General features: G+C 35.7%; 6 protein-coding genes across 12 annotated transcripts; 4 read left to right on the forward strand and 2 right to left on the reverse strand.

Moving 5' to 3' along the window:
• Window positions 1–6,538: 6,538 nt before the first annotated feature.
• LOC123528684 (actin nucleation-promoting factor WASL-like) lies at window positions 6,539–26,797 on the forward strand. Of its 2 annotated transcripts, XM_045308601.2 has the most exons (10): window positions 6,541–6,804; window positions 7,035–7,175; window positions 13,366–13,452; window positions 13,957–14,056; window positions 20,104–20,172; window positions 22,368–22,549; window positions 23,590–23,773; window positions 24,501–24,886; window positions 25,600–25,699; window positions 26,067–26,797. In XM_045308601.2, exons 1-10 carry the CDS (start codon window positions 6,712–6,714, stop codon window positions 26,120–26,122), a joined length of 1,398 nt encoding a protein of 465 aa, XP_045164536.2. In that variant the 5' UTR covers window positions 6,541–6,711; the 3' UTR covers window positions 26,123–26,797. The 2 variants fall into 2 exon arrangements, with proteins under 2 accessions (XP_045164537.2, XP_045164536.2); XM_045308602.2 differs by lacking the exon at window positions 13,366–13,452 and having other exon boundaries at window positions 6,539–6,804.
• Window positions 26,798–26,940: 143 nt separating this feature from the next.
• On the forward strand, window positions 26,941–43,241 carry LOC123529292 (uncharacterized). 2 transcript variants are annotated; one of them, XM_045309562.2, is made up of 3 exons: window positions 26,941–28,839; window positions 36,264–36,929; window positions 38,199–43,241. In XM_045309562.2, the coding sequence occupies exons 2-3, from the start codon at window positions 36,278–36,280 to the stop codon at window positions 38,858–38,860; spliced, it is 1,314 nt and encodes a 437-aa protein (XP_045165497.2). In that variant the 5' UTR covers window positions 26,941–28,839; window positions 36,264–36,277; the 3' UTR covers window positions 38,861–43,241. The 2 variants fall into 2 exon arrangements, with proteins under 2 accessions (XP_045165497.2, XP_045165498.2); XM_045309563.2 differs by having other exon boundaries at window positions 26,941–28,800.
• LOC123530223 (uncharacterized) lies at window positions 43,036–49,755 on the forward strand. The gene is made up of 3 exons (XM_045310975.2): window positions 43,036–43,116; window positions 47,023–47,679; window positions 49,072–49,755. Exons 2-3 carry the CDS (start codon window positions 47,043–47,045, stop codon window positions 49,674–49,676), a joined length of 1,242 nt encoding a protein of 413 aa, XP_045166910.2. The 5' UTR covers window positions 43,036–43,116; window positions 47,023–47,042; the 3' UTR covers window positions 49,677–49,755.
• LOC123530222 (cadherin-23-like) lies at window positions 49,661–88,368 on the reverse strand. 2 transcript variants are annotated; one of them, XM_045310973.2, is made up of 20 exons: window positions 88,254–88,368; window positions 86,057–86,187; window positions 82,383–82,502; window positions 69,653–69,802; window positions 68,652–68,837; window positions 67,599–67,742; window positions 65,792–65,971; window positions 65,172–65,285; window positions 62,769–62,951; window positions 62,255–62,377; window positions 60,840–61,025; window positions 59,365–59,496; window positions 57,916–58,104; window positions 56,733–56,987; window positions 55,945–56,058; window positions 55,251–55,439; window positions 53,932–54,054; window positions 53,295–53,480; window positions 52,418–52,549; window positions 49,661–50,878 (listed from the first exon to the last, which is right to left on the reverse strand). In XM_045310973.2, exons 2-20 carry the CDS (start codon window positions 86,150–86,152, stop codon window positions 50,666–50,668), a joined length of 3,015 nt encoding a protein of 1,004 aa, XP_045166908.2. In that variant the 5' UTR covers window positions 86,153–86,187; window positions 88,254–88,368; the 3' UTR covers window positions 49,661–50,665. The 2 variants fall into 2 exon arrangements, with proteins under 2 accessions (XP_045166908.2, XP_045166909.2); XM_045310974.2 differs by lacking the exon at window positions 88,254–88,368 and adding an exon at window positions 86,376–86,508.
• An 11,282-nt stretch (window positions 88,369–99,650) lies between these two features.
• On the reverse strand, window positions 99,651–124,001 carry LOC123528608 (uncharacterized). 2 transcript variants are annotated; one of them, XM_045308442.2, is made up of 10 exons: window positions 123,971–124,001; window positions 118,681–118,882; window positions 117,252–117,338; window positions 113,978–114,065; window positions 113,127–113,246; window positions 111,269–111,418; window positions 110,717–110,860; window positions 109,238–109,426; window positions 105,318–105,401; window positions 99,651–103,121 (listed from the first exon to the last, which is right to left on the reverse strand). In XM_045308442.2, the coding sequence occupies exons 2-10, from the start codon at window positions 118,831–118,833 to the stop codon at window positions 102,982–102,984; spliced, it is 1,155 nt and encodes a 384-aa protein (XP_045164377.2). In that variant the 5' UTR covers window positions 118,834–118,882; window positions 123,971–124,001; the 3' UTR covers window positions 99,651–102,981. The 2 variants fall into 2 exon arrangements, with proteins under 2 accessions (XP_045164377.2, XP_045164376.2); XM_045308441.2 differs by lacking the exon at window positions 123,971–124,001 and adding an exon at window positions 123,107–123,947.
• Window positions 124,002–124,008: 7 nt separating this feature from the next.
• LOC128548069 (BTB/POZ domain-containing protein 2-like) lies at window positions 124,009–142,945 on the forward strand. Of its 3 annotated transcripts, none has more exons than XM_053522443.1 (4): window positions 124,009–124,032; window positions 124,973–125,086; window positions 130,417–130,676; window positions 137,160–142,945. In XM_053522443.1, the coding sequence occupies exons 3-4, from the start codon at window positions 130,429–130,431 to the stop codon at window positions 138,298–138,300; spliced, it is 1,389 nt and encodes a 462-aa protein (XP_053378418.1). In that variant the 5' UTR covers window positions 124,009–124,032; window positions 124,973–125,086; window positions 130,417–130,428; the 3' UTR covers window positions 138,301–142,945. The 3 variants fall into 3 exon arrangements, with proteins under 3 accessions (XP_053378418.1, XP_053378417.1, XP_053378419.1); XM_053522442.1 differs by having other exon boundaries at window positions 124,020–124,156; XM_053522444.1 differs by lacking the exon at window positions 124,973–125,086 and having other exon boundaries at window positions 124,020–124,156.
• Window positions 142,946–144,179: the final 1,234 nt, after the last annotated feature.

Raw genomic sequence — 144,179 nt, forward strand, 5'->3', positions numbered from 1 at the left:
TGATACAATGCTAGTAATTCACCGGATGTGGCTCCATGGGACATTTGAATGTAGTTCCAATAAATGTACAGTGACATTTTCCTACCTGGTAAAGGTCATTAATATAAGCGTATGTATAAGCTTTGTAGATGGCTGACTGTAAAGAGGAGCATCTGTCGGCGATTTTAAGCAACTTTCTGTGTTCCAAGTTTGTGTCTGAAGTGCTAGTTAAACCGAAAGTGAAAGTAGGTATTTCCTGGTGTCTACTTAGACAATATTTCAAGTCAAGGTAGTCTCACAAAAAGTGGAAGACTGGAAATACTTAAGAAATAATACGTTCCCAAACGTGGTTTATCGTAGAATAACCCGAGTTCTGAGTTCTTATGCGCAAGAATATGTAACAAATTTCGGTGGGTGCTATTATTTATCCGAGCGGTCTAGATAAAAATACACTAATAACATAAAAAGATCAGAATGCAATAACACTAAAATGAAAGTACCTAAAATTCCGCATATATAATTTTCCTTATGGCTGCTTGTCGAATTGATTTTTGTAGCGAAATGCCTCTAAATTTATCAATAACTATTATATAAATTTTCCTCAGGCTATCTGTTTAGTGATTTGAAAGAAATTATTCGAAAATGATTAGCTTATAAAAGAATCAGAAGAATAATTAAAGATACTTGAAATGGTAAGAACTACAATAATGTATACAAACTGATAGCCCTTAGCTTACAGTAAAATGCCTTACTAAAATAATCACCAGAATGCCACGACCCAGGCTTCTATGACCAATAAAGACACAGAATGCCTTATCTGTTCTTTGTTGAAATATCAGCCTAAAGTCCTGGTGCAACTGGTGTAAAAAAGCCGCAAAAGACTCTTAAAATGCCACTAGAGTACTACGACCAGGAATGTCTTCCTTTTGCTATACAATTGTCTACTTGGCACTGTCGTCCCAAAGTCCCAGCTTGACTAGTGCAACAAATAATTAATTATTAACGATAGATAGATAGATAGATAGATTTATTTCGATAATTGAGCAAACATAACATAGTTACAATACATGCATATAATAAAATTTATAATCACATATAAAGTTGTCATATGAAGTAATGTGTTATGAACTATGTCAGTCACATCAATATCAAGGATGACACAAGAAAGAGAAAAAAAAAATCTCTTATTTCCATTGTGGTCCTTGGTACCAATGGTCTGACATAGAGAGGCATGAAACATTAACATGAATATATATAAAAAAATTACCGAGTTCATTATTATAAAATAACGTATATGTTATGCATGTGTAATTATAATTGCTCAATTTATGATTCTTAATTAGATGAAAGACATATGAATAAATAGACACCAATATCACATCAATATCACAGTTTATTGTAAAAATATAATTTCTTAAAAAAATGCATTACAACCAGGGACTAGATAACAGAAAGAACACATAAGTTCAGCAATGAAGCTTATGGTTAAGAAAGTGGTCCTTTACCGCCCTTTTAAAACTAGATATGTTGGGCAATTGTCTTATGTGGGGAGGCAGCATGTTCCATAACTTGCAGCCCAAGTAGGAAAAAGACTTTAGGCCAAAACCTTTAACTTTCGGTGGCACAAATGACCCATTTTGGCTAGATCTAGTTTGGAATGTGTGAACAGAATCCTGTTTAACGATATGATGACCCATGTAATCAGGGGATTGACCATTTTTTATTTTAAAAACATGACAAAGAGTAATTTGTTCAACTCTTCTGGAAACGGGTAACCAGTCTAGGGAAATAAAATGATGTTGTTCAATATGACATCTGTGTTCCAAGTTCAATACAAATCGGATCAATTTATTTTGTGTAACCTGTAGTTTGTCCTTCCAAAATTTTGTTAAACCAGGATACCAAAATGAACAAGCATAGTAAAAATTGCATTGAATAAGGGATAAAACCAAAAGTCTTTTAGTATGTTCATTAAGATAGGCCTTCTTTCTATAAAGAAATTTTAACCTGGCATTAGCTTTCTTAATAATGGAACTAGCCATAGATTCACCAGTTAAACTCTGATCTAAGGTTGCACCCAAGTATTTGACAGCTGAGGTAGGATTAATAATTTGACCATTACACTTTATATTAAGGTCCTAAGTTTAGGCTTGGAACCAAATATAATAGATTCAGTTTTACCCAGATGCCGAGACAATTTATTATCAATTAACCATTGACTAACCATTTCAAGATCTTTAGCTAGATCATTTTTAATAGATGACTTAGTTTTACCAGAGACCATTATAGCAGAATCATCAGCATAGAGTAACAGTTTATTTTTAACCACTGCAGACATATCATTCACATAAATTAAAAACAAAAGAGGTCCTAGTATTGACCCTTGCGGAACACCACAAGTAATTTTACAAGGCTTAGAAAAGGTTCCAGAGACATCTACAAGTTGTTGTCTGTCAGATAAATATGATCTGAACCAACGTAATACATCAGGGCCAAGACCAAGGCCTTCAAGTTTCATAAAGATCCACAGTGTCAAATGCCTTCTGGAGATCAAGTAAAATCATGCCTATGAGATGACCGTTATCCATTTCAAACTTGATATAATCAGAAAGATGTATGAGACATGTATCAGTTGAAAATCCTCTTCTGAAACCAGACTGAAACTTGTACAATAAATTTTTGTCATTGAGATAGGAATCGACTTGGTCATAAACAACCCTCTCAAAAATCTTGGAAATTATACTAAGTATGGACACAGGGCGGTAATTACCAACATCTGTTTTATCATTTTTCTTAAAAAGGGGAACAACTCTTGCAGATTTCAACTCATCTGGTACTACCCCTTGAATTAAAGACAAATTTATGATATGTGTGAGAGGACAAGCTATAATAGATGCATTATCTCTAACAAACTTACAAGGAATACCATCCAGTCCAGTAGATTTACTTACACTGAGTTTACTTAAATATTTTAAAATTTTATTCTCAGATATGACTGAAAAAGAAAAATTATTTGGAAAAACACCTTTTTGTGAGTAAAAAAAAAAAAATTCCTTCGATATCTTTGGAGGGACCTAGGCAATTTATCTACCAATTTAGAAACAACTGTTGTGTAAAAAACAATGAATTTCTCAGAAACTTTTTGCTTATTAAAACATATCTCATTATCATCATCCATTTTAAGACCAATGTTAGAACGAGATGATGTATTAAACTTCTTAGATGGCAAGCCAAGGTTCTTGAGTTCATCCCAAAGAGACTTAGAATCAGACTTGTTTTCTTCTATTTTCTCTTTAAAAAAAATCTGAATTAAGTATTGAGTTTTATATCTGAGCTGCTTAAAATTTTCCAAACTAACATCTGACCTGTCCGTTTTATACACATGAAACGACTTATCTCGTTCATTTATACTTTGTAGAATTTCTTGGGTAATCCAGGGCTCAGTGCGTTGTTTTATTCTAACCTTTTTGACAGGTGCTACGTTATTTACAGCTGTTAAAAATATAGATTTGAATGATTCCCAAGCAAAAAACGATGTGTCTCCTTCGAATACTAACAGCGAACTGAGAGTCATGTAAAGAGAAGCTAAGTCCTTTGACTTGCTTCTTGATCTGCGCATGCGCTGATAAACTTATCCAATGGAAGTTCTTCTAGGAAATGCGTAGGGCTACTGAACATAACTATGTAAAATGTCTACTGACTGGATAAAAATACTTACATTCATTTCTAATGAACGCCGTCCTGACAATGACTGATTATACATGTACGTATATACGCAAACAATAAGCATTTATTGATACCTATTAAAATAAAGCTTTCAACAACTAAAGTGCATCATGAACAGAAGAATAATAAATGATTTAACGAAATATGAATGCAATCAATGCTATTATTTACTCCATTTATTTATTTATTTTGTTTAACGTCGCACCGACACAATTATAGGTCATATGGCGATTTTCCAGCTTTGATGGTGGAGGAAGACCCAAGGTGCCCCTCCGAGCATTATTTCATCACGAGCGGGCACCTGGGTAGAACCGCCGACCTTCCGTAAGCCAGCTGGATGGCTTCATCACATGAAGAATTCAACGCCCCGAGTGAGGTTCGAACCCACATCGATGAGGGGCAAGTGATTTGAAGTCAGTGACTTTAACCACTCGGCCACGGAAGCCCCATTATTTACTTCAGATACGTACGGTAAGTGATTGAACAGCATAATAAAGAGGACAACACTACGTAGCTTATCAAAAGCTGTTTTGTTAAAGGTCAACAATTTTAAGGAACGATCTTATTAGGGTATCAGGGACATTTTGTCACAAATATATCACGAAGCCCGTAGGCCTGAGTGATATATTATTTCGCATAAGAACGAAACACTCGGGTTATTCTACGATAAATCACATATGGGAACTTATTATTTCGATTCTAACACGACATACTAGTATCAACAATGTTAGAAAAAATAGTTACTACTTTTTACGACCGTGCTATGCACTTGGATCGGATGACGTCATTGCACGCGAGTGGTTTATTGCAGAATAACCCGAGATAGAATTTGCTCTACATGTATGCAGGTTATTTGCTGGTCGTGTTAGAATAAAAGATAAAAATATTTATACATTATTTTTTACACAATTATTTAGAAAAATGTAGCCGAAACACTTTTTAAAATCCCGTTTTATTCTCCTTGGGATACGATTGATTCGTTTCCACTTTTTTTGACGGCGATGATGATGATAATGAATTATTAGAAAAAAAGAAGATAAAAGAAAGGACGTACTTTTATTTTCATCATTTTTTGCATTTCATGTCTTAATGATAGATCTACTTTACATAAGGTCGTAAATGGAATGTTTCGGCGAATTTTCATTTATTAACGTCTAGATCATATAATTCCAAAGCATTTCCTTTATTGAAAACAGGATTCCTGGACCACATATATATTCGCCAGATAAAACTTTATTTCTTTTATTGCGAGCAGATATCTTGGACTCCATATATTTTCACAAGAATAAGAATAAATGCACTGCTATCTCGGACAGAGTTCTTGACTCTATACATTTCCCGGGAAAAATGAATTCATTTGCTTCATTCCATGTGTCAAAATTACAGAATACTGTTGAACTCATATCGTCTGTTGTCTGACATGTTTTAGGTCGACGTACGACGCACGCCACAACGCAAGACACGACGAGCGACACGACGCACGACAATGTGACACGACGCACGACATCAATGCCGTGCCGTATTATCACCCGTTGCATCGTGTGTCGAGCGTCGTGTCGCATTGTCAAGCATCATGTTGGTAATAGACCGTTTACCCTTCTAGGTCGATGCAAGACATGCTATACGACGCGTGACAATACGAAACGATTCGTGACACAACGCATGACAATGTGACTCAGCGCTCGACATACAAAACGACAATGAGACATGGAATCGCGACATTAATGTGTGTCACATCGCACCATGTCTAATTGTCGTGGTCGTGTCACATGTTATGTAGTAGTGCAATGTGTCGTTCCGTTTTTCCTGCGCCGACCTTAAAGAGTTTACAACACGACAATGCGACACGACGCACGAAAATGCAACACTACGCGCGATATCATGTCATTTTGTCGCCCGCAGTATTGTGTGTCAAATGTTGTGCTGCAGTGTCGTGCTTCGAGTCGCGCGTCGTTTCAAATTGTCTCGCGTAATATCGCATGTCGTGTGTCGCCCTAGAAGAGTAGACGGTCGATAAACGACACAAAGCATAATAATGTGACACGACGCTCGACACAGGATACAACGGGTGGCAATTTGACAAGATATCGCAACATTTATGTCGTGCGTCGTGACGTCATGTCGTGCGTCGTGTTGAATTTACTTGGGCCGTGTCGCGCGTGCGTCATGTCGCCATCGTGCATCAATCTTAAATAGACGGACGAAACACAGGATTCCATACAGAATGCATGTACATTAACCATGGTTTATATTTTTCGAAAATTTTACAAATAAGTCTAAAATATTTTAGGCATTTGCTAAATATAAATATATAGGATAATACATCTACAAGTCAGAAGTTTGCGGACTCGAGCCTTGGTGGGGTCACTACCACAGCATTCCTTCCAAGGGAGCGAACAAAGCAGTGATTTTAGTGTTTGAAATTTTCGTTACAATTAAACATTTATCACTCAAGATTACCAATCGGAAAAACGTACTTTGATGAATATTGTCGATATACTTGTAAGTGTCCGGATAAACCGATTTAGCAATTGTTGTAAACATTTATGATTCACGTATCTCTGACCATAAATATTATCCGTGTCAAAAAATTGTTTGTCAGACTGATTTTAAGACAACATAGCGGATATCAAAGGGGCTATCGTTTGCACATTGAAAGACTTTTGGCCCTAGTCTTCGAACACTTTTATCAATATTGTTTGATGGTTTAAAAAAATAATTATATATTGCATGTTCGTAACAAAACAAGATGATAAATCAAACACGTGTCATAATCTTAACTGAAATCTTCAAATACATGTACAAGTGTAGTTTAATGCTACCGGAAGGTAAGATATGTACACAATTTTTTCACTTGGCCTAGAATTTGGCTGAAAATCAAACCACTTTCACTGGATAGACGGAAACTGGCTACTGGACTTAAAAGTATTTGATACAGATCGCAAACCTTTTAAACAGATTTTTGTTTCTTTTTGTTTTTAACTGTGTGAAATATACAGTGGAACTATGACAAACCGCACTAGAAATAACGAGAGGTCATTATTATTGTCTAACCAGGAAAACGAGTCCATCTTTAACGTGCTTGGTAGAGGATGCGTGGTAAGCAGTTTGAAGTTGTTTGATTGGAAATTCAGAATCATTATATATCCATCATATAATTAATTCATTATGTTAATGAGCATGTGTTTTCATAATAGTAACGGTCTTAGGGACTTATTTTAGTGAAAACACATTTTTATTGACTTTTATTACAGTTTATTGTGTTTTATTGCACAGCGTAACAATTATGTATGACAACATTTTCACCCACATTTTGATACAATTTTCAGACGTTAGCTACAGCCGTTGTGCAGTTGTTCCTGGCAGACTCTGGCAACAAACAGATATGGAATATGAGAAGTTGCGGTGTTGTATGTTTTGTAAAGGACAACCCTAAAAGATCGTTCTTTATCCGTGTGTATGGTATAGAGGTAAGTCTCAATATTGTACACTTATTGAATAGCTTTCCGCAAGGGGGGTATTCGATCTACTCCTTACCACTGAAACAAAATGGCGGCCAAAACTGAAAATGTGAGTTTTTCTTACTTTTTATCTTTTTTAAGGATTTCTAGACCATTACACATGGCTATCAACCTGCTCTACTGTTTTTTCTATCTATCGGTACCTTTCACTTTGGGAACAGTACTGTAATTTGTCTGGAATGCCGGTCATGGGATTTGAATCGGTGGAAAATCCTCCGTTAAACATGGGATAAGGAATAGTGCGATTAGTAAAAATGGTCTTTTTCCTAATTATTCAAACAGCTGTGAGCTAATTTTCTGATTAGAAGTAAAATTTCAATATTTATTTCCTTCATGGTTAGTCTGAAGCGGATTAAAAGTCGCAATTTTAAATTACACAGTTTTTTGTCTGATGGTAAGGAACAGTGTACGAAAATAAGAGGATAAGGTGCAGTTCACTTCTTCAAGTGACTTTTTTCTTCACTCTTCAGAGACAATCAAGTAAAATTCTGTTAAAATAATATTTTGGTGATTATTTATAACTATCTGTTACTCAATGTAGTAAGATTTAAAAGGTATCCGCCTGTCTATCAGACACGTATCCCTTGCTCACATTTTACTATCTGTAAATTCTTTTTAGTATAGGAGGGTTTACACTATGTGCTTTTACATTTGTGTTTTGACAAGTGGTGCTTATGTTTCTAATGTTTCTGAAGTTCCTACTATGTGTTAAAGCATACATGTTAATTTTAGGGGTGAAAGCAGCAGTATCATAAAATATATGTTTATCAACAAATCTAGTTCCATAAGTTTTATAAATATACAAATCTAAATCTTAATATTATGATTTGAAAACGCTACTGCTAACATCTTTTTATAAAAAGGACTACACCTTATTTTTCAGAAGCCTTTCTCCTAATGGTATATAATAATTCAAACATTTTAAAAGCTTTTTTGGAGAAGTAATACACCCAAAATCACTAAGTAGGCGCATATAGGTCGTAAAAAATCTGAAAAAAATTGAGGTATACAAGTGAAGTGCTTTCATTTCCAAAATAAAATATACCTAGATTAAACACACAAAAAATCAACCATAAAAATTTTCTCTGAAGAAAGTTATGATACATTAAAAAACATCACCACTTTTCCTTGAGGGTTTTCAAAATACATACGTGACTACACCTGTTTTTAAAAAACAAACTGTTTTCGGGAACAGTTGCGCGGTTGACTGTGTCGGTATGTTTAGTAGAATAGCTGAAAATATACCAGCATTTTAGCTACATACTGATTATACAAACTGCATTTATTTTTCCGGCTTCCTATATCAAACTAACAAGATGAATTGAAATCATTTTTTTAAAAACATTCAGAGTTAACTAAACCAGTTTTTTCTTCTTTTTTTTTTCTATGTAATTTAAACGTAGTACAAACAGTTTTGTCTGAAGGAAAAGTACTGGAATATTTACAGTCATTCTAACAACTTTCAGAACATTCTGTCATATTTTCATCATAAATAACACAAAATTGATGAGTATGCTGAAGGTAACGTATGTACCAGTTAAATAAATTATGTATATACAATGTATTTACCGATACCACTTTTCGTTAATTTAATAAAATCTATTATATATGCCCTTCGAATATGTTTCGATAACATTAAATTTTGTATTACTGTTAATGGGCAATAGTGTATTCTCATCATCATCTCTTGATACTGCCCTGAAATTTATGTACGTCCTAAATTTCTAGTATATTGGTCCAAAACTATAATAAAGAAAATGTTTTAAGATTTTTAATCACTGTCGAGGCAGTTATGCATATCATGTGAATTGCAGAAAAGAAGAATAAACAATATCGCGACAACAAATAGCTTTTTTTTCAAAGCAAATACATACGCTACTGCACAATTACACTGGCATGTAACCTCCTGCTGTACAAAAATAAGAATCTGCGTTATGTAATCGTCAAAATTCTACGAAACAATAAAAAATCCATCCTGTACGAATGAATTGAAGCATTAGGATTGATGTAAAAGAATTACAGATCAAATGGAACTTGAATTACATTGTCAAATTAACTTTAGAGATAAATAATGGCACCCGTTCAAAATTAAACATAATGCGAAAATACTTTTCTATCTATTCATATCCTGTATATTCCGAACAGGATATTCAAATTATATTATTACTGCATTATGAATGCCACAAAAAAAGAAATGTTTCTTTATTTGAAATTATACATACATTACTATTGGTTACGTATATATCACCCGTTCACACTGTATCTTTATTTTTATATACATTAATATATAAATTATGTAATGATTTCATTTGAAAATAATAAACATAATCCATATTTAAGAATTATTAGATATAAAACTTTATTACGGTGTGATATTATTCTTTTATCATATCTATAGCATACAATTCTCAAAACTAAATTGGTTTACAATGTGTACGTGATAAAAGGTTATCAGAATTAAAAGTTGGCGGCCTAAAAAGCTTGTAAACATAAAACCCTGCGTCACTGTTGACGTTTGCTGATGTAGGAGTTAGTTTTAAATATTTCAGTAACGTATGTATCGATCACGTATGTATCATTTCCTTCTTTGATGCTCATAAAGAATATTCATAGATAGATATTTGTTGCCTAAAGGGTAATCAGCTATCAGATATGACAATGAACTTCGGCCTTCCAAAGAAATGAATTAAATTGTGATATTTCTACAGTACGGTGACGGATGTATCAATCTGTTACATACAGTTTTGGGTAAGGTTTTCCACGCTGATATGGTATAAAATGTAGCCCGACTTACCAGCATGAATCAGCAAGCATAATAGTTATATAATTTACGAAAAGACCTGTGTAACTGTTTATTCTAGCCAGAAACGGCAGAAACATTATCATATTCTTTGGCATAACGTATGTATCATTATGGTTGAGACATCATTTTAAATGATGACTGATACCAAGAGTCCGGAAAAATTTGTATCTATGTTTGATTATAAAATAACTTCCTATGTTACTTCATAAAAATATGTGATTTCGTTGACTGCTGATGCATTTTAACTACAAGAACGTTCATTACACATAAAAATGAGCTGGCGACAGTAACGTATGTATTGTTTATGGTAGTTTGAAGCTTCATAAATTACTAACAGACAAAGGTAACAGTCAAAGATTCGGTTTAAAAATCAAACAAGCTTAGTGCTATATGATAGGAGACGAATTACTTATCTGTTGATTTGTGAATAAGATATAAACAGTAACATACACATGCGCCTCACTAGTGATTTTGGGTGGATAATTCCTTATGCATTTTTAAATGAAGGTCGAATCGAGTCCCCATAATTATAGCCATGTTTATGAAAATGTTTACATTTTTCACTTTTTTCATGCAGGCTGATAACGAGACATCCTACTTGGAAGTCTTTTAAGTAAGATTGTTTAAGCATACATAATACAGCATTGTCCTGTTCCAAATGCCTGGTTTATATATTTCAAAAGCACGACAACCAAATACTTGTGCGGAAATATCATTCATTTTACCCATGGAAATGCACAGCAACTGAAAATTGCTACACGAATTACAGCAAGATGATCAGTGTTTCACTTTAAATATGCAAATGAGATTGTGAAATATGAAAAGCAATGTACGGTTCTTGGCCATCATGACTAATCATAAAAGTCTACCAAGAGACCTAACCGATTTGTAATTTCCAGAAGAATCGTTGTCGTTTATATTTCGTGAAAAGCTTTTGAAGTGGAAATCAAATTTTGTAGTATATCTTCTGAAGAGAAAATTGGTTGTTTTGTGTACTTAACCAATGGAAAAATTGGTTACATTTGCTCCCTACAATGTACCTATTTAGCGTTTGAATGGCCAAATATAAGTTCCTACAAAATGTTTGATTGACCAAATATCTAGGTCAAAAGTGATATAAGACACCACGTAGAACAGAGAATAACAGTTTTGTTTAATCGACAATCGCTGAAAAAGTCAAGTGTGCTTACCTACTGGCACATCTGGTAATATGTTCATTCGGGGATTATGTTACCGTTCTACTCCTCAATCCGACCCCTTTTATTTATTACATGGTAGAGAAATGTGAACTGGTTATCTCAGAAATGATGAAAGAAAAACTGTAAAACCCGTTTGAAAAAAAATGCACTGCACCTTATCCTCTAATTTTCGCACACTGTTCCTTACCATCGGACAAAAATTGTGTTTTTTTTTTTGAAAATACGAACTGTGATCTGCACAAAACGAACAGTATTAGATAAGTATGCGGAAATATTCCTTCCAATCAGAAAACCTGTAGTATATTAGGTACAAAAGACCATTTTTGCAAATCGCACTACTCCTTATCCATTGTTTAACGGAAGATTTTTCATCGATTCGAATCTCATGACCAGCATTCCAGACAAATACAGTACTGTTTCCAAAGTGAAAGGTACTGATTGATAGAGAAAACAGTGGAGCAGGTTGATAGACATGTGTTTTTATTCTAGATGTCCTTGAAAAAGAAAAAAAGTAAGAAAAACTCACATTTTCAGTTTTGGCCGCCATTTTGTTTCAGTGGTAAGGAGTAGATCGAATACCCCCCTTGTTTCCGGTTAATAGTGAAAACATGTTTTTTATTATTGACCGGAAAGTCAGCCAATAATTTTTTTATTACAAGGCGTCAGAAATTAATTTCCACGCATCTGTTGAATATAGACCGGTCATATAGCACAATGCATGGACCGGTGATTTTTTAAGAAGTCGTTTAATGGGGAACATTAGTCAGTTATTTCCCCTGATTGTGTCCAAGAAGTAGATTGGTCCTTCCTCTGTTTTTATCGTTGACTTCTTTGTAATTTTCAAAAGCAATATCTTTACTAAATTTCATTGGATTGGAAAATGATTTAGGACAGGTTTTCTTTTAGTGACCCTCTGCTAAATTCAGGTTTGATTAATCATTTATATTTAGAAACCTACACATAAAAAGCATATTTATTATGACCAACCGAAACATCTTGGATATAGGTTATAATGAAAAAGTCAGAGGAATCCAACTAAAGGGGACCAATGTAATATTTGGTTATCCTTGCGCTTTATCATACAACCTTTCAAGGTCACAACCATCTAAATAGTTTTCCCTATATATTCTACATAAAACTGACATTTTTTAAAGAGCTTCCAAACATAGCTAGACCCATTTCAGAGAACAAATCCTTACCTCATTTTAAAGAGTTATGATAAAACTGATATAAAATGAAGAGAAAACTAGGGGTCATGTATCTTCTAAGAGGGTTTTCTCTGGTCACATTTGCTTACTGTAAACTGACATCAAAATCACACTGCTGTGACCTGGAAGTACTACTCATACTACAACTGAGATTCACTTCACCAAATACAAGCTGCTCTCACATTTTTCCTACCAAAATGTCACAAATACATCCACAATGAAATTTGAACAGAAACTAGCTTTAATTTAGACCTCTGTTGCCATGCCAAGTGAAAAATTAGTGTTCAAATACCTGGCAGCCATTACGCGATAGACCAGATGGCTCCCACGCTGGTTCCTTTAGTATAATAGTTAGGCCTCAAGGGAAGTAACAAGCGAATGTCCCTCATTGGCATTGGGCACCGTTAAAACCATTTCATATTTATCCAGAAAGGTAAATGTAATCATAAGCCAAGGATGCTAAAACTCGCTTTTGAACGGAAGCCTGACGACATCATCCCATCATCAGGGTGCCCCATGCAGGCTTCCGTACTTTTGTTCTGAGTTACACAAGAACACTACCTAACATCAGCGTTCTCCATTCGGAAGAGAATAGAAATGAAACAGATAACTACAGCATAATGTAATGTCAGTTTATATATTTTACACCCGTCTTCTATAGGGAGAAACTGAGAATCGTGTGGCATCGTATGAAATACCACTGACCCTGCTAAATTTCTATAATGAACTTGTCCATCTTCCAATTTGGACAGTTCCATTAACTGTTGAAAGGCGTACATACAAAAACGATTCTGACTGAATAGCGAACAGTGCAGACCATGATCACACTGCACGGATGTGCAAGCTGTTCATGATCTACACTGCTCGCAAAGGCAGAATCTATCATGCCCAGCATGGTAAGGGTTAAGAACTTTTTAAAAACATTTCAGAACCAACAACAGTTATGGGAGCAGGAGATCTACATACAGTTCAAGTATAACACCCCGAGAGAGTTCTTTCATACATTCGAGGCTGATGTACGTACCTGTATATAATTCGAAATTCGTAAATGTATTAACTGACTTTAACATGCCATGATATAGAATTTCCCTGAGGAATTTGAATGTCTTATTTGAGAAGACGTAAAGAGAAGTCACCAGGTCAAGAACAGCGCGCCTTGAGTTAGATACCGGACTACGAAACTAGGAATTACACCGAATTACGGACATTTTTACATATCGTCCGATCTTTTGAAAGTCTTAACATTGGGTTTATAATCCTGACAATGAAACCAAGGGTTGTAAGATTCCCCCGAAGTAAATTTACTAACACTCTCTCGTATAAGAGTCCGGCGTAATAGTGTTTTAAACCTTGTGCACTAAAGAACCAGGGAAGCTTCAGGAATTGGAGTAGCTTCTGTATGTTGCACTTTCCTCAAACACAATTCCAAACATCGTTCGGGAGAAGTCGCACATACCAGTAATCGCTCGTAACTTTTAGTATAAACTTAGATACATGCATAAAATGTGCTGTTCTTACAGGACTGCCAGGCTGGTCTGAATTTTGCTAGTATTGATGAGGCTGATACGTTCAAGACTGTAGTACAGCAGAAACTTCTGGACAGACAAAACAAACGACTCCGTAAGTTTGGCTTAATCATTAAAGTTTTACAGTGTAATATTCGAGCACCAATCATCATTTAAAGTATTCATTCACAAAATATGGTGAAATTGAGTTTCGCTGAATGAAAGGTAATATTTCATATTGGCATTTTGTCATTTTCTGTGACATTAGAATATGTGTCTTGAAAATGTCATTTTCTGTGACATTATACAATGTGTCTTGTATATTTAGGATACTTGTTAATAATTCTACGATCGTTTAAAGCTGAAAACGGGTCGTCTTATCCAACAATTATACTTGTATGACTGTGTTTGAATAAAAGGGGTGTGGTAAATATTTTCAAAGTATTATTGTAGCATAAAACTGTTCAGGTCACTTTTTGGGAGCTTTAACAGGAGAGTATACTTATGATAACAGAGAATAGTTTCTCTTTTTCAGTCATGTCAGAAAGTAAAGTTCTTAAATATTTAACTTCACTCAATGCAAACAAAGCTACTGGCTTAGATAGTATACCTTTCCGTTTCATTAAGGATGGGTCACCTATCATTGTAAGTCCCTTAACCCATATAGTTAACTTGTCCCTTATACAAGGTCTTGTACCTGATCATTCTATACATAGAGCGTGACGTCACACATTCCGTCTGACAGTATGAAAGCGCTACCGTAGTGTACACAATGTGTACCTGATGATCTTAAGTCTGCTAGAGTTGTTCCCCTTTTTAAGAAAAATGACAAACTGTCTGTTGGTAACTACCAACCAGTCTCAATTTTAAATATAGTTTCTAAAATCCTTGAAAAAATGGTTTATGACCAAGTTGAATCTTATTTTAAGGATAAAGACCTGTTATATAAAATTCAGTCTGGCTTTAGGACTTACTTGTCTAATCTACTTAACAGACTTTATCAGGCATGAAAATGATATAGGGTAATGTTGTAGGTATGGCTCTGTTAGACTTACAGAAAGCATTTGACACGGTTGATCATTCCATCCTTTTGATGAAGCTTCAAGCTTTTGGTCTTGGTAATGACATTTTAAGGTGATTCAAGTCATATCTTTCTGAGAGACAGCAACTTGTTGATGTTTCAGGTGTCTTTTCATCTACTTCAAATATTACTTGTGGTGTCCCCCAGGGCTCAATACTAGGGTCTCTCCTCTTTTTAGTTTATGTTAATGACATGTCAGCAGTAGTGAAAAACTAAACTTTTGTTATATGCTGACGATTCTGGAATACTGGTATCTGGCAAAAATTTATCTGATGTAGAAAAGGCTGTATCTGAAGATTTATTTTTAGTGAGTCAATGGCTTATTAGTCCCCTACTGGTTGAAAGCCAGTTTCGGGGACTATAGGAATGCGCTTTTCCGTCATTCCGTCCGTCCGTCCGTCCGCAATTTCGTGTCCGGTCCATAACTCTGTCATCCATGAAGGGATTTTAATATTACTTGGCACAAATGTTTCCCATGATGAGACGAAGTGTCATGCGCAAAACCCGGACCCCTAGCTCAAAGGTCAAGGTCACAATTGGAGGTCAAAGATCAACAGGGCTTTTTTCCTGTCCGGTCCATAACTCTCCCATCCATGAAGGGATTTTAATATTACTTGGCACAAATGTTCCCCATGATGAGACGACGTGTCATGCGCAAAACCCGGACCCCTAGCTCAAAGGTCAAGGTCACAGTTGGAAGTCAAAGGTCAACAGGGCTTTTTTCCTGTCCGGTCCATAACTCTCCCATCCATGAAGGGATTTTAATATTACTTGGCATAAATGTTCCCCATGATAAGACGACTTGTCACGCACAAAACCTGGACCCCTAGCTCAAAGGTCAAGGTCACAATTTGAGGTCAAAGGTCAACAGGGCTTTTTTCCTGTCCGGTCCATAACTCTGCCGTCCATGAAGGGATTTTAATATTACTTGGCACAAATGTACCTCATAATAAGACGATGTGTCATGCACAACTTTCAGACCCCTGGCTCAAAGGTCAAGGTCAAACTTAGCAGTCAAATGTTAACATAGCATGAACAGGGTCTGTTTCGTGTCCGGTCCATAACTCTGACATTCATTAAGGGATTTTAATATTACTTGGCACAAACGTTCCCCATGATGAGACGACGTGTCGTGCGCAAATCCCGGACCCTTAGCTCAAAGGTCAAGGTCACAATTGGAGGTCAAAGGTCAATAATTTTTTTTTCCTGTCTGATCCAGAACTCTGTCATCCATCAAGGGATTACAATATCACTTGGCCTAATTGTTCCCCATGATGAGATGACATGTCATGCGCAACACCCAGTACCCTAGCTTAAAGGTCAAGGTCACACTTTGAGATCAAAGGTCAGTAGGATTTTTTTCCTGTCCAGTCTAAAATTTTGTCATGCAAAACAGGATTTAGATATCAGTTGGCACAAATATTCCCCTGGATGAGACAACATGTTATGCGCAAAACCCAAGCCCAGGGTCTAATGTCAAGGTCACACTTAGAGACCAAAGGTCAGACACAAGAATGACTTTGTCTGGAGCATTTGTTCTTCATGCATGGAGGGATTTTGATGTAACTTGGCACAAATGTTCACCAACATAAGACGAATTGTCATGCCCAAAACCCAGGTCCCTAGGTCTAAGGTCAAGGTCATATTTAGAGGTCAAAGGTCAAATTCAAGAATGACTTTGTCCGGAGCATTTCTTCTTCATGCATTGAGGGATTTTGATGTAACTTGGACCAAATGTTCACCACCATGAGGCACCCTTGGTTTTACAATTACGTCCCTTTGTTTTACTATAAATAGATTTTATTGTAACTTTTTTATTATTGGCCGTAGAGAAAAATCGAGATCACTTTTCTGTGGTACAACATGCATGTTACATCCATTCTTTAGGTGTATTTTGACCTATCTCTACCTGGTAAAGAGTTTCTTGCGGACTTATATTATATAGATTTTTTTTTTTTTTTTTTTTTTTTTTTAAAGATAAATTTCCCTTTGTTGGTACTATAAATAACTTATATGATAACTTTTTTATAATCGGCAAAAACATTTCAATATAAAAACAACTGTGGGTTTTTATATATGCACATTTTAATCCAGGCGTGTTGTTATAATAGTACAATATTGTTTATACATCATTGACAGATATCAGTTTATGATGTTATACTGCAGTAGAGAAAGTTAGGTGCCTTCCAGTAGGGGACTTTGTATTGCATGGCAATACTTCATTCACTTGTTGATAATAGGTTATCATTGCATATAGGTAAAACTGAGTCTATTGTGTTTGGTTCAAAGCACAAACTAAGGTCTAAATCAAAGTTAAATGTAACTTGTAATGGTACAGCTATTGAAGCAACCACAACTGTGAAGTATCTTGGGGTTACTATAGATCAGCAATTGTCCTTTGGTGCCACGGCCGACTCAGCCAATGCTAGGTTAAAATTTCTATACCGTAAAAAAGATTTTCTTACTCAACATACCAAAAAACTGCTTGTTATGTCCTTAATTCAGTGTCACTTTAACTTCAAGTCTTAAAAAACAAGTTACAAACAACTCAAAATAAGTTATTGAGATTTGTGCTTAATCTTGATTCCAGAGCCCATGTAGATCTTGAACATTTTTAATCCATAAATTGGTTACCAGTTAGCAAGAGAGTTAAACAAATCATGTCATATTGTTAAGGTTAAAAACAAACTAGCCCCGGATTATTTGGATGAATATTTTGTTCCACAACATTCTATACATACACATAGTACAAGACTTAGTCAAAAAGGTGGCTACTGTCTTCCAAAGGTCAAAAGCCCAGGTTCAAAATCTTTTAGTTTCATTGGTTCTAAACTTTGGAACAGACTTCCAGTGGATATTACTAAAATTAACAAATATCAGTCATTTAAAGTAGCTATCAAAAGTCATTTAATGCGAAGTATTCAGTGATTGTCAAATGTTTTCTTTTTAACGTGTTTTAATGCATTTTTATTGTTTAATGTTTAAGTTTCGGCTCAGGAATTTTCTCCTTTTTTCATCTTATATAGTCATTTATTTTGACATGACATGCTCTTTCTTTTACACATTTATCAGAACCGTTTTAACAGTTTCGTTTCGTTTGATGGATTATAAAAGATATATGATCAGGTATTTTTATACTATTAGTAACAATGTGATAAAATTTGAGATAGTCTGACTGTAATAATTTCAATTTGATAATTTCAATTTGTGATAAAGATGTAATTTTTCATTTAAATAATAGGGAATCGATCCCTCTACGGTAACATGCGATATACCGAATGAGATATATACTATCGAATTAAAAAATGTGTCCTTCCGACAGAGCGTCTGACTTCGGATTTTTTGGAAGAATACGCTTTTCCTTGTGCCTAATAAGCGTCCACATAACTTGTCCGAACCGCAACGTCTTGCACATCAGTACAAATAGGGGCAGTGTTGTTTTTTAGTGTTATTCCAAAATCTACCTTTAAAATGATACGGAATTGGTGCTGTTATTAGACAGTTCTTTTCAAATCTTATGGGATGAGTTGAAGTCGGATCGATTCCTGATTGAGGCAGTGCCTTATTTCATATTATGTTTTAATTATTGCCTCTTTATGTCATGCCACTAATGCTAAGGACCACAATGGAAATAAGAGCTTGCTCTTTATTGTGTTATCCTTGGTATTGGGAGCATGCCATGGTTTTCTTTTGCATAATATAGTATTTAATGATGCTTATTGTTTTATTCTATATTGTGTTTGTTAATCATGTAAATGTTATCTTTTGCCGAAATAAATCTATCTATCTAAAAACTCTCGCGCTCACGTGTTGTTAAAACACCTTTTAATGTGTAATAGGAGCGGAAAAGTGTGCAGATCGATACAGGACTCGAACCTGCGACCTTCTGCTTGCAAGTCAGATGCTCTACCAACTGAGCTATCATAGACTAATTATATACATTATATACATACTGCTACATTCCTCCCTCCTTTTTTCCAAAAACAAACTCAGATTCTTTTTGACTAACCCATCCATTGCTTCACCCTAGCTCTAAGATTCCAAGGTTAGTCACCACACTCACGGCACCAATGTAATAGGAGCGGGAAAATGTGCAGCCCGATACAGGACTCGAACCTGCGACATTCTGCTTGCAAGTCAGATGCTCTACCAACTGAGCTAATCGGACACTCGATATCATAGCCTAATTATATACATTATATACACACTGCTACAAATGTATGCGCGTTCCGTTGCAAAGCATAAAATTATTATGGTCCCAAAACGGATAATTCGAAAGGAAACGACATCAACGTAATAAAGCAACGCAGACTTTCCTGCGCATTTTGAAAAGATAACCATGTTTTTTCGTGATAAAACATCTGCAGAATCCCGAGGGATTGGTTGGTGCCCGAGCCCGGTAGGGCGATGGTACCAACGATTCCCGAGGGATTCTGAAGATATTATATCACAAAATGAACATTAGCTTACGCTGTTCTAGCAAAAAAACGCGTAAAAACTAATATCCAAATGAATATAGTATCCCGCAACGTCATTAAATTTCCTTGAAATGCGCGGGAATGTCTGCGTCGTTTTTTCACGTTTTGAAATATCCGTTTCGGGGCCGTATTGCGTTTACGCTTTACCACGGAACGCGCATATACAAAAAGGTGTTTTAACAGCACGTGAGCGCGAGAATCTCACTGTTAACACACGTTTTCTCTCCTTTTAAAACAGCCCCGAAAAGTGACAAGAACAGCAGTTTTATGCTAGAACACGTAAAATAATGACGTTGGGGAAAATTCATTCATTTGCTAGTATTTACATGTATTATGCTAGAAGAGCGCGAACTAGCGCATTTTTGTTTCGTGTTAAAGACATCTTCAGAATCCCTCGGGATACGTTGGTATCCTCTTCCTACCGGGCTCGGGAACCAGCCAATCCATCGGGATTCTGCAGATGTTTTAGCACGAAAAATATGAATGCATTATCCCTACAATTAAAGGGGCTGTCTGCCATACTAAGAATCATTTACGAACCCGATGGACGCTTAGCATGTTAAAGAAATATTATAAACATGTAGTTTTGCTTTCTTTTTTCAGAGAAGAGAAAACAGCAAGATGGTGGAAATCATATCCTTCCTCCTACTCCGCAGGGAAATATAGTTCTGAGTGAGATATGATACATTTATTTTATGCTTATTGGTGAAATACTGGAAAATAGCAGTGAGATATAAATCGATATCACTCACAGTGCCGAATTTTTTTTTCCAGATAATTATCTCCCTTGAAATATATTTTCTTTAATTATCTCCCTTTGCTGCCTTTAAAATTACTTGATTATACTAATATTCAAGCCATACACGAGTCATGAACTGCTAGGCAATCCTATATAGAACAGGCTAGCTATATAATTAAATTTGCAAAAGAAATAATGTTACCTTTGTCAGCTTGGTTGCTAGGCCTTGCCATAATTTCATGTAGCTACAGATACACCCACACAACCTATTTTCAAACACAACCTATTTTCGACCGCCTAGGACTTTGTATGATAAAAATCTTTACAAGCCAAATTTATCAGTTGTGATTGTTTCACTGTTTACAGCAGAAACAGAACATGTTAGGAACCCATTCGCCTTCAGTTTTGGTACTTAGAAAATTATGTAAATTCCATTTATGTAGCAGTACTATGTTTTCATGAGGTTTTTCTTATTACTAAAAAAACGGCATCTTTCCTTGTCTACTACCTATTCTTGCTTAAGCCAATATCAGTATTTATATATCTTTTGCACTAAATGTTTATTGCTTAACACATGCTTACTGCCAGAATTGTGAAGCATATTATTATTAAATTATTTTGACAATGCAATCATGATGCCTGTTCTTGCAACATTTTTTTTCATTTTCTAAGCAATTTGAAATATTTGAAGTGTCAAAAGCTTAACAATTATATAATACATTGTCATATGTGACAGCTATCAATGTAGCAGATGTGACACCCTGGTTCTCTTGAGTAATTGAGCACATGATATAGTTCTTTAGATAATGCACTAACTTTTGGCCACCATTTACTTTACCCTACCCCCTGTAATTTAGGTGCCAATTTAGGCAAGTGTATACCTACAGTATATTGATCTGCCATGTTGGTTTTAGTGTTTGTTCAGTTTGTTATGCTATGCAGCTCCTAGATCAATATTTCCTAGCTATTTCTATTGAATCCATGATGATATTTAATTCTGCAGCTTGATTTTCCATGGACATACGCATATTCCACAGCTGTTTAGATTTTTCGTGTTGTTTTTTTTAATCTGACCTTCAGCGTGTGTTTTGGTAAACAAAGCAAGCTTCCGGTTATTCAACGAACTGACGGATTGACCCGAAAAGATTTAATTATGCTTCTACTTAACTACCGGCATTTGTCAATGTCTCTGTTAGCCGCGGACTGTGTATTTTTACACAAAATATTTAAATGCATTTTTGTTTGTCGCCTTCTGTTTTTAAAAAGAAAATGGCGACGTGTTGATTTAATGAACCTAATCACCAATATTCGATATTAATGTGCCTAAGTGTCCATGGTAATTTAGCGGATGTATCATATGTAACACGGTAGCTTAAATAAATCCGAATTTCGTCATAAAATATTGGATTTATATGAACATTTATGAACGTAATAAACAGAAAATTCGTTGATCTTCACAAGCTAGCATAAAATAAAAAGAAAATTTGTTTGTTTGCAGTGAGATATCGAAATATATCATCACCGATAAGGGAGACAATTCTGATATTTTCACTCAGGCTCCGCCTTCGTGAAAATATTCATTTGTCTCCCTTATCGGTGATGATATATTTCGATATCTCACTGCAAACAAACAAATATCCTCTATATTGTACATTTGTATAATTATGTAAAACATGTCGTGCTTTCTTTCGATCATTTGAATATTAAACATTCTTAATTCTTCATTCAAATTTAAGTGTTGAGTTCAGCCGAAATGATAAAGGCAAGTTTGAACTAATTCTTTTCATAAAGCTTTCAAGTTTGCACCCAAAATGTTTGTGATTACTTAGTGTGTCCGCCTGCGTAAGAAAAAAAAAGATCCAATTGTGTTAAAGTTCGACAATCATAACAGGACCTAAGCCTTCCGTCTGAATTCAAACCAAACATTACAAAAGGTAAAAAAAAATATAGGAGATAACCACATGTAATCAATGGGAATATCTGGGTGAGAAAGGATAAAATGGAACCAATTTTTACTCTAAAAAGCTAAAAATAAAAATCACGTATAATATGCTGAACCAAATAGATTTTGTTCTGAAAACTGCCATAGGATTCATCACATACAAATCGAAGCAGAATTGTTTTTCAGACTCAGGACCGCCACTGACTAGCGGAAATATATCTTTGAGCAAGCAAGTTGTTAACAGGACAAAATCATCAGAAAAGGGAAAAGGAAAAGGGAAAAAGAAGCTGACAAAAGCTGATATCAGTACACCGACAGACTTCCGGCATGTCGGTCATGTTGGATGGGACCCAACCAGTGGACTCCAGGTACAGTGTAAAACAATCATAGACCGTCTAAATCGCTTCAAGGACGTTTCATCTCTTGAAGAAAACATGATTATAATTTAATAGCTTGCACTGTACATAAAAAATATATATTTACACTATTTACACTATGTTTAAGCTTTTAATGCCTTGTAAAGGTTGACCTGTTATCAAGTATATGAATCGTCAGCCAATTAGGCGTATGTAGTTTAGATTATGATGTTGAATTTGCTGAATATCAAAGTGCCCGATAGTCTTTCTAAACTAAAAGCAAATCAAAGCAAATCTTATTAAATATATCTATATAAGTTGTACAAGAAATGTTTCGTTTCAACTTACATGTGTGAAAACTTAATAAACAAGCAAAAAAAAAATGCATTTCAAAATCAAAGTCTAAATTTCAATACGAGCCCGGGGGCCGGTATCGACTCGTTCAATTATTAAAACTATCGACTTTTTGAGCGTTCCTCTTGCACTTAATGCCAGTTTTAAAATACACATATTTTTTCGTTTGTATTTTGTAAGTCTATTTGAAGTGACCATCTTAATTCAAACTACGAATTTAGACTTCCAAGTAAAGCCCGCCCGCTTAGCTCAGTAGGTAAGAGCGTTGGTCTACGGATCGCGGGGTCGCGAGTTCGAGCCTCGGGCGGAGCGCATGTTCTCCGTGACTATTTGATAAACGACATTGTGTCTGAAATCATTAGTCCTGGCAGTTACTTGCGGAAAACAGGTTTGTACTGGTACAGAATCCATGGGTTAGGTTAACTGCCCCCCGTTACATGACCCAAAAAAAAAACAAACAAACAATCCTCGTAAGGATGACACAATCATTATGATGCTCATATACATCTCAGTATGAGGTCGGTTTACATCTGGTCCTTTAACTTGGCCACTGTGATTAATATCCCCTGTACAAAGACACTACCTCTGTCTAAAAACCGCCTATTTATTTTCATTTTTATACAGTTGCAGTCATTTTTGATACATTATTTTGTTCTCCCATGCGCGGCATATATAAATACGTTTGACTGTATTTTCAGATGGATAAACTTGACCCCGAGATGAAAGCATTGTTTGAGGAGATCGGTATCGACGAACAGTCACATGTTGACGAGGAAACTGTCAACTTTATCTATGACTTTGTAGACAAACATGGTGGACTGAACGCTGTCAGGGAAGATCTTGCCAGACGAAAACCACCTCCAGTCCCTCCTCCCCCAACTGGTAAGTAATCGACAAAGTTAGTTTTACTTTAAAAGATGAAAGACAAATCAATTTCAAGGATTAATTGAACAAAGCAAACGAAATTTAAAAAATATATAGACGACAAGATATAATAACTATACACAGAAATGATAATGCAGAAACTACTCATTTTAGCATTCCCTATAGTTTTTTCATATGAATGCGACGAGCTAAACATAGCATTTAAATTATATAATTTTCTTAAGATCTCCGAATGTGGTAGGATGAACTTTCTTTTATTTTCAAATTGTCTTGATTACATAAGCAATTTTAAAAGTCATTACAGATTGTTTTTCAGTTTGACTGGGTATTTGTCATGATAAAATCAGCAATGTTGGAAACCAAACACTTCTAAAATTTACGTTTTTGGCTTCAAGATATCTTAGTTAGCGCAAAAAAACAACAAATTTTCATGAAATAAAATTATAATGTTTCTAAAACCTTCTTTTTTTGTAATTGTGTTAGACCCATTTGGTACACAGGAGGATACATTTTTGTCCATGAAATTTATATCATTCAATATATCTTAAAAATTCAAAAACTTTCGGCAACTACTTCCTGAGAATTTTAGAATGATGTATAAGTGATATCTAAAAAATCTTGCATAATAAAACAGAAATTCAGGAAAAACCCTACATCTGATTACGTTGTGTTTAGAGAGCAGGTATATAAGATATATAGACCAAGAACATGTTTATCATTTCAGATCGTTCACATGTGCCACCAGTTAAAAGTCATATTGGCAAATCGTCACCACTACCATCCAGACCTAACTTTGCTGCACCAAAGCCTCCCAGTAGAGACCAACCACCTCCTCCGCCAGACAGATTAGGAAAGGCTTCTGCTAAACCTCCTCCAACTCCAAGTCGAGACGGACACCACAGCAGCAGCCCTAGCAGAGGCATTCCGCCTCCGCCTCCCAATATCCCTCCACCTCCATCGCCGCCATCTTTTGACGCCCCACCGCCTCCACCAATCAAACCAAGCGGAGAAAGCCGAGCTCCTGCTCCATCATCTGGTAGAGCTGGGCTCCTTGATGCCATTGTTAATTTCAAAGGATCGGCATTAAAACCTGTAGAACATGATCAAGCAGTAAGTTACACACCTTTTTCCTATGTAACTTGATACACATTTAATTGTTTTTAACAACTTATTTTGACAACAATTGATACTATGCGATGCGATTTCTTTCATTCTATGGATAACTTAATTTCGATGGACTCTTTTTTGTCCTATTTACTTTTTTTCTTCTGATATCATTTCTATAGACTTTTTTTCTTCCGGTAACCTTTGGTATTCGCAATAGGGGTGAAATGACCTCTAGGAGAGGGGTACGGTCATGACTGTTTGTTACAATAAGGCTGTTATTATTATTATTGTCATTATTAATATTGTTATAATAATAATTATTATTATTATTATTATTATGTACAACGCCATTGAATATATTATTGTATAGAAATAGGCGTTTAATCAAATTATTCAGTTTCAGTTTCTAATGACTATTTCTCTGTACGAAAATTTCCTTTCAATCGACTATATTTTGTCTTCTGATAATATCGTTTCTATGACTAACTTTTTCTACTGATAAAGTCCTATTTGTGGATTATTTCTTCCGATAACTTCATTTGTACTGACAATTTTTGTCTTCAAATAACATCACATCTATATGTGGACTTCTTGTACCTCCCTCTACCTTAGGCCTCCCCTCCTCCTTCGAACAACGAAGTTGTAAGGGAGGGTATACCGGTTTCAGGTTGTCTAGTGCTGTGCATGTATCTAAAGCTTAATGTTTATTCGTTTAGGTAGAAAAGCCTATGACATCATCAAGCGAAACTGAGGGAGGCATTGCAGCGGCATTAATGGATGCCCTGAATAGGAGAAAACCTGCTATGCAGTTTTCAGGTACAGTTGCAAAGTAATAATGAAATTCCGAACGTGTACGGGTATTAGATCTGGATCCCAGAGCTGTCACATTAACTATGATTCAGAAGACTGTCATTTTTTACACATGACTGAAGCCTAAGTCTGAAGTCTAATAAACGTAAAGAAGAAAGTCGATTTTTGACAAATTTCGGCAGACGTTTATTATTACTACGTGTAGACACGTATCGATGTATCATTGTTGCCATATAATGTCACCAAAGCGTTACTGATTAGTATTGTTTTTGTATAAATAATTATATTTATTTTGAAAATGTTATATGTGTGCTATGCAGATGAAACTTTAATATAAGAGTTTGATAGGACTGACATAATTTTTATGTTTCAGATGATGAAGATGAGAACAGTGATGATCTTGATGATGACGATGAATGGGACGATTAGGTCATTACAAATGATAAATTGTCCTGAAAAAAGAACATACCTAAATAAGAAAAAGAAAAAGACCTCTATCTTATTTCGTATTTTCTTATTTCTTACTTTCTTACATTCTATAATCACAATAAAGATAAAACTATACTATAAACTGGATGCTACTCGCGGAAGGTTTTTTCGCTAATATTCATAAAAGGGCTTCTCGTATTGTTAAAAACACAGGTATATAAGAATTGAGGTCAGGGATACATGTAAAGTTCAAACATGATTGACTTAAATATATTTGCATTACTAGTGTGAGTAGTAAATTGAAGTCTTTGAAAAATAAAATTGCAAAACTAGAATGGATGCCATAAAGATAGTGCGTAAAGCTAACAGGAAACTATGGCACATTTGGCGTCAACAATTTCATTTATTTATTTATCTTAATATTTATTTGTGTTTGGAACTAGGATGGGGTTGATGGTGGGGATAGTACAAGATAATTTCTTAAATTGTTAAGCTATGGACAAAATCAGTAGAAACGCCTAACAACATTTAGGTTACAGACCTAGAAGTACAAAGATTCGACAAAGGTTCTTATTCCTAGGGAAATTGTGAGGTTATAACATGAGTTTGATCTGCTGGCTGGTAAAAAATGACTGCTTTTGTTTCACGTTTTATAATAAATACAACATTATCATCCCTCTGTTGTTTTAAAGGTGTTCGCAATTATTACATTAGCACCTGTACAACGTTTTGGTTATGTCTCCCTCTTTTTCTGATATGAGCAGAAGCTGGATATTTCAGATACAGACAGCTACATACACGTACTAGCCTACTATAACTTCCACCATATGCAGATGTTTTACTTCACCACACTAATGTCTAGCTTTGAATAAAGGAACAAAACACGCAAGCCATTCCTTCTGGCTTCTTTTTCGTTGACCTGCCCGATTTCTACGTGTCATCTGACAACGAGCTGTTAATGTTGCTAAGCACCCGATCACATCCGGTCTCCTCTGACGCGAAATAACAAGAACTCTCCTACAAGAGAGCATTGATAGAGCCCATAATCATTCTAACGAAGTCGCCATCACTGGTGACTTTAATATAAATCTATTATACGAACATTCTAACAAAATATCAAGACTTATGACATCATATAGCTCTTGACAACTAATTTCTGAGCCAAGCCATTTTACTTAAAACTCCCAATTTCTAAGCGACCTTGTATTTGTAAACAATCCGCAACATGTCATATCAAGTTTCACCGCAGATCCTTTTATACCTGATCTCACATGATTCCATTGTTCATTGTAGTTTTTAAATTTCAGAAACCTAAAATTAACCTTAACCCTCATTTGAAAAAAAGATACTGCATGGAAATACATGTACGACCAAGCCGACTTTGATAGTTATCGAGAAGAACTTGATCAAATCGGCTGGGATACGCTATTAAATACCGATGACTTAGATTCTGTAAAAAGACTACTTAATGTTGCCTCTGAAACAATTCCTTCTAAAATTGTCACTATTCGTCCTGCAGATATACCATGGTTTCATTCCGGAATTCGAAAACTAATCAGACAAAAAAATCCCAGACTTTTCAGGAAGACAAAGTTGGACAAAAGCGAATCAACCTGGAAAAAGTTCAAACAAAACTAAGAAAAGCCAAAATCCACTTTAAAAATACAAAAATTGACAAAATTAATCAAGAAAATATCTATACTAAAATATGGTTTAAACTTTCTAAGAAAATTACCAATAAATTCAAGTCAACCGACTTACCTGTATTGTCTTACAATGGTAGGACAGCGATACATAGAAATTACTGTTTCGACCACAGCTACACAATGGAGAGTCAATTAATGAACGCCGATGGAGATCAAAGTTTAGTAAACTACAACCAAGTCTTGGGCGCGTAAGAAGCATCTGGAACCTACGCTGACTAAAATTCGGCTTTAGATTGCTTCTTGAATTTGAAAACATTTTTGAAAGAATGGATGGTTAGGCCTACACATGACAACCTTCTGTTCGGCAACGAGCATCTGGCTTTCGAACAAAATAAGCATGTCATATACAAAGCTGAACAATTCATAGCTGAGACAGGTCGTTTTGATCCTAGTCACAACGGTTGAGGGATGGGGTCCCCGAGTAGCTAAATATATTTTTTACATTATTTTCTTCACTTTTTTCTTTGTCGTATTATTTGCATCTGTCTACATAAGGCAGTTTAAGAAAGCTCTACTCAGATTTATTTTTTCCCCTCTCATTTTTTCTTATTTTTTTCTCACTTTGTTTTTCTAGATTTATCTATATTGTTTTGATAATTTAACAGTGTTGTTCTTGTTGCAACCTGTCATAACAATAAAATCTATTTGCATATACACAAAATGCTTAAGTACGGAATCCGGTTAGTGCGGAAAGTCAGTGGTTCTATCCAGGTGCCCACTCGTGACGAAATAATGCACGGAGGGGCATCTGAGGTCTTCCTCCACCATCAAAGCTGGAAAGTCGCCATATGACCTATAATTGTGTCGGTGCGACGTTAAACCCAACAAAATAAATAAATAAATACTACGAAATTGCCTATAGATCTGATGTGACCGATAGAAAAAAAATCTGTTTACATAGTTGTTCCCCTTACTAGCTATACCGCCATGTTTGTTTACACACCATGAAAATCAATTGCGAAATGTTGAAAGGTATAAAATTCAGAATCTATTAGGACTGTACATACAAAGGTTTGATATAATTATTATATATCTAAATCAAATTTATGAAACCGTATTGATCAGCTAACAATTAAAGGTTTGTTTAAATCTGACTAATAAATTAGGCTATATGAAAAGTCGATAGATACTCGTACTTGTCTAGATATCACTAATAGTAAGTTATAACTATAACAGAATATTTAGGTCAGCGTGTAAATCATTTCGCTATATATGGATAATGCGGATATATTTACCATTACCCTTGTATGTGTGGTTATGGATGTGTGTGTGTGTGTGTGTGTGTGTGTGTGTGTGTGTGTGACGAATTGTTTTCTATGTACTCTTAGCTTTCAACTAGCAAACACCACCACTTCTTATCTTGGATATAAATGAGCATTTGAAAATTAATTATAGAGATAATTAAATGTATAAATATTGGGTATAAAGTCACGACCTCACGATTTTTGCCCATAATTTAAGGTCACAATACACACTAAAAAGGAAAGTGCTTGTATTTCAAATGGTTTCCTATTTTAAAAGGCCAGTGGAATGCAGTAATTGTGGTAAATTCAGATATTGCGAAACATAGACGTGAACTGAGACTAACCACAAGACAGATAATAAAGAATTTGTCACAAAATTAAAAGTTTTGTAATTTTTCTTTTATCTATGCAATACAAATGCCTGTCTATTTTAGAGAAAAGAGCCAATATTCATATTCTGTTTTTTAATAGGCCTTAACGTGATATTGATATAAAAACCCTATTTAGGTCAATGACTGATGTGTAATTTTATATATGTAAGGAACAATAATGAAGACTTTATATGGTTTAAAATGCCTCAAGTTAGGCCTACTGGCATCTAGTCCAATATACAATAGCAATATAGCTAAAAATCAATAACCATATAGTTGATATGACCATTGATCCATTTTTCAATTGGTACTGCAATGCAAACTTGTATGAACTTAGACGGGGGTTGCTAAATAGACGAGAAACTGTCTTGTAAATCTATGGGTACACATTAGAACTTTTTCTTATACGTTTCGGCAAAGGCCCGTGACGAAGTGGGAAACTTATATTGGAAAAATGCTAATTTTGAGAAGAGAAGAATGTTCATTCTATATATGGACCGTAAACTGGCTATCCGAATATATGTCTGTCAGGAACGCCATACTGTTTCGGTGAAGATACAGTTGATTTTATAGTAGTTCCAATTTCTCTGACAGTATATAAAATGTCAAATAATGTATTTACTGTAAACCTTTTTACAATTGTCCAGGACATGGTCTTTCGCAATATTACCGTTAATGATTGTGAGGAGTTATATGTATACTATATGCGGATGTGGTCATTTTGATTTAGTGTAAAGAGAAATTATAACTGTATAGATAATGTAAGTACTGTGCCGGTGGCAAGTGGTGATTGTAAACAGGTACTGTGCATACTTTATAAATAGTAATAGTTTTAAATAATCTGCTGCGACTACATTGGATGTTTTTTTTTCTTCTTCAAAATTTCAACTAGCTTTATTCATAGGAAAACAACCAAATTGCTATTTACATAAAATGGGTCACGGTCTGATTGCAACTATATATTCGTATACATTTTATCGCTGTAACCGGACACCATCCATTAAACTTCATTAACGCTTCAATAAACTTTTATTAATATTGTAATGCATCAAAGAAGTTCACTTATACAGTTCGATTACTAGGTCATACGTGTTTACACGTTTTCAAACCAAAATTTCTCTACCTACAAAATGACCTTTCTACTTTTTTATTATGTTTTGTTTTAGCTTGAGCTCACGTTTTTCTTATCCAAGACGCACTAAAATATGGAACACTGAGTTAAGGTTACAAAACGCAATCTTTAATGTTTACAAACATGATGATTACGAAACCGAACTGCAAATGACTCCGGTGACGAATAAGAAAATAATTTTGAATTAAAAGAATGTTTTCACTATCAATGTTTGAATGTTAAGTGAAATATAAAACATTAAAAAGAAAACTACAACGCAATATTGCACACTGCTGTTTTTGCAAAATAATTATAATGAAGAAACCGGCTTAAATTCTTAATAATGTTAGAAAACAAATATAATAACACGCGTTTTGTCGCAATATTTTTAAACAAGTATTTTAGATAAATTGAACAAAACTTTTAATTAGAAGCAATACAGCATGAATTGCACGTGCATATTATAACAGATAACGGTGCACGCTGTTTTGCAAGGTATAGCCATGACAGTGAGTCGGTATCTTGAAATGAAAATCACAAGCAGTCCATATTTGCCAGACACGTTACCTAGAAGGTGAATAGGCTGAAGCACTACAAAGGGGGGGGGGGGGGGTCGCAGTTAGGTGTCTGCGCAAAATGTTTTTTGATTTTCTCTATATTTTATGACAATATACCTACATGTATTAAGTTTCATTCACAAGTGTTACTGTTATCAGTTTTGACTTATTTTTGTAGAAATTCACATTTAAAGTGGGTGGGGTAATTTGACATGTAACCAGCCAGGAACACAATCTCCGCCGCGTTTTTAAAAATGGTTCAATCTTTTTACCTGGAACTTTCGTGATAAAATAACTATGCAATGGACATTTACACAACATGTTGCGTTTTAAATTGTCTTGAATACTTTTTTCTACACAGAGCCACAAAGTGGCCTAATCAAATTTACTGATTTTCAATGGACGAACTTCACCAAAAATCTAAAACATTTTTTATTAGTTGAGGTATTTAGATGTTATTTTCAGCAGATATTATAAGCTAAATAAACATTAAAATGACAATATATCAGTACACTCTGATTAATATTGGAAGAGTGGTACACTCTCAAACTAGGGAAAAGTGGGTGGGGTAAATAAACATGCGAAGCTAAACATTCGAAGCAACACAACTATAGGAATAATAATTTTGCAGTTCAAGAAATGGCCTCAGATTATCTACTTCTATCTTACTTATGCCCGTATGAGTGGTGGGAGCATATAGATTTGGTCTTGTCCGTGCATCCGTGTGTCTGAGCGTCCGTCCGTCGCCCGAAGTTCTTGAGGCACCTGGTGAAAATATGTGTTTTTGACTATGTCAGGGGCCATAACTCTGGAAATAAGGGGCGGAGCCAGACAAAAAATAAAAGGTACGCAAGTACATATCACGATAAAGACTCGTGCAACTTTTCATCAATTTATATCAAATACTTTTTGAGCTAGATGCAACAAGAACTTCGTGCGACGGACGGACGCTCACATGCACGGACAAGACCAAATCTATATGCCCCTGCCACTCATACGGGCATAAGTAAGATAGAAGTAGATAATCTGAGGCCATTTCTTGAACTGCAAAATTATTATTCCTATAGTTGTGTTGCTTCGAATGTTAAGCTTCGCATGTTTATTTACCCCACCCACTTTTCTCTAGTTTGAGAGTGTACCACTCTTCCAATATTAATCAGAGTGTACTGATATATTGTCATTTTAATGTTTATTTAGCTTACAATATCTGCTGAAAATAACACCTAAATATCTCAACTAATAAAAAATGTTTTAGATTTTTGGTGAAATTCGTCCATTGAAAATCAGTAAATTTCATTAGGCCACTTTGTGGCTCTGTGTTGAAAAAAGTATTCAAGACAATTTAAAACGCAACACGTTGTGTAAATGTCCATTGCATAGTTATTTTATCACGAAAGTTCCAGGTAAACAGTTTGAACCATTTTTATAAACGCGGCGGAGATTGTGTTCCTGGCTGGTTACATGTCAAATTACCCCACCCACTTTAAATGTGAATTTCTATAAAAATAAGTCAAAACTGATAACAGTAACACTTGTGAATGAAACTTAATACATGTAGGTGTATTGTCATAAAATATAAAGAAAATCAAAAAACATTTTGCGCAGACACCTAACTGCGACCCCCCCTTTACATACATCAGCGAGGTAATACACTAGTGTATAAGATAAACTGTTGTAGGACATCAACGATTGACTTTTCAAAAGCCTTGTCACAAAAAAAATATTACAAAAACAAATACACAAACATTTCCTATGTTTGAGATGGGTACTTATTTTTATGAGAACGTAAACAAGAGTTATGGAATAACTTGTACATGATACGACATTTGATCATCACATTAACAAGGTGTGTGCTGTTTTAGTTCATTTCTACAAATGGTAACTAAGATACCATGTTCCACGAAACAACTTGGGTCGAAAAAAAGGCATAACTTTCAGTGTACGAAATTCAGATTTGAATCCAATAGCCCGTTCGGGCTACCAGATTTAAAAATTTCCAAGCCCAACACCAATTTCACTAGCCCGAACTTTAACACCTTAAAATACATAATTTTTGCACCATATAACACAAAGAGACATACAGTATATGTTTGCCATGTTTTTGAAAAATTTTAACTCGAAATACTCCAGTCCAGATCAGCATCGTCAGAATCCAAAAGCATCGGACATGACACTCCTTGCCAAAACGAAATCTAAACTGTTATGCCCGATTTTTTAGGATCCGCACTCGCCAATTACTGCAACTCGGACTGTTGACAATTTGTAAGATGTAATACCGAGTGCTGAATACACATTACACACACGCTGATAGCATAATTTAAGCTCCACCTACTGCAGGTACTTGTGAGATTTTCGCGAGAAGTGTGAAAGCTAATCAAATTATCCGTTACGCTAGAGGTGATTGTGTTCAGCCAATTAGAGCTGCGGTTACGTCTTTGACACTGTGTTTGATTGTCAACATGTAAGAGTGCAAAAACCAATAATTCCATAAGCGTTTCTCAGTCTGGAAAATCACGATGCAGTACTCGATTAATTAGCATGTTTTTTTTTAAACAAATGAGGAAAATTCGGTAGCCCAGTCGGGCTTGTACCTGTGGAAAATCGGTAGCCCGAGCTGAAATTTGGTAGCCACGGGCTGTCGGACTACCGTGAATTTCGAACACTGAACTTTGTGAAAAAGCAAATAGAGTTAAATAATTTCATATCAGAGCTTCATAGTGAACAAGTGTGCGATGTTTTCAGTTTCTTTCTAGTAAGTGGTTACTAAGATACCAGGTTAAATGAAACAACTTAACCATTCTAGTGAAAAGTTGAAAAGGGGACACAACTTTGTGAAAAGCAAAATTGAGATATATAATTTGTGCACTGCATGTCATATTATCACAGTTAACAAATGTATGGAGTTACAATCCATTCCTACAAGTGGTAACTTATATATAACAGCTTACATTAAAATAACTATAGTTGGGAAACGGACGTCAATGCAGACGCCGACGCCGATCGGAGTGGGTTAGTGCAGTAGCTGCATCGATTCTCCAGATAGACAAGCTAAAGTTCCAGCACATTGTATTAAAACAAAACTGAGACCAAATGATATTATAACCCTTAGCCTGCTGGCGGCATTTACAGATTCTGCCTTTGCGACCAGTGCAGACCAAGATCAGCCTGCACATCCGTGCAGGCTGATCATGGTCTGCACTGTTCGCTATTCAGCCAGTAAATTTTCAGTGAACACCCCTTCAAATAATAAATGGTATTGCCCGAATAGAAAGACGGACAAGTTTATTATAGAAATTTAGCAGGGTAAGGGTTAATACATGCAAACTGTCGCTGTTACGATTTTTAGGTCTTAGGATTTATCTACGTTAGTTTTCGCTGCGACGTCAGCTTTTAATGAAAATCAAAAATGTTAAAATAATACGCTATATATACATAATAATTTTGCTCTGTGTAAAATTTCAAATAATTTGATTTATCATACACAGTATTATGTAGGGTCGTACTAGAAGTTTTGTTCAGTACATATCAAGCAAGGAAACTGCTATCAAATACTATAAACATACACGACATGGAAGTCGCATTCATCAGTATCAAATTTTGAAATCTGAAATTTACTCTTAGACTTAGACCGGTAAATATTCATTTTGTATAAAAACTTTGTTTTAAAGCATGTTTGTACTTATGCGACTTTGTTGAACTGTCTGTCAACAGGACGGAAGGAAAAATTGTATTTTGACGTCTAAGTCAAGTTTTATGAATACGCGCCTTGGCGTCTTTATCCAACTACGTCACATATACTGGACTGGATAGTTATTTGTGTTAATTTTATGTACCGTATTATTCATAGAGACTTTGGTGACTATGTTAAAATTTTACTCATTCGTTTTAGCTCAACGGTGATGAAAGCTTCAAGCTTATCTGAATACAATACAATACATATACTTTTATATTTTTTGAATAACTCACTAGTTCACGAGTTTTAACCCACGACACTTGTATTGATTGTTTAACATGTATTGCAAGTCAGTGACTTCGCACATGACATGTATTGCAAGTCAGTGACTTCGCACATAACATGTATTGCAAGTCAGTGACTTCGCACGTGACCTTGGAAGTTGGAATACAGATACATGTATTGTACTTGTAAAATAATAGGCAGTATTTCCTATTTCATAATTCGTTACTTTTACAACCAACAGTGCATGTTACTTTGAATGTAAAATTTTACCAAAATTCTTCAAAGTAAAAAATGCTATGCAGGGCCTCAACATGCTGGATTTACCCCATGTTAATCAGTAAATACATTAGAATCATTAGAAAATCATTTAAAATTTGTAGAGACACATATTTATCTAAAATAGTTAGTGCCTAGTGCCTGCTTGAAGTTTGTTTTTTTAGTTTCTCTGCCTCTACCGTATATAAAGTGAGAATACGTACAAGTGCCTTCAATAACAGGTCAGGTTTGTTTAATTTACATGTAAATAGCAGTCGAATACTTGTAGCTAAACAGGTATTACTCTGTGTTTTTGCCTGCTGGAATCGACATCCGTTTGAATTTTTGCTTATTATCAGCCGGCAATTCCCTTATCAATCTAGCAGTGAGCGGACATATGTTGATCTGCTGGCGGATACATAAGAAATAAATTCGTACACAGCATGTTTATTACGTATAATACATGACTGCAATCTGAGACACTTTCTGCTAAAACATACATGGACATAAAACTACCGATCATCATTTTATCATGTCAATAACTTACTGAATACTTTATATTCTCTTCGGGCTCAGTTGTTCGAAACTTTAACCGGCTGTTAAACTTTGATTCGAAATGTTAGTCTTGGCGGGAAACATTAGTAAAATGTTTTGATTTAACTGGCAAGGCTTTTGAATGTTCAAAATCCTTTACTCAAATGTTTGTTTTGTTAAGTTTTCTAAAAAAGTCGAAATATAAACCTAAATGATAATCAAATGATTTTTTTAACCAGAATTAAGTCTCACGGAGGCAAATATCTTCTGTTAACGAGCTTGAATTTACATCCGAAGCAGGAGTTATTCTTATAAACCAACTGTTTGTAGTAGTGTTTGGTGTAATTAGAAATTAATGCGGCAAAATTGGAGTTATTAAGCAATGAGTGTTTTGTATGTTCACAGACTGACAGTTTGCCATGGGTTCTACGCAAAGCAAAGGTCAAACGAAACGAGCACCTGTTCAAGCGCGTGCTCTTCAACCGAGAATCAATCTTCCAGAGTTACCTCCCTATCAAGGATATCCGATTCAGTATCACCACATCATAATCAACGCAACGCTTGATGTACAAGCACACTTCAGTTTTATGGCGCCAAACATGTCAATTCAAGCCACCAACGTGGAGCAGTACTATCCACAGCTAGCTGCTATGTACGACCAGGGCTATAAAATGTTGGTGTTTGTTTCACTACCTGGTTCTACCAAAAACTACGGACTTGCGTCCCTTGGCCAGAGCCAGATGACTATTAAATTTCAAGGAATATTTCGGAAATTGTTACCAGAAGAAATGGGACAGCAGTGGGAGCTAAGGGTTGAGAAATCGACCTTAATCAACCAGATGTTTATGCAGTGGTCGGGTAACCTGTTCCTGAACTCTGGGAGTCACACTGGAAGCATGACTGATAATAACCATATATTTCAAACTCTGAACAATATCTCACAGAATGGTGGTAGATTAATCAGCGTTGAGCTAACTGGAATGGCGGGACAGCAGATGGAGATGCAAAGACAGATGATGCAGGGACATGCACAGAGGCAGCTCTGGTCAACTGGGACAATGCCAATGATGCGTGAGTACTTTGATCACCCTATTTTTGTCGTCGTCGTCCGTCGTGCACCGTCAGCAATTTTTAGCCCAATGAAACTTGGTCAGAACATTCCGTCTATAAAATCTCGAACGAGTTTTTATGGGTCAGGATCATGTTGGGTCAAAAAGTAGGTCACTAGGTCAAGTAATAGGAAAACCTTGTTAACATTTTAGTGGCCGCAGTTCCTACCTCATCTTAAGGAAATTTTGTCAGAATGTTTGTCTCTATGAAATCTGGTACAAGTAAAAATGGGGTATCTGAGGTCAAAAACTAGGGCATTAGTTCAAATTATAGAAAAACCTTGTTAATGCTCTAGAAGCCACGATTTCATTTTGATCTTCTTAAAGTTTTCACAGAATGTTTGTCTTTATGGAATGGTTATATTTAAATCGTGATAACAGGAGGTCAGAAACTGGGTCACTAGGTCACTAGAGGCAATAATTTATACTTGATTATTATTAAATTGTCAGAATTTTTGTCTCTATAAAGTCTAGGTCAAGTTCAAAACTGGATTATCTAGGTCAAAAGCTAGGTCACTAGATCAAGTCATAGAAAGACATTGTTAACACTCAGAAGGCCATATTTTCTATCTGATCTTCATGAGACTTTATGGGGATGTTTGTATGTTTAAAATCTAGGATAAAGTTGTAACTGGGTCACTTTGGATGAAAAGTCTAGGTCATTAGGTCAGATCTTAAAAAAAATTGTTAACACTGTAGAGGCCACTTTTTGACTAGATTATCATATAGTTTGATCAGAATGTTTTTCTGTATGGAATCTTGGTAAAATTTAACAGTGGTTTATCTGAGGTCAAAAACTATGTCATTAGGTCAAATCATAGAACATCATGATCAGTCTGATTTACATAAAACATGGGCCAAACGCTTGTCTCTACGAATCTAGGCCAAATTAGATGCTAGATTATCTGAAGTAAGAACTTAGTCAGACGAGCTATACAGAGCCTTCGGGATCCACTTGTATATCTAGTTATAAAACTGAATTTGATACTGTTGCGATTCATTAACATGGCATTGCTATCGTCGGTAAGGATTGAATTTTGGATTTTTATGACGTTTGGAATGCCTATGCCTATGTTTTCCGGTAACTGACTGAACCAAACTTGATTGTACAGTGCTGCTACTGGCTGAAAACGAGTTTCGGGAACATAGCTTATTATATAGTTCCGTTCCTAAGTCCGCCCTGCCACGTAACTGGCGTAAATTTATTACCATATCATTTTTTTAATTGCAGAGGTAGCTGTTGACGTATTTTACGAGATTCCGCGCCAGCCATCCAGTGAGAGATATGTTTATCAAGTTGTCAGTTGTCCTATGCAGTCCACTTTCCAATACAGCTTTCCTCACGGTCAGTTTCATTCTGTAATAAACTGGGAGGCAATATTGACCCAGTATCTGGGAACTGGCTGGAAACTGGTTGAAATATTTGAAGACTACTCTGTCTCCTCCATGACACAGATGAGCGGCTTCTCCTCTAATATCACGCAAAACAAGAATTGTCTGTGGATCTTTGAAAAGCCAGCATCACGGTTAAACGATAACACGCCGTACTACGAGGGAACAATGGTCGAACATTGGTTCAAGACGAAAACTGAGCTACATGGGATGGGTTTCGGCGGGGCTTCGGTAAACGTGACGACAGACTGGGAACCAGTGATCGAACATTTTGGGAAAATAGGTTGGCAGGTAGTGAGAATATTGGAAACACCGGATAGCAGAATTGAGGGAGCATTCAACCCGACTATACACACCAGGCAGATGATTTTCTTTCAGCGTTTAATTGCAGGCAAGTCGGATGTTGCTGGAGCGAGTTCATCGCAACCGCAACCCCAACCGGAAGCTACTGGGGATCCAGCGCCTCCACCGTCGTATAATGAATTATACGCTGAAAAATAAACCACAGTTAAAATTAATCATATACTGATAAGTTTTAGTAAAGGAGGGTGTACACGCAATTTTCGTACTTACAACATGTTTTCAAAAATATGTCATTTTAACTGTTATTAAGAAATTCGCCGATGAAGGTTTGCTTTTTTCGGCAATTGTTTGTTAATGTTATTGTTTTGCATTGAACATGTATATATCACTATCTAGAGGTGAACTATTGTTTTTAGCTCACCTGTCACGTAGAGACAAGGTGAGCTTTTGTGATCGTCCGTCGTCCGTCCACAATTTCTTGTGAACACGATAGAGACCAAATTTTGCAATCAGTTTGAATCAAACTTGCGCACACAACTTGTATTGGCATAATATCTCGGTTCCTTTCGAAAACTGGCCAGATCCCATCGTAGGTTCCAGAGTTGTAGCTCCGTAAAGAGCCAAAATTTGCTATTTTGGCTTTTGCAGCAATATAGAGACCTCATTTATGGTTTAATTTGGAACAAACTTGCAAAATATCTTTAACAACAATAGATTTAGGATTCCATGATGAATCCATCAGATCCAATTGTAGGTTCCAGAGTTACGGCCCCTGATTGACCCCTGAAGGAGCTAAAATTTGTTAATTTTTACCCTATGAACACAAAAGAAGTGACATTTTACATTCAATTTTAACAAGACTTGTACACAACTTAAGTCACAATAAGATCTCAGTTTCTTTTGAAAACCGGCTAGATTTCTTCATGGGTTCTAGAGTTACTGCCCCTGAAAGGGGCATAATTTTCTATTTTTGTCCCATTCAGCGATATAGAGGTTTCATTTATGCTTTGATTTGATACAAACTTGCACAGGATGTTTATCTTGATGATCTCTAGGCCAAGTTCGAAACCGGGTCATGCGGGGTCAGAAACTAGGTCACCAGGTCAAATCAAAGGAAAAGCTTGTTAACACCCTAGAGGCCACATTTATGACCCTATCTACATGAAACTTGGTTTAACTTGATGATTCCTATTCCAAGTTTAAGACTGAGTCATGTGGGTTCAAAAACTAGGTTTCTCGGTCAAATCGAAGGAAAAGCTTGTTAACACTCTTGGGGCAACATTTATGACCCGATCTTCATGAAATTTGGCAGAATGTTTATCTTGATTATTCCTAGGCCAAGATTGAAACTGGGTCATGTAGGGTTAAAAACTAGGTCACCAGCTCAAATCTAAGGAAAAGCTTGTTAACACACTAGAGGCCATATTTATGACCCTATCTTCATGAAACTTAGTCAGAATGTTAATCTTGATAATTCCTAGGCCAGATTCGAAACTAGGTCATGTGGGATCAAAAACTAGGTCACCACCCAAATCAAAGGAAAAGCTTGTTAACACTGTAGAGGCCATATTTATGACCCTATCTCCATGAAATTTGGTCAGAATGTTTATCTTGATGATTCCTAGGCCAAGTTTGAAACTGGGTCATGTAGGATCAAAAACTAGGTCACCAGCTCAAATCAAAGGAAAAGCTTGTTAACACACTAGAGGCCATATTTATGACCCTGTCTTCATGAAACTTAGTCAGAATGTTTATCTTGATGATCCTAGGCCAGATTCGAAACTAGGTCATGTGGGATAAAAAACTAGGTCACCACTCAAATCAAAGGAAAAGCTTGTTAATACTGTAGAGGCCATATTTAGTTTAAACATATTTTTATTCCGAATATATAATTACAACACAACATTTCAGGAATTGGACAGAAAGCTATATTAGCTTACAGTTGTCCTCTTCTTAAAAGAGGCCATATTCATGACCCTGTCTTCATGAAACTTGGTTAGAATGTTTATCTTGATGGTTCCAAGGCCAAGTTTAATAGATGAGCGTTGTAGGGTCATCATAAGCCTCTTGTTTTGTTTATCCTGTATCCTAGACATACAAGATCAACTTGAGATTAAGAATTGTCGATAGTTTTTGTTTTATCAAGTTTCGTGCTGTTATATATGGAAATCACTTTTCACTGCAGCTCATCTCAGTGTTTTAATGTTTGAGATTTCAGAAATTGAACTTGAAAGGGTTTTTGGCAGAAAGATTAATAAACAAGTATCTAGGAATGTAACGACGCATGCCAAACATCACCATCTTTTCGGTTAAGTTATTCATCATTATTGTATATTTTATCTTTGAACACATATGTATTTATCATAGTTACCATCTGATTAGTGTAAAGACGTTCACTTGAACAGGGCCTGTGTCGCCGCCGGCTCCGAATCACGTACCTCTCACCGCTGTATGTTCGACACATCACTTTTAATGAAGAATTCTTTCAATTGAGGAAACCATTGAGCTGGTTTACGGAAGGTCGGTGGTTATACCTATGTGCCCGCTCGTGCCTGGGATCTTCTTCAGTCAGCAAAAACTGGAAGGTCGTTATATGACATAATTAAGGGGCTGTCGTGGCCGAGTAGTTAAGATCGTTGACTTCCAAGCTTACCACTCACCGATATGGGTTCGAGCCCCGCTCGGGGCGTTTAATTCCTCATAAGCGGAAACCGTCCAGCTGCCTTACGAAAGGTTGATGGTTCGCCCGTGATTAAATAATGCACGGAGGGGCAACTTGGGTCTCCCAGAACCATTAAAAGCTGGAAAGTCGCCTCATGACTTATAATTGTGTCGGTGTGACGTTAAACCCCACAAAAACAAACTAATAATTATGTCGATATGTCGTTAATTAAAACCCTACAAAACTTACGTATACTGATGTAGATATAATCATTCTACCGACTTCCAAATAATTTATTCGAGCTGCTTGCTACACCTACATCATATTTAGGCTTGGACATTCTGAACTTATGGCTTGATTGTGTTAAAACTGTAATGTTCTATATTTTGTCCCACTACCTCAACCTGTCTCACACCTGGTCTTCCAAGGAACATTTCATCTTTTCCTTCTTAGCATTCATACCGTTGTAATTCTGTAAGTGTCTCCAAGATTAATGCTGTAGCACCATTTTTTGTCTTGAAACAAGAAGTTGGACACTTAAACGTTGCATGGCGTAGGTTCCATCTGTTAATAAACAAATGTAGGGAGTCATTTAATGCTGACACTACTAGTTTTTTTCCTATTTTCCAGATAAAAAGTTTCTACCTCCATATTATATACATGAACATGTGCGTAATAAAGCTTTGACGTTGTCGTCGTTTTAGGTATAGGAGACGTTGGTCGAATTTATTTTGTCTATAGGTAAAGAAAGAAGAAATTTCGATGTTTCAGCAGGAATAGCTTACATGTTATACAAAGAATATTTCATTTGTGCCTTTCCACATTGAACTTATTAAACTCGTTTTATAAACTTGATAACATGCAGAGCCTCGCATTTTATTAAACTCGTTTAATAAATTCAATATGAAAATACACTTATGTATTATCCTCTATTTATATGATATAATTGAAACTGTTTTTAATTTAGATTGAATATGAATAGCTTCCTGTCGGAAAGGTCAAAACAGGTTAATAGCTTTAGTGAAAGTGAAAATCAAAATGTTATTTATTATACTTGAATACTACACATCTTACTTATTGGACCTGAAACATATTTATTCATGCGGTAATCTGTAAGATGTATTTTACATCCATCATCGTTTCATGTTTTGAACTTTAAAGACGGGTCGTGCAGTTAAGCCTGCAGCTAATGTAGATCTATATTGTATGCAAATACAGTAAAACTCGGATATAGCGAACTAAGATATAGCAAAAACTGATAGGAAGAACAATTTTAATTCCCCGATTTTTTGCCTTTTTTATCTCATATAAAAGTCTTTGGATACAGCGAACTCAGTTATAGCGAAAACTTGATTACAAGGGATACGATTAAAGTAAGTAGTTATGAGCAATTTCATATATGTGATTCTGATCATTTGTGTTACTTTTTTTCTGTTCCATATATCATAATAATCTAATTTTGGCTTGCTTTTAGCAACAATAAGACTCGGATATTTTATTTCAGAAATGAAAAATGACAACAAAATGTGTACCCAGTACAGAAAGAAAATATTTCCTTTGTATTTTACAGTGTAGAATTATCCAATGCTCCAGAAACAGACGTTTTAGGCTAAATTTTCTTTATAACAGTCTGGTTAAAAAGGTTAAGGAAAAATTTCCAATGTTCTGACGAGTTCACTATATCCGAGTTTTACTGTATTCGGTTCGTGAGCACTGTTTTAAATCTAGCGGTGTCAGTTATATATTTTGGTTTTAATGCTTGTAAATAATATGACTGGTTTTATTTATACAGGTAATATCACTTCATTATGTCTTCAGAATAGCAAATTCCTTTTCGTAAATTTATGTATGTTAACGTTATATGTTTGTGTTTACAAATTAAGTTATATATTTTATTAAAAATTTGTTGTAACTTCACATAGTTTTATTGTCAAATAATGTATGGCTGGGTCGCTTAAAGGCTGTTTCGCCAGCATTTTCTAATATTAAGGACCTTGTACTAGAGGCATGGAAAAAATTGTTTGATTAGGATATAAATTGCATCTACTACACTAGAATTCACTTTATTACTTTTATTTTATTTTTTACTTTTTCAAACTTCATAACAACTGAGTATTCTCTAAAAATATGAAAACTGTTTGTTAATAGAATAAACAATGGATCAACAAACAAGTCTACTTGTTTGACAATGGTCGGAAAGCCTTTTTAAATTGTATTATAAATTGAACGACGACTGGTTGATGCTGGGTTAGCCATTTTGTTTTCTTGACCTCCGCAGTAACTATGAGTCAGTGGTAGGGACAATTGCAAATTTTCTGTTCGTCAGAATGGTAACTTTTCCATATACTCTTCATTAAAACAGCAGGTTGTTTAATAGTTGTTATAAGCTCCACTATTCGGAGAATAGGGGTGCTATTCTACTCGCCCCGGCGTCGGCGTGGGCTTTCTTGCTTAAAGTTTTTCGGCAACCTTTGTTTTTCTTTGTTACTATTGCTTATATCTTACTGTACCTTCACATTAACATTGTTCAGCATGCAAACAAAGTATGTGCAGGGGCTGGGCCCATTATACTCAAGGTCTAGGTCACCAAGGTGTTATACTTAAGTTTTTTTAAGGTTAAAGGTTTTTCGGCAACCTTTATTTTTCTGTTATATCTTTGTTACTATTGCTTATACCTTACTGTAACTTCACATAAACATTTTCCAGCATACAAACAAAGTATATTAAGGGGCTGGGCCCATTATACAGAAGGTCAAGGTCACCAAGGTGTTATACTAAGGTTAATTTTAAAGGTTAAAGTTTTTCGGCAACCTTTGTTTTTCTGTCATATTTTTGTTACTATTGCTTATATCTTACTGTAAGTTCACATAAACAGTGTCTAGCATACAAACAAAATATTTGCAGGGGCTGTGCCTATTATACGCAAGGTCAAGGTCACCAAGGTGTTATACTTGGAATTATTTTCATGTTAAATTTTTACGAAAGCTTCTTTGCTAGACATATCTTTGGTACTTTAACAGATAACGAGTTGAAATTAAAACTATTTCTTTATAATCATCATCTGCATGTGTTGTTACAATCCCCATAACTTTAATTGTATTTTTAACAGAATTATGCCCCTTTCATACTTAAAGTTTTTTTGGCAATCTTCGCTTTCTGGATATAACTCTAGTACAATATAATTGAGACATAAATTCATTTTACTGTCAAATCGCCGAATAGTGGAGTACGCTGTTTTACGGACTGCTCTTGTTTTCAGTTAAAATCTCATAAGTTTCACAAAACCTCAGATACATTAACGCACTGTCTGTCGTCGCACCGATAAAATGATGTTTGTTTCCCTAGGCTATTATCAAAAAGTATATTTGAGGTAAATATAAAGTTTATGAAGATGCATTTTATCATCAATTTGATGCGATGAGAGATTCTAAGGTAAAACGCAAGTCATCAGTCAAAGTTTTGTTTGCAATCTCAATTTTGCGGCGATAACGAGCAGCCGGCTAATAACGGTGATTTTATCAACAGGTAAAGGTAATCTATACGAGGGATGTTCGAAAATAATTTTAACCAACCTTTGCATTTGTTCATTTTTAAAGTAGATAAAGAATTGGAACACAGTTGTAAAGGTTAACGTTTTAGTTATATTTAGTATAAATTTCAACGGAACCAAATAATAAATGACTTTGCTTTAAAAGTTTGATTAGAGTACAGTCAAATCCGCAAGCACTAAAAAGTAGTTGGATTTGCCAGCTGATTTGGCGCCGACGCTTTGGATTACTGAAAACATGACATTGTGGTCGAGACCAAAAGTGGAATTATGTAAATGTGTTTGTGTTAATCTTAAGTAAATTTTTGGAATCGTCTGTCTTTTCGTAAAGGACATCCCTCAGAGGTTCGTCAAAATCCCGTTCATATATACATACATGGCAGACTTCTAGTATAACAGAATCATGGTAAAGAAATAGCCAACTCAAGAGTTTGAATTTGAAAAGAAATCTGTTTTTTTTATTTCAATATTTGGTGAAGACACTGAACAGCAAGGCTGAAATACGTATACTGTTAGAGTAAAATACAAATTAAGGCTGAAGATAAACACTCAAAAATCAACACTGTTAAAAGAAGAAACAGGTGGTGTTACAATTTTTATTTAAATTAAAAAAAAAACCCTATATCTCATTAAATTTTTTTTAACAAAACAGATTGTTTTATTTCTGAATGCTTGGTGACTACAAATACCCGAAAATATGCGACGGAAATGCTCTCTTTTATCTGAAGTACATAGTAGTTGGTAACTACAAATATGTTTTTATGCCTCCGAAGGTGGGCATATTAAAATCGCACTGTCCGTCCGTGCGTCCGGTATTCTTGTCCGGGCTGTTACTCTTCCATCCATAAAGGGATTTTAAAATAACCTGTTCTAGCTCCAAGGTCAAGGTCACACTTAGAGGTCAAAGGTTAACATGGGCTGTTTCGTGTCCGGTCCATAACTCTGCCATCCATGAAGGCATTTTGAAAGAACTTGGCATAAATGTTTACCATAATGAGACGACGTGTCATGCGCAAGACCCAGACCCCTAGCTCCAAGGTCAAGGTCACACTTATAAGTCAAAGGTTAACAGGGTATGTTTCGTGTCCGGTCCATAACTCTGCCATTCATTAAGGCATTTTGAAATTACTTGGCATAAATGTTCCCTATAATGAGATGAGGTGTCATGTGCAAGACCCAGACCCCTAGCTCCAATGTCAAGGTCACACTTAGAAGTCAAAAGTGTTTCTTGTCTGGTCCATAACTCTGCCATTTATCAAGGGATTTGAAAATAATTTGACACAAGAGTTAACCATATTGAGAAGATGTGTCACACTTATGACCGAGGCCTCTAAGGTCAAGGTCACAAAATGATGTGATTTTTTGCGAATACAACTGTGGCATACTTGGGCCTACTTCGGGGGCATTTGTCACCAATAGTGACAGCTCTTAAAGCAAAAATTTGGTTTGCAAAACGTAGACCCGGATGCATTATTTTCAGACATCCCTCGTACATGTACATCAAAGAGGAAGAAAAATAAAATACTAAAACGGGGTTATCGGCTAAAATCTCAATGTGTCGATTCATGTTAAAGCTCACTAAAGGTTTTCGTATGGACTTTAGATGGTCAATACATGTACTGTAACTCAAGTTTTAGGAAATGAAACAGTTATTAAAGATATCCAATGGCCATCTTTCATAAAAATATTTTATCTTTAGATATTTACTTCAGATGTATAAATACCTCATCAAATGTATTAAACAATACTAAATATTTGATTTAAGTTTGCATACAGAGCTACATTCATAAATAAATACCATGCAGTATCAGTTGACTGTTAAAAAACGGCACTTCCATATTTTTATTTACTGCGTAAGTATCACGGTAATTGTGATGGAAAAGAATGAAGTTTATGTTTAATTTAAAACTGACTTGTAGATTATCAATTAATGTGTTTTTCTTATATCTGATAGACTGTGACTGTCTCTTCTACCTTGTCCCGTAAGGACCATCGGTGACCTGTAGATAGGTAAGATTAAAACAAAAAAACTTATTATACTTTGGATGAATGTCCTTTTAAATACAAAGAGCTGTAAGTATTCGTTTTAGACATGCGTGAAAGGACGAGATCACGCAAGATAAAGTTACACTTTTGTTATATCTTATTCAGCGGTATGAAGTCCATTCATCATGGGTGGCTTTTTGAGAAAACATTCAACTCCAGACCAACCAGTCCAGCAAAAGATTGATCTGCCACAACTGTCATCTTACCAAGGGCATCCGATTGAATATTATCAAACTTCCGTCAACGCTGAATTAGATATTCAGTCACATTTCAGTTTTATGGCACCGACTGTGACCATACAGGCCACTAATGAAGAACAGTACTTTCCGGAGCTGGCGGCTATACAAGACCAAGGATATAAAATGCTAGCTTTTGTGTCATTTCCCGGATCTATCAGAAAGTTTGGATTTACTTCCGGCAGAAAAGGTGTCGTAATTACAAAATTTCAAGGAATTTTTCGAAAACTGTTGCCAGACGAGAAAGATCAAAAATGGGACCTGAGAGTTGTAAAGTCAACATTGGTGAATCACATGTTTACGCAATGGAGTGGTAACATCTTTCTGAACGCTGGCTCACAGAGCGGAGGAGTATCTGACAGTTATCATATTTTCCAAACCCTACAGACTATAGCAGAAGAAGGCGGTAGGCTTATCAGTGTGGAGCTTACAGGTATGTCGGAAGAACAGATTGACATACAGAAACAGTATATGGACAGACATGCAAAGATGTCACATGTTACAACAGAGAGAATACCAGAGATGCGTAAGTAATTTATACGTACTTTTACGTTACATGTATTTTGTTGTTAAATGATGTGAATGAAGTCATGCCGCCACTGTTCAGGCTATGGAGATAGTCCTGCTTTAGTGGTGCAGGAAGACACCTTGTGTCTCTGTTTATCAGTCAGACACGGAGTGACACCTGGGTAGAACCATCGGTCATCAAGCTTCATCACAAGTAAGACTTAAACTCACAGAGGTGAAGACCAAGTTATTTGAGGTCAGCGACCGCCATCAATACAACTTCAATGAAGTAAATGATGCCCTATGGTAACGTTACATATTTATAACCGAAATTGAAAACCTGTTACATTTCGGCAAACTTATGTAAAAAAGCCAACTCCCTTAACATTTTATTTGATCACATAGTAAGAAGTACATATGTAGGTAAATCTGCAACCATGAGAAGTTTAATAGTTCAGACGGTCAGGAAGACCTAGTTCTCACTGCAAGATGACTAGAATTCGACCTAGTATCCAGTATTTCATAGATTTCATTATAACAAACATTGTGGCCATTCTTAATGTAAATCAGATAGAATGTGTTCTGGAATGTTAACAAGGTTTTTCTATGACTTTATCTAGTGACCAATGTCAAACTTCTGGGTGACCAATGTCAAACTTCTGGATGACCAATGTTCGAACTTGGCCTAGATTTCATTTTAACACATATTCCGACCAGTTTTCCTGAAAATCAGAAATGTAGCATCTGGAGTGTGAACAATTTTTTTGAAGATCAGTCAGAAAATATTTCCTCTACAGTGTTAACGATTTTTGTTGTATGATTTGAATGAATGAACACTTTCTTACTCTCCGATGATGCAATCTCAGACTTATATCTTGTAATGAGATCAACTCTGCAGTTTCATAAAGATCACGAAAATGTGGCTTCTAGAATATTAACAAAGCCTGATTAATATTTAACCTATTTTTGGTCTATGACCGTGTATCAGGCTCGTGCCAGATTATATTAGGATGAACATTCTAAGTTTCTTTATGATTTGGCCTACATTGTGACCTTTACGGTGCTAGCAGTAAAACTGTTTACGACAGACGGACGATGAACACAGGTTATCATAATAACTTATCTTGAGCACTTTGTGCACGTGAGCTTAAAATACGCGAAATAGTGCTCATTGGCTCCAGTAATGAAAACTTGTGTAAGGTCGCCATTATTTCAAAGCATACTAGCATTGAAAATATCTTTATAAACACTTTGAAAATTCATTTTAGAAGCAATTCTACATTATACAATTCCATTATTTAGCTGATTTCATGTCCAATTAGCGTGATATAATCAAAGACTCCTTTTATGACAAATAATAGCGAAAATCAATCAGTCAGTGATACCTTTCAAATGATGCCATATATTTCAGAGGTAGCCGTAGACGTGTTTTTCGAGATCCCTTGCCAACCGTTAAGTGAGAGATACGTCTACCAGGTTGTCAGCTGTCCATTAGAATCGACCTACCAACACACCTTCCCACACGGTCATTTCTCCTCTGTAATTGATTGGCAAAGCTTGATCTCACAGTATCTCGAAACAGGCTGGAAACTGGTGGAAATATTGGAAGACTATTCCGTGTCTTATCTCACCCAAATGAGTGGTTTTCGACCCAACGGTACGCAAACAAACAATTGTTTATGGATATCTGAGAAGCCGTTGTCACGATTGAATGATAACACGCAATACTATGAGGGAACTATGGTTGAACATTGGGTTACATTACATAGTCATGTACATAGATTGGAATCCGAAGGAGCGACAGTAGTTGAGGCTACAGACTGGGAACCAATTACTGAGCACTTTGGAAAGAAGGGATGGCAGGTTGTGAGAATTCTAAACACTCCTGATACTAGGTTGGAGGGGACGTTTCAGCAGACCACATATGTCAAACAAATGATATTCTTCCAACGTCGTGTTGTAAATAAACAACAAATCACAGAGACAACTCAAACTACATCAAGAGAAACAACATAAGTAAATGTAATTACAGAGAAAGCTTAACCTTCATCAACAGAAACAACGTATGTACATGTAATTACAATGAAAGGTCCAATTACATCAACAAAAACAACGTATGTACATGTAATTACAATGAAAGATCCAATTACATCAACAAAAACAACGTATGTACGTGTAATTACAATGAAAGATCCATTTACATCGACAAAAACATCGTAAGTACATTAATTACAGAGGAAGTTCAAGTGCATTAAAATAAACAACAAAAGTACATCTAATTAAATGATCTGGAATCCTGGATTATAGTAAATATTTATCAGATATTGTTTAGCTTTATATGAAAGCCAATTTAAACAAAATACGAACATTCATGAAAACTACAAATCGCGTAGGTGAATAAAAGAAATACATCTATATAAGATCATTGAGAAGCGTAGAAACTTCGATGTTTTGGTAAAGGCAACTTTTCAGTATGTATTTGCGACAAGTTAACAGTTGTATGCTATGCTTTCTTCTTTTTGTCTGACGGATCAGGTGAAAGACTCCATGACAGGCAGTTCTTAAAGCCCAACGGAACTAAGCGCTTTTGTATCTGTCTGCTGACCATTGATGTTGCCATCTTCTTCAAAGGCACGGAGTACATGCGTTTATAGTTCAAGCTTGCTTGTACCTCAGTTTGTAGTCCAACAAATTTGCCGCGGTCCTGGGAAATATTTAGATAATTTTGTTCATATGGCCAATATCCCCACTCGTTTAGATTGCCCCGTCACAAATATAAAACAATCTAAAGACTACTCAGTTTGTGCTATACATAAACGTATCATGCATTCTGTTACTATTGCGTATGTAAGCGATTCAGTTGGCTGGGATAACTTTTAATTACACTTTAGTACTGTAACTTTGGAAGAATGGTTGTGTTTAAGAGTGAGGTTTGGTGAACAATTAACTTGTCTAAGCTGCCCAGTGGTGTTTTGTCACTGACCTTTCCAAAGTGATCAGTGTTTCTATGTTGGTGTATGTTTATCTAATACAAAAGGTTTCAGTAATTTTCTTATCGTCAGCAAGTGCTTATGCAAATTACTGAGGGCGGTCTTGTTCACATGGTAACCGGCATCGTGTTTATACTCTGGATCACCTGGATGCATGGTTATGTTAACCATCAGCATCTGTGTAGCTTTCTTGTTGGGAAATAAACTGTCAAAGGCCTCGACCTCCAGCTGTAATAGAAAGAATATATGATATGTTAAATCACAGAGAGATACACTTACAAAACGGAGAAAGTGACTTCTCTGACTTGCAACGATATGCCCTGAAAAGCTATTTTCTTGGTGTTCTGACTTCATTGTATTGGTATTGTATTGAATATATTGGTGTACTGATGCTTCGGAATGACTGTTTATATGAGTATTATATTTTCACTGCCTTGTGTAACTGATAGCTTAAAGGCTCATAATGCCTTTGTTAAATATGTGGCTGCCACATTTTCCGCTATGAACATAAAACACATTAATTTTTTGTTAAATCCTATTTCTAATAATTACTTTCTTTAACATCTGTCAAAGGTTTGAACATTGCTGAATATACTAGAATATTTTATTGAATCTATTGTTTTTATTACTTCCCTTTATGGCTCTAACTATAACAGTTCATGTGTAATATTTAAAGTAGTGCTTTTTTAACCATGTAATTACGTATAACATCTATTTGGAAAGCTGTTTCATCTAATTTCAAGATAAAAATTTAAAACATTATGGACCTTTAGAATAGGGCAAGTGTGAGGTTGACATGCTCCAAACACGTTTGAACGCCCCGTTTCCTCTAAATAGGTTACTGACCGTTCCATGGCACGGTCCTATTCTCAACTTGTTTTTTGTCTGTTTCGTTTTATATGTTATGAAGACTGTCTTGTATGTTGGTGGTGTAACTTCTCTTTACCGCCCCCCGTCTCTTATGTCCCTGTCCCAGCTTTTTATGCCCCTCCCTTTTTACTTCCCCCCCCCCCCCCCCGCCCCCTCCCCACCATTTTCTCACCCTAGTCCCATTTTTTAATATATTTCTTTTTAATTAAAATACACGTGCTGATGGATATGTGAAACAACCCTCCTAGTTTACCTTTTAATTTACATATCATTCTGTAATTGACAGAAGAAACAAATATAAGGCTGATACTTTCTTATGGAAAGAAAACATAACAGACATAAGGGTAAAAAAAAACAATTATTTATTTATCTTTCACATAGACATTTTTTTTCAAATTGTCACTAAATTCCTGTACTTAACGCATTCTCAAACCAATTACGAATTTACGTTAGAATTATATAAAAAGTGTAATTTCGTATTTTATACCATACCTGAGTCTTAAGTTCACCTATTTTACATTAAAAGCCGAATGTAGAGAAATTCTAACATTATATGTTAATTATACTTGCAATTTTATTTTGAACTACTGCTTTTGCTTTCACTGTCATTCTCGGTGCGACATTTTAGGCAAAAGTGTGACCAGTCCTTGAACATAGCATGCTAGCTACAGATTTACGTCTATTCCGCCCCAGCTTGAATTTCAACCCATGACCTGTATGTGAGGGTCACATACCAGGGGAGGTCCTCTATAATGTTGTTATAACTTCTGGACCAACCCTTTTGTACATTTGGATTGGTGTATGTATGTATGCTCGCTGTATGTACATGATTACTTGCAATATTATAATAATATACTCTACTCCTACAGAAGTGTGTATCACTTTTCTTGTACTTACGGTGTAATTGCCAAAGCTTTCGAGTCCACTGCCTCTTATGTCACGTGACAAAGTAATCACACCAGTTGTTGGATGCACACTGAACATGTATGGTGCCGGTGATCGGCCGACAAGTTTATATCTCATGTTTCCCTGAAAATAGATATTCCAAATTAAATATACGTGACAAATTAATTGTAAAACACATATGCCCAGGAAAAATTTCTCAAATGTTTTGCCGGGTATTTTACACTAAATAATGAAAGAAAGAATGTAGAGATGCCAAACTCTTTTATTACCTGAAAATTGAAACCTGATATAAATGCGAGCATAAAGTATTGTCCCAGTTCCCGTGTGTATGTTCTTGCTTTAGCAAATACGTTTGTGTGTATGTTCTTGCTTTAGCAAATAAGTTTGTGTGTATGTTCTTGCTTTAGCAAATAAGTTTGTGTGTATGTTCGGAAAATCGTGTCCGGCTGAGAAATAACTTGGCAAAAAAACATCATATAGCAAGATGATCAGTCGCATGTAAAACCTGACTCCTACCACAAACTTCAAAGTCATATTTTAAAATCCAATATTTCCGGCCATTTCCCTTTCCTGGTCTATAAAATTGAGTGTATATTAAATTTACTTGGCACAACTACGAACTAGAGGGAATTTGTAATTAAGGTAATGGACCTATAATTGCACTTGGAAATTTCCGTGTGATTGCGTACGCTCGTTAGGCAATGCGGCACTCTCCGGATGTAAAATACAGCTCAAACCGCACATACCTTTCCATTAAAAACTGGAGAATGCCAAAATGATATACAGAGAATACGTGATTGGCCCAATGCCTTAAAAGCAAGCGGGTATAAGTTGCTGGACATTTTGTCTTTTATTTCTATAAACTTACACCTAGGTCAGCGTCGTCCGCTTTAAGAATGTGAACTACATCTCCAAGCTTAGCTGTCTCATTGAGAGGAGGAACAGTTGTCGGACTGACGAATGACGGCGCAGTATCAACGATGACATTTATTAAAACATTGGTTGTACCGTTCCTCTCATTCACACATCTCTGGTCACGTGCCACAACGACAAACTGTAAAGTAACATATATATAATTATAATCATGATAATGATTTTTTATTGTATTCTCAAATACGAACACTTAAGCAACAGATAGACCTATCATTCAACTAACACAATTTCATTTGTAAATTTTTAGTTAAAAATCTTACTTAAATTGAAGATACAACAAAGATAGCCTACATTTCCTATAATATATAAGTCTTCTTTCACTCTAATGAACCAGTGAATATATATAATCTTGATTTGATAAATATGCGGCTAAGCTTCGATATATACGCAGCCAACAATTAAGTTTTTGCAATAGAACAGCATTCTCCACATTCTATCGGTCTGATATACAATTCCCATCAAAATTTCAGAACTTTCACTATTCATACTAAACAGCTTAACATCTAACTTACCTCTTTCAATCATAGACATTGGTATAAAATCAACAATCACTCATTAACGGCAGACCTTACCTTGAATTGTGTTTTTGGTGGATCAATGAGAGATTTTGCTAGTTTGATAACACCTGTGTTAGGATCGATGTCAAAGTATGATAAATCACCAGGATCACCCGCAAGCGAGTACACCAATGTATCCTGTTGATAGAATAAAACAAAACATTTCCTTAGAGTAACTTCGTTCATTGCTCTCAAAATAGAAAGGGAAAACATTCAGAGTAATACACTTCTATGTGACGTCCTGCTTAATGGAGCAAATATTGTCTCACTGTTATGTTTATATATGAATATACATGAATATATAATTATAAATAGTTTGTTTAACATATTTAAAAGTCAATAAAATCTTCGTACACGAATGAATTTTATAACAGTTCAGTCGACAGTAATAACAGCACTAGACTTCTGAGTTTTTTTTTCTATAATTTCAATTGTTCACATGTTCTCTTCATGAACTGCTTTATATAACAACGACGAACGTAGACTGTGCCTGATCTGTACACAATTTAAATCCCATCTGAATGCCAGTTATACATATTTTGCAAGACTATTAAAAAAATTTGTCACTCGTAGTCATTCAAAATACAAAAGAAATTCTAGCCCCTGGTTGACCAAAACTCAACCTTTGCACATATTGCAAGTACTGAATACCGTTCATACGGCGGTATACGTGGTACCTTCAATGATACAACACTGAAGTCGAGTTCAATCCCACGACAGCGACGTATAGTCTCCAATTAAAGTAATGGACTAGCACTAAAAAAACAAAAAAAAAACAAAGTGCAGGAATAAACAGGGGGCATCCAAGCCCTGAATATCAGAAACTGTCAAAAGACAAAATTAAAAAGCAGGCACCATATCCAAAGAGTGTTTATCTTTATTACGTCTTTGAAACTTTCTTTTGCGGAGAAACAGTAGTTTTGCTGGAAGTTATTTTGTTTTGTCATTTGCTATCCTTCAGATTAGCCCTTACCCTGCTAAATTTCTATAATGAACTTGTCCATCTTTCAATCTGGACAGTACCATTAATTGTTAAAAGAAGTGCTTACCAAAAAGATACTGACTGAATGGCGAACAGCGCAGATCTTGATCAGACTGCACGGATATACAAGCTGATCATGATCTACATTGGTCTAAAAGGCAGAATCAATCGTGTCCAGCATGATAAGGGTGACAGTCTAAAGTGGATGTAGAACCTGACACACTTATCAAAATATTTTTCTTTAAAAGTTTCAGCGCATAGATTCTCCACTTAACAGCAAAATGTTTAAAAATAATATCCAGATTAAAACCCTACACAAGTTCCACGTCTATAGATTATGACAATATCATACCCCATCTGCATCTGTAGCATCAACCTTAAGCAACTCTTGGCATACGGAGAATGTTTCATGTACGTCCTTGTTGTATGGTGGTTGGAAAAATACAGGTCCGTTGGTATTTCTTACCACGTTCACAGTTACATTGGCTTTTGCAAAATATATTCTTTTCCGCCTGCCTGCATCATATGCACGTACTCCAAACTGAAAGTATGAAAGGATATCAGAATGTATTTCCTTGTATTTAAGGAAATTAACTAAAAGCAACAGAAAGTATTTAAAAACCACTGACGTGACTTTATTCATTTGATTTTAAGAAAAACACATATATTTACTGTTCTTTTCAGAAATGTCACATACGTATGAAGTGGCCGAGGTATAAAATGACAGCCCTTATTTTTAAGTTTGTTCAGTTTAAGTTGTTTATAGCATACATTATAGGGAAGGATTCTACTCCTCGTAAAATAAACAAACGTGTTTGTAAACATGGACCGTTCCAAACTGAAGGGGATCCATGCTAAAAAATAATGACAAAATACAATACATATCGCATATCCGTAGCCCTGACCAACCTATAAACTGGGTCAGTCTACTTTATAAGTACAACAACACTGTTGGCCCATTTAAACGAGGAGTACCTAGTGTGTTTTGCCACCAATAATTATATTTGGAAGTAAATACTGCGTTATTTATGACTGTTATTACATACTGTGTACACTAAATCGAAGTCGTTTCGGAGTGATTTCTTCAAAGTCAGTTGCCCAGATGTTCCGTTAACTTCAAATAACTGAGAAGGGTATGTCAACTCATACTCAGTTGAACCCTGTGAAAAACAACAGAGAAAACATATATTTATTTGTTCATTTGGTTCGATGTTTAGAAATTCTTGCCGTATTTCACATTCAAGCTTCAGTGTAAAGAATCCACTTTGTCATACACTGGAGTAGAAGTATCGACATCCCAGCAGTCTGCCGGGTAGATTTCTCACTATAAACAACAGCTACATTTATACCACCGTGGAAACGTAACAGTTCCTGCTATATTATAACACAGCATCTTCCAACTGCATTTCAAAGACTTAAGCACAAAAACCCACAAAGAACATATAAATGTGTCATTGGAAAAACTTGATTGAAATTAAGTAGCATTCATCAATCAATAGTCAGCACAAAGATTGAAAAACTGAGTTAATATTAATTGAATATCAATCATAGAGTACTGCTTTACTTTTCCAAGCTTTTAGTACTTATCAACATTTGGGTGATTATGTCTAACCACCTGATTCAGCTCTCCACACCATCATTCGTTAATTAATATGCATGATCTGACACAGTTCTATAAACAGCGAACCAAAAAAACAATCAGCGATTAACCTTCGCAAAAAAGAAAAACAAAACAAAAAAGGGTTGCAGTATATAATAAAAGGTTATTATATAAGTACCTTGATCCGCTAGAGTGGGATTTGTTAAGGACTGTAAACGGCACCAATATACTTACGTGGGTATGATTATCAGTTAGGTCAATGTTTCCGATGATGTATCCAGCCCTTTCAGTCTCAAGCATGTAGAAAACGAATGAATCAGAAACAAACTGGGGTGGGGTATTATCTTTTACCGTGTGTACTGTCATTACTACTGTCAATTTTGTATTTGGTGGATTGCTGAGAGACTTTGCGTGCCTGAGAGCACCAGTGTCTGGATCAGTGTAGAAATATGCCATACTGTTAGGATCACCTATAAGCGAGTATGTATTCTGTCGAAAAAAAAATTGTACATTCAGTTTTGAAATATCACTAAGCTGGTCTATGTTCCTTATATTGTATCAGTATAGACTCGTTCTAATAAATATGGGTAATTTTGCCTCCGTTTTATTTCGCGGTAGATATACTATCGTTGGTAAGAATTCGTGTTTCGTTGTTGTGTTCAATGCTGGAGTTTATGCTTCTTAAGGTAGTGGACCCGTAACGACAATCGCAAATTTCGTATTTTCCAAAAGCGGTTTCGGCATTCCTCAGAGTTTACGGAAAGCCATGTGTGTAGTGAGCTACATCTACGTTCGAAGAATGCCGAAGTGCCTAACGGAAACTTCCGAATGATATTACGGGAACATTACCTTATTACTCAAACATGTTTTAAAATCGTGTATTGCTTTGCTTAAAGGGCAAGGAATGCCTTTCAATAAGTTAAATTTTATATGAAAGCCATCCTCAAGCCTTTCATAACGATGAAAGAATTTTTAAAATCGGACCACTGTTGAAAAAGATATGGAAATTTGAAATTCAAAAAAATGACTGATCATAGAGGCAGCCATTTTAGTGTGTTTATGACGTCATTTACACGCTGCTGAATTCTTTATTTAGCATATAACCTTATAAATATATTAATTTCATATGTTTCTCAGTTGAGTGTAAGCTGTAGAACATGGTAATATCTTTAATTATAGCTGGAAAGTAGAGAAATTATTTTACAGAAATAAGTAAATTCAGTTTAAATTTAACAAATTCGCCATTTTGTTTTTTGTTGCTATGGAAACAAAATGGCCGCTATTTTGATAAAATATTCAAATGCTCATAACTTTCTCATTTTTAAGCCAAAAGTAACACGAGAACAACATTGCCTTTCCCTTTAAGAAAATTGACAGGAAAGGCAAGTGTGAATATTCCCTGATCTACAGTACTTACACCATCGTTGCCTGTGGTTTTAACATTGCCGAGAAGTGTTCCTGACAGGACGGAATCGTTCGTAACAGAACGGTATTGAGCGCTTGGTTTATTATGCGCTGGAGCACGTGGACTCATGGTAACGTTAACAGTCAGCGACTGTGTAGCCTTTTTGTCTGGATATAAACTGTCATAGGCGACAATCTCGAGCTGTCAAGATCATATAGAATATGATAAACAAAATTTATCAATTATTATTTCTTTGACAGTAACTTCACGCACAGGGTAAAGCTAAAACAAAAGAAATATAGACAAACATTAATAGCTGATACTTCTATACAGAGGAAATGCATTAGCATGACTGAAATAAATGTTAAGTCAAACAAGTATACTTTTATAAGAAAATGTTATTCTTTTATCAAACAGTGAATAAATTGTACTTAGACCGAAGCATGCAAAGAAGGTTAAAAGCGCTTGATAATAAAGGACATACTGTAAAAAAAAAACAATGTGTCTAGTACAATACCCCTTTATTTCAAACAACTGCAGAGAAATGAAATGAAACGTTGTTTCTTAGTGTGACCTGAGATGGTTTCTGACCAACATTCTTGTATTTTCTGTATACGGCATGAAGTAAATGTTGGAGGTTATAATTTAATAATCTTAAAGCAAACATTGTAACCATGGTAAACATTACTCAAATTTCGGTAAACATGTTACACTTTACAATACTTCCCCAACTAATTTGAATGTTCTTATATGTCCGGGTGATCTACTGCGTTGATGTAATACCCATTTAAAACACGGACTTTAGAGGACGATAGTTCAATTCCCAATAAAGATATTTTAATACGATGAATTTCATTTAGATGTTCTTTGGGTCAGTAAGGTCAAGACTGAAGACTGATTGAATTTTATTTAGTTTTGCATTGTCAACAATATGTCAACATACGTGAGAGCACTGAGATGTATGGAACTACATCTAGTAGTACATGCATGCTAGTCTCATTTTGAATGTACAAATCATCAGGGAGGGTTACTTAATTCCATTTGAAATTGAAAAAAATAGTTAGTACCTATCGACAGTAAATACATGTTATAGAAGGAGTGTTACATTCGTTGTGTATTTAGATGGCAAACAACAAGTCAACGGACTTTATGTCGCGATAAAAGTAGATATAGTAGCGTAACAATTTACCTTTTGTGCTTTTAAAACTTTAACACCTTGCACTGTTTATTTTCTTGCAAAAGAAACTAATCGCATTAGTCAGAAAACAAAAAGGTCCTACACTAATGAGATTGTTATCAGGCGTTCTGTACCTTATTTGAGTTTAAGACCACTTATTTTTACATCAAAAGTAGGACCAAGAGAAACTCTTACATGTCGAGAGGTCAGTCCTTGTCCATATCTACAGAAACGGTATATGTTAGGTTGTTATCGGCTCTAATCCTACAGCAATATGTACTTACCAAGTAAGATTCAAATCTGTCGAGTCTACTGCCTCTGATGTCACGTAACAAAGTTATTGCGCCAGTTCTTGGGTCCACATTAAACATATATGGTGCCGGAGGATCACCGATAAGTTTATAAGTCATGTTACCCTGAAAACAAATTTTCAAAATTACAAATGCATTAAAGCATAAGTGTAACACACATACGTCACGGAACGAAACAGATATCAAATATACGTAAATGGAAATGCTGAAAGAGAAGGATGATCAAAGACTAGAAACGATACTGTACGACCATTCTCTTATCTGAAAGTTGAACCAAAATTTCATAAAGTGACCACCATAACAAAACAGTGTATTGTCAATAGACCATGGCCCCTTGCTCTAAGATCTATGTCACACTTAAAGATTAAAGGTCATTTTTGTCCGGTCTATAATCTTTTAATGCATGACACAAGCAGTTACCAATACAATAACCCAATGTGTCACGTGCAACGTTCAAAGGACAAGGTCACGCTTGGAAGTCAAAAGATATTAGTTCATTTTTTTTCATGTACAAGCTACACATATATTGTATGCGTTGGTAAATATTAAAACAAACTTGGCAAAAAATAAGATAACAAGTCCGTATCCCGCTTGCAAGATCCAGAGCCCTTGTTCAAATGTCAATGTCTCATTTGGAACTATACGACAATTCCGTTAGATCTAAACCCTTTTTTGGCAATGCATGGGAAGGCATTCAAATATCCAGACACAAACATTCACTAGAATAAGACGTTACGATACCTGGAAGACCATAAGCGTTGTTTATATATCAAATTCACTCATATATTCCATATAATTTCAGTATTTGCTCATAGCATGTCTATAATTTCTTTATATTCGAATACATATTCAAATAACTATACGTGCCGCTTGCAATACTTGGTATCTTAAAGTTTACGGTCAGAATGAGATCTTTAAGTTTACACATGTCAACGTTACATATATGTCCTAATGGCTAAAACACACTAAATAGCTATTCCTCTTTATTCTATATACAATTAACATATTTCCAGTGGCCGCAGCACACATCACGACCAGTTTTACATGTCTGTAACTTACATTTTCCAGACGAATATTGTCAGACCTGAATAAAAATCAAAAAAAAAGTGGTGTCATGTTTGAAAATGAGACCCTAAATTGTAGTGGTGGTGTATGATTTAAGTTACCATGACAAAAACATGTCAAGCATAGATCTGTCATATGATTTCAGTAAAAAAAATGAGGACTATTTGAATCCGCCATTATGCAATTCTTTTTTCTATTTCGTGTCTGTATGCCTAATGTCAAAGTATCATTATATATTACCGGAAGAACAGGTACTTATAAGTCCCAATATCATAAAGACGGGACATTCAGGGATATGTTTCTAATTTTATTTTAAAAGAGAAAAAAGATTAAATGTAAATAAAAGCAAGAAGAGTTTAGTTGCTTGAATTCTATAAACTTACTCTTAGATCAGTGTCGTTAGCTTTAACAGTGTGAACTATATATCCAGACTTAGCACTGTCCTTGAGGGGAGGAACAGTTGTCGGACTGACGAATGTCGGAGCGGCATCAACGTGAACATTAACAATAACACTGGCTGTAGCGTTCTTTTCATTAACACATCTCTGGTCACGTGCCACAACGAAAAACTGTAAAAGAACACACATTAATGTATTTTCTTTTTACAATTCATTCCCATATATGAATAATAACCACATATATCAGTACATATCTAATGCGTCGAAGTTTCGACATATCAACTACTAAAAAGAAATGTCGTTACTCGAATTGTTGACTTGAATCTCGAATTCAGATTTACAAAATTCAATTTTTTGCTCTATAACTTCTACATAATAATATGGACGTAGATATGTCTATCCTGTCCTGACCTTTGGAAGCCCTAGAAGATGATCAGGCAGTTTTCGCTCATAAAAGTTTCACTATTTCTATCCTATTCTCTACAGTTAGGCCCCCAATGTAAAGGATATGGTACTTAAAGGTCCTGCATTTTTTTGCAGATAAAGATCAGAGTTGAGAGGAGGTCATAAAATGTGATGTTACTATAAAACATAAAACTATTTCTCTATTTCGCTATTTTAACAGTATCTTGAAGGATTTCGATCGGGTTCGAGCCCTGACCGGAACATATACCCAAACTATATATATACTTATATATAGGTACATTTCCTGACTACATTTTGATATCTTGAGTAATCTATAGGCCATTTTAGTTCATACTTGTATGACGTTTAGGGTAATTGCAAGTATAAGGAGATAAGAGCCGTGCCATGAGAAAACCAACATAGTGGGTATGCGACCAGCATGGATCCAGACCAGCCTGCGCATCCGCGCAGTCTGGTCAGGCTCCATGCTGTTCGCTTTTAAAGCCTATTGGAATTGGAGAAACTGTTAGCGAACAGCATGGATCCTGACCAGACTGCGCGGATGCGCAGGCTGGTCTGGATCCATGCTGGTCGCATACCCACTATGTTGGTTTTCCCATGGCACGGCTCATATATTGTTACATTTTGACTGTTTTTCAACTCTCTAAGCTGGATAACTACAAGTATCATGTATGGACGTGAATATAAGTGTACCTACCTCGGAGTCAAAAGAATGAATTCCAAAATATATATTCACACTCGGCAGTTTACAAGTTATCTAACAGAACTCAAAAAAGTATTAACGTTATTATTTTATTTAATCAGCTAATAATAGCGATTCGTAGTCTAATCACTTTCACTTGTCTTATTTTATGTGAATTACCTTTTGATATGTGTGAGTAACAACAGAAATGATTGTGACTGTCACATAAAGAGCTATGTTAAAATCCTTCGTTGGAAAATAATAAAAGGTCTTCATGTTTCAAAGAACTTACCTCGATTTGTGTTTTTGGTGGATTGATGAGAGATTTTGTTAGTTTGATGACACCAGTTGTAGGGTCGATGCATAGGTAAGATATATCGTTAGGATCACCTGCAAGCGAGTACACCAAGGTATCCTGATGATAAAACAAATGAGAATTCGTCTTAGATACTCCGTATTTTTAAGTTATTTGACAAAAACGTAAATCATTTGCAAAACCGCATTCAGTTTTGCCGGAACTTTTTTTCTGCCCTGCCATTACTGAATGAATAAAATTTAACAAGACATTGTCAATGGAAGTCGTCTTAACTAAAACAGTTACTGTCATTTACTTATATGACATGATAAGCCATATTTTATCAACAACATAGACTTATGTCTTTAACTACTTCATATGTAACATAATCAGCTCCTGCTTAGCGGAAAGAGTCCTATTTTTAACAGCAAAAATACGTGTTGCAAAGCAAATCCCTGTAGATAATAAACAATCTTTAGTTTTAAATTCAACTACGATTGCAATATCCTACCCCATCTGTATCTGTAGCCGTCACATCAATCAGTGTTTTGCCAACTTTGAATGTTTCATGTACAGATTCAGAGTATATAACTTGTCCAAACCTAGGGCCGTTTGGATTTTTAATCACAAAGACAGTAACATTGGCCGTTGTAACATACAACGGATGTTCTGTATCATACGCACGCACTTTGAACTGAAATGATACGTTCACAAAAAGAAATTAACAAAAAAGACGCTGACGTGATAAATAAATAACAATATCCAACAGAAAATTCTACCTTACAACCCCGTCAAATCGTTACCCTGTATAATGAATTGACATGCAAATTACAGATGCATCCGTTAAGATACGTGTACAAAATAATACATAATGATTCTTCTACACGATGAAGATAAAGCGAAATGATGAGGAACACACTGAATCAGGGCCTTGGAGCTTGAGTGGCAAAATGACACTGTAGGGAGTAAACCGCTTAAATCGTGCGGTCAGTAAACGTTCCAACATACTTGGACTCAGCGTTATTGTATTTTCTGGTCCTTCTGGGATCAGGAAGTGCCTTCAATGTATCTATATAAAAATCTTTATTAAGCCGGTGCTTCGGGCGTGAGGTCTGTTGAATACATGTGTATTACCTGCGATAAACAAACAGAGTATGCTATAATTTTCATTTGTTGCATTCTATGATCTTCGTCTACATCTTATAACAGTTGAGAAACCCCATTCTCATCCATCAGAGGTTCGTCAAAATCCTAAGATGAACAATCAGGGAACCGTGGTAAACTTCTGGTATGCAAGAATGAGAAACCCTCGCTAATTTTCCCTGAATTTTAAGGACAGTGTCAAACAAGTGGAGGTCAGCAGAAATAGCTACTAAGACCAAGCTTAGAATCTTTAATTCAAATGTGAAGTCTGTGCTATTGTACGGGGCGGGGACATGGCGCACAACTAAAACAACAGACAGACAAATCCAGTCATTCATCAACAGATGCCTGCGCAGGATAATGAGGGTATGGTGGACAAATCGAATCAGCAATCAGGACTTATGGGAACGCACAGGTCAGCTTCCTCCTCCACTCTAGATAAGGAAAACGAAATGGACATGGATCGGACATACCTTGAGGAAACACGAGGACAACATTACTCGACAAGCCTTGCGATGGAACCCTCAAGGCAAGCGAAAGAGAGGGCGACCCAGAACCACCTGGCGTAGAAGTCTGGAACAGGAGATAAAAGAAGGAAAACATAGTTTGCACACCATTGTGACAGAAGCCCAAAACAGACAGAGATGGAGAGAGACTGTTAGCGGCCTATACTCCACGCCGGAGTGAACAGGCTTAAGTAAGTAAGTAAGTACAAACAAGTAATTTCCGTTAGGTAAAACCATCACTTACTCAATGGTAACAAAAAGGACGGCCTATAGAAACATATATAAAAAGAAAACCTAATGAAGTATATACATATTACTGAATGCCTTTGCAGAAGAGGGAGCAACAAAAGAAATACCAATTAGAACCAGGTGATAACTATCAAAGTTGTTTTGTTCCAGCGGGCTTTAAGAACCACATTTTATGGAGTCTTCTAACAGTCTTTGAGACATGATCAAGGAGGAACGCGTTGTGTCACATTGTAAAAAGGCAACACCTAACATTCTTTTAGCCTCAGAATAACTAATTTTTAGTCTATTAAAAAAGAAAACAGAACATTAACAAAAAGCAAAAAAAAACAAAAACGTTTGATCATTTATCAGATACAAATGAAAAAATGCCATGTCTCGGAATCTTACGAAGTCTTTAAGTAAAGTCCCCATTTTATTAGATTTTGATACTACCTTGTCACAGAATTTTTTTTAAACTAATATTCAATTACAAGTAAAACTATACATAACTTAAAAATTTAGAAAATGGTTTTCATTATGTGTGATAAAGGAGTTGATTTGTAATATATCGATTATGTTCATTGAAGTCCATGACATGACTACATGCTCTATTCAAAAATGTACATCAAATAGATATCCAGTTACATGCTGCACTTAGTAAACAATAAAGAAAAACATCTGCAACAGTGATGAGCATTTAGTTACCATGGGAAATACGAGGTACAGAAACCTTAATATAAATTTGTTTAAAAAAAAGGTGCCTTACAAAAATCGTCACAGGTCCCTACGGTATGATTTTAACAGCTCTACAAGTAATTAAAATCATTTCAACTGAAATATCATGCAAGATTTCTTGTAGTTTTTTACTATAATTTCCAGAACTGATTTACGTAGATGTGACAATATATGCCACTTTAATATGTGCGCAGCTGTCATTGCAAATGTATTGTATTCATCTCATATAGCATAATAAATGTATGTTATTTAGTGCATTTTTGCTTCCATTAAACTGGTAACTAATACCAGTAATAACATACTCTGTACTCTAAATCGAATTCGTTTCGGAGATATTCTTTCAGTCTCAGTAGCCCAGAACTTCTATTCACTTCAAAGAACGGTGGGGGGTTGATAAGTTCATAAACTGTAGGACCCTGAAAATAAAAATCGTTCCTTTTTTCCATATTTCAAATCAGAATGACAACAGATGTGAAATATGCACCTTTCTAGCTATATATAATAGACATAGACTCGAGGTATTCCTTAGCTAGATTTAAAACATGGGCAGGACAGACTCTAGGATAGACGATGATATATTCCTCTGTGAAATATTTACACTGTTAAGTATGAACAACTACAACATTAATTGCAGTTTCCTGCGTATATAGAGTTCAATAAGTAAATATTCGGATGCCTGTCGGGACTTACCGGGAGTTTATCTACAAAAAAAGAAAAAGCTAGGCAACGTTATAAAAACTTGAATTAAATATAATTATAAGTTGAGCATAAAATACATTTAATTTTCAGAATGAAGTATGGGTTACTTATTTGATCACATTTTTCGAGTTACGAGTATTCGTCACTTTTTTTAACTAATTCGTCTTTTCACACAATCATTATCTACAGAACAAGTTAATATCTGTAACAAGAATATATTTACATCTGGCTGAGTATCAGTAGAGACAAATTTTCCAATGTTGTATCCGACAGGTTCATTCTCGTGCATCACGAAAAATGGATCGGTACTAAATTGAGGTGGAAAATCTTTCGACACATTTATTGCCATTACTCGTTCAGTGCATCTTTGCGGTGTACCACTATCACATGCTTGAAGAGTGAGCTGTATATAGAAACATATATTTACAACATATCAGTCACAAACTATAAACAGAATTATAACAAAAAGTATGGTCATCAATTTAAAATTGAAATTCTAGAAGAGGGCGATTCAATAACTTTTGTCATTTGTATGCTGATCAACACAACTTTCACGTCATCCCTTGCATAGATAAAAATCTTTTGGAGTCTGGCTATCTATGACAAATGCTAAAAAATGACTCCTCCTGGAGCACACACTGAAAAATTTCGTAACCATTAGCACTTCCTGTTGCCTTGGTTTATCTGCAAACATTTTCATTAGCAAGGGAAATAGGAAAACGTCGCAATGACTCCTGTCAGAACAAATATTATTAAGAAAGGTACTCAATCTCAACAGGCTTTCTTGTTTATTCGACGCATTGTCATGAATCAGGTGTATGTCTTTCAAATTTTGGCAGATTGTTTTGACAGCTGTATGCATTTTATATTTGAGCCGTGCCGTGACGGAAAACCAACATAGTGGCTTTGCGACCAGCATGGATCCAGACCAGCCTGCGCATCCGCGCAGTCTGGTCAGGATCCATGCTGTTCGCTTTCAAAGCCTATTGTAATTAGAGAAACTGTTAGCGAACAGCATGGATCCTGACCAGACTGCGCGGATGCGCAGGCTGGTCTAGATCCATGCTGGTCGCAAAGCCACTATGTTGGTTTTCCCATGGCACGGCTCATTTGTATGTGGTGGTTTTACCCTCTGCAAGAAATTTATACAACGAGGCCACTAGAGCTGATATTAAATTGTATATAAAACCTTCTCGGCACATATTGTTCTTTTTGCAATGACAGGCCTTGCCTGACTGATTATTATTTATGTGTGGCTGGGACAGAAAGTAATAAAAGTTTTATTCCCAATGAGAAACTCGGAAATGTTCATGAGATTTTCTCGCAGTTTTGGTCTGGTGATCCAAATAATCTTCTTTAATCTTAAATGGCCAGTCAGAATATGATGAACGATCCCTTCTAGATTCTTAAAGTATGACCTATTTGGGAAAGAGTACCTAACAGCAGCAATGTTTTTCTTTGTTGCTGCCACAACAGACCCGCCACGACGGTAAATGTCTTTTGGCCTTTTGACTATTTCAACCCCACTGAAACATTACAATGCTAAAAAATGCTCCCAAAGTCACTACAAGACTACCATGAGTACTACATTGTTCTCAAATACCAGCTGACAATTACATGATTTTAATATTATTAACATATTTTCAACTTTACATTTTTCATTTTATCACCGACGTCTTAAAACCTTTGAAATAGAGTCATAATTAAAAGAGCCTCAAGTCAAGTCAAGTCAAGTCAATATTTATTTATTGTCGGTAGATAAAATAACATTATAAACATAAGCTATGTATAGCTTTTGACCGACAGAGTTAGGATTTGTGCTCAGCAGTGTTTTGCCACTAATTATTCCAATGCGACGCTACCAAACTGTATCCAGTTGTTTTGTTTTTTATCCTGTCCATGTATTTTGAGTAGACTTGAACCAACTACCCATCTGTGTACACATTGTTGTATGGCCTGACAAAGAAGCGTGACGTAAAACTTGACTTTTTCTATTCGTTCATGTATCTTTATTCATTTTCATTGCTTACCTCAAATGAATAAATTTCTGTTCTAAAGATAGATTTCTTTAATTTGATAATTCCTGTCAGAGCATCTATGGAGAAGTAGTCTGATGAGCTGGAGACGTTAGCTGTTGTCGCTTTTTCGTCAAGAATGCTGTACGTTATATTGTCCTGGAAACAAAATTTTGAATTGAGCCGTGCCATGAGAAAATCAACATTGTGGCTTTGCGACCAGCATGGATCCAGAAAATCCTGCGCATCCGCGCAGTCTGGTCAGGATCCATGCTGTTCGCAAACGGTTTCATTAACTGCAATAGGCTTTGACAGCGAACGCAGGCTTGTCTGGTTTCATGCTGGTCGCAAAGCGACTATGTTGGTTTTCTCATGGCTCGGCTCAATTGTTATATTTAGGTAAGACAAACACTGATGTAATTTGTTTTTACTTCTTTGCTACTAAACATCAAATTAAGTTTATCCTATCTACTGCATGATCCTCTCTACGTGTCGACGTTAACCTTGATTTCTCTTACCCTTTTGCCTGCTAAATTTCTAAAATGTACCGGTCCAATGCTCAAATTGGGCAATACCATTTATTATTTGTCCAAAGGGGAGTTCACAAAAAAAGTACTGACTGAACAGCGTACACTGCAGACTATGATCGGTCTACATGGACGTGTATGCTGATCTTGGTCTGCACTGGTTGCAAAGAAATCACTTGCCGCCAGTATACTAAAAGTTAAATTCATGAAAATAGTATTATCCTAGAGAACTTCAAAGGTATAGTATATATATATATATAGAGAGAGAGAGCATGCAACTTCTATTCTTAAATTTTCAAATATTTTCGTCAGATTTTAACTTACCTTTCTTGCGTTATTTTCCATTGCAATTTGTGGCCTTTTTTCCATTTAATTGATGGATTGCTATCAAAGCATTATATGGACGGATGAATGCAAAAGAGTGTTTCTTTATTTATCTTTTGCATTCTACCATCGACATCGTTTAACTATAAAACTTACCACATTGAAGCCAAAATGAAAACTGTTCTAATATTTCGATGTTTAAATAGAATATTCTTACTTTATCTAGTGTATCTGCAGCATTTACTTCTGTTACGCTGCCATATTTTTGCAAATCTTCCCGTATGGTTAAGTTATCATGAAAAAGCGTCCATTTCGGGCCACCTTCATTACGTTTAATTGTGATGAGCACAGCTTTATACGCCTTGTTAAGAGGTTTTAAAGCATCGTACGCCGCTATTACAAGCTGAAATATCAAAATCAAAACGTACGAACACTGTTCACATACAATAGTTTTTGTTTTTTGCTGGGTTAAACGTCGCACCGACATATTTATATGGCGACTTTCCAGTTTTGATGGTAGAGGATAACCCCATTTGCCCGTCCGTGCATTATTTCATTAAGGGCGACCACCTGGGTAGAACCATCGACCTCCCGTAAGCCAGCTAGATCGCTTCCACACATGAAGAATTCAACGCTCCGAGTGAGGCTCGAACCCACATCGGCGAGGGGCAAGTGATTTTAATTAATTAAGTTGGCAATTTTAACCACGCGGCCACGGAGACCCCTTACATACAATGAACACCTGAAATATATTACAAAACAGCAATATACATTACTTTGATACATTTAGTTATGATGTGCTCAGGCGAGCTAAAATATCAATATTAATGAAAATATCCGGAAGCTGTTGAAAAATATTTCAGCGATTCGGAAATAATTTCATTCCATGCAAGTTATTATAGAAGATCCGTACAAACCTAATTCTTCACCCACCGTAGGCTACTTGCTTTAAAATTTTGTATTTTATATCTTCATCTCATGTGTACCATTCCTCAACCACTATATATATTTAATTACAAATTCCTTTTAAAATATATCTTGTCGGTCGAAATATAAAGTACATAATCCATTATATCATTCCATTAATTTAAGTGTCTGTAGGCTTCTTCACGAATGGTGTATAGTTGCAGTTAATGTGCCTAATGGTTTCAGAGATTCTACTGCTTTTTACATTTAAACATTCTTGAATTTTATTGGTATTTCTAGCATTGAACTGACCTGATAAGTGTCTATATTCCTATAACCCTCCATCAAATTGTTCCTGATGAAAATATCCACGGAGTTGCTGTCAAATCTACTGATACCAAAATAGTGAGCTCCCAGCACGTCACCCGTGAGTAAAATCAGCTCAAATGTAATCTGGGAATCCTACAGTCATAAAACATTTAAATTGTTCTCAATTGTTCTGCATTTATAACCTTAAGTTGTACAGATACAATTATCACAGACGCGATTACTGTGTGTCAAAAATAAATATTTTCTAAAATTCCCAGTATATACATACAGGGAGTCTCTTCACAAATCAGAATTATTTGAATACTATCGGTAGAGGGTCACACAAAGAATATTTTTGTGAAATTGTTTTGAATTTGGGCGAACAGTTTCTTTTTTCCGTTTTATACATACATGTAGAGGGACACGTTACCACGCCCCTAGCAGCCATACCTTTTGAAGAATCAAAATACTAAAATCAGGAACATTTTTGTAATCGGACCTATGGTTCAGGAGATGTTGTTTGAAAATATTTTCTTTTTATTTTCAGTTCCGGTGGCAAATTCGGCGAATAAGAATATTTGAATATTCTTGGTGAAAGGTCATCAATAAGGAACATTTGTGTACGATTATTTTAAGGTTTACACTATATACAAATAGGCAAAGGTGACCGCGCTCTGGTGCTTATTCGTTTTGACAAATTAGAATAATTTTAACAATCTTGTTACTGAGTTATCCAAGAAATATTTGTATGAAATTATTTTGAAATAGGACCAACGGTCATAGGCGTTAAGTTGGTCTGCAGTTTGCAGTTTGCAGTTCGCAATTCGAATTGCAAACCGCAAACTATTTTGCATTTTGCAGTTCGAATTGCAAACTGCAAACTGTTTAGCAGATTGCGATTCGAATTGAAAACCACCAACTGTTTGGCAGTTTGCGATTCAAATTGCAAAATGAATTTTTATTTTGCAATTCAAGATTTGTATGAACCGCGTTGCATTCCGAGAAAGCTGTATTGTTTTGGGCTTTTTAGGATTGAAACAATTCAATCTAATTTGTACATTGTAATATTAGTAAAGGCCTTTTATGAAAATAGGGGAAAAAACTCGCAAAGAATTGATTTTTGGTGTAAGCATTCTAAAAGACGTATGTAACAACATACTAAAAGTATAGAAAAGTATCATGGTGCAAAATGCATTTTTTTGGGGTAAAACGTTAAAAAATATAATTGAAACTATGAATTTCTGGAATCGACCCATAGTAATTTCATTGTTTTCATTAAGAAAGCGAAATTTTGCATGTTAGTAGAGAATTATAACACAAAAAAAATTTAAGCTCAAGATTATTTAAAAAAAACCAAGATGGCCACCAAAATCCAAGATGGCCGCCATTAAATTTTCATTATACAGGAAAACCGTTTATTTCAAAACTTCAAATAGTGTGAAAGCTGACAAGCATCATAGAACATACATACATTTTATTTCAAAACGCACAAACTTCAGTCTTAAACAAATTCAAGATGGCTTCCCGATTCCAAAATGGCCGCCACAAGATCATTTAGGAATACATACACTGAATAGGAAAATGGCTCTAAAATGGTTTGACTGAAAATATTTTTCTTGCATCAAACATGATCCCCGGTTTTCTTCTGATTTTTATTCAGGACTGAGGATATTCTTCAAGAAAATGTAAGTTACAGACACTTAAAGTAGGTCCAGATGTGTTCTGCTGCCATTGGAAATATGACAATTTTATCTAGAATAAAGAAGAACAGCTATTTAGTGTGCTGTAACATACAAGGGCATATTGGTAAAAAATGAAATCTGGCCACATGGGAAAGGTTTTCTTTGACTAGAACTGATAGAAAATGATAAAATTATTGCAATTTGCATTAAATATTGATACAACACAAAAAATATCACATTTGTAATGTTTTGGTTGTACAGTATTGTTTCTCAAAAACTGCACATTGGTATCCTAAATATTACTGATTTCTAGTAGTCAGAGGTACAACCAACATATTTAACAGTTACTGCTTAAATGTGTAATTTGTATACAGATCCGAGTTGAAAATTACAGAACAGGGCAAAAGTAGGCTACAGTTATGAAAACTGATTGAAAATTATGTTGTGACAGCTATTTTTGCCAAAATTTGACGAGTTGTCATACGTTACTGAAATTACCATAAAACCTTAGACCCTGTTGGTATCAGACTATACCTTGTGTTTTTTACATTCATCTGGGTTGTTTGTACATTTCAAATGAAACTTGCACAATGTTAGAGAAACAAGTTTATCTTATAGGCATAAAGACACTAAATAGGCAAATGGCGCGAAAAATGGTAGTCGCATAATGGCGGATTCATATAGTCCTCGATTTTATTTTTGCTCTGTAGAACTATTTTCCTTATTTTCTTTCAATTCTTGCTGAAAATCACATGACAAATCTATGCTTGACATGTTGGTAGCATTTCATAATGAAATGATACACTACAGTACTTGTCATGTATACTAGACCATAACACCACCCTCTACAATTTAAGGGTCTCATTCTTTAGCTGATTTAAAAATTTTGCAGTTTAAAAAATTGTGTTTGACTGAAAATATTTTTTCTGCATCAAACATGACTCATGCTTTTTTCTTTTTCTTTATATTTAGTATTTGACAATATTCTGCAAAACAATGTGAGTTATAAAAATCTAAAATAGGTCCTGATGTGTGCCACAGTCATTGGAAATATATGAATTTTGTAAAGAATAAAGAAGAACGGCTATGAAGTGCGTTATAACCTTTACCAAGAACATAAATTGATAACATTTTACAAAAAAATATGCTTTGCAAAAGCAAAGAAACCTATATCATAACAACAACTCCACGTAGCATATATATATCAATACATGTATGTCAAATTAGAGTTATATGACCCAGGAGAGTGCCTATGCCTTTAGTATCTTAAACATTGTAATGGGTCCAGTCACTAAAGTGACAATGTCTCAGACTAACTGACAAACTATGTAGAATGTCCTTTGTTAAAACACGTAGAGCTAGTGAAACCATATACCTCATATATATTTTTTTTCTCTGACTATCTCGCCTAAATGATTTGTGTTCCAATATTTCATAAATAATTGCAGTTATCAGTTATCAGGATATAAACTAGCTATTTTTATTTAGGGACCCAGAGTGTCAAAATAATATTTAACATTAGGTATATAGGCATTTTCTCAAACAATTTAGGGGCCCAGCCCAAAATCTATATAGCCATGGGCTACTGGGCTCCTGCTAATTTGTATCCCTGGTTATGAGCTAGATAATTTCAGGGATCAGGCAAAAATCACTCAATGTTTCAAACTAACAACCTTCAACTAATGATAATCAGCTCAAACTTCTATAGGCTGGGGATGCTATATTTGACAGGTCTTTTTGTTGAAGTTCCCGTCAGACAATGTCTTTGAATGGACAACATACAAAAATAGAAAAAAAGGAAACTCCACAGGTTGCTCAATACAACAAACACGAAAATGTTGCAGGCTCGGTTTGATTGAGCCTGTTCATGGACGGAAGTGGAAATGCATGCTACCGTCCACGCCCTCTAGCCCCGGGTTGAGCAGAACTCAACATATACACATGCTAAAGGTACAAAAAATAATTCAGAGACATCCACAGATGTGTTTTCACATAGATGTTCAGCCGATGTTCTCTTACTTGAAGTTGCAACTCAGTATGATTGCCCTGACTCTTGGATGCTCAGTGTTTATATGCTATAACATATAGCATTAAACCACCATATTGGTATGAATGTTGAACCCCGTCTGTGAGCTGGAACTCTCTTACTGACTCAGAAGATTACCAAACCAAACGTCTCTGTCTCAACTTTCCAATGCTCAGCCTGTATTTGTTATCGTCTATCCCGTAAAGGTTTAATTTCTATGTGCTGGCGCTAAAGCTTGACACCTAGTTACAATACTGCAACTCTTTTTTTAGTCTCAAATCTTCTTTTATGTAATTTATCTGCCATTTCAGTGTAGCTGCAATAGCTCATTTAAGGTACTTGGATAAATTATAAGTTGAATCCTCAGTCGCTGGATAGAAAATGACTTCACTGTAATCTGTCTTATAACCTTACCTAGCAGAGGTGTATTTTAATTGCAGCTATAACTTGTTTCTGATAGGTCCAAATTCTAACCTATTTTACAACAAGAACATGATTACTTGCTCTAATAAATAGTTGGTTCCCTTTTACTATTGTATATAACATCATGTGTGATGATGAAATAAGTTATTACTGTAATTAACCACACACGACACACAAAATAGCTGTTCTTCTTTATTCTATATAAAATTGCACGTATTTGCAATGGCCGCAGCACACACCAGGACCAACTGAAAATGTAAAATGTCTGTAACTTACATTTTCTTAAAGAATATTGTCAGTTCTGAATAAAGATATATAAAAAGTTGGGGTCATGTTTGATGCGGGAAAATATTTTCAGTCAAACACTTAACCTTTAGCCTGCTGGCGGCAAGTGATTCTGCCTTTGCGACCAGTGCAGACCAAGATCAGCCTGCACATCCGTGCAGTCTGATCATGGTCTGTACTGTTCGCTATTCAGTCAGTACATTTTCAGTAAACATTCCCTCAAATGATAAATATTACTGCCCAAATTGAATGATGGACCAGTCCAGTATAGAAATTTAGCAGGGTAAGGGTTAAACTACAAAATTAGCTAACAATGATCGAGACTCCAGATTGTAGAGGTGATGTATGATCTAAGTATACATGGCAAATTCTGTAATGTTATTATTTCATTGTGAAAAGGCTACCTACAGATCAAGCATAGATCTGTCATGTGATTTCAGCAAGAATTGAAAAGAAAATAATGAAACAAAACCTGAGGACTATTTGAATCTGCCATTATGCAACTATCATCTATTTCGCGCCATTTTTCTATTTAGTGAAAACAGAACTGTAAACAATTTCAATGTAATTTTTCCGAAAAACATGATTATCAGATAGGAAATGATCGTACTAAAAAAAGATGGGAAATGATCCTACTAAGAAAACAAATACTTGTACTCATATATGTTTTGTTAATAAATAAGGAAGTTATCGCTGCTTAACGACAATTTCTACTGCTGAATAACTCAAAAAGTTTGTCTGTATACTTCACTGTTGCCCCGTATTGAATCTTCTGGCAGTATGTTTTCCATCTTAAGCTGCATATAACAATTATCAACTTATTGTATGTAAAAGCAATGATATGAGACAATTTGACATAAAATCAATGATAATTCTGGTTTAAATGTCGTTTTTATGGCGGCCATATTGGATTTAGGACGCCATCTTGCTTTTTTCAAAATTTCTAATTAATCTACGTTTTGTACAATATAGTAATCTAATGTTGTGCCAAATTTGGATCTCTTAAGATGCATAATTCTGTTGCTATGGGTCGATTCCAGAAATCCACAGTTTTATTTATTTTTTTAACATTTTTACCCCAAAATAGACATTTTGCATCTTGATACTTTCCTATACTTTTAATATGTCGTTACATATATCCTGTAAAATACTTTCACAAAAAATCAATTCTTTGCGAGTTTTTTCTTTTATTTGGCATTTCGGCCATAAATGGCCTTTACTATATGAATTGCAAACTGCAAAACATATTGCATTTTGCAGTTCGAATTGCAAAATGAATTTTTATTTTGCGATTCACGATACATATGAAGTGCATTTTTTAGGCTTTGAAATTTAACATTTCAATCTAATTTGCACTTTGTAATTTGAATTGCAAATTGCAAAACATTTTGCATTTTACAGTTCGAATTGCAAAATGAATTTTTATTTTGCGGTTCAAGATATATATGAACGGCGATTCTCTTTCTAAGAAATAATCTATTTGTTGTTTGCCTTTCAGACCTTATTATTAAAGATTTCAATCTAATTTGTACTTTGTAATTTGAATTGCAAACTGCAAAATATTTTGCATTTTGCACTTTGCAGTTCGAATTGCAAAATGAACTTTTATTTTGCAGTTCGAGATATATATATATAATTCGCAATTCGCTTTCCATGAAAAATGTTAATATTTTGAACAACTCGGGCTTTAACATTGAATATTTCAGTCACGTCGTTTTTCTTTTCTGCGATTCGAATGGTAAAAGGAAGTTTTTCTTATTATTCATTATATATATGAATTGTGATGTTTTGAGCTTTTCAGTATTTAAAAATGAATATATTTCAGGTTTAAAATCGAACTTTTCAGTCACTTTTGCGCTTTGTACTAGTATTTTTAATTGCTAACTGCAAAATATTTTGCGCTTTGCTTTTCAAATTGAAAAATGATGTTTTTTTTCGCCGTTTAAGATATAAATTAATCGCGATTCGCTTTCCGAGAAAGATGTTAATATTTTGAACATTTCAGAATTTTTTATTAAACATTTCATTCTCATTTGCGCTTTGCATTTCAAAATGAATGTATGGATAACGCATGTTTTTTTTTTTTTTCTTGTTATAACATCTGCAGAATCCCGAGGGATCGGTTGGTGCCCAAGCTCGGTAGGGCGAGAGTACCAACGTATCCCGAGGGATATCTGATGATGTTATAACACGAAATGAACATGCGTTAACGCAATTCTAGCATAAAACGCGCATATATAAAAGAACTGTTTTAATAGCACGTGGACACGAGAACACGTTTACTCTCCTGTTAAAACATCCTCGAAACGTGTCAAGAACAGCAGTTTTTATGCTAGATTTTAATTTTGCGGTTCAAGAAATATATACCGCGATTTGCTTTCCGAGAAAATGATTTTCAGGTTTTATAATCATTCATGTGCTTGTAATTTCAATTGCAAACCGCGAAATATTTTCCATTTTGCAGTTCGAATTTCAAATGCGTTTTTTCCAATTCTGATTAAGATTCAACAAGTTGACTTTTTGGCGATGCTAGGAAAAGAATATGGACTGAGAACATTGACCTCAGATCACAATCAAGGCCAGTAGGTAAGGTTAGTTTAGAGAAGTATGAACGGAAAAAATGTGAAAAATGTATTTCCACATTGGGCCTATATTATGTGCAGAAACACAAGCATCAAGAGTTTCTAATAACAATGTACCCCAGTATGCTGGAAACCGTATAAATGAATCAGTTGCACAAAGCTATGCTATTTCTGACTCCCCTTAAATACCAAGGCAACAGAAATCAAGATCCCCGCCATCAAACCGTGGTTAGCGCCAACGAGCTCCCACTTGGTACGATCAAAAAAGAATGTCTTGATACGAAATCAAGCGTACGAGGTCTCACGAAAAACAATCTCAGTCGATGTAGCAGACTTTAGCAAAACCCCAATAGGACAATAGGGATGGGGGATGTCTAAAGTATTACGAATGACTGTATTTTGACATTGAAATTTTGAATTCTGAAAAGTAAAACAAAAATTTATTTTGCAATTCGAACTGCAAAATGCAAAACAGTTTGCGGTTTGCAATTCGAACTGCAAAATGCAAAACAGTTTGCGGTTTGCAATTCGAATTGCGAACTGCAAACTGCAAACTGCAGACCAACTTAACGCCTATCCAACGGTCGATCAGGAAGAGATGTCGTTTGAACATATTTTTATATTAGTACTAAAAGCTCCTACGTGCAGCCAAGTGGAATAGTTTCAACAACTTAACAAGAAGACTATATCTTTCATTAACTTCTACCAAACGGTTTCAGAGGAAATATCGTTTGAAGAAAAAGCTGGACAGTGAGTAATCACAACTGCTCACCCTCTGTTGAGCTCAATTCAGCTTTTATCAATTTAACATTGAAGATACTATTTTTTTGCTTGAAACAAAATGCCACGTTTATGAGCAAATGTTATAGTGCACCGTAGGATGGATTAGTGAAGGTAAAATCATATTTATATGTAGATCATTATATGTGTAGATCAATGCGTCACTTAACTATTTATACGATGCAACATTATGAAACCATGGAAAATAACATGTATCATACTGGTACCATTTCTACACATTGGGGCGGACTGCTCTTTCACAACTGGATGGATTTCAACTTAAAAATGCGGTACACATTGGGGCGGACTGCTCTTTCACCACTGGATGGATTTCAACTTAAAAATGCGGTACACATTGGTGCGGACTTCTCTTTCACCACTGGATGGGATGGGATTACAACTTAAAAATGCGGTACACATTGGGGCGGGCTGCTCTTTCACCACTGGATGGATTTCAACTTAAAAATGCGGTACACATTGGGGCGGACTGCGCTTTCACCACTGGATGTATTTCAACTTAAAAATACGGTGGACATTGGGGCGGACTGCTCTTTCACCACTGGATGGATTTCAACTAAAAAATGCGGTACACATTGGGGCTGACTGGATGATTATGTTCCCGAAGATTTGGCATAAATAACCATGTGACATTTAATATTCAAACTGTCCAGATCGTACACCCACATTTGAAAAAGTCGGAATTGGTCATATTGCAAAGCAATAATATATTAAAGCACGGGTCTGCAACCGCAAATTATCATTTAAAAAGTTTATTTAAAAATCGTAGATCAACATTCAATTTTTCATGTAGTAGTTGTATCATTATGTAGATAATGTAGTATACTCACAGCGCATGCGTATATTTTATACACACCCAGTTTGGGATGTTGTTTCAGCAGTTGTTAAGGCGCACTCATATAATAAACATATACTTATAGTAAGAATACTGTGTTGGTCATTCTTTACAATAAGACATGGTGTCAGAAAATTAACGATTTTAATACATCCGCATTGTCAGGATTATTAACAATCATTGTGCATATAGTGCATATAGTGTATCGGATTTAAATAATGGATTTAACCGGTGTACCGACGCCTACAATGGACTGGGACAGTCCGAATTTGTTGGAAACATTCAAAACCTTTAGAGGTCACGCGGAATTGATATTCCAGGGTCCGTTAAAGGGGAAAGATGAACCAGTACAAATCACATACTTGCTCCTATGGATGGGACAAAAAGGAAGAGAAATTTATAAACTTTAGTGTTGACAGCTGATCAGAAAAAATCAGTAAAAGCTACCGCCGACGCATTTGAAAAACACGTTCAGCCGAAATCAAACCCAGTATTTGCGCGGTTCAAATTTAATAATGAAGTGCAAGGTGAAAATACCATGGAACAATTCATCACACGACTTAAGATATTTGCAAATGACTGTTCTTATGGCGAAGCCTACAAGGAAGATTTGATTAGAGATCGAATCGTGTTCGGTGTAAAGTCGTCCAAAATTAGAGAGAAGCTTTTGACAGTAGGTGAGAAACTAACATTGGCGAAAGCTGTTGACATATGTCAAACTGTAGAATATGCACAAGAGCAAATGAATAACATGCAAGAATCGTCTTCTATTAACTTTGTACGGAAAACTACTCACAAAAAAGAGGAATCGAGAAAACGAGATATAAAGTGCAAAGGCGGGTCGCGGAAATCAACGGAAAACAAGCCCGATGTCGCGCACAAATCGTGCCAAAACTGTGGTCAATTCCATGGGGACAAACAGTGTAAGGCGAAGGGAGTGCAATGCCGAAACTGTAAAAAATGGAATCACTACGCGAGGGTGTGCAGGAGTAAACGTGTCAATGAAGTGAGGGCTGATGATTCATCTGAGGATATTTACATTGATACAGTAATTAGTGCTGTGGACAAGATGTGCAATCAGGCATTTGTGGATATTAAAACTGGACCTCTTGGGAAACAAATTTCTTTCAAGATAGACACTGGCGCACAGGTGAATATTTTACCTTATTTTGCATTGCAACAATTAGGTGTAAAAACCGCACTCTGTTCCTCTGTAACGAAGCTCACAGGTTATAATGGCAACCCTTTAGTATGTCTAGGTTCCATTACCCTGCAGTGTACCCATGAACCTTCTGCACAGACCAAGTATGTAGAATTTCATGTAGTAGACACCCAGTCACCACCCTTGTTTGGTTTTCAGACTTCCATAGATTTTGGCCTAGTTAAACTCGCACATGCTGTCACTTCCAATTATGTATCCTCCCCGCTTAACAAAACAGCAGTGCTGAATGAATATTCCCAGGTTTTTAAGGGCATTGGCTCTATTCCAGGGCAATGTTCTATTTATCTGAAACATGATGCTAAACCTGTGGTTCATCCTCCACGTAGGATTCCTGTTGCATTACGAGATAAATGCAAGAAGGAGCTAGATAAGATGGAGAAATTGGGGGTCATTACAAAAGTAAGTGAGCCTACTGAGTGGGTCAATTCAATGGTGACAGTACAGAAAAAATCAGGTGACTTGCGAATAGTACTTGATCCGGGTGACTTGAACAGAAACATTCAACGTCCTTATCATCCGACAAAAACACTGGGTGATATACTTCCCCAGCTAAACGGTGCTACATTTTTTACAAAATTAGACGCTAGGTCAGGTTACTGGGCCATGCATTTGACAGAGAAGTCTTCCATGTTGACTACATTCAATACCATATTTGGGAGGTACAGGTATCTGAGGCTTCCAATGGGTATTTCGTCTGCCATGGATCTGTTCCAAAAGAAAATAGACGAAATATTTGAGGGTCTCCCAGGGGTAGCTGCCATAGTAGACGATATTTTAGTATATGGCAAAACAAGGGAGGAGCATGATGCGAATTTGAGAGCAGTGCTCCAAAGGTCACTAGAACAAGGTATACGCCTTAATCCAGATAAGCTGCAGGTTGGGCAGTCCCAGATTAGTTATTTCGGTCATGTGATATCTAAACAAGGTCTTAGCCCAGATCCAGACAAGGTGTCTGCAATTCGAGAAATGCCTATCCCGGAAAATAGGTCACAACTCGAAACGGTACTTGGCATGAGTCAGTATCTCGCTAGATATGCACCTAGGCTATCTGAGGTCACTTTGCCCTTACGAGAATTATTGGCGAAAGATGTAGAATTTCTCTGGGGTGAATCACAGCAGCAAGCTTATGATCAGATGATTGATATCATAACGCAAGCTCCTGTCCTTGCTTTCTATGACCCGGCCAAACCCTTAGAGTTGCAAACCGACGCAAGTAGGTCAGGACTTGGGGCCACACTCCTTCAAGAAGGTAGACCTATAGGTTATGCCAGTAAAAGTCTTACGCCAAGCCAAATGAACTATGCTATGATTGAGTTAGAGTGTCTTGGACTGGTATTTGGCTTGAAGAAATTCCACCAGTGGGTGTATGGGAAAAAAGTCAAAGTAGTTACAGACCACTTACCATTGATAGCTATATGTAAGAAACCCTTATTTGCTGCACCTGTTAGGTTACAGCGGCTGCTCTTAAACATTTCACAGTATGATATAGATGTCACTTATAGGCAGGGAACTCAGATTCCTTTACCAGATACTTTGTCTAGATTTCCGGTCAAGGATACAGATCCGTCCCTGACGGAAACTGTAGAAGTCCAGGTTAATATGGTCAAAAGAAGCTTACCGGTAAGTGACCGGAAATTACAAGAAATCAAGGTCAATACTGACAGGGACGAACAACTGTTGTCCCTGAAGCAAGTCATTATTGAAGGTTGGCCTGATGAAAGAAATCACTGCAAGTCAGAACTGCTAGATTTCTGGAATTACAGGGATGAGCTTACCGTCATGGATGGGGTAATAATGAAGGGTCACAAAATTGTTATTCCTAAATCCCTAAGGGCAGACTTATTGTCAAAACTACATTCTTCAAGTCATATGGGAATAGAGAAAACAATAAGTAGAGCAAGTGATATTGTTTTCTGGCCTAGAATCACCCAGGAAATTAAAGATCTCGTTCTGAAATGTCCTGTATGTTTGCAACACAGAGACTCAAACCAGAAAGAACCGCTTGTCTACACCCAAGTTCCAGAATACCCATGGCAGGTAGTTGGCACAGACCTATTTGAGTTCAATGGCAAAGACTTTTTGATAGTCGCTGACCATTATTCACATTACTTTGAGGTCAAAGAGCTGCCTAACTGTAGAAGTTCGACAGTTATGAGTAGATCTGGCAGGGCAGTTAAACCTCCGACAAGATTAATTGAAACAATGTAATATGATAACATTAGATAGCGGAACACGCGTGCTATGTAAACAGTGAACAGAGATAATTAAGTGCTGATAGCAAAAATATGCCATTCATGGAGAAACAGACTTTATGAAAGAAATTTTACGTTATAGTAAATTTGGAGTATTTTGATTTATTTTATTTTAGCTTTCAGAAATTGTGTTCCTTGTTCTTTGCCAAAAGGGGAGATGTATCATTATGTAGATAATGTAGTATACTCACAGCGCATGCGTATATTTTATACACACCCAGTTTGGGATGTTGTTTCAGCAGTTGTTAAGGCGCACTCATATAATAAACATATACTTATAGTAAGAATACTGTGTTGGTCATTCTTTACAATAAGACAGTAGTTAAATATTCAATATACTCGGGTCCGCACATCAACATTCGAAAACGTTCAGGTTGAAATTGTTTAGGTCGTAGATCAACATTCAATTGTAGATCAACAGACTCAACTTTCGAAACTTCCTGGTCAACGTAGACCGGGTCTGCAACCACAGATCAACATTTCTTTCCTTCTGTAACGTCAAATTTTGAATGTTGATCTAGATTTGTAATAGTAGTTCAACATTCAAAATTGTCCAATTAGACACTTTGAAGCGGGATATTGTTACATACATACAAACATTTGTTTTAAGCTAACAACGAAATATTACCATGAGGTCGCCGTCTTGAGCTGTGATCCGGTTATTGGTGTTTGTGACTGTACTGTTGACGGCTGCTCTTTCAGACACTACTATTCTCAGAGGATTGGGTCCAATAAACTCGGTGTATTTCTTTAAAAAAAAAAAGTTAACATAGATCTACATCCATTTCTTAATTTCTTTTAACACGTTCAGTCAAACAAGTCCAACACATAATGTGTCTAATTTTCTTAACATTAACCCTTACCCTGCTAAATTTCTATAATGAACTTGTCCATCTTTCAATTTGGACAGTACCATTAACTGTTAAAAGGGGTACTTACCAAAATGATACTGACTGAATAGCGAACAGTGCAGACCATGATCAGACTGCACGGATGTGCAGGCTGATCTTGGTCTGCACTGGTCGCAAAGGCAGAATCGACTGCCACCAGCAGGCTAAGGGTTAAATACCGAGATATTATAATTATCATTATTACTTAACTGTATCTATGTTAACATCGTCAAAGGTTTTTTTACAGTACACACGCCCTAAGAATAAAACCGAACACAAACTGAACCAAACCCTGACAAAACTAAATCCGATCGTACGATGATACGATGCGAAAACACGATAACAAGATAAAGTGATGCAAAGGTGCGATGCGAGATAATACGATGCAACAAGAGCTGTCCATAAGACAGCCAATGTCCGACTACTCGAACTGTTGTCCTCTGGGAATATTACCCTTAATGTAGGTTTAATTTTCTAAGTCCAAAAGGGGGCATAATTTGGCCAAAGTTCATGTAAGAGTTTTTGGGCTTGATGCTATCACCTAGTTTTGTAACCCCAAAAGCACATATAAAGTTTCATTTCAATATCTGCATTAATTTTGGAGACAGTAACTTGCATGCAAAACTTTAACCATAACTTGCATGCAAAACTTTAACCAGGATTTTCTCAGTCCAAAAGAGGGCATAATTTGGCCAAAATACATGTCAATGTTATGGGACTTGACCCAGTGAGGTTGGTAATTGACCGAAAAAAGCTAGCTAAATGATAGCCATATGTACTTGCATGCAAAAACTTTAACCAAGGTGTGACGCCGACGCCGATGCCAGGGTGAATTCTTCGAACAGTCGACCTGAAAACGCGAAAACAGGACGCGATAATGCGATCATACCATGGAAGACGTAAAGATACGATGAGACAAAAGATAAAAGGTAAGGGTAGATTTCCCGGAAGCACAGAGCACCCCAAACACAGCTATAGAGCCATGCATCGTAAAGTATGCCCACAACAAAAAGATGCTGTAACGGAAAAATATAGTAGACGGGTTGCTGCAACAAAAGGGCTAAGATGGCCCTAGGTCGCTCACCTTAGAAACACACCATAACATTGTAAACATGTTTGACCTAGTGATTTCATGGAAACAAATATCCTGGCCAATTTTTATTAAGATTGGACCAAAAATATTGTCTCTTGAGTTTGAACAAGTATTTTCTTTGATATGATCTAGTGACCTAGTTTTTGACCCCAGATAATCCATATTCAAACTCGACCTAGATTACATCAAGGCAATTATTCTGACTAAATTTCATGAAGATGAATTGAAAATTACAGCTTATCTCGCATACACAAGGTTTTTCTTTGATTTGACCTAGTGACCTACTTTATGATCCAAGATGACCCATATTCGAACTTGACCTAGATTTTATCAAGGCAATCATTCTGACCAAATTTTATGAAGATCAACTGATAAATACAGCTTCTATTGCACACACAATGCTTTTCTCTGATTCGACCTAGTGACCCCAGATGACCCATATTCGTATTTTATATAGATTCCATCAAGGCAATCATTCTGACCAAATTCCATGAAGATCAATGGAAAAATACAGCCTCCATTGCACACACAAGGTTTTTCTTTGATTCGACCTAGTGACCTAGTTTTTTACCCAGATGACCAATATTCAAACTTGACCTAGATTTTATCAAGGCAATAATTTCGATCAGAATTCATGAAGATCAACTGAAAAGTACAGCCTCTATAACATACACAAGGTTTTTCTTTGATTTGACCTAGTGACCTAGTTTTTGATCCCAGATGACCCATTTTCAAATTGGACCTAGATTTTATCAAGGTAATCAGTCTGACAAAATTTTATGAAGATCAGTTGAAAAATACAGCCTCTATTGCATACAAAAGGTTTTTCCATGATTTAACCTAGTGACCTAATTTTTGACCCAGATAACCCATTTTCGAACTTGGCCTAGATTTCAAGATTATCATTCTGACCAAAATTCACGAAGATCAATTGAAAAATACAGCCTCCTCTATCGCATACACAAGGATTTTTTATTTGACCTAGTGACATAGTTTTTGACTCCAGATGACCCACTTTCGAACTTGACCTAGATTTTATCAAGGCAATCATTCTGACAAAATTTCATGAAGATCAGTTGAAAATTACAGCCTCTATCGCATACACAAGCTAAAGACGTCAGACGACAGACAGAAAGACAGACGACGGACGACGGACATCGAGCGATCAAACCTCAGGTGAGCTAAAAATCCTACAAGTACATTTTAATTATATGTAAAATACAGAAAAAAGGGGGAAAGGGGTAAGTGGTAGATAAAAGGGTCGGGTGTTAGGGGGAAAGTGGAGCAAGGATGAATATTCAAAAGGGAAAGCCACATTCCTTAAACGCAGTAACACTACAACGTAAACCACAGCAGCGCAGACATCCACGTACAAAAGACACACAACTAACATACACACAAGTAAGAAAAAACAACACTGTTGGGCACCATCCAAGACACACACACACGCGCGCGCACGCGCGCACACACACACGCACACGCACGCACGCACGCACAAACAAGCAGGTAAAAACAATAGTCGGGCATCGCCTAAGGACGGCCGGTGGCCAAAATTTTTGTGGGCACGATAACTTACTCAAAGTAAAAGGAGAGTGGGTGCAAATGCAAGGTAGCGCAAATACGAGGGGAAAGGATGGGAGGGGGCGATGGTGGTAGTGACGAGAAAACGGAAAGAAATGCTAACAACAAAGAAGACAAAATATGCAAATACGAGACAGACAGAAAACAAGTTGAAAATAGCTGCACCGCCTTGGAACGGTCAGTAACCTATATGAAGGAAACTGGGGGTTAAAACGCGTTTAGGGCATGCCAACCTCGCACTTAACCTATTTTCAACAAGTTAGATAAGATAATGTAAATAAAGTCACTCCCCGCTGAGAAAGTCTCTAACATTAGTGACAAAATACCAGATTATATCTAGTAAAACATAAAATTAGGGTCAATCTAAGGTATAATTACACCAATTACATTGTACACCAATGTACTCAACAACAAAAAAGCCATAATAAAAATGCAAAAAAAAAAAACAACAACAACAACAACAAAAAACAGCAGAAAGACGATGCGAGAGTGCAATAATAATATCGCGTTTCGCATCGTGTTTTCGTACAATCGCGTCATACTCGCAACGTCAGCGCCGTATTACGAATCTATAGACCGAAGAGGCGGAACAACAATGGCCCTGACGTAACACCGTAATTTAAAGACCACTTTCATTAAAAACTTCTGCAGTTATATAGGAAATTTGTATGAGGTATATTAAAAGATGTTTACAGCTGCTACGAAATCATCGAATAAAGAAAATGTTATCGAACTTACATGAGGTTTCTCTGGGTGACGAGCCCATGCATGATCGAAGACAATAAGTATAATCCATAGTAGGCAGGCTAAAGATGAGTTGGCAATAATCAACATCTTCTGGCTGTATTGAGGACTCCACGCAACAAAAACTGAAATCAAAACAAATGTTAAGTAATATTTAAATTCCACTCAGTATCAAAATGTAACAATTTTTTTTTCGCTCAAGTTTCAGAAAACATACCTCCTCAGGCTAATGAGTTTGTTTTACATGTGAGATTAAAATATATTTTACTCATGAAAGCATATTGTGACAATGCCACTCTTGAAAATATTGTACCTGGTGTTCAATCGTGAAAGATATTTTTATCTTACACTGAAACAAATGAATATCCTCGATGTCCTCTATGTATTCTAAACGTCGACTGAGGATGGCTTATGTGTCGATTCTCCTTTAATTAAAACAAAATTAGCAGTATTGCACGCGCTTTGTAATTAGCAAATATTAATTGAGTGAACCTATTTTCAGTAACAAATTTATTGAATATATGTTGTACTGAATTTATTAATCTCATTGAATAAAATTACAATATGTGATCAGATCACGTGCATAATATACTTTTATTCAATGAACCGTGTAACCTCATGCTTTATATTTTATTCATCACAGTTTTAATATAAATCAGTTGAAAAAAAACTGAACAGTCTTCTTTGATTCCGATACGATAAACATGAAAGACAAATAATTTAGCCACATAATCGTGACGTCACAAATGTTCTATTTTGAACGTGTTCTTTCCGCTGTGGTGGCGTCTATTTTAATTAAATGATGCACGTGTTAGACTTAAATAAACTATTAAATTATAACTAGTATCTGATAATACAAAATTGACAGTAAACACGAATTATAATGACCCGAATCATTTACATGACAACAGACTATTCATGACCGTATATCATTCTAGTGTAATATCAGTTTAAGAGAGAGTCTGAAAACAAGACAGATAGATATATCATCTATTCCAGCATTAGATGAGAAATATAAATACAATTCGCATACAATGAACAAATTAAACAAATAAGCACCAAAACGAACATATACATCCCCACTCCCCTGGTTGGCTGCTTAAGACAGGTTTTACTGTATATACAACACAAATATGTACGAGAAATAGTTAAGTGTACTGAAAATTGTCATTTTTCAGATACAATGAAAAAACAAAGCTCTCAGACTGGCTTTTAACAAAAACTGCTAGAATATGTATGCTACATTTGAATGAAAATAATATGCTTTAGTAAAGCTAAATTGTTTTTCCTCTTATTCTTTTTTCTTTTTATAGGATAGTATTTACATTAAAACTACATAAATATTGATATTTCAACAGTTTAGCAATTTTTCCTACATAGATGGCCCAATACAGACATTTATAAAAAATCAGATGATTGTGATAAAAAAAGAATCAGTTTAAAACATTAAACGCGCAAAATTACATTTAAAGTCAACAACAACATCAAATACTAATCGAAATTCCGAAATGTTTTTGGAATTTAAAAGCGACAGATCACTGTCATATCAGTGTCCTATAAGATCACCCTCTTCGTTAATTAGATGCATATAACTGCTAAGCAGTTTTTACGTGTCTTTATATTGAAAATTCAGACAAAGACTAGTTCACGCGCTATGCATTTCAGAACGATTTTTTATTCAGATAACGTTGTCAGCAACGCGTTACTTTAACATTGAGGATTCAAATTTTTCATAAATAGGAAAAATGTACTGAAGCTCGATATCCGGGCCTCGCTTATGTCAAAATTCCGGCTACCTCGAAGTCATTTTCAAGGCCCATTCTGAAAACACGTACACAAAATATTTAGAATTTCGGTAATCTCGAAGCATACCGTGTTTCAACTGTATATGGAAGTCAACTTATTTAACATTTTCTCTGCTAAATTTATATAATGAACTTGTCCATCTTTCAGTTTGGACAGTACAATCGACTGTAAAAAGGGTTGCTTTATACCAAAAAGATACTGACTGAATGACGAACAGTGCAGATCTTGATCAGAGACGGGTGCAGTCTGATCAAGATCTGCACTGGTCGCAAAGGCAGAATCAATTAACCGTGTCCAGCATGATATGGATTTAGCGCTTCTACGCATGCAAAATAATATTTTCTAGAGAAGTTAAAACAAAACAATGATAATAAACATTATTTACCTTTAAATTGATAAATTTATCTACTGAAAGTATTCGGCAGTTTATCCCTGTTTATCCAGCTTCCTTGAGTGGGATGATTTAAGACACTACTTAAATTGCAATCTGCACGCAGTGTCGTGTCTTCGGGCGTTAACTTCAAAGTCTTTGAATGTATTTATTCACGTAATCCTGTTTGTCTTATGTTAATATGTAGCATATTGGATTTATAATTGTCACGAATGTTAAAGCATCAATGTATCTCACTGAATATTTAACGATGAAATAGGGTTGAACTGTCTATCATTTTTTTCACCGACGTGTCTATTGTATATCTAGTTTTGCAAATACAATTCATCATTCTGGGTGGTAATTCATCTGTTTCGTGTATCCATTGCACTGACGAAGTACAAGCAGTTTGAAGTCATTACGTACTTACCAAACAAACAAAGTATCGTTTTCTATGCCTGACCTACCGTTGGTATATAACAGCTATAACTACAGCTGTACCGTCACTGTAGATTCCAAATCAAACGAGCCATGCTATAAATCATCAGTATCAAGAGGACACAAGTTTGTCGAAAATTGTATATCCAGTTTGATTTTAGTTTTGCCCCCTTTTGAACTTTATGTTATATCTAGAACATCTGTACCTTGTATACTCAACTTCTACAGTTAGACATTCGCATATTATCAGAGTTTCTTGTCCAATTATGTCACTTTTTAAAAACTACATCTGTATCTAGTACTACTCAACTCCTATCACTTCAAATGAAACTTGGTATGCATTATCAACATCCAGTGGACATGCGCATACAGTCGGACATTTAATGTCCGATTTGTTTTAGTTGCTTTTGGATATTAAAAGCCTATATTCTGTTAAGCAATTCCAAGAGGCATGTGTCTTTTCCGAGTACAAAAAGTTTTTCTCAACGGAACTGACTTTGATAAAGGCACAGAGTATCATTCTCCCTTCCCTTGGCAAAAATTCTTTGACAGTCGTTGTGCTGCTTGATCTAAGTGCAGCTTTTGACACCTTCGACAAAGACTGTCACCATCTCAGTCACAGACAAAGCATATGCATGGAAGTCATCACATCTAAATAACTTCTAACAAACCGTTTGTTACAACGGTTGTGAGCAAAGATGGTGGGTTATCGGCGGCTATGCTGATGAAATAATGTTGATGGGTAAGAATTTGGTCCAGAGAGCTATAAATTAATATAATTAAATAATTCGTCACTTCTATAACGACTCCCAGTTATACATATTCTTTAAGCCAATATATTTGTTTTTGTTTTGTTTTGATTTTGTTGGGTTAAACGTCACACCGACAAAACGATAGGTCATATGGTGACTTAATTTCCAGCTTTTCGTGGTGGAAGAAGACCCTAGGTACCCATCCAGGCAGGCGGGCACCTGGGTGGATCCACGAACCTTCTATAAGTCACCTGGGTGGCTTCCTCACATGAAGAACTGCACGCCCAACCGAGGCTCGAACCCACATGATCGGTGAGGGACAAATGTTTTGAAGTCATCGACCTTTACCACTGGGCCTCGAAGGCACCTCTAAGCCAATATAAAGTTAAGCATGCATTAAGGATTATCCGACATCTCGTGGAACCATAGCAACATGATGAAGCTCTGTAATACTGATTAAACAGAACTAATGTTGTTCGCATATTGTCAACGTTTCGGTGTAGGTCGGTGACTAATAAAGACCACAAACTATGTAAGGAATCTTGGGGCAGTGTAATATTCCAACATGTAAATGGAACAAAAAATCACATTGTTTGGCAGGCTGTCTATCTATGAACAACTACACAGAGTAAGAAACGTCAGAAGACTTGTTGAGAGGTATTCCAAACACAAAACTGGACAAATTACATGTCCAGAATACAGCAGCTCGCGTCCTGCCACCATACTAAAGGATCTTCATTTATACAGAGAAGAGTAAGAAGTTCTGACTCACACATGGAAATTCTCCAATCTGCTTAAAAATGTTTTGCAAATTTGATTTCTTTGAAAATGTCCAAGCGGCCCTTTAGCTAAGTTGGTAGAGGGCATTGAAATGGTGTTCTATTCCAATGTCCTGAGTTCACGTCTTAGTCTAGCAGCATCATTACCTAACCCTGTGGACTTTAGTGGTGCTGAACCACGAAAACATTATACTCGTAATCAATTAACAGTACTCACGAGCAATGCATGTACATATATCAAAGAAATAGGGAAGTAAGGTAATGCGGTGGATTTACAATGTGGGTCGAGAAGCTCATTCTACGATTCATTACGTCTTCTCTACATTCGATTTCAGCATTATGAAATGAAGCATTTCTGTTATGGCGAATGGTTGCCGAACTGTTATATATAAATACATATTTGGAAAGAAATTAGCTATGTCACTACTGGTCCACTACCTTAAACAAGGCAATCGATAATACCGATGGATGCTCCCTGAAACAAATATCCAAAAAAGGGGGTGGGGGAGGGGAATTCAAAAACAGGGTCATAAACAGTTATGGTTCTTTGTTACTGCACTTCCCTTCAAAGACCTTAGTAAATGTGTTAAGTATAAAGTCAATCCTTTCTATGCCCCATGTGGTTCTGGGACGATCTGTGTATGAACAGAATTGGAACCACTGCATTACCCTTGCATGATCGTAAGAGGCGACTTATAGGGTCTTAACACTTGGTTTTGCAGTAACTCTGTTATTCCAGCAGGTACGCAAATTTTGATTCCATACCTCATGTTTTTGTTTCGATGTAAATGAGATGTGGAACCAAAATTTGTAGTCCTGTTTGGCGCCATATAACCTATACTGTGTTGGTGCGGCGTAAAACCCAAATAAATAAATTAATTAACAATCATTTCTATAGTTTTCAAGTTATTCTCCCGACAATCCTTTATACATAAGGGAGAATATAAAAATAGGGTAATCTAGAGTTATTGTTCATTTGTACTGCACTCACCTCAATGTGTTATAGGAGTAATAGGCCTCAATTTCACCAAAAGCGTACATACTTGATAATGTAAGCTTTGAAAATGTCAAACAATAGAAATAAGGTGCATATTGACAAGTTATATAGTGACAGAAGTTCTCAAAAAATTCCTTTAGATTACCTCCCCTGATAATTTTAGTTTTTCATGAGTTATCTCCCCTGAAAACTAGACAAACAAGAGGACCATGATGGTCCTGAATCGCTCACCAATCCCCACATGACCCAGTGTTGAACTGAGTATGACGTCGTTATTTCTATTATTTGACATAGTGACCTAGTTTTTGAGCACATGTGACCTAGATATCATCAAGAAAAAAAATTCTGACCAATTTTCATGAAGATCCATTGAAAAATATGGCCTCTAGAGAGGTCACAAGGTTTTTCTATTATTTGACCTAATGACCTAGTTTTTGAAGGCACATGACTCACTTTTAAACTTGACCTAGATATCATCAAGGTGAACATTCTCACCAATTTTCATGAAGATCTCGTGAAAAATATGGCCTCTAGAGAGGTCACAAAGTTTTTCTATTTTTCGACCTACTGACCTAGTTTTTGACCGCACATGACCCAGTTACGAATCTGACCTAGATATCATCAAGCTGAACATTCTCACCAATTTTCATGAAGATCCATTGAGAAATATGGCCTCTAGAGAGGTCACAAGGTTTTTTCTATTTTTAGACCTACTGACCTAGTTTTTGACCCCACGTGACCCAGTTTCGAACTTGACTTAGATATCATCAAGGTGAACATTCTGACCAATATTCATGAAGATCTCATGAAAAATATGGCCTCTAGAGAGGTCACAAGGTTTTTCTATTTTTAAATCTACTGACCTAGTTTTTAACCACACGTGACCCAGTTTCGAACTTGACCTAGATATCTTCAAGGTAAACACTCTGACCAATTTTCATGAAGATCCATTGAAAAATATAGCCTCTAGAGAGGTCACAAGGTTTTCCTATTTTTAGACCTACTGACCTAGTTTTTGACCGCACGTGACCCAGTTTCGAACTTGACCTAGATATCATCAAGGTGAACATTCTGACCAATTGTCATGAAGATCCATTGAGAAATATGGCCTCTAGAGAGGTCACAAGGTTTTTCTATTTTTAGATCTACTGACCTAGTTTTTGACCACACATGACCCAGTTTCGAACTTGACCTAGATATTATCAAGATGAACATTCTGACCAATATTCATGAAGATCTCATGAAAAATATGGCCTTAGAGAGGTCACAAGGTTTTTCTATTTTTAAATCTACCGACCTAGTTTTTAACCCCATGTGACCCAGTTTCGAACTTGACCTAGATATCATCAAGGTGAACATTCTGGCCAATTTTCATGAAGATCCATTGAGAAATATGGCCTCTAGAGAGGTCACAAGTTTTTTCTATTTTTAGACCTAATGACCTAGTTTTTGACCCTACGTGACCGAGTTTCGAACTTGACCTAGATATCATCAAGGTAAACATTCTGACCAATATTCATGAAGATCTCATGAAAAATATGGCCTCTAGAAAGGTCACAAGGTTTTTCCATTTTTAGACCTACTGACCTAGTTTTTGAACCCACGTGACCCAGTTTCGAACTTGACCTAGATATCATCAAGATGAACATTCTGACCAATTTTCATGAAGATCTTATGAAATATATGGCCTCTAGAGAGGTCACAAGGTTTTTCTATTTTTAGACCTACTGACCTAGTTTTTGATGGCACGTGACCCAGTTTCGAACTTGACCTAGATATCATCAAGATGAACATTCTGACCAACTTTCATAAAGATCCCATGAAAAATGTGACCTCTAGAGTGGTCACAAGCAAAAGTTTACGGACGCACGGACGCACGTACGCACGGACGGACGACGGACACCACGTGATCACAAAAGCTCACCTTGTCACTTTGTGACAGGTGAGCTAAAAACAAAACATTCTCCTTTTCACTACGGGGAATTTCAGATTTCTTTTTGAAATTTGTATCAGAATCATATAATGCAGCTTTCTACTGCAAAATTTTCTCAAAACTAAAGTTCAGATTCTTATAAGCAAAGAAATTATATATTTCCCAATAGGCATCAATGTTAACTTAAATACCGATTATCTCCCCCAAAAATGATAAAATTTGAAAAATCTCTCGGTGAAACGTTTTTAATTTTGAATGTCTTTAAAGTGACCAAATTTCATTTAAATTTTACCATCCAGTTACAAGATATGAAATATGGCTATTACACCTTGTTATCCTTAAAGGGAGATAATTCAAAAACAGTGTAAGCTAGAGTTATTGTTCTTTGACAGTGCACTTCCTCTCACTGATTTCTCTCAATGTGTAAAGTTTTAAGTTAATCCCTCATATAGTTTTCAAGTTATGCTCTGGACAAGCTTTTCTCACATAAGTGAAAATAATTCAAAACTGGGTTCAGCGTAAGTTATGGTTATATGACAATGCACATCCTCTAACTGAACCCTATCTATATGTAAAGTATGAAGTCATTTGGACTTGGACTCCGAACAAGCTTCTTACAAAAGGGAGATAATTCAAAAATGGGTCAGCTAGAGTTATATGTCCTAATTAATGCACTTCCTTTTAATGAAAATTTGTGTGAAGTATTAAGTCATTCCTTCTTCAAAAATGGGGTCAGCTAGAGTTATGGTTCTTTGACTCTGCACTTCCTCTCACTGACCTCTGTCAATATATAAAGTATCAAGTCAATCCTTTTCATAGTTTTGGACTTAGGCAAGCTTTTTACAAAAGGGAGTTATTTCAAAAATGGAACCATCTAGTTTGCACTTCCTCTCAATGAGCTCTATTGTTGCGTGAAGTTACAACTGAGTACTATTAATACTTCTTGAGTTATGCTCCGGACATTAAGAGGTGTGACGGTCAGACGGACACAAAGATAGATGGACAGATGGACAGAAAGATGGACGGACAGATGGACAAGGTGGCAACTACATGCTCCCCCCTTTGGGGAGCATAAAAACAAGTGATGTGGTACTGCAGTGGCAATACAGATGTCCCCTACTGGTGGAAAACTTTGTTAGTGTTCGACACTTGTGATTGTTGGCAACAGTGTTAGAACTAAAAATGCTTCAAGGCATTTAGGAGCTAAGTATTACTTAAATTTCAATAGTGACCTTGACCTACAAGCATAGATCATGTATGCAACACATTGTCTCATCATTGACAACATTTGTGTGCAGTACAAGATAATCCATCAATGCATATAGAAGTTATGGAGCGGCAACTATTTCACATGACCTTTAATTATGACCTTGACCTTTGACCGACAACCATGGGTGATGTGCGCGACACAAAGTCTAACAATGGGGAACATTTCTGTGTAGTAATAAAAAATCCTTCAATGCAATTAAAAGTTGTGGAGCAGAAACAGATTTAAATTGACCTTAAACAGTGACCTTGACCTTTAACTGACAAGCATAGATCATGCGTTGACACACTGTCTTATCATGAGGAAAGTTTGTGCAAAGCACTAAGATGATCCATCAATGCATATAAAAGTTATGGAGCGGAAATACTTCTTACTTGACCTTCAATAATGGCCTTGACCTTTAACCTAAAAGCATAAGTCAAGTACAAGCATAACAAGCATAAACCTAGCTTGAGTTCTTTTTGAGTAATTTCAGGATCCAGATTTGCAGACAATGGACGTTCTCACAAAAAGACCTTTTAAGGTATTTCTTTTGTTATAAAGTATCCAACAAGCAACAGATAGTACCCAATAAGCAACAGAAAGTACCCAACAAGTAACAGAAAGTATCCAACAAGCAACAGAAAGTACCCAATAAGCAACAGATAGTACCCAATAAGCAACAGAAAGTACCCAACAAGTAACAGAAAGTATCCAACAAGTAACAGAAAGTACCCAATAAGCAACAGAAAGTACCCAACAAGTAACAGAAAGTACCCAACAAGTAACAGAAAGTACCCAACAAGTAACAGAAAGTATCCAACAAGCAACAGAAAGTACCCAATAAGCAACAGAAAGTACCCAACAAGTAACAGAAAGTACCCAACAAGCAACAGAAAGTACCCAATAAGCAGTATGGAATTAATAGAATTTACCTTTACTTATTGTCCCCAATACCAACAAGCGTTCACTTGTTAGCTCGGACAGACGGACGGACGGTTGGACAGGCAGATGGAGGGCATTTCGAAAGTCCCCTCCAGTGTTCCACAAACATTTGAGACATTAACAGTGTATAAACATTACATCAATCAATTCTTTCTATACTAACATATCAAATAGAAGAAAATGAAGTACAGTGTTTGAATCAAATAATTACTTTATTCAACCTGAATAACAATTATATAAACCAAAAGAAGGAAAAACAAGAAAAAAAACTTGTTCACTGAAAGGAATGGCCAAATGCATGAATATCAATGTAAGTTTTATAACAAATATAACATGAAAATTGAGTCCACGAACCACAGGGTAAACAAATATGTTGAACAGACTATTAACAAGTTATTACTTCACAACTGCAGTTACTCTGCCAATAGTGATCAACGTTTTAAAGTCTAAAAACTTAACTTTGAAAATGCTAAATTTTTATTTTGCTTGTTTTTTTTTTCTTCTTTTAATCAGCATAGAGAATAATGAAACTTTGCATGAATATTCATTCCGTAGCTACGGACAGCTCTTCAAAATTTCTTTAGTATATATTAACGTTTAACAAAGTTCTGATAACTTGAGTATTGTCATTCTTATCTCTACATTTTCAGACTTTCAAAAAAGATGATTACGGTTCTGGTGGATTTGCATCAAAGTCATATAATATACAATACAGATCTATTGTTTTTTTTTACAAGAATACAGCAGATGTAAGGCAGATAAGAGCCAAATTCAAACAAAGCTTGCTCAATTTCAAAATACTACATCCCAAATAATATTATTGCAGATTATACACAATTGAAAGTAAAAATTTAACATTTAGCCTGCTGGCGGTAAGTGATTTTGCCTTTGCGACCAGTGCAGACCAAGATCAGCTTGCATAGACATCACGGTCAGCACTGTTAGCTATTCAGTCAGTAAGTTTTCTGTTAACACCCATTTGAGTAATAAATGGTTCTGCCCAAATTGGATGGACCAATCCATTTTAGAAATTTAGCAGGGTAAAGGGTAAGGCTTTAGTTTCCAAAAAACCCCTCATAATCATAGACAGAATCAAATAGAGAAATTTTCTAATACTGTGAAATCATTCATATTCATGGGATACAAATTTTCATGGATTTTGTGGTTGCCTTAATTCATAACACTAAATTCCAAATGAACATACAGATTGTCCAGTCACTATATCTTCAAACTTTGAAATCTAAAAAATTTACATCCCTATAAAATACCCATTTTGGGCAAAACCACAAAATGTTATGCCAGAGAAATATACTGACTTTAAGTTCATACTATGTATATTCGCATTACAAAAATATGTGAAACAGGTGTTTTTTGCACAAAAGAAAAAAGCACTGCCTTAAATTTCAGATCCATTCATTAACAAAAATGCAGAAGTGACCAAATAATTGCAATTATGTAAGACAAGAGATAATCCCCTGTAAAAATAATACATGACTAGAGATCTGATAACAGAAAACAAGAGCTGTCGGAGGACAGCAACGCTCGACTATTTAACAGCCTTGTCGCTTGAATGAATAAGAAAGTCGAAAAAGGGGCATAATTTAGTAAAAAAGTAAAATAGGGTTATGGAACCTGCATAGTGCTTATCAGCTCATGACAGTGGACAAGTGTATGAAGTTTCAATCCATTCCCATTAGTGGGTACTGAGATACCAGCTTACATATAAGAATTTAACCCAAAAACTCCTAAGTTGAAAAAGGGGCATAATTTTGTAAAATGCAAAGTTGAGTTATTGACCCTTTGCACTGCACGTCATATCATGAAAGTGAACTAGTGTGTGAAGTTTCAATCCTTTCCCATTAGTGGATACTGAGATACCAGCTTACATACAAAAACTTAACCAAAAATTTCTATGTTGAAAAAGGGGCATAATATTGTAAAAAATCAAAATAAAGTTATGGGACCTGCTTTGTGCATGTCAGATCATGACAGTGAACAAGTGTGTGAAGTTTCAATCCATTCCCATTAGTGAGTACTGAGATACCAGCTTACATACAAAACCTTAACCAAAAAATTCTAAGTCGAAAAAGGGGCATAATTTTGTAAAAAAGCAAAATAGAGTTATGCAACCTGTGCAATGTAAGTCAGTTTATCACAGTAAATAAGTGTGTGAAGTTTCAATCCATTCCCACAAGTGGTTACTGAGATACAAGCTTACATACAAAACCTTAACCAAAAATTTCTAAGTCAAAAAAGGGGCATAATTTTGTAAAAAAGCAAAACAGAGTTATGGAACCTGTGCAATGTAAGTCAGTTTATCACAGTGAATAAGTGTGTGAAGTTTCAATCCATTCCCACATGTGGTTGCTAAGATACCAGCTTACATACAAAAACTTAACCAAATCGGGACGCGGACGCGGACGCCGACGCCGACGCCGACGCATGGGCGAGTCCAATAGCTCTACTATTCTATGAATAGTCGAGCTAATAGAAAACAGAAGTAACTCAATTATACTGAGTAACATTAACATGGCAAAACATGCATACTTATATATACCAACATCAACTAGAACTGTCACAGGAGTGACTCATACCCCCACCATACGGTCTTGTCACAGAAGAATGGCAACCATAAGAAATCTTAAAAATACTTTGGAGTACTTCATCCTGGGCTTCCACATATAAGTAATACTAGTATAATACTAGTATAGTAACACTACTAAATATATTAAATCTCTAATATTAGAGATACACTAAAATATACACTAAAAGTGAATACAAAAAAGTGTCTTACCGACCCATGTTACCACAGAAAAATGTTTTTACTTTTTACACAGAACTTATAATAAAAAAGTAAGAAAAATACCTAAAATATTGAAAATCTAAAAATAGGATTTCTAAAAATAGACTTATTCCTGGAATTTAAGGGGAAGAAACTCAGTACAAAAGTTAAAACAAGAGCACCGCCTTGCGGGTGCTGACGCTCATCTGATTTTTTTTGTGTAATAGAAATATTGTCCTACCCATGATTTTCTAAGTCTAAAAAGGGCCATCATTCTTGCAAAAAGCAGGATAGAGTTATGTTTCTTGATGTACAGTGTCCACTTATGATGATGAAAAACTGTTGCAAGTTTTAAAGCAATAGCTTTGATAGTTTATGAGAAAAGTTGACTTAAACATAATACTCAACCAAGAAAATGATTTTCTAAGTCCAAAAGGGGCAATAATTATTGCAAAAAGCAGGATGGAGTTATGTTGCTTGCTGTACAGGGTCAGCTTATGATGGTGAACAAGTGTTGCAAGTTTCAAAGCAATAGCTTTGATAGTTTAAGAGAAAAAGTTGACCTAAACATAAAACTTAACCAAGAAATCTGATATTTTCTAAGTCCAAAAGGGGCCATAAATCTTGCAACAAAGCAGGACGGAGTTATGTTTCTTGCTATACAGGGTCAACTTATGATGGTGAACAAGTGTTGCAAGTTTTAAAGCAATAGCTTTGATAGTATAGGATAAAAGCTGACCTAAACATAAAACTTAACCAAGAAAACTGATTTTCTAAGTCCAAAAGGGGCAATAAATCTTGCAAAAAGCAAGATGGAGTTATGTTTCTTGATGTACAGGGTCTGCTTATGATGGTGAACAAGTATTCCAAGTTTCAAAGCAATAGCTTTGATAGTTTAGGAGAAAAGTTGACCTAAACATAAAACTTAACCAACAATCTGATATTTTCTAAGTACAAAAGGGGCCATAAATCTTGCAAAAAGCAAGATGGAGTTATGTTTCTTGCTATACAGGGTCAGCTTATGATAGTGAACAAGTATTCCAAGTTTCAAAGCAATAGCTTTGATAGTTTAGGAGAAAAGCTGACCTAAACATAAAACTTAACCAGGCAACGCCAACGCCGACGCCGACAACCGCTCAAGTGATGACAATAACTCATCATTTTTTTTCAAAAAATCAGATGAGCTAAAAAGGTTACTTCCCTTTGGCTCTAAGCCAATCAGAATGAGATATAGTGAAAATACATCAAAATTAACCTTAAATTCTAGGTAAAAGGGGACACAATTCAAGAAAAATTAGTGTCAGAGTTATGCACCTTGTGTCACATGATGTGGGTGATGAGGTGGAACATCTGTTTTAAGTCTGAATCAAATCCATTCAGTAGTGACTGAGATATAGTGAAAATACATCAAAATCAACCTTAAATTCTAAGTAAAAAGGGGCATAATTCATGAAAAATTGGTGTCAGAGTTATGCACCTTGTGTCACATGATGTGGGTGATGAGGTGGAACATCTATTTTAAGTTTGAATCAAATCCATTTTGTAATAATTGAGATATAGTGAAAATACATCAAAATCAACCTTAAATTTAAAGTAAAAGGGGACATAATTCATAAAAAATTTATGTTAGAGTTAAGCACCTTATGTTACATCATCAGGGTGATAAGGTGGAACAACTATTTTAAGTTTTAATCAAATCCATTTAGTAATAACTGAAATATAGTGAAAATACAACAAAATTAACCTTAAATTCTAAGTAAAAGGGGACATAATTCATGAAAACTTGGTGTCAGAGTTATGCACCTTGTGTCACATGATGTGGGCACATGATGTGGGTGATGAGGTGGAACATCTATTTTAAGTTTGAATCAAATCTATTCAGTAGTAACTGAGATATAGTGAAAATACCTCAAAATCAACCTTAAATTCTAAGTAAAAAGGGGCATAATTCATAAAAAAATGGTGTCAGAGTTATGCACCTTGTGTCACATGATGTGGGTGATGAGGTGGAACATCTATTTTAAGTTTGAATCAAATCCATTTAGTAATAACTGAGATATAGTGAAAATACAACAAAATTAACCTTAAATTCTAAGTAAAAGGGGACATAATTCATGAAAACTTGATGTCAAGAGTTATGCACCTTGTGTCACATGATGTGGGTGATAAGGTGGAACATGTATTTTAAGTTTGAATCAAATCCATTTGGTAATAACTGAGATAATAGATTTCGGGACGCGACGGGACGCGACGGGACGGGACGGGACGCGACAAAACTGACTCCTATATATCCCCCTCAAACATGTTTGGTGGGGGTATAATTACCAAAAATCAATTATTCAAAGTTAATGACTGTTTGCAAATATCACATTTTAAGAAAACTTATAATACTGATCAGAAAAATGTTCCGCAAATTTAAAATTCCTAAAATTTCTATCCTCTTCTTACAAAAAACTAATTTACAGTAAAAACAATTTAATATACTATTCTTAAAAATAAATAGGATTTAGCAATTTGAAACATGTTTTAAAACTAAGTCGTTTTTATCTGACATCATTTAATGACACACAATGTTTAAACAAAAATCTGCGTTAGGAAAAAGAACTTCAGCTGATTGGAAGTAAGATCTAACTCTTAAAGATATAACACATGTAAGTGACAAGATTTTAACATTTGGAATTAATACATTTTAAACAAATCTAAAGATAAATCATTGACTGTTGCTGACCACTACCAGGTAATATCTAAATAAATGCATAACAGCACAAGGAACCACAGACACAAAAAACATTACACATTCATAAGATTTTCACAAGTCGTTTTAAAAAGATGCTACAGACCAAGTTTGATGAAGAGCCATCAACTTGTTCATAAGAAGTTGTTTATAGTGTTTCTATATTAAGCTCTGGCAGCTCCTAAAAGGGGCCTATCTGAACCATTTGAACAATCCTAAGAGTGGACCATACAAGGATGCTTATAGACCAAGTTTGGAGAAGATCCATCATTTGGTTCAATAGCAGTTGTTGTTTAAAGGTTTTCTCAACTTAGCTCTGGCAGCCCCAAAAAGGAACAAGTGGAACCATTTGAACAAAACTGAGAGAAGATGGTACAAGAATGCTACCCACAAATTTAGGTGATGATCTTTCAAGTTGTTTAAGAGAAGTTGGTGTTTATACTTTCAGCCCTGGTGGCCCCTATACTAGTAACCAGTGAAGCAGCATCATCTGAATAAATCTGAGACAGGTCTTTGCAAGCACTGTACAGACCAAGTTTAGTGATGATCCTTCAAGTGGTTCAAGGCAAGAAGTTGTTTGTTTTTTTCCTTTTCAGCTCTGGCAACCCACTAAATTACCAAGCAGAACCATTTGAACATATTTGAGATAGGACCTTCCCAGGATGCAACAGACCAAGTTTCTACTATACCCATAAAAAAATAAATTTAAATTATAGGGAAAAGTGACTACACCCCTTTGTGACCATATTTTTAACTAATCACAATATTTTGAACAATCTTGATAAGGAAATTTCTATGAAATCATTTGAAAATCATACCAGTGAACATTTTTGAAAGATGGCAATCAAGGAACTTCATGACCAAGTTTCATCAAATAAGAGCTCTTCTGGAAGAAAATGTTGATGGATGGATGATGGAAAGACGAACAATTTATGGAAAATGTTATCACAATAGCTTGATTGAACACATTGTGGTCTGGTGAGCTACAAAACATATTCAACAGCACCTTTCTGAAAGATATTTACATCCACCTGCACCCAACTACATGTATAAGAATTTATTAGACAGGAAATGTCCACAAAATATGAGATTCAACATGGTAATAAACAGAACAAAAAAATTCACAGCACCTCTGTAAAATATTTACACCATATTGCAACTGCAGTAAAAATGACTGTTGACAGCTATTGCTTACATAATATCTAAAATAAAACATGAAAAACAAAAACAGATGTTTCTAATAGCACCTTTAAGAAAAAATATTTATACTAGCAACTAACAAAGAAACTGCATTTCATATACAACCCAAACAAATAACTAGCTTTGAAGCAAAAAAAAGACAAACACAATTCACATTTATATCATGCCCTGAAACTTAGCTATGTAAATTCCATCTATCACCTGTAAGGTATTGAGCTAGGGCCAAAGATTATAAAACTGAAATTGGAGACCAGTCTCAAACTGCATCATCTGATTGGTCGTTTCTAAGCATAAATTTGAAACTGACCAATGGCATGGCTGTATTCTGATACTGATATCAATACTCAGTTTATAAAACCTTGGATTCTGTCTACATCAGCATTATATTTTTTTTTTGAACTGTTAACTGCTGTCCCACATTAAGTCTACTAGGTATATACTTTGACTCAACTTTCTTGCTCAAATAATATAGGCACAGTATGCCAATAACTTATTCACATGCATTCTGAGACCTACATTATATAGCAATGTATCTAATCAAAAGCTGTAATGTGTCTACAGGCCATTATGGCAGACATAACTTTAGACTAAAACCCTTGGCCAATAATGCAGGTAACTTTGCCATTATACCTAGAAGGAATTAATGTCTTATTAGGAATTCCTACAGACAGATAAAACAAAAATATCTGTAGAAGATGCTACATACAAAGCTAAGGCAAACTTAACGTAGGCAGTCAGTAAGTCTACATTCAAATTTACCAGAAACTTTCAGGCTTACTTGCCCTGATGCTTGAGAACTGTACAAAAATATCAACAGTTTCAATATAACAATAACATAAACATTGTAATATGGCAAGAACCTGTTTTATACACATTGCCTATAATCACCGAGTAAGAAATTCTATAATACTGATATAGTAGAATGTACAATGTATGTCTACCAATCCTGATAAGGAGCGGTTTTACCAGGGAATACCTTGAATGTACCATCAGCTTTCTCACACAGTTCTGCCCAGAAAAATGCTTTGATTCCCTTGAATCCTTCCTTTCTGATCCTTGCTGCCAGAGGTTTATAACCTGTGAATAATTCATATATCAGAAGTTTATAGCCTGTTGGTAATTCATATATCAGAGGTTTATAACCTGTGAATAATTCATATATCAGAAGTTTATAGCCTGTAGGCAATTCATATATCAGAGGTTTATAACCTGTGAATAATTCATATATCAGGAGTTTATAGCCTGTAGGTAATTCATATATCAGAGGTTTATAACCTGTGAATAGTTCATATATCAGAGGTTTATAACTTATGGATAATTCATATATCAGAGGTTTATAGCCTGTAGGTAATTCATATATCAGAAGTTTATAACCCGTAGGTAATTCATATATCACAGGTTTATAGCCTGTGGATAGTTTGTTATTCAGGGGTTTATAACCTGTGGATAATTTATATATCAGAGGTTTATAACATGTGGATAATTCATATATCAGACGTTTATATCCTGTGGATAATTCATATATCAGAGGTTTATAGCCTGTGGATAATTCATATATCAGAAGTTTTTAGCCTTTGGATAATTCAAATGTCAGAGAATTTTAACTTGTGGGTAATTCATATATCAGAAGTTTGAACCTGCCGATAATTCATATATCAGAGGTTTATAACCTGTGAATAATTCATATATCAGAAGTTTTTAGCCTGTGGATAATTCAAATGTCAGAGGTTTATAACCTGTGGATAATTCATATATCAGAAGTTTGAACCTGTGGATAATTCATATATCAGAAGTTTTTAGCCTGTGGATAATTCAAATGTCAGAGGTTTATAACCTTAGGATAATTCATATATCAGAAGTTTGAACCTGTGGATAATTCATATATCAGAGGTTTATTACCTGTGAATAATTCATATATCAGAAGTTTTTAGCCTGTGGATAATTCAAATGTCAGAGGTTTATAACTTGTGGATAATTCATATATCAGAAGTTTGAACCTGTGGATAATTGATATATCAGCGGTTTATATCCTGTGGATAATTCATATATCAGAGTTTATAACCTGTGGATAATTCATATATCAGAGGTTTATAACCTGTGAATAATTCATATATCAGAGGTTTGTAACAAATGAATGTAAAAACAAGCAGTTTTTTTACTTAATGTATAATCAATAACAAACTGAGTGAACATGGTTACTCCTAATGTAGACCTGTAAGAATCCTAGAGTGGCCTTTAATACTTCTTCAAGAAAGAAGTCAGTCAAAATATTTTAATCTAATATAAGAATTCGAAGGTAAAAAACTTCACTGCTCCAACAACTGTTTTTATAGGGTGAATACCATTTCAGGCACAGGCAGGCATCTGGGCAGAACTAATCACCTTCCACAAGGTAGCCAGATAGCTTCCTTATATGACAAACCAAGCACAGCTGGAACTAACATAGGTTACAAGCAAGTGATTCAGTCAGTGATCTTAACCATCTGGCCAAAGATACCTACATTTAATTGAAAGTATTTAAATACTTTTTACCTAAATCCCTAATCTTTCTCCAAGGTATACACAAATCACCCACTTTTCTCTGTGGTATACATAAATTCTTCACCTTTCTCTGTGGTATATATAAATCTTCATCTTTTTTTGTGGTATATAAAAACCTTTCACCTTTTTTGGTGGTATGTATAAATTCCCCACCTTTGTCTGTGGTATACATAAATCAATCACCTTTCTTTGTGGTATATATAAATTCGCTCACTTTTCTATGTGGTATACAAAAATCTCTCACCTTTCTCTGTGGTATATATTATTATTATATAAATCCTTCACCTTTCTCTGTGGTATATATAAATCCTTCACCTTTGTGGTATATATAAATCCTTCCCCTTTCTGTTTGGCATATATATATTTGCTCACCTATGTCTGTGGTATATATAAATCCTTCACCTTTCACTGTGGTATATATAAATTTGCTCACCTTTCTCTGTGGTATATATAAATCCTTCACCTTTCTCTTTGGCATATATATATTTGCGCATCTTTCTCTGTGGTATATATAAACCCTTCACCTATCTCTGCGGTATATATAAATTCCTGACCTTTCTCTGTGGTATATATAAACCCTTCACCTATCTCTGCGGTATATATAAATTCCTCACCTTTCTCTGTGGTATATATAAACCCTTCACCTATCTCTGTAGTATATATAAGTTCCTCACCTTTCTCTTTGGTATATATAAACCCTTCACCTATCTGTGGTATATATAAATTCCTCACCTTTCTCTGTGGTATATATAAATCCCTCACAAGTTCTGTCAGCATTATACACCATCATATCTCCACCCTGCATACCAAAACCACCTAAAATATGAAATGTCTGATATTCACCCAATGTGTACTTGTGATGTCAATGCACATCTACTTAGAAAAACTGATTTTATAAATTACTCTAATTCTTAGAGGATGTCGCAGTGCTTTCATCTTGGTGAACAGAATGGCCGGGAAGCTGATTTTAACGTTAGATGCAACAAAATGTGTGCAATTTGTAATGTAACGACAGAATAGGATCGGCAAATTCAACATGAATCGCAGATTTGCCAAATCTATTCTGTTGTTCATTTTGCATGAACATCGAAAAAAACAATCTCATTTCTAAAGTAATGCAACAATGCCAAGATAACATGACAAGGCCCTGTGTTCACAAAACATTTTCAGTCTCAGCTGAGTTTGATAATGAAACTTTCTTTCTCATTTACATCTAAATAGCATGTTTAAGGAGGTAGGTTACCTTGTTACCAGGGTAAATTCAAATTAGTTGAACCACAGCAAATTTTTGTATTCCATGTAATATGGTGTTTTAACTGCTACAATCTTAATTTAGTTTATCTCTGTCCCTTCAAATTCAGTTTTTATCCAGGTTTGAAGAACATGACCCTCCAAAGGTATTTTGTATGGAAAGAAGAAGGAAAATATGGATATTTAACACTTTTCAGTGTATTTTAGTTTCACTGATATCCGTAGAAGTCTGCATAATTGATAATTTTACTTGTATGCGTGTTAGCTTTCTATTACAAGCTTAAAATGTATATGTGGCAGGGCTCGTGTTTCCATGGTAACGCTTCTTCTCTCATTTTTTAAACTATGTATAAAAAACGGGGTTTTCGACGACTTCAGTGCAATTCTGTTAATGACCAACATGGAATATTTGGGTAATATTATTAGCAAAATACCAGGCACTTTACATGGTACCCTATTTTTCTTAAAGTTTAAAGTAACCATGGCAACAGAGATGTTTTAAATAGCTTATATCTTGCTTTTTGTCATAATTTCTTATAATAAATATTGAATAAAATTATTTTTCTTGTTAATGTAGCTTTAAAACATATTATTTCTAATGTAAGTTATATTTTCGTGTTATTTGCATTTACTAAAACAATTTTCACAGCTTAAAATACTAACAGCAGTACCCTTCGTCTGGCATTTTTCATGGAAAAATTCTTCAGCATGCTGCTATTATTCTCATAGATATTGTTGAAATGAAAATAAAAAGCCGAAGCTGTGTTCCTTAAATAGACCAGTGTCAACGCTTCTGAATTTTACATTTAGATATATAGGTCACAGGCTTCGTTTCCTTGGTAACATCAATTTAGTTCAAGAAACCACACTTTTCTACTGAAATTTGAACAATTTTAGAGCTTAGTTTTAGTATATATGTAACAAACTATCAAGGAAACTGAAAAATAGGTATTTAAAATCAAACTGAAAGTTTTTTATTTGAAAATGGCCGTAACAAGTAACCTTTCACCCAGCTATCCAAATTACATTGGTTACCATCATCCATTTTCTTACATCCTGCATAACATTTCAATATAACTACATAAAAGTAGCAAAATATTGATTATAATTCAGAGCAAAAGACTCATAAAAATATTTCAGCAAATAATGGCTGTTTGTAAATAGTTCAAATTAAGACAAGAGCTGTCACAGGAGACAGCGCAATCGACTATTCGATGCTGGATAGTGAAACTGGGCACATCTGAGGAAACTAGAGCTGTCACTGGAGTGTTTAATGACTCCAATTGTGGATGAAGATATTGCACAATAGCCCGAGTCTATGTCAAAAATATCAACTTAAAGTAATAAGAGAGGTAAAGATAAAATGTATCAAAACACTATATAAGTATATCCTAAGCAAAAAGGGGCATAATCCATTAAATATTGGTGCCAGAGTTATGCAGCTTGTGTCATATAGTGTGGGTGATGATGTTGAACAACTATTTTAAGTTTGAATCAAATCCATTCAGTAAACAGAGACAGAGTGAAAGTGCATCAAAACTGTAACCTAAAATTCTAAGTAAAAAGGGGGAATAATTAATGAAAAATTGGTGCCAGAGTTATACACCTTGCGTCATATGTTGGGTGATGATTTTGAACAACTATTTTAAGTTTGAATCAAATCCATTCAGTAATAACAGAGACAGAGTGAAAGTGCATCAAAACTCTAAGTAAAAAGGGGAAATAATTCATGAAAAATTGGTCCCAGAGTTATGCACCTTGTGTCATATGATAAGGGTAATGATGTTGAACAACTGTTTAAGTCTGAATCAGATCCATTCAGTAATAACAGAGATAGAGTGAAAGTGCATAAAACTTTAACCTGAAATTCCAAGTAAAAAGGGGAATAATTCATGAAAAATTGTGCCAGAGTTATGCATCTTGTGTCATATGATGTAGGTGATGGTGCTGAACAACTATTTTAAGTTTGAATCAAATCCATTCAGTAATAACAGAGTAGAGTGAAAGTGCACCAAAACTTTAACCTGAAATTCTAAGTAAAAAGGGGGAATAATTCATGAAAAAATGGTGCGAGAGTTATGTACCTTGTGTCATATGATGTGGGGGATGATGCTGAACAACTATTTTAAGTTTGAATCAAATCCATTCAGTAATAACAGAGATAGAGTGAAAATGCATCAAAACTTTAACCTGAAAATCTAAGTGAAAAGGGGGGATAATTCATGAAATATTGGTGCCAGAGTTATGGCCCTTATGTCAGATGATGTGGATGATGATGAGGAATAAGTATTTCAAGTTTGAATCAAATCCATCAAGTAATTACAGAGATAAGTTGAAAAAAGAGAAAGTGCACCAAAACTTTAACCAAGGTGGGGACGCGGAAAGACGCAGACGCCGAGGCGAGTAGGATAGCTCTCCTAATACTTCGTATAGTCGAGCTAAAAATGCACAGAATTACGTACTTTCAAAATAAAAGCTATTGATTTTGCGCGGTAGCTGACACGTAACGTCATGACGTCAATGACGTCATTTTAAGGCAACCTTGTTTTGAAGCCTTTCTGCGGCAATTTATTCGTTATTTCTGCATTATTAAACCATAAAGCATCAGACTGGAGACAGGTTCATGAATTGTTTTCAGTAAAATGGATATACAAACACATTTAGTTTGTCATAAACGTCGTCGTAAATCGTCACGTTAGCTTCAGGTTGGACATGCGCACATACATATATTAAGGTAACCTACCTCCTTAAGACTAAATTTTAAGTTAATAACTATTTTAAAGTGACTATGCGGTATTGATGGTCAGTCTTATTTGGAATTTAAGCTTGAAGTTTTAGTAAAACTGATATCAAAATATCAAACTCAAACTCAGCTGAGACCGAAAAATGTCTTGTGAACACGGGGCCAGTGCATCAAACTTCAACTTGAAATTCTAAGTAAAACTGGAGCATAATTCAAGAAATATTGGTACAGGAATAACCATTCTTGTGTCAAATGAGAAAGAACAACTATTTGAGCTGCGCCATGAGAAAACCAACATAGTGGGTTTGCGACCAGCATGGATCCAGACCAGCCTGTGCATCCGCGCAGTCTGGTCAGGATCTATGCTGTTCACTAACAGTTTCTCCAATTCCAATAGGCTTTAAAAGTGAACAGCATGGATCCTGACCAGACTGCGCAGATGTGCAGGCTGGTCTGGATCCATGCTGGTCGCAAACCCACTATGCTGGTTTTCACATGGCACGGCTCATTTCAAGTTTGAAGCATCCATCAAGTATAACAGAGTTAGAGAGAAAGTGCATCAATCTGTAATGTGCAAGCAAAGAAGAGTAGGATAGATCTTCATATAAATCATACTGCTGCGCTGTAAATAAGTCATTTTTGGATTCAGGAAACTTACTCAATGGAACTTGAACCTTCACAATAAACCTTTTGTTCCTGAGAAACTGCATTCTGTCCGCTGACTCCCCAGATTTCCGGTTGAATATTTTCACATTTTTCTTCTGGGAGCCCATCACATGATAGAAGCTTGTCATGAAATGTTCCTGCCCATTCTTACTCATCACCACTGGCTTAGCTATCACATAACCTGAAATTCATGCTGAAAATCTTAACACTGCAAAATCTTTAATTCTTTTTGTGTTCTGGTCATTTAACAGCTTCTTTAAAGTCAAAAATATTTTTAAGGGACTAATTTTTGTGGATTTCATTGTTATTCCATGAAATAAAATCCAAATGAACAAATAAAATTCTTGTTCATTTTTATCTCCAAAATTTAAAACCCATGATATAATATACCGAAACTAGCGGTTATGGCTACTTAAACCACAAATTTGCCAACAAAATTTGAATATGTCACAGTACTTTAATGGGAAAAGAATTTGACATGTGGATTTAAAAAATTAATGAAATTGAAAATATACTTGATGGTTGGAATGTATAATACATCATCAACTAGTCCCTCACCAATAATAATAATTTCACACTTTCTCTAGACAGATATAAATGAATAACAGGAAAGACAGGTACAAATAAAACAAACATGTATGCTCCCCCCACCACCCATGATGGGCTGTCCCATTTTCAGTCACATGATTCCTATGACCTCTGACCTACTAACCCCAAAAACATAAGGGGTCATGAACTTCATAAGCCCAATTATGCCTTCAAGTTTGAAGATACTGGGTCAAGTGGTTCTCAAGTTATTGAGTAGATAGTAGTTATTTAGGGTTCAAGCCCATGACCCTGACATTTGACCTATAGACCGAAAAAACTACAAGGATCATCTGCTTCAACTAACTTTGAAGGTTCTGGGTCAAGTGGTTCTTAAGTTATTGGGCGGACAACATTTTCAATGTTCAGGCCCCTGTGACCTTGATCTTTGACCTACTGGACCCAAAAACTATTAGGGTCATCTACTTGATAAGCCCAATCTTGCTACTAAGTTGGAAGTTCTGGGCTGAAAATAAACCAGGGAATTGCAATATCTAAAACATGGCAGTGGTGGAAAACTGGTAGAAAACAAGTCACAAGTGACTTTAATATTGTGTATACCAAACTGTAATGCATTTAGAAACTAGAATTGTTCACAAAATCTGCTGGGGTGCTTTTCTGGCAAAAAGGAATAATAGTAATAAAAACAAATCTACTTCATATAGCCTGCTATTCACATACCAAGTTTTACGAACTTAGCTTGAATACTTCTTAAGTAATTGCCGGATCCAGATTTGCAGATGGACAGATGGATGGACGAATGGATGGACAACATTCCTATAGTCCCCTCCTGTGTTCCACTGGTAGGGGACTAATAACCCATCTGAAAATATTTCATTTAACTGAATATATATTGAAACATAAATGACCTATCACAGTGGCTCACCTTCACAGTTGTTTTTGTGGTCTCCCTGTTTCCAGTGAGCTACCTGACATTCTCTACTACAGTACATTGTCACGTGACATTGACCACATCGTTTCAGTGCTCCCGAATCACCTGCTGGCTTCTTACATTGAGCACAAACAACATCTGTAACATATAAAACATACAATATACTGGCTTCAGGTCTTTGTTTCATGACACTGACTTTAGTCCTTTAGTGTTCATTAAACCCCGCGTTAATCCGTCTTCCTATAATGCAGTGAATCTTCTGTTTCTGTTTGAGAGACACATCAACACAATTTACATGACATGGCAACTTTACACACTTTTGATGGAGAAGAAAGACCCCCAAGTGCCCCTCCTTGCATTGCTTAAATAGACAGGCACTGGATAGAACCACCAACCTTTCATTAGCCAGTTGGATGCTTCTACACAAGAATAATTCTGTACATCAAGCAAGGTTTTAAACCCACTACAGTGTGGCACAAGTGATTCAAAGTCAGCCACCTTAGCAACTCAACCACTGACAACCCCAACAATGGTGAGAGTGATTACCTGAGGTTTCCTTCTTGCTGTCAATTTCAATGACAGCATCATGTAGTAGAGATCGTATGTCCTCATTCTTTGCCAGCTCAAATGCTGTGGTACCTTCATTGTCCTCTGTTCGGGGATCAGCACCATGCTTCAGTAACAGTTGCACACATTCTGAAATATAATACAGCAATCAATCTGCACACCTTACAAAGAGGACAAAATATGGTAAAATATTTCAAATTCCATATGCACTTCTTAAAATTGTATCATAAATAATGTTGAATTCAAAGGCAAAGCACTTCAGAAATTACTACTCTTTATTGTCTGCCTTATGAAAGTCACATCCTAATTAACAACTCATACATTTTTCTTCATGCTGCATTGTGACACAACATTAGTGTCCGCTGTTGTAGCACCCCTCATTAAGTGAGCAATGTAGTCAGTTCAGTCAATCTTGTTAGGTTTAACACCACCTAAAGTGTGTCAGACCTATATGACGTCCAGCTATTCCTGAATTCCTTGCTGGAATTTACCTGTACTCTGCAAGCAACAAGACTCATTCCCCACTTGATTCAGATGTGGAGAATGGAGGATATTATTTTTAGCTCGACTATTCATAGAATAGTGAGCTATTGCACTCGCCCATGCGTCGGTGTCGGCGTCCGCGTCCCGATTTTGGTTAAGGTTTTGTATGTAAGCTGGTATCTCAGTAACCACTTGTGGGAATGGATTGAAACTTCACACACTTATTCACTGTGACAAACTGACTTACATTGCAGAGGTTCCATAACTCTATTTTGCTTTTTTACAAAATTATGCCCCTTTTTCGACTTAGAAATTTTTGGTTAAGGTTTTGTATGTAAGCTGGTAACTCAGTAACCACTTGTGGGAATGGATTGAAACTTCACACACTTATTCACTGTGATGAACTGATCTACATTACACAGGTTCCTTAACTCTATTTTGCTTTTTTACAAAATTATGCCCCTTTTTCGACTTAGAAATTTTTGGTTAAGGTTTTGTATGTAAGCTGGTATCTCAGTACTTACTAATGGGAATGGATTGAAACTTCACATACTTGTTCACTATCATGATCTGACATGCACTAAGCAAGTCCCATAACTCTACTCTCTTTTTTTTCAAAATTATGCCCCTTTTTTGACTTAGCAGTTTTTGGTTAAATTTTTGTATGTAATCTGATATCTCAGTATCCACTAACTGGAATGGATTGAAACTTCACACACTTGTTCACTGTCATGATCTAACATGCACTGTGAAGGTCCCATAACTCTACTTGGCATTTTTACAAAATTATGCCCCTTTGACTTAGCAGTTTTTTGTTAAGTTTTTGTATGTAAGCTGGTATCTCAGTATCCACAAATTGGAAAGGATTGAAACTTCACACACTTGTTCACTGTCATGATATGACATGCAGTACAGAGGTTCAATACCTCTACTTTGCATTTTACAAAATTATGCCCCTTTTTCAACTTTTGTATTCATTCAATTGACAAGGCTGTTGAATAGTCGAGCGTTGCTGTCCTCCGACAGCTCTTGTTTTATCTTTAGTCAGTCTTCACAAAGAATGACCCTTTCAGATTTTGTTGGGTTTACAGGCACTCTGACACAATTATAGGCTACCAAAGTGTACATCTGTCCCTGAAAATATGTACAGAGGGGCATCTGGGGCTTCCTGTCCCATAAAAACTGGAAAGAACCATATTTTCTGGCAAAGAGGGGCACCTGGTTAAACCCACCGACCTTGGGATGCCTCTTGCCCTTTTAAACATTTATGAAACCCCAAGTTTATTACTGGTAATACTGATACAATACAGTAACAAGCGTGTCCTGGTATTACTGCTCTAGAAAGAAATGTTACCATGGTTTCCCTGTAGAGCTGCCCCATGTAAAGCTGTAGCTCCAGTATTAGTTCTGGCTCCAACATCAGCATGTCCCTCTGTAATCAGGTGACTAGCGATATCGGTGTTTGGGTAACGGCCTGAAGTCATAAATCAATCGAACCTGATGTTACAAGATTTATACAGCTAGAAATAAAACTAAAATATCTTTTTGAGTCAACCTTATGAAAGTCAAACATCTAAACTAATTTTTTTTTGTGTGTGTAGAAAAAATGTGAAATAACTATCTTAAATGTAGGCAGGTTAGTAATTCCTTTACTTTGCTGATATGGTGATGTTTAAGCTTCAATCCTCATATCAATCAATGAAGAACATACATCATTAATTCATTAAATAATTTTGTACCAACTGTTTTTCTAATACTGGTATATTAAATGAAATAGTTTATTCTGTGAATACTTCTCTGTAAGTAACTCACATCTATTCAGTATGAAATAAGGCAGAGTTTGAATGAGGACACTAAATACCGGTATTAAGCTTGTTTAACATATTTTCAACAATATTTCAGTTATGTACTAGTGGGCAATTAACCTAAAGCATGTTCCAGGATTCTGTTCCAGTACTGACCTGTTCTCAGTAAATAACTGTCAACTTCTTCACATAAATCAGAGGCTGAGGACAAATAATTTCAGACACAATGTCTTTTATCAAATCATCATGGAGAAATATGCCTTGCCCAAAGATTAAACTCATGCAGCTCCAGTTATACAGGATGGACTTCTTTGTGATAAATAATACCGAGCAGACCTGTAATAGTTTTCTTTCATGATTATGAACTTTTAAATACAAGTAAAGATGTTAACTGACAAACCTGTAGCTAGGAAAAGTGGTGTAAATCCCAGCATGTCCTTAGCATTTACAACAGCTCCATACTTCAACAATAATATAACAGCTGGCAACTGTAAATATTAACAAAATTATTGTCAACTCAGTAAACAATCTAATCTAATTGCACCTTTATTTATACAGTTGAACCTGCCTGAGTGGTCACCTCTATTAAGCAGCCACTTGCTTTAGGCAGCCAGTCAGCTTACTTCCCAAATTGACTTTCTGTTCTAATTTCAACCTCTTTTTAGCAACCACTTACCTTTAGCAGCTAGATTATGCTGCTCCCTTGGCTGGCTGCTTAACAAAGGTTTGACTGTATACAATAGCAACAACTTTGCTCAGAAATAGCAATATAACTTCTTCTTCTTGCTCTCATTTGCAGGGTTTTAAATCATACTGAACAAATAGGGTCACAAGGCAACTTTCCAGCTTTCATGTTGAAGGAAGACCCTACTATTTGATCCTAATAATCAATTACTGGCTTTTTCTTGAATATTGCAAGATCCATATGCATTCTAAGGTTTCCATGAGTAATAGTAGGATTTTTATGCTGTGTTTAGAGTCACAACTCACACCGACACAATTTAGGTCATATGACAACTTTTCCAGCTTTCTATGGTGGAGGAAGATCTCAGGTGCACCTGAACTGTTTCAGGCATTGGCATGTATCTTAGCATAATCCCAAAACCTTATTTTTAAAATTAAACTTTAAAAAATCTTGTGACACTATTATGTACTTGTAATATTCTTAAGTCAAAAATCATTCAACACAATAAACCCATTTCCACTTTAGGTTGTATACTAATTTTTATTTGATTTAGATGGAAACAAATGTGAACAGCAAACATACCGACAGATGGAAATACAAAACACCATAAGTTTATGCCTTTGTCTTTGACATCAGAGGCATAAAAAGCATGATTATTATTGCGACATGACAATCTAAACTAGTACTACAAATAAATTTCAATGCTGACCAAACTGAAATCACATGGATGTAACAATAATGGAAATCACAAAAGCAGCAAAGTAAAGACATTATTTCAGTGAAGAAAATTTACACTGGTTAAAACAATGGTGAAGTGACAATTACTTTAACCTTTAGCCTGCTGGCGGAAAGTGATTCTGCCTTTGAGACCAGTGCAGACCAAGATCAGCCTGCACATCCTTATGGTCTGCACTGTTCGCTATTCAATCAGTAAATTTTCAGTAAACACCCCTTCAAATTAGAAATTGCTTTTGTAAAAAAGCACATGTCTCCCCCAATGCAAAGTCCTATAGGCAAGAAGTCAATAGGGGTCAGGAGCGAAAGTCAAAGAGACACTGATGGTTGGCTGCAATAGGGATCATCTACTTGGCATGTCCAGTCATCCCGCTAAATTTCAACACTATTGGCCTAGTGGTTCTCAAGTCACTGTTCAGGCTCCTGTGACCTTGACCTTTGATCAAGTGACCTCAAAATTAATAGGTGTCATCTACTCTGCATGTCCAATCATCCTATTAAGTTTCAACATTCTAGGTCAAGTGGTTCTCAAGTTATTTTCCAGAAATGATTTTACATGACCAGGCCCCTGTGACCTTGACCTTTAATAGACTGATCCCAAAATCAACAGGGGTCATCTACTCTGCATGTTCAATCATCCTATGAAGTTTCAACATTCTGGGTCAAGTGGTTCTCAAGTTATTGATCGGAAATGGTTATCAATGTTCAGGCCCCTGTGACCTTGACCTTTAACGGAGTGACCCCAAAAACAATAGGGGTCACTTATTCTGCATGAACAATCATCCTATGAAGTTTCAACATTCTGGGTCGAGTGGTTCTCAAGTTACTGACCGGAAATGGTTTTCAATGTTCAGGCCCCTGTGACCTTGACCTTTAACAAAGTGATTCAAAAAACAATAGGGGTCATCTACTTTGCATGTACAATCATCCTATGAAGTTTCAACATTCTGGGTCGAGTGGTACTCAAGTTATTGATCGGAAATGGTTTTCAATGTTCAGGCCCCTGTGACCTTGACCTTTGACGGAGTGACCCCAAAAACAATAGGGGTCATCTACTCTACATGACCAATCATCCTAGTATGAAGTTTCAACATTCTGGGTCAAGTGGTTCTCAAGTTATTGATCGGAAATGGTTTTCAATGTTCAGGCCCCTGTGACCTTGACCTTTGACGGAGTGACCCCAAAAAATAATAGTGGTCATCTACTCTTCATGACCAATCACCTTATGAAGTTTCAACATTCTAGGTCAAGTGGTTCTCTAGTTATTGATCGGAAATGGTTTTCAATGTTCAGGCCCCTGTGACCTTGACCTTTGACGGAGTGACCCCAAAATCAATAGGGGTCTTCTACTCTTCATGACCAATCATCCTATGAGGTTTCAACATTTTGGGTCAAGTGGTTCTCTAGCTATTGATCGGAAATGGTTTTCAATATTCAGGCCCCTGGACCTTGACCTTTGACAGAGTGACCCCAAAATCAATAGGGGTCATCTACTCTTCATGATCAATCATCCTATTAAGTTTCAACATTCTAGGTCAAGTGGTTCTCTAGTTATTGATCGGAAATGGTTTTCAATGTTCAGGCCCCTGTGACCTTGACCTTTGACAGAGTGACCCCAAAAACAATAGGGGTCGTCTACTCCAGCAGCCCTACAACCCTATGAAGTTTGAAGGTTCTAGGTCAAATGGTTCTCCAGTTATTGCTCGGAAATAAAGTGTGACGTACGTACGGACGGACAGGGCAAAAACAGAGGGGGGGAGACATAATTACTAGAAATACATCCTGCATGCCCACGGGCAGAATGTTGAGTGTGACCTAGGGACCTGGTTCTTGCGCATGACACTCGGTCTCATAATGGTGAACATTCATGCCCAGTTACATCAAAATCCCACCATGCATGAAGAATAAATGCTCCGGACAAACTTCAGTTTGACCTTTGACCTCCAACTGTGACCTTAACTTTGAGATAGGAACATGGGGTTTGCACACGACACGCCTTCTCACTGAGGTAAACATTCATGCCAAATATAAAGAAGATTGGTCCATGCATGTATAAGTTATGGTCCAGACAAAATCGGACAGACGCACACACGCAAATACATCGACCCGCCAAAAGTGACAATTATATCAAGCTTACCGCAAGAGGGCTCAACAATAAATGGTACTGCCCAAACTGAATGATGGACCAGTCCATTTTAGAAATTTAGCAGGGTAAAGGTTACATACATGTACAATTTACATGAAGAGAACTTACAGATGAGCAGGCAACTGCACAGTGTAGAGCTGTCATTCCTGCAGTGTCTCTATCATGGATCCTTTTAGCATCTCTCTCCGACAATGCCTGCAGATAAAACACAACCAACCATTAAAGTTATTTGTATTATCCTTCACTCTTGTAAGAGGCCAGGCAACAAAAGGATTTTGAGTTCAAGTCCTTGTTTTTCCAACTAAAACTAATTCTTTGATAAATTGAGTTGTATGTGATGTTACATCTGGCACGACAAAGAACCAGGGAGGCCCCTGGAATTGGATACTCTCCTGTATCTTGCACTGTGAGTATCCTCCCACTAACATTACTAACAGTCTCCTATCCTCTAATATAATTTACATTCTTCAGTAGGAGTCCCTCATAAGGGTAACTGCTGTGAAATATTTAATAAACTTAGACAAACAAAAATCTTTGCATTTTCATGTGCATTTTTTCCCAATAAAATTGTTAAACAAGTCATTAAAACATAACTTACAAAATGCTTATAGTATTACAGATTTAGTAGATGGTCATGCAAAAAAAATATCTGTGAAAATATTTTAAAAGAGGGCAAGTGTTTTCTGGAAAGAATATTTTACAAGTTTAGAGGGGGCACGTATGTGGATGGGGAAATTATGACATTGGAAATATACACCGAAGGGTTACATCTGTGTGTGTGTGTTTGTGTGACTGTGTGTGCGCAGTGGTGATGGCAGGAAATATACACAGAAGGGTTATATCTCTGTGTGTGTGCGCGTGCAGTGGCGGTGGCAGGAAACTAGAGCAATACACAAATGATTTTCTTTGTTTTGGGAGGTGGGGGGGGGGAGAGGAGTTAATGGTTGGGGGATTGTTGTAATGCAATGTAGAAATGTTACAGTCTATACATCATCTCATCATTATGTGATATATTTATGCCAACTAATATCTAAATCTCCTCAACAACGACTAAGCTATTGAAGAGACAGGTGTGCGGGGGGGGGGGGGGGGGGGGGGGGGGGGGGGGGAAATACTGCTAGCTTGTAAACTGTACAATCATTTTGAGGACAAGAAATTTTGTTGTTTTGACCAAAACAGATATTGCGTGAAGAAATACAATTTGTGGATTTTAGCTTTTGAACATAAAAAGAATGGGACTTTTATTTAATCTGTTGGGATTCAATTCTGAAGACTGGTGCAAACATGAAATGCATGAAAATTAGCCACAAATATTTATGATTTCACAGTATATTAAAACCTGCATATTTCAAACAATTTGAATAGCATTTAATTTCTACAGATACAACGGATAAATAGCAAATCCCAAAATAAATCAAATAAGAAGTTGAGAAACTTTTAAAACTGAATTGCAATAACAAGGTAGACATGTTTCAATTAACTGCTTTCTTTAACTTGACATTTATCTCACTCTAATGGAGTAACTTCTGTAAGTTACCTGAAGATAGTCCTTTAGTTGAGCATACTCATTCCTGTCCTTGGCTCGGCACACCATGAGGGAAAGTTCCGTCTCCGGTGTATGCTGATATTTATCCAGCTCTTCTTTCGACATCTCATGAAGCTTCTTACTGTCACCTTTTATATCTACCATGATGCCATCAAACAGTCCCAAAACTTTATTTGAAAAGTGGTCGATATTCCTGTAAATAGTCAATTCAGGTACATTTTTAATTAGTTTTTAACTAAATAATGATTGGAAAGAAGGTATATCATCATTTGATGCCTTTTTCAATAAGTAATAACTGTTTTGGTGGTAATTCTGCATTATTATAATTATCTCGTTACTGCCATAACTCAGTTACCTTCGAACTGTATATTCCCATCTGCATCTACAACTAGTGACAGATTATTAGGAACTCTTTCACTTATAAAGAAAACTATTACTGTGAAATCATTTAAATTCGCTGGCATGAAATTTCGCACAAATGTGAAAAAGGACTGTTTCGCGCGGGCTTTAATTTGCGCATTTCAATTTATAAATGAAAAAATAAAACTATTAAATAATAATAGCGCGGTCTTAAATTCGCGCATCGGTCCTAGCACGAAATACGTGAAAATTCGTCTTACGCGAATAAAAATGATTTCACAGTACTTGTTTTCAGTAAATTATTGAAATATTAGAGTGAAATATATCATTCTGTTGTTTTTTTTTCACAGTGAAAAATAACAAATATATTTTTCACTGGTAAGAAACTATACAAAAACTGTCACAGAAGACCGTGCACTCGACTATTTTGATGCTGGATAGAGAAATTGGGCACATCTGAGGAGCAATGAGCTGTCACTGGAGTGTTTAATGACTTTGATGAGAATGATGATATCTGACAATAGTTTAAGTCTGTGTCAAATGTATTTAGTAATAACAGAGATAGATGTAAAATGTATCAAAACATTTACTAAGTATAAAAGGTATCTGTATCTGTATCTGAATTGATACTCAAAACTATCTCACTAATGAGCAAATATTATCGAGGGTGTGTGTGCGCTTGATGTTAGAATGTTAATCGCGCGATCTATAGTCCAAGAGAGCACGTTTGACTGTATCGTTTTTGGTTCAATTTACAAATGAGTCCGGTAATGAGTTCCAACTGCAGATGGTTTGAGGTACAAATGAGTTTTTGTATATGTCTGTATTACTTGTCACTTATTCAACTGATTTAGAGTTGGATCTTCATTGTTGCCGTGGGTTGTATTCCAGAGACATAATTCAAGGAAAATTTCTCCAAGAGTAATATTAACACCATGTGTCATATCATGTCTTATAATATGGAACAAGTAATTATTAATAAGTAAATAAATAAATCTATTCGTAATGAAAGAGAATCAGATAGAGAAAAAGTGCATCACAACTTCAACCTGAAATTTCAAGTAAAAAGCGGGCATAATTTACAACATATTGGTGCCAAAGCTATGGACTTTGTGTCATCTAATATATATTGAATACTGCACCTCTAGACTTTGGGTCTAGATGTCAAGTTACCATCATTTATTTACCCAAGCAGTAAAATTAATTCAACAATTCATGAGCACAATCATTGTCTTCTTCTTCCTCTTCCAATAAAGTACTGACACCTACTGGCGTATCCTCGTACAAGCGCATGGCGGTGCAAGAAAAGTCTGTACAATGTGGTTTAAAAAAACAACAAAAAAAACTTGTATACACAGTGCAGTTAAAAAAACATCCATGGTGCACTATTGGAGGTTGACTGCCAGCACATCCCTCTTTAAGCTGTCAATGGTGGGGCAGCTTATTACTGACTGGGGAAGGCTGTTCCAGAGATGGATGGTATCTGGGGAGTAGGAAATTCTAATAGCAGGGGGTCCTGGCAAAGGGAATGAGATAGCTGAGTCTGTGGCCTCTAACAGAGCTGATTGGTATGAGGTGTGTGGTGGGGACGTCAACAAGATGATAAACTATGTGGTACATCATCGTCACCTTTGCCTGGGCTCTACGCTCCTGGAGGGTCGGCCACTGGAGCTGCTGAAGCATGGGTGTAACATTACTGGTCCTTCTATAATCGGAGAAGACCATTCTCGCTGATCTTCGTTCAGCTTCCGAATCAGTGAATGGGTCCCAGATGATAGTGGCGTATTCCATGAGAGGCCTCACCAGGGTAGTGGTCTTCCTGAGGCACTGTTGGATGTTACGTTGGGAGGAAGGATCGGTTGTTGTTGGCTTTCTTGGTGACAGCGTTGATATGGTGGTTCCAGTTGAGTGACTTGTGAATGTTTAGGCCTAATTAATTTGCTAAGTCAACTTTTTCAAGAATATGTCCGTGGATGTTGTAGGGTTGATTGATAGGTCTTCGTTTGTTTATGTGCGTGATCTGACATTTCTGTGGGTGAAATATCATCATCCAGTCCTTCCCCCATCGTTGGAGGCCATCAAGATCTTTCTGGAGAGCGTGGACATCTTCTTCTGACTTGATGTGGCAACAGAGCACACAATTCCAATGATAGGAGGAATAGCAGCAAACCGAGGACACTACCCTTTTGGTCCCCAGACTGTACTGGTGCCTGGGATGATGTACTGCCATCTAGGTTCACCTGGTGGCTGCGACCCTCCAGGAAGCTGCTGATCCAACTGTGTATGTTGTTCCATACACCATAATAGTTGAGTTTGGACAACAAGCGCTGATGGGGCACTTTATCAAATGCCTTGGAGAAGTCCAGCAGGATGTCATCGGTCTGACCCATGTTGTCTATGGTGCTGGCTAGATCCTGGATGGTGTATAGTAGCTGGGTTTCACAGGATCTCCTTTTCCAGAAGCCATGTTGTGCGTCTGTAAGGATTCAAGTCAAGTCAAGTCATATTTATTTATAAAAGTTGGGGATAAATAACACTGGTACATAGTACACAGAAAACACAAGCTCTGAAGAGCTTTTAAAGCCGACTTGCAAATGAAATAAACATAAAAAGTCGAAAAAGTGACGAATTGCATCAACATATTACATAGCATGTAAGACAATTTTAAAAGGTTAGATAATACTAACAGTGACTAAGGTAGGAATATGAAAAGTTAATAGTTACTATAATAATATCAGTATACACACACTAAATCATATTACTATATCACAATTATCTGTCTAATGAAAGAACTAGGTTCTAAGAGCATAAGAACTAAGCAACATAAAAAGCAAAAATTAAAAACTGTGTGAATGCTGCTGATCTTACATAGGTCTAAAAGCTTCCATAGAAAAAGAGATAAGATCTGAGGCTCAATTAAAGGAGAAAAAGAGTGCAATCATAAAGTGTAAAAGAATGATTATCTCCCCAATTCAAAATTGCGAGGGACAGATCAGCAGAATCCTCACAACACAAACAAAGGAACATGCATAAATAAAATAAAAGCTGCAGAATACAGTGCTACCCCATTCTTCAATCAATTTTTCGAATATCCGAGCGCGCTGTCATCCGACAGTTCTTGTTATTTGTTTCTTTTATTTTCATAAATACAAATACAACACAATCAAACAGTAATATGAAAAGTAGGCAATAAAACTAAAAACAGCATTTACAGGAAGATATATAGTATGCATATGAACAAATAGGTTGTTAATCTAACTTAATAATCGATATATCGATGTATCATCAATATTTGTCTTTTGATATATCGGTATCGTCGATATGCCTAAGACCCAATCAATGACAGCCCTATCGATATTTGTTATGCTTCGAAAAATTGATTGAAGAATGGGGTCAAAATATTACCATAGATTTTCAGAAAAAAGAAATAATGGATTAAACACAAAAATGTTCCTGTACTTGTGAATTTTGATTAGTCTTGCACTAAATGGCAATGTGTGAGTGACCATGACGGCAAATATGTTATGTTATATGTTAGGCAAAATATGGACTTGTATGAAAAATTTAACCAATTTCTAAGTCCAAAAAGGGCCATTATTCAGTCAAAAAAGTTGACAGAGTTATGTACTCTCGCCTACATATGAAAATCATGTTGATAAACTAGTGTTAAAAGTTTCAAAGCCACAGTTCAAATAGTTTTGACAAAACGCGGACTTGTAAGAAAATCTTATCAAAGTTCAAAAAGGGCCATAATTCAGTCAAAATAGTTGTCAGAGTTATGTACTCTTGCCTACAGATGGAAATCATGATGATAACCAAGTGTTTAAAGTTTAAAAGCCATATGTCAAATAATAATGGAATCGATAATCGATCAACAAAAAAATATTGTTGATACATCGAAATAGTTTCTATCTATGACAGCCCTAAATGTCGAGCATAAAAAAAAACATCGAACCATGATTCTATCCACCAGCCAAGGTGCAGATCCCCCTACCCGGTGCATGCAGAGCAGTACATGAGCTGTTATTATTGAGCTGTTGATTATGTGTTCCAATACCTTACATGTGATGCAGGTCAGGGAGACAGGTCTGTAGTTTTCTGGCTAGCTTTGGTCACCCTTCTTGAAGTTCAGGACTATGTTGGCAGATTTCTGATCAGTTGGTATGATGCCATGGTTCAGCAAAGCCTGGAAGGACATAGTGTAAATGGGAGCAAGCTCCGATGCAAGTTCCTTCAACAACCTTGCCACAAGTTGGTCTGGACCTGAAGCCTTGTGTGGTTCCAGAGCTCAGCCAGGAGTTTTGGACACCTTCCTTGATGACAGTAATGTATATAGTCCACTGGTGGCCGAGGGCTTTGTCCCATGTCTGGGATGGTTGCCGCGTCTTCATCTTTATTGAAGATGGAGCAAAACTGCTCATTGCGGATGTTGTCCATGGTTGCGCTGTCTGGATATGTGATGCCGGTCTTCGCTTTTAGGGGTATTTACACGAATAAATCTATCTATCTATCTGTCTAATTTGCCATGGTATTTTTCCCTGGGATTAAAGAAATTATACTTCTTCCTGTGACTTACTAATTATGTATTTAATTTTAAAACAACGGGAAAAATACAAGAACAAATAATTGAAATCATCTACCATTTTAAACGATAAAAAAAGAGTCTCCTAGCTCTTTGTAAATACCCTCTGTATACCCTACAATAAATCTTTATATCAATACCCTAGCCACTGCCTTATCACTTAGTGGTCTATGACCAATCTGCTTGACGAAAATAGACAGTTCTGATTCAATAAAACTTGCAATATAATGTAGCGTATTTATATTAAAGGCTTTAATACAAGTTATTCTATTCAATATTTCACGTATAAAATTGTATCTTGCGCTAAATATGATAAAATAAACATATTGTAACTTTTACAATTTGCGTCCGGTTCTCCGTGAAATTAATACTCCGTTAGAATGACTTTTCACAAACCGAAAGTAAACAACAACAACTAGATTTTACACATTGATCAATCATTTCCATTCCAAAAAAATATCTGGTTTTAAAATTTTGACAGCATTTGGCATGGGCATTTCTGTAGCTTAAAATTCCACAAAACAGGTGCAGCATACCAGAATGTTGACAAAATTTGTAGAATTTTCTGACCTGTGGAATAAAATATTAGAAAAGCTGAAGTTATAGGTCGAATCTTTTAAGCTTAGGATTTAGCTCATCTGTCACATAGTGACAGGGTGAGCTTTTGTGATCGTCTGTATCGATACTCGAAAATGTCTCACTAATTAGCAAAAATTATCGAGGGTGTGTGTGCGCTTGATGTAAGATGTTAATCGCGCGATCTATGGTCCAAGAGAGCACGTTTGAATATATCGTTTTTTTTTACAAGTAACAACTGAGTCTGGTAAATTAATGGGTCCCAATCGCGGATGGTTTGAGGCACAAATGAGTTTTTGTATATGTCTGTATTACATGTCACTTGTTTGATTTATTTAGAATTTGATCTTCGTTGTTGCCGTGGGTTATATTCCAGGAAATCATCAGCGGGGACGGCCACCAGGTCGTAGACGTTCTTATGTAGGAATGCCAGGCGCTGGTCTCGTCGGCGCTCCTTTAAGGGTTTCCACTTCAGGTCACGCATCATGTTAGAAACACTACTTTTGTGCCTATAAAGGCTATAATCGTTAAAAACGAAACGCACTGCGCGCCTTTGTACACCCTCAAGCTTGTCTCTGTCTTTCTGGAGGTGGGGGTCCCAGACAACACTTGCATAATCTAACACAGATCGAACTAGGGAAATGTATGCTTGTTCTTTGAAGGCTTTATTACTATGTCGTAAGTTTCTTCTTATAAATCCAAGTAAACTACTTGAGCGATTACAAATTTTGTTAATCATAACTTAATGTATGTTGACCATTTTAGATTGTCACTTATTTGAACTCCCAAGTATGGATTGTCTTCTACTTGTTGTAAAAAATGATTGTTCAATGTATAGCTGTAAGTTGATGGTACTTTGCTGCGATGAATTGACATAAGGTAACACTTTGTTGCATTGAATCTCATTCCCCAGTGGTCTGCCCAATGATGCTTCCCCTTCAAGCAATAACTCTTTGTTCGCGTTCCATCAGAAAGGATAGAATTCATGGAACGCGAACAAAGAGTTATTGTTGAAGGGGAAGCATCATCGTCATGTATAGTTGACTCGGGGGTACCCCAAGGAACCGTACTTTGTCCTCTTCTCTTCCTATGTCATATCAATGATCTTCCCAAAAGTGTGACATCCCAAGTGCATCTATTTGCGGATGACTGTCTACTTTAGCGCGATCTAGCGCAGACTTGTTTTGTCTGTCGTCCGTCCACAATTTTGTAACCATTTTTAATCATCAAACTTGCACACAACTTGTATTGGCATAATATCTCAGTTCCTTTTAAAAAAAACTGGCCAGATCCCATCATGGGTTCCAGAGTTATGGCCTCTTAAAATGCCAGAATTTGCTATTTTGGCTTTTGTAGCCTATCCTTTTAAGCTTACCTGTCACATAGTGACAAGGTGAGCTTTTGTGATCGCCCTTCGTCTGTTGTCCATCGGGGTCTGTCCACAATTTCGTGTGAACATGATAGAGACCACATTTTGCAATTGATTTTAATCAAACTAGCACACAACTTGTATTGGCATAATATCTCAGTTCCTTTAGAAAACTGGCCAGATCCCATGGTTTCTAGAGTTACGGCCCATTAAAGGACCAAATTTGCTATTTTAGCTTGTAAACATGATAGAGACCACATTTTTCAATTGATTTTAATCAAACTTGCACACAACTTGTATTGGCGTAATATCTCGGTTCCTGTCGAAAACTGGCCAGATTTCCTCATGGGTTCCAGAGTTATGGCCTCTTAAGATGCCAAAATTTGCTATTTTGGCATTTGCAGCCATATTAAGAAAGACTTCATTTATGGTTTGATTTGATACAAACTTGCAAAATATCTTAAACAACAATAGATCTTGGATTCCAGGAGTTATGGCCTCTAATTGACCATGAAAGAGTCAATATTTGTTAATTTTTACCTAGTGAACATGATAGAAGTGATACTTTACATTTGATTTAATCGCACTTACATACAACTTAAGTCACAATAAAAGCTTGATTCCTTTCGAAAACAGGCAAGATTCCATCATGGGTTCTAGAGTTAAGTACTGTCTCTGAAAGGGGCAAAATAAATTTTCTATTTTTGCCCTTTCAGACATATAGAGGTTTCATTTATGCTTTTATCTGATACAAACTTGCACAGAATGTTTGTTTATCTTGATGATCTCTAGGCAATATAAGAAACTTAGTCATTTGGGTTCAAAAACTAGGTCAAATCAAAGGAAAAGCATATGTTAACATCCTAGAGACATTATTTATGACCCTATCTTCATGAAACTTGGTCAGAATGCTTATCTTGATGATTCCTATGCCAAGTTCAAAACTGGGTCATATGGGGTCAAAAGCTAGGTCACCTGATCAAATCAAAGGAAAAGATTGTTAACACAGTGACTCTTGAGGCCACATTTATGACCCTGTATTTGTGAAACTTGGTTAGAATGTTTATCTTGATGATTCCTATGCCAAGTTCAAAACTGGCAATGTCTAAAAATCTGCCGGACCAAAAAACAATCCACCGGACTGAAAATGAACTTGTAATGCAGAACCAAAAAAAAGCCCCTGTAAACTTCCAGTTAATAACACACCGAATGTCTGGCCATTTTTCCCAACTTTCAGGAAGTCCGCTTAAAGAAAATTACCTACATCCACATGTAAATGAAGGTAACATGCAGTTTTTTACAAGAAAAACATGTAAGAATATGAAATTTGGGAATACCCTGTAGTAAGTTTTGGGTAATACAGGTTATTTGACTTATATGTTCAGCAGACGTGTAAACTACAATTGGACCTACACATTTTTATTTCAATTGGCTGAAAAATAGAGATACTGCAGGGGATTTGTAAACTATTGAAAAAAGTAGTAAGAAATTTGATAAAATTTACACAGGTATTTTAAATCATATTGTTGTTTTCTTATTTTCAACATAATTTGCAAAGATTGACAGCAGCTGCTGTAATGTAGTTTAAATAAGTTTACACAACCAGTGCATATTTATTGTCAAACTACTGAGTGTAAGTGCTCCATTGATTCAGGTTACTTAGACAAAGAAATAAGTTAAAATGGGGACAGGGTATAATAAATTTGATATTCCACATAAATGCATTAATAGATAAAATTAATTAATTTGATATTCCACATAAATGCATTACGAGGGCTTAGAGCGAAACTGGTCTATCTGCTTCTATTTCTATATACAGATAGACCAGTTTCGCTCTAAGCCCTCGATTAATAGATAAATTTTTTAGAAATGTTTTGGGAGAGTGGAGCTGATGTATCATATTTACATGTAGCACTTCATTGTATGGCATTTTCAGCCTGCCAATTTAGTATTTTTTACAATGAAAATGGTTTAAATATCAGTTTCAGAACTCTAAAATTTCAATAAAAATGACCAAAATTGCTCACACATTGAAAGTGTTTTTTTTTTTCTTTTTAAGCTCGACTATTCATAGAATAGTAGAGCTGTTGGACTCACTCATGCGTCGGCGTCCGCGTCTGCGTCGGCGTCCGCGTCCCGATTTGGTTAAGGTTTTATATGTAAGCTGGTATCTCAGTAACCACTTGTGGGAATGGATTGAAACTTCACACACTTATTCACTGTGATAAACTGACCTACATTGCACAGGTTTCATAACTCTTAGTCTCTATTTTGCTTTTTTACAAAATTATGCCCCCTTTTCGACTCAGAAATTCTTGGTTAAGGTTTTGTATGTAAGCTGGTATCTCAGTAACGACTTGTGGGAATGGATTGAAACTTCACACACTTATTCACTGTGATAAACTGACCTACATTGCCAGGTTCCATAACTCTATTTTGCTTTTTTAGCTCACCTGTCATATAGTGACAAGGTGAGCTTTTGTGATCACGCAGCGTCCGTGCGTCCGTCCGTGCGTGCGTCCGTAAACTTTTGCTTGTGACCACTCAAGAGGTCACATTTTTTGTGGGATCTTTATGAAAGTTGGTCAGAATGTTCATCTTGATGATATCTAGGTCAGGTTCGAAACTGGGTCACGTGCCTTCAAAAACTAGGTCAGTAGGTCTAAAAATAGAAAAACCTTGTGACCTCTCTTGAGGCCATATATTTCACAAGAACTTCATGAAAATTGGTCAGAATGTTCACCTTGATGATATCTAAGTCAAGTTTGAAACTGGGTCACGTGCCATCAAAAACTAGGTCAGTAGGTCTAAAAATAGAAAAACCTTGTGACCTCTCTAGAGGCCATATATTTCACAAGATCTTCATGAAAATTGGTCAGAACGTTCACCCTGATGATATCTAGGTCAAGTTTGTAACTGGGTCACGTGCTTTCAAAAACTAGGTCAGTAGGTCAAATAATAGAAAAACCTTGTGACCTCTCTAAAGGCCATATTTTTCATGGGATCTGTATGAAAGTTGGTCTGAATGTTCATCTTGATGATATCTAGGTCAAGTTCGAAAGTGGGTCATGTGCGGTCAAAAACTAGGTCAGTAGGTCTAAAAATAGAAAAACATTGTGACCTCTCTAGAGGCCATATATTTCACAAGATCTTCATGAAAATTGGTCAGAATGTTCACCTTGATGATATCTAGGCCAAGTTCGAAACTGGGTCACGTGCCTTCAAAAACTAGGTCAGTAGGTCAAATAATAGAAAAACCTTGTGAACTCTCTAAAGGCCATATTTTTCATGGGATCTTTATGAAAGTTGGTCTGAATGTTCACCTTGATGATATCTAGGTCAAGTTCGAAAGTGGGTCACGTGTGGTCAAAAACTAGGTCAGTAGGTCTAAAAATAGAAAAACCTTGTGACCTCTCTAGAGGCCATATATTTCATGAGATCTTCATGAAAATTGGTCAGAATGTTCTCCTTGATGATATCTAGGTCAAGGTTGAAACTGGGTCACGTGCCATCAAAAACTAGGTCAGTAGGTCAAATAATAGAAAAACCTTGTGACCTCTCTAGAGGCCATATTTTTCATGGGATCTGTATGAAAGTTGGTCTGATTGTTCATCTTGATGATATCTAGGTCAAGTTCGAAACCGGGTCACGTGCGGTCAAAAACTAGGTCAGTAGGTCTAAAAATAGAAAAACCTTGTGACCTCTCTAGAGGCCATACATGTGAATGGATCTTCATAAAAATTGGTCAGAATGTTCATCTTGATGATATCTAGGTCAAGTTTGAAAGTGGGTCACGTGTCTTCAAAATGTAGGTCAGTAGGTCAAATAATGAAAAAACCTTGTGACCTCTCTAGACGTCAAATTTTTCATGGGATCTGTATGAAAGTTGGTCTGAATGTTTATCTTGATGATATATAGGTCAAGTTTGAAACTGGGTCAACTGCGATCAAAAACTAGGTCAGTAGGTCTTAAAATAGAAAAACATTGTGACCTCTCTAGAGGCCATACCCTTGAATGGATCTTCATGAAAATTGGTTAGAATGTTCACCTTGATGATATCTAGGTCAGGTTTGAAACTGGGTCACGTGCCTTCAAAAACTAGGTCAGTAGGTCAAGTAATAAAAAAACCTTATGACCTCTCTAGAGGCCATACTTTTCACGGGATCTGTATGAAAGTTGGTCTGAATGTTCATCTTGATGATATCTAATTCAGATTTGAAACTGGGTCAACTGCGGTCAAAAACTAGGTCAGTAGGTCTAAAATTAGAAAAATCTTTTGACCTCTTTAGAGGCCATATTTTTCAATAGATCTTCATGAAAATTGGTCAGAATTTTTATCTTGATGATATCTAGGTCAAGTTCAAAACTGGGTCAGATGAGCTCAAAAACTAGGTCACTATGTCAAATAATAGAAAAAACGACGTCATACTCAAAACTGGGTCATGTGGGAACAGGTGAGCGATTCAGGACCATCATGGTCCTCTTGTTATGAAATTATGCCCCCTTTTCGACTTAGAAATTCTTGGTTAAGGTTTTGTATGTAAGCTGGTATCTCAGTACACACTAATGGGAATGGATTGAAACTTCACACACTTGTTCACTGTCATGATCTGACTTGCACTGTATAGGTCCCATAACTTTGCAAATTTTTAAAAATTATGCCCCTTTTTCGACTTAGCAGTTTTTGGTTAAGTTTTTGTATGTAAGCTGGTATTTCATTATCCACTTATGGGAAAGGATTGAAACTTCACGCACTTATTCACTTTATGAGCTGATAAGCACTGTGAAGGTTCCATAACCCTTTTTCCCATTTGTCTGTATTACAATTTATTATTTTCAGTGCGATTGTGAAATGGCAACAGAGGGACAAGTGAAATGGAGAGGCAAGAAGTCTGCCATGGGATGTCTACACTATTTGTGTCTGTCAGAAACCTTAGCTGACGTCTGGCTTACTTTTAAAGATGAAGGATCAGCAAGACTGCCAGCCCATAAGTTTGTTCTGCGGATGCGTAGTGAGGTGTTTGAAGCCATGATTGACAGCGAGTCATTTGAGGTTCATTTTGATGACGTTAGCAAGGGCATTATGGAACTTCTTCTTAGGTAATTTTTAACATGGGTCTTATGGCACATCTTCTTATGTAACTTTTAACATGACTATCCAGAAATAATGTTATAGAACATCTTAGGTAATTTTTAACATGGGTCTTATGGCACATCTTCTTATGTAACTTTTAACATGACTATCCAGAAATAATGTTATAGAACTTCTTAGTGTAATTTTTAACATGGGTATCTATGGCATATCTCTTATGTAACTTTTAACATAACTATCCAGAAATAATGTTATAGAACATCTTAGGTAATTTTAATACATGGGTTTATGGCACATCTTCTTATGTAACTTTTAACATGACTATCCAGAAATAATGTTATAGAACATCTTAGGTAACTTTTAACATGACTATCCAGAAATAATGTTATAGAACATCTTAGGTAATTTTTAACATGGGTCCTTGTTATGCACATCTTCTTATGTAACTTTTAACATGACTATCCAGAAATAATGTTATAGAACATCTTAGGTAATTTTAACATGTGGTTTATGCACATCTTTTATGTAACTTTTAACATGACTATCCAGAAATAATGTTATAGAACTTCTTAGGTAATTTTAACATCGTGTTATGGCAATCTTCTTAGTAACTTTTAACATGACTATCCAGAAATAATGTTATAGAACATCTTAGGTAATTTTTAACATGGGTCTATGGCACATCTTCTTATGTAACTTTTAACATGACTATCCAGAAATAATGTTATAGAACATCTTAGGTAATTTTTAACATGAATAATGCTTATGGCACATTTCTTATGTAACTTTTAACATGACTATCCAGAAATAATGTTATAGAACATCTTAGGTAATTTTAACATGGGTTCAATATGGACACATCTTCTTATGTAACTTTTAACATGACTATCCAGAAATAATGTTATAGAACATCTTAGGTAACTTTTAACATGGGTCATTATGGAACATCTCTTATGTAACTTTTAACATGACTATCCAGAAATAATGTTATAGAACATCTTAGGTAATTTTTAAACATGGGTCTTAAGGCACATCTTCTTATGTAACTTTTAACATGACTATCCAGAAATAATGTTTATAAAACATCATTAGGAATTTTTAACATGGGCCTATATTGGCACATTTCTTATGTAATTTTAACATGACTTATCCAGAAATAATGTTATAGAACATCTTAGGTAATTTTAACATGGGTCTTATGGCAATCTTCTTATGTAATTTTACTTGACTATCCAAATAATGTTTAGTATCTATCTTATGTATTTTTGAACATGGGTTATATGGCACATCCTTCTTATGAACTTTTAACTGATATCCAGAAATTATGTTATGAACATTCTTTGTAATTATTTTAAACTGGGTATTATGGCAACATCTTTCTTATGTAACTTTTAAGCATGACTATCCAAATAATGTATTAAACCTTTAGGTAATTTTTTAACATGGGTTTATGGCACTATCTTCTATGTAACTTTTAACATGATTGATCCATGAAATAATGTTTAGACACATCTAGTAATTTTAACATGGTCATATGGCACATCTTTTCATGTAACTTTTAACATGACTTCCAGAAATATGTTATGAACATCTTAGGTAATTTTTATACATGGGATCGTATGGCACATTTCTTATGTAACTTTTAACATGACTATCCAGAATTAATGTTATAGAACATCTTAGGTAATTTTTTAACATGGTCTTATGGCACATCTTCTTATGTAACTTTTATAACATGGATATCCAGAAATAATGTTATAGAACATCTTAGCTAATTTTGAACAGGGTCTTATTGGCCAATCTTCTTATGTTAATCTTTTACATGGATATCCAAATAATGTTTATAGAACATCTTAGGTATTTTTAACTGGGTCTTATGGCACATCTTCTTATGTAACTTATACATGACTATCCATGAAATAATGTTATAGAACATCTTAGGTAATTTTTCAATGGGTCTTATGGCACATCTTCTTATGTAACTTTTTAACATGACTATCCAGAAATAATGTTATAGAACATCTTATGTAATTTTTAACATGGGTCTTATGGCACATCTTCTTATGTAACTTTTAACATGACTATCCAGAAATAATGTTATAGAACATCTTAGGTAATTTTTAACATGGGTCTTATGGCACATCTTCTTATGTAACTTTTAACATGACTATCCAGAAATAATGTTATAGAACATCTTAGGTAATTTTTAACATGGGTCTTATGGCACATCTTCTTATGTAACTTTTAACATGACTATCCAGAAATAATGTTATAGAACATCTTAGGTAATTTTTTAAATGGGTCTTATGGCACATCTTCTTATGTAACTTTAACATGACTATCCAGAAATAATGTTATAGAACATCTTAGGTAATTTTTAACATGGGTCTTATGGCACATCTTCTTATGTAACTTTTAACATGACTATCCAGAAATAATGTTATAGAACATCTTAGGTAATTTTTAACATGGGTCTTATGGCACATCTTCTTATGTAACTTTTTAACATGACTATCCAGAAATAATGTTATAGAACATCTTATGTAATTTTTAACATGGGTCTTATGGCACATCTTCTTATGTAACTTTTAACATGACTATCCAGAAATAATGTTATAGAACATCTAGGTAATTTTTAACATGGGTCTTATGGCACATCTTCTTATGTAACTTTTAACATGACTATCCAGAAATAATGTTATAGAACATCTTAGGTAATTTTTAACATGGGTCTTATGGCACATCTTCTTATGTAACTTTTAACATGACTATCCAGAAATAATGTTATAGAACATCTTAGGTAATTTTTAACATGGGTCTTATGGCACATCTTCTTATGTAACTTTTAACATGACTATCCAGAAATAATGTTATAGAACATCTTAGGTAATTTTTAACATGGGTCTTATGGCACATCTTCTTATGTAACTTTTAACATGACTATCCAGAAATAATGTTATAGAACATCTTAGGTAATTTTTAACATGGGTCGTATGGCACATCTTCTTATGTAACTTTTAACATGACTATCCAGAATAATGTTATAGAACATCTTAGGTAATTTTTAACATGGGTCTTATGGCACATCTTCTTATGTAACTTTTAACATGACTATCCAGAAATAATGTTATAGAACATCTTAGGTAATTTTTAACATGGGTTTATGGCACATCTTCTTATGTAACTTTTAACATGACTATCCAGAAATAATGTTATAGAACATCTTAGGTAATTTTTTAACATGGGTCTTATGGCACATCTTCTTATGTAACTTTTAACATGACTATCCAGAAATAATGTTATAGAACATCTTAGGTAATTTTAACATGGGTCTTATGGCACATCTTCTTATGTAACTTTTAACATGACTATCCAGAAATAATGTTATAGAACATCTTAGGTAATTTTTAACATGGGTCTTAGGTAACTTTTAACATGACTATCCAGAAATAATGTTATAGAACATCTTAGGTAACTTTTAACATGACTATCCAGAAATAATGTTATAGAACATCTTATGTAACTTTTAACATGACTATCCAGAAATAATGTTATAGAACATCTTAGGTAATTTTTAACATGGGTCTTATGGCACATCTTCTTATGTAACTTTTAACATGACTATCCAGAAATAATGTTATAGAACATCTTAGGTAATTTTTAACATGGGTCTTATGGCACATCTTCTTATGTAACTTTTAACATGACTATCCAGAAATAATGTTATAGAACATCTTAGGTAATTTTTAACATGGGTCTTATGGCACATCTTCTTATGTAACTTTTAACATGACTATCCAGAAATAATGTTATAGAACATCATAGGTAATTTTTAACATGGGTCTTATGGCACATCTTCTTATGTAACTTTTAACATGACTATCCAGAAATAATGTTAAAGAACATCTTAGGTAACTTTTAACATGACTATCCAGAAATAATGTTATAGAACATCTTAGGTAATTTTAAGCTCAACAGAGAAGTATATGAAGAGCTATCCTACTCGATCTGGCGTCCTTCCACATCTACACCGTGGTTAAAGTTTCGATGCACTTTCTCTTTTCTCTGTAATTACTGAATGGATTTGCTTCAGACTTAAAATAGTTCTTACTCATTAACACATCATATTGCACAAGGGCCATATATTCTTGGAATAATATTTTATGAATTATCCTCCCTTTTTACTTAGAATTTCAGGTTAAAGTTTCAGTGCACTTCACTCTATCTGTGTTATTCCGAAATGGATTTGAAATAAGGGTATCATATGACACAAGATCTATGTCTCTAGTACCAAATTTTCTTGAATTCCCCCCCCCCCCACCAATTTTTACGTTCTTTTTTTTTTGTTACTTTTGATGCATGTTTAGCTCGACTATATGAAGTATAAGGAGAGCTATCCTACTCGACCCGGCGTCGGCGTCTTTCCGCGTACCCACCTTGGTTAAAGTTTTTTTACACTTTCTCTTTTTTCAACTTATCTCTGTAATTACTTGGTGGATTTGATTCAAACTTGAAATACTTGTTCCTCATCATCATCCACATCATCTGACATAAGGGCCATAACTCTGGCACCAATATTTCATGAATTATACCCCCTTTTCACTTAGATTTTCAGGTTAAAGTTTTGATGCACTTTCACTCTATCTCTGTTATTACTGAATGGATTTGATTCAAACTTAAAATAGTTGTTCAGCATCATCACCCACATCATATGACACAAGATGCATAACTCTGGCCCACTTTTTCATGTCCCCTTTTTAATTAGAATTTCAGGTTAAAGTTTTATGCACTTTCACTCTATCTCTGTTATTACTGAATGGATCTGATTCAAGCTTAAACAATTGTTCAACATCATTACCCTTATCATATGACACAAGGTGCATAACTTTGGGACCAATTTTTTATGAATTATTTCCCCTTTTTACTTAGAATTTTAGGTTAAAGTTTTGATGCACTTTCACTCTGTCTCTGTTATTACTGAATGGATTTGATTTAAACTTAAAATAGTTGTTCAACATCATCACCCACACCATATGACACAAGGTGCATAACTCTGGCACCAATATTTAATGAATTATGCCCCTTTTTGCTTAGGATATACTTATATAATGTTTTGATACATTTTATCTTTACCTCTCTTATTACTTTAAGTTGATATTTTTGACATAGACTCATGCTATTGTGCAATATCTTCATCCATAATTGGAGTCATTAAACACTCCAGTGACAGCTCTAGTTTCCTCAGATGTGCCCAGTTTCACTATCCAGCATCGAAATAGTCGAGCGCGCTGTCTCCTGTGACAGCTCTTGTTACTATATCTGTGTTATTACAGAGGGAATTTTATTCGAAATAATTGTTGCACATCATAGCCCACATTATTCAACACAAGAGTCATAACTCTGGCACCAATATTTCATGAATTATTCCCCCCTCCTTTTACTTACGATTACAGGTTAAAATTTTGAATCAGATGCACTTTCACTCAATCTCTGTTATTACCAAATGGATTTGATTCAAATTTAAAATGATTGTTCCCCACATCATTACTCAACTCATATGCTACAAGGACACTAACTCTCTCACCTATATTTATGAATTATGTCCCATGTTTACTTACAATTTCAGCTTAATTTTGGTGCATTTTGTATATACTAAAAATAGAAAAAACCTTAAAACAACTTCTCATGAGCCACTTATTTGATCAACATAGAACTTGGTCTGTAGTATCAATGTATGTTTTTCCCTCAACTTACAATGTAATTCAAATGGTTCCACTTGGAGCTGAAAATAGAAACAAAGTATCTAAAGAACCTCCTGTAATGAACTGACAAGACTTTGTGGACTGTCTCATGGACAGATCTTGTTATAAGTTATGGTTGATTGTTCTTTGTCTCATAGATTTCTAATTTTGAAGAACCATATCATAAGTTAAAGAGAAATGTGCTTATATCTTTTGGTATTTTTAGCAGCTTGAATATACAAAGTATATGAAGAGCTATTCAACTTGACTCCTGCGTCCACATATTCGTTAAAGTTTTGATGCACTTTCACTTTATATCTGTTATACCTTAGAACTTAAAATAATTATTCCTTATCATCACCAACATCAAATAGCACAAGGGCAGATCAAATGAAATTAGATTTATCACTTGTGAATCAAACACTTACTGCTACAGTTTATGAAATACTTTCTACATATAAAGTTCAGTTAAATTAACAGTTTTTCCACTTAATGTGGCATTTTTGTAATCTAGATCAACATATGACTTCTTTCTGGTACCTGTATGTGAATGATAATTTTAAAGAAGGGAAAGAAATACTCAAGATTAAATTGCATGAGTTCAAAAGGGTGATTAGATACTCAGAAATAGTCACCACTGCGCAAAAACAGAGGCAAACATTGAAATAAAGAAACGTTTCTCCATTTCTTGCCCGTAGGTGACGATTAAATTATAACTTTTCTACTCAATGTTATTTTCTTTTCTAACAGGTTTCTTTACACTGATGAACTCCACCTTAATGAGGAGAATGTTTTCCAGTTGTTGTATGCCGCAAAGAAGTTTATGCTAGAAGGTCTACACGAGCAGTGTGTCCAGTTCCTTTTGAAATCAGTGGATGCAATAAATGTATGTGATATATATGAAAGAGTACAGGGTTATGATATGGAGGATCTTGTATCAACAGCATGTTTGGAGTATATCTGGCGCCATGCATGGAAGGTATTCACAACTGAAAACTTCCTCAAACTGTCAACAAAAAGTTTAACAGTAATATTAGACAGTGACAGTCTTACAGGGGAAGAAATACTAGCATTCAGAGCGGTTGTGAAATGGGCCGAGAACCAGTGTATATTAAATAATGAAGAACCAAGGCCAGAAAATCTTCAGACACATATTAGAGATACAGTTTACAAGATTCGATTTCCTTTAATGTCCATTGAAGAGTTCACAGAAGAGGTACAACCTAAGTGTGTACTTACTCCAGAAGACAGTTTATTTCTGTCTCAGTATATCACGGATAAAGATGATGACAAAAACTTACGGATAGAAAAGTTTAGTGCTAACCCGAGAAATGGAGGAATAATGACTGAAAATATTTTTAATTCTTACCCAGATCCCGATCGTGTCCCAGGTGGATTTGACCAAAAATGCTGTATGTTTATTTTGACTACTGAAGATATACGGTTACATTCTTTGAAAGGTCCATTGATAAAATACATCAAGACTGTTAAAATGAGCATACAGCCTCGTTCTATGGGGGTCATGTCAATGTACGAAACTTGCAAGAAAATGTTGGAAACTGAGGATGTATGGAAGCCTGTTGATTATTCAATATTGGAAGAAGATGGTGAGATTATTTTCACACACAACCCAATATTAATGCCAGATAGCATCACTTATATGAGATTTGAACTGGTTCAAAGGCTCTGTGGTGAGGGACAAAATGTGGACCCAGTAACACCCCCATTGGTGGGCCAAGCTCGGGGAAAGAGGGCAAGAGGTGCAGGAAGACAGAATAGGGGAGATATGATTCCTGTTACTAAAGCAACAAACATGTCATTGATTGTAAAAAAAACTACTGTATCATTAACCTTAATCCCTCCAGGAATAAGCCAGATATCTTTTCGATAAAGAGAAGAATATATTACTGGGGCTCAACTAGTTAGCTTACACAAATACCATAAGACTCCAGATCAAGAGACTGCAAGGCTGGTCCTTGCATTTTATGCTATTTCTCTTCAGCTGCAATATCTTGTACAGACAATTTAAACGTCCAAGGTGTGATTGACACTTAATCACATAGATAAAATTAATTGCAATTGGAATTACTTACTTTGAGAAGGAGAAAAAAGGTACAAAAGCCATTTATAAGTGTACCTTCAATTTGTAGGCTACAAAGGACTAATTAAATATCATTTTCCACTGAATAGTTGTTTGTAACAGTGTTTACAATACAACAGAGCAACAATTTAATATAATTGAAAGATTTTATCAAACAGACAGCTTGAATGGATGCAATCAAGAAATCTGCAAAATATACTCATTTCTTAGAAAGGGAATTATTTATGACAAATTAATTATTGATATTAATTTCTGTACAAAGTTATCATATAAGCTTCTATATTCGAAGACATATATTTTAGATTCAATATATTTAGATATTTCTATTCACTTGATGGTATAAAGAAAACTGCCTGAAATAATTTACTCATATCTTTTTTATTTTACCATTTATTCCTTAGATTTTTCTTTAGGGTCCTTATTGTACCCTAAGTCACCCCTTAGTGGTCCTTAGTGCTCAATTAGAGGTCCTTAGTGGTCCTTTGTGCCTCCTTAGTGGTCCTTAGCGGTCCTTAGTGGTTTATTGCAGGACCGGTACACAGTGCTGTAAACACTGTGTTTCGGCCCAATCTTAATAAAACAGGATCAGAAATAAAACAGGATCAGGATGTTTGCCTTTAAATATTATCTAAGTATGTTTGGATCATGATCTTGTGTCAAAAAATAGATCTCTATGTTCAGTTACATCACAAAACTTTGCAAACAGGTCAGGAATCACATTTTTATCTGATCTGCATGTTACCTGGTTTAAATGTTCATCTTGACTTTAAACTTGCCATATTGGTAGATGGCCATGAGGCAGTGTACAAAATACATGAACTAGGTCAAGGTCACAAATGATGCTCAAGGGTCAGATTTGTACTTCATACAACTTCAACACTATTCAAGTATATTCAGAACTTGGCCAGTAGGTCAAAGGTCCATCATTGCCCTTGTTTACAAACTTACCTACATGAAACTTGATCAGAATATTTCTCTTCATTTATGCAAAGAAGTATAAAATTTTTATAGCTCTTTGATTTATGTCTGTTTTGAAACTGGATCATCTAAAATCAAAGACAAGGACACAGTGTCAAACCATAGAAATTCTGCTTGGGATCATTCTGTCAGATGGTTTGTCTTACATTATCTAGGTAGTTAAATTTGAAACTTAGTCATTTGGGGCTAAAAGCTGGGAAGGCACTCAAATAATGGAAAAACCTAATGGACGTTCTGAATATGTCAGATTTTGAACCTGATTTTAAATGAAATTGTCTTTATAAAATCAAATCATCTGCAATGTGCAGTTTAGAAACTGGGCTATCTTGGTATTAAAACTACGTTGCTAGGTAATATGATAGAAAAAATATTTCGAGCTCGCATTTTGAGAATTTTTCACCATACATAAGAAGGTGAAATTCACACCACATATAATGCATGCAAACCCTAACTCAAAGATCAAAAATTATATTATTCATAGTTTTAGATGAATTATAATTTCAGGTTAATATTTCCATGTATATTTCATTGTACTGAAAAGATTCGATTCATTATTGGTATCATTATAGTTGTTTCCCTTCAGCAGTTACTTCATGTATAGGCAGTGTTAATATAACTTAATGGACTTGATTTGAACCACATGTACGTTATTATCAAACATATAGAAATGTATTACTATGCCTGGACCTATATTTATCAATGTTTAAAGTGTGAAACTCCGACTTTAAATTGCAAAATTTCCTTTTTGCTCTGTTATTGTTGATTTTGCTTAGAAAGTAATTAGTACTGGTAGAAGAGATTGTTCTTTTTCTATCTGTAGCTTTATCAACATATTTTACCTTGGGAAATTCTGTTGCTTTTAACTTTTTTAAAAAGTCGCCAGTTTGTTGATAAAGTTCACTACAGAAAATGTCACTCTTTCCCCAGAACTTTTCTTGGTTTGATCTTTACACACTTTTCTTTTCAAATTATTGCACGACCACTGACGAATTCATCTGTAGGAATCATGCATGCTTTTCTCATCAGTGTTACCCGAGCCTACAATAAAGTTTTAGCGGAGTTGTCACCATCAATTATTGGAGTGGGAGTGGGGGGGGGGGGTGCGCACTTTGAGTTGCCCTTGTCTGCCTGTCCGTCCGAACTTGTGTTGTGCCTATCTCAAAAAGTATTTGACCCAGAGTCATCAAACCTCAAACGATTGTCATTCAGTTTGTGAAATTGTGCACCTGACGTTTTAATTGTGATTTCTTACAGCCACACCAGAGTTATGACCCTTAACTTGGTAAAAAAAATATGCGAGAAATATTCAAGAACCTTGAAATATGTGTTGCACGTATCTACGGATCGTGGGGTCGGGAGTTCGATCCTCGGGCGGGGCGTATGTTCTCCGAGACTGTTTAATAAACGACATTGTGTCTGAAATCATTAGTCCTCCACCTCTGATTCATGTGGGGAAGTTGGCAGTTACTTGCGGAGAACAGGTTTGTACTGGTACAGAATCCAGGAACACTGGTTAGGTTAACTGCTCCCCGTTACATGACTAAAATTCTGTTGAAAAACGGCGTTAAACCCAAAACAAACAAAGACCGTTACATGACTGAAATTCTGTTGAAAAACGGCGTTAAACCCAAAACAAACCAAGACCAGAGTAATGGTCCTTAACTTAGTGGAAAATACACATGCTTTAATAAAGTCTGTGTTGCATATGTCAAAACAATATTTGACCTAAAGTCATGAAACATATTCAGCATGTATATTTGTGCCCCTGGGTTTAATGTTTCCGATTTATCGCTGCAAAACCAAAATTAGGACCCTTAGTCAAACATTTTGGATTAAGGGCATAAAAGTTTTTGTCACACAGGTATCCCAAAAAGCATTTGACCTAGAGTCATAAAACATAGAGGGTTGTATTATAACCTGTGCTGTGCACCTGGTGTTTTGTTTGTGATTTCACCCAGCTTGACCAGAGTTATAGTCCTTTTAAAATACACATGAAGGTCTTAAAAGTTTATGTTGCATAAAATATTTCACCTAGAGAATATCTTACAGTCTGTCTGCTTAACTCAATAGAGAGAGCGCGGAGCTACAGATTGCAGGGCCGTGAATTTGATTCATGGGCATGGCTTATGTTCTCGTTGACAATTTTATAAAAGACGTTGTGTCCGAAATCATTCGTCCTCCACCTCAGAATCATGTGGGAAGTTGGCAGTTACTTGCGGAAAACATATTTTTTCTGGTACAGAATCCGGGAACACTGGTTCGGTTAACTGCCCGCCGTTACATAAATGAAATACTGTTGAAAAACGGCATTAAACCCAAAATAAGTAAGCAAACAAAACTTTGAGTCATGAAACCGTGTACAGTGATAGGGGGTGGTTAGGGCACTAGTGTCCTATGGACACACATCTAGTTTTCCAAATATTTTACCAGGATCGATCATTTTGCTCCTCAAAAAGCTGTTTTCAGAAGATGATCATATGCTCATTTTTTAGACTGTGCACTGTGATGCAGTTAACTTCAAATAATATATATATAAACTTAGCCCGCTGGTGGCAAGTGTTTCTGCCTTTGCGACCAGTGCAGACCAAGATCAGCTTGCTAATCATGGTCTGCACTGTTCCCTATTCAATCAGTATCTTTTTGGTAAGCACCCCTTTTAACAGTAAATCGTATACAGTCAAAGTTGAGAGATGGACAAGTTCATTATAGAAATTTAGCATGGTAAGGGTTAAGAGAACTTATTTGGAGCCTAGTTGCCTTTCTTTCTTCCATGGAAACTTTTTGTCACTTTTACACCCAGATGGTACATTAATAGGACAGTTTTTAGCTCGACTATTCGAAGAATAAGTAGAGCTATCCTACTCACCACAGCGTCGGCGTCACACCTTGGTTAAGTTTTTCGTACCAGTCCACATTTTGACAAAGTCTTTTGAGATAAAGCTTTGAAAGTTTCAACACTTGTTTACCATCATCATGGCCAGTTATAGGCAAGAGCACATAACTCCATCAAGGATTTTGGCTTAATTATGGCCCCTTTTGACTTAGAAATCATGGTTAAGTTTTTCGTACCAGTTCATATTTTGACAAAGTCTTTTAAGATAAAGCTTTGAAACTTTCAACGCTTGTTAACCATCACCATGGCCAGTTATAGGCAAGAGTACATAACTCCATCAGGGATTTTGGCGGAATTATGGCCCTTTTCGACTTAGAAATCTTGGTTAAGTTTTTCGTACCAGTTCATATTTAGACAAAGTCTTTTGAGATAAAGCTTTGAAACTTTCAACACTTGTTTACCATCACCATGTCCAGTTATAGGCAAGAGTACATAACTCCATCAAGGATTTTGGCTGAATTATGGCCCTTTTCGACTTAGAAATCTTGGTTAAGTTTTTCGTACCAGTTCATATTTAGACAAAGTCTTTTGAGATAAAGCTTTTAAACTTTCAACACTTGTTTACCATCACCATGTCCAGTTATAGGCAAGAGCACATAACTCCATCAAGGATTTTGGCTGAATTATGGCCCTTTTTGACTTAGAAATCTGGGTTAATAATTCGTACCAGTTCATATTTTAACAAAGTCTTTTGAGATAAAGCTTTGAAACTTTCAACACCTGTTTACCATCACCATGTCCAGTTATAGGCAAGAGTACATAACTCCATCAAGGATTTTGGCTAAATTATGGCCCCTTTTGACTTAGAAATCTTGGTTAAGTTTTTCGTACCATTTCATATTTTTTGTAAAGTGTTTGACATATGGCTTTGAAACTTTTATCACTTGTTTAGTATAATAGTCTCTATCTGTAGGAAAGAGAACATAACTCTGTCATCTATTTTGGCTGAATAATGGCCCTTTTTGGACTTTGAAATTGGTTCTGTTTTCATACAAGTCCATGTTTTGTCAAAACTATTTGACATATGGCTTTTAAACTTTGAACACTTGTTTATCATTATGATTTCCATCTGTAGGCAAGAGTACATAACTATTTTGACTGAATTATGGCCATTTTTGGACTTTGAAATTGGCTCATATATTGCCATTTAGTGCAAGACTTATCGAAATCAAAGTAATACAGGAACATTGTTTGTCTTATCTATTTATTTCTTTTGTCTGAATATCCGTGGAAATAATTTGACCCCATTTTTCAATCAGTTCTTTGAACAGTCGAGCGCGCTGTCATCAGACAGCTCTTGTTATGATTTTACACTTGATTGTAGGCATTCGGTCGTGGGGTTGGAGACCAAGCTTCTGTCCTCCCTTCTCATTTAGTGTGTTTCTGGCTTGTAGTTTTGGTTATTTTGTGACGTAGTGCCGATAATTCTAACAGAACTGTCCCTCCCTTTTCTTGCCTGCTTAAACCAAATGGACTATATTAAACATGCAACACATATACTATATTAAAAGCTGCATTTAGCATATTTACAAATAATGTACATGTTGTGTTCATATTTTGTTGGATTTTGTTATGTTTTGCCCCTTTTGATTATTTGTTATATATAAGTTTTATTTTATTATCCCCGCCGAAGGCGGATGGATATAGTTTTGGCGTCGTCCTTTCATCCGTCTTTCCGTCCGTCCGTCCGGAGCCATAATCTAGGAAATGGTTTGGGATATTTAAATGAAACTTTATATACATGTACGTGTTCACCACTATAGGGAAATGAGGCCCGTCAAGTAACACCAGAGTTATG

The sequence above is a fragment of the Mercenaria mercenaria genome, chromosome 13 (assembly GCF_021730395.1).
Source record: "Mercenaria mercenaria strain notata chromosome 13, MADL_Memer_1, whole genome shotgun sequence".
In the NCBI taxonomy this organism is placed as follows: domain Eukaryota; kingdom Metazoa; phylum Mollusca; class Bivalvia; order Venerida; family Veneridae; genus Mercenaria; species Mercenaria mercenaria.

Bases quoted from the DNA above. Each gene is read 5' to 3' on its own strand.
- LOC123528684 (XM_045308601.2), top strand. From the start codon at position 6,712: ATGACAAACCGCACTAGAAATAACGAGAGGTCATTATTATTGTCTAAC. The intron at 22,550-23,589 runs GTACAGTGTAAA...CTGTATTTTCAG, and splicing joins ACCCAACCAGTGGACTCCAG to ATGGATAAACTTGACCCCGA. The intron at 24,887-25,599 runs GTAAGTTACACA...TTATTCGTTTAG, and splicing joins CTGTAGAACATGATCAAGCA to GTAGAAAAGCCTATGACATC.
- LOC123529292 (XM_045309562.2), top strand. From the start codon at position 36,278: ATGGGTTCTACGCAAAGCAAAGGTCAAACGAAACGAGCACCTGTTCAA. The intron at 36,930-38,198 runs GTGAGTACTTTG...TTTTAATTGCAG, and splicing joins TGGGACAATGCCAATGATGC to AGGTAGCTGTTGACGTATTT.
- LOC123530223 (XM_045310975.2), top strand. From the start codon at position 47,043: ATGGGTGGCTTTTTGAGAAAACATTCAACTCCAGACCAACCAGTCCAG. The intron at 47,680-49,071 runs GTAAGTAATTTA...CATATATTTCAG, and splicing joins AGAGAGAATACCAGAGATGC to AGGTAGCCGTAGACGTGTTT.
- LOC123530222 (XM_045310973.2), bottom strand. From the start codon at position 86,152: ATGTTGATTATTGCCAACTCATCTTTAGCCTGCCTACTATGGATTATA. The intron at 65,972-67,598 runs GTAAGCAATGAA...TTCTATATACAG, and splicing joins CAGAAATTTATTCATTTGAG to CTCACTCTTCAAGCATGTGA. The intron at 62,952-65,171 runs GTATGTTATTAC...GTATCATTTCAG, and splicing joins AATTCGATTTAGAGTACAGA to TTCAAAGTGCGTGCGTATGA.
- LOC123528608 (XM_045308442.2), bottom strand. From the start codon at position 118,833: ATGGTAGATATAAAAGGTGACAGTAAGAAGCTTCATGAGATGTCGAAA. The intron at 113,247-113,977 runs GTTTGTCAGTTA...TTATGACTTCAG, and splicing joins ACCACTTTTCCTAGCTACAG to GCCGTTACCCAAACACCGAT. The intron at 110,861-111,268 runs GTAATCACTCTC...TATATGTTACAG, and splicing joins CAGCAAGAAGGAAACCTCAG to ATGTTGTTTGTGCTCAATGT.
- LOC128548069 (XM_053522443.1), top strand. From the start codon at position 130,429: ATGGCAACAGAGGGACAAGTGAAATGGAGAGGCAAGAAGTCTGCCATG. The intron at 130,677-137,159 runs GTAATTTTTAAC...CTTTTCTAACAG, and splicing joins ATTATGGAACTTCTTCTTAG to GTTTCTTTACACTGATGAAC.